At 44.6% G+C, this 135,494-nt stretch overlaps 2 protein-coding genes across 3 annotated transcripts; both read left to right on the top strand.

Annotated features, from left to right (window-relative positions):
* Positions 1-25,942: 25,942 nt before the first annotated feature.
* On the top strand, positions 25,943-69,720 carry LOC144104974 (venom metalloproteinase antarease TserMP_A-like). Its single transcript, XM_077638198.1, has 14 exons — positions 25,943-26,220; positions 31,992-32,164; positions 37,260-37,349; positions 38,627-38,750; positions 44,954-45,001; positions 45,074-45,192; positions 45,378-45,449; positions 45,542-45,675; positions 45,749-45,798; positions 47,526-47,634; positions 49,234-49,386; positions 57,229-57,379; positions 67,535-67,654; positions 69,619-69,720. Exons 1-14 carry the CDS (start codon positions 26,076-26,078, stop codon positions 69,682-69,684), a joined length of 1,554 nt encoding a protein of 517 aa, XP_077494324.1. The 5' UTR covers positions 25,943-26,075; the 3' UTR covers positions 69,685-69,720.
* Positions 69,721-98,769: 29,049 nt separating this feature from the next.
* On the top strand, positions 98,770-127,793 carry LOC144104975 (venom metalloproteinase antarease TserMP_A-like). 2 transcript variants are annotated; one of them, XM_077638199.1, is made up of 14 exons: positions 98,770-98,898; positions 104,047-104,219; positions 107,813-107,902; positions 109,028-109,151; positions 113,689-113,745; positions 113,818-113,936; positions 114,701-114,772; positions 114,874-115,010; positions 115,076-115,125; positions 121,853-121,961; positions 123,146-123,298; positions 123,782-123,932; positions 125,221-125,340; positions 127,664-127,793. In XM_077638199.1, exons 1-14 carry the CDS (start codon positions 98,805-98,807, stop codon positions 127,730-127,732), a joined length of 1,518 nt encoding a protein of 505 aa, XP_077494325.1. In that variant the 5' UTR covers positions 98,770-98,804; the 3' UTR covers positions 127,733-127,793. The 2 variants fall into 2 exon arrangements, with proteins under 2 accessions (XP_077494325.1, XP_077494326.1); XM_077638200.1 differs by having other exon boundaries at positions 127,668-127,793.
* Positions 127,794-135,494: the final 7,701 nt, after the last annotated feature.

Raw genomic sequence — 135,494 nt, forward strand, 5'->3', positions numbered from 1 at the left:
ATTCGTTAGGCTTGCGGTCACCACATATTGCTTAACTTACGCTGGAGATTTGTATTTGATGTTGCGGTCCGAAATATAGGTAACCACTGCGAGAATTCATTTGAAGTGTGTTTGAGTTTGCTTCAGTTTCATGATGTTGGTTCAAGGTTTGGTGGAATTTGGTTAGATTTAATGATTTAAGTTAAAGTACTACGTGAGCGGACAGAAACAGGCACAATAGGTTCCCAGCGCATTTGCTTGGAGCAGATTTTCTCACTTATGTAGTTTCAGCTCGACGGAGACCCCTATTCATGCAGTGATGCACACGTAGAACTTTCTTTCTTTCTTTCCTTCTTTCTTTCTTTCTTTCTTTCTTCCTTTCTTTCTTTCTGTCTTTCTTTCCTTCTTTCTTTCTTTCTTCCTTCCTTTCTTCCTTCCTTTCTTTCTTTCTTTCCTTCTTTCTTTCTTTCCTTCTTTCTTTCTTTCCTTCTTTCTTTCTTTCCTTCCTTCTTCCTTTCTTCCTTTCTTTCTTTCTTCCTTTCTTTCCTTCTTTCTTTCTTTCTTTCTTTCTTTCTTCCTTTCCTCCTTCCTTTCTTTCTTTCTTCCTTCCTTCTTTCCTTTCTTTCTTTCTACCTTCTTTTTTTCTTTCTTTTTCCTGCTATCTTTCCTTCTTTCTTTCTTTCTTGCTTCTGCCAGCTTAGTGGTTACCTCTTTCGAACTTGGATAGAAGGCGTAAAACAACCTATGTAAAATGACCTTGCCTGCAACAACCTTACTTGAAGTGTAGGTGGTTAAACTACTCCGCGACCAAAAACAAGAACCCACAACACAGGCAGCGTGGGAAGTGCGGCAGATAAAAAAACAGGTAATGTAGCAAGGCTCAGGAACAAAACAAACGCTTCTAGGGCACCCTGCCTGAAAAAGGCGTCCGGAGCCACACCGGCACAAATGACAGCGTTGCGTATCTCTGTTAGTATAGGCAGTAGTGATGGAGCCTCAAGTTTAAAAAACCTTCTGAATCACTATTTCCTAAGAGGGTCGAAGAGGGGAGCAGTGCAGGAAGGTTGCGGGAAAGCGTGAGCGCTTTTCGCGCCGCTCTGGTTGCCGTTGCTAGCGCTGCTTCGACCATATTCGCGGGAAACTCCACGAAGCAATTCCGCACGCTATGGAGGGCGACCCAAAGCGTGTGAGGTAAACGTGCGGGGGCTTCAATTAGAGGAGACCACAACAACAATGCTACGATCGGCGTCCACCGCCTTGCTTTTGATCAGGAGCTGTTTACGGATGGTTTTTTAGGGGCAGGGAGGTGACGCGAGTTCTCGGCTTGTATAAGCATATACAGGCTCGACGAAGAGGCTGGCTTTCACATGCACCCAATTCCATTGTGTATGGCAGGTCCGGTCAGGAACTGGAAGCGTCGCAGCTGTCTGAGCTTGTTGTGCTACTGCTGCGCACCATTGGATGAGATGTTCGAGTGTCTCTTCGGAATACAATCGTAGAGCAGGCTGTTAGCAAATAGATAATGTTTGAAACTGTGCGCCACGATTGGTTCGTTTCCCACAAGGGGTAGCTGAATACCAGCTCTTTCTGTGCGGGTAAGAAAGCTTCCGGGAAAAGTGGACTCTTGCGTACGTGTCTTGGGAGAATAAGTCTTGATTCTTGGCGTCGATGTGCCTCATGAGCGGTCCAAACACATCAAATGCGCAGGCGAACTCCTTAGCCGCCTCATTACGAGCGAGCCAGCTGTGTCCAGTCATTCACTAAAGGCCCGGTGGGCGCACCCCATGGTTATGTTGCCAATGGCTCTTAATAGACAACTTTAAGCCGGTCCGTGGTTCCAGGACTCAGTAGCGCTGCGCTCGAATCAGTGAGAACAGCGCACTGAGGTGGCGACAGCCTCAAACCACACAGCCGATGGACTCCTAAGTTGAGGGGATTGAGCTGAACGAGGTGAATTGCCAGCGCCCGTTGTGGTGCCTCACTTGGACATCACCCAACGGTCCATGAGTACCACGAGGTGTTCGGAGGTCTCTTTTTGCTGTGCAGGTCTTGTATATCACATGACTTCAGAGCGCAGCGTCAAGAGTTTCCTATAAGCGGCCAACATACTGTGCCGCACCTCGGCCAGCGGCACACTTGCCGTTCTGCCGGATTGATGTAACCCTGGGCGGTTCCTTCAGTCAATCGCTCGGTGAAGAACGGTGGAGGCGTACTTTTCATAGCCAGAGAAAGTTTTCAGTGTGAAAAAATCGACGAGTTTACGGCGGTTACAGCGGACTTTGAAATTTTGACTGTCATTCATAAAAAAAGCATATTTTCTGTTCTATATCGCCCTCCAGGCGGAACGTGGCATAGGTTTTTACATATATGGAAAACTTCTTATCCTGGATAAATGAAAACAGTTATGAACTCGTCCTGGGCGGCGATATAAATATTAACATGTTGAACGAAACACAGATACGTACTGATTTCACTCGACTATTAGAAGCTAATGCATCTTTTAACACAATTACTGCTCTAACTCGCATTAGCAACGACTGTGAAAGTTTGATTGTTGTTTTTATTACAAACATTGAATCTCGAACTATTAACTCCGGAGTAATCAGCGCTCATATTAGTGATCACTTGCCATTATTTCTTCTTTTGGAATTGTATGTCTCGGCTAATGAACCGAAGCATTGTCCCCCAGTGACTATTCAAGGTATTAATCCGGCTACACATGAGGAGTTCCGCACAAAAATATCAAAAATAAATTGGCTTGAAGTGCACAATCAGTCTGACGTAGATGCCGCGTACGAATCATTTCTGCGTCTTTTCAAAAAGGCTTACTCGGAATCTTTTCATCCTAAAACACTGAAGCCTAGAAAAGCTAGAAAACCTTGGATAACCAATGCACTTCTGAAAATAATCAAACGAAAAGATGCTCTATTCAAACCTTTTTTAGACACAAAAGACACGTGCCATCTATCCGAATTTAAGAAATTTCGAAATAAGTAAGCTGCTACTCTCAGACAAGCCAAGAAAAATTACCTTCATAGGGTGTTTAATCCTGAAGCTATAAAGCGAACGGATATCACGTGGAGAAACCTTTGCACAGTGCTTAACATTGGACGTCAGCATTCAGAGGGCATACGAGAATTGATAATTAACGGGGAACGTTCATCAGGCGTGCATTTAGCAAACGCTTTTATTAATTATCTTGTGTCCCTTGTAAATAGTTTTCACGATCCACGCTCCGCAGAGTACCTCAATTCCAGAAATTGTGATAGTGATTTTTTACTTCCAACCAGCACCGAAGAAATTTATCTCACGTTCTCCGCTCTGCGAATTAGTAAAAGCTGCGATATTGATGACCTGCAAATGCGCCCCGCAAGACACGTTTTAAATCTGATATGCCCAGTTCTTGAGCATGTGTATAATTTGTGCTTTGTAAATGGTATATTTCCCAAGCCCATGCAGCTCGCAAAGGTTACAGTGCTCTTCAAAGCCGGTGATAAAAACAACCTGTCTAACTACAGACCAATATCCATTTTGCCTGTATTTTCAAAATGCCTAGAAAAACTAATAACACTGAGAATGGCCGCTTTCTGCGAGAAACACAGTATTATTACTGACTGCCAGTTCGGTTTCCGAAAGGGTCGCTCGACAGAGTTAGCTCTACTAACACAAAAGGAACTAATACTACAAGCATTTGAGCAAAATATAGTGACACTAGGCGTTTTCATCGATTTTTCAAAGGCCTTTGACACAATTAACCACACCACTCTGCTAACAAAACTTGAAATTTACGGTTTAGGGGCCCATTCCTTGGCTTAATCAAAAGCTATCTGCAGTTCAGGTGCCAGAGGATTTCAATAAATAACTGTATTTCCGATAGCTTACCCATTCATTCTGGTGTACCTCAAGGAAGCTTTCTTGGACCTTTGTTATTTAATATTTACGTTAACGACATAATGAATATTGACACCACTGTCCGATCCATCATATACGCTGATGACACTAGTCTGTTCTTTACATCTGGTTGTGCAAGGAACCTGTTGGCTCTTGCGAACGCTGCGTTAAGTGAACTTAATCGATGGATTTCATTGAATCACTGTCTATAAATAAAAACAAGACAAAGGCTGTACTTTTTCAACCTAAAAACAAAAATGTCCACATTGACGGCCATTTGCAAATGGGTTCCCCGATTATCAACTTTGTGCCATCCATTAAATGCCTCGGGGTCGTATTTCAAGAAAACTTACTTTGGAACCTTTATACAGACTCAGTTGCGAACAAAATTGCTCGTGTTGTGGGAATACTAACGAAACTTCGATTTTTTCTTCCCTTGAGAGTCAAAAAACTGCTTTTTAACTCTCTATTCCTGTCCCATCTGAATTACTGTCATTTAGTCTGGGGAAACACCACGATGTATAACATCACAAAACTTCTATTGTAGAAGAAAGCAGTGCGCGCTATCGCCAATTCTTCATATGACGCTCATACGCAGCCTCTTTTCAGTGCCCTTAATTTACAATCGGTCACCTCTATATATCATAGTATTTTACTCAAGCGTTTTACTACTGCGAAAAAACAGAACGCGAAATTTTTCGAGCATTTATCTCTATTCACAATGAATTCTAACATTTACAACACACGTCACAGAGAAACATGGTACGTTTCTAAAGCGCGCACTAACTACGGTCAAATGTTACGCCACGCACTGCCATCTTTGTTAAACTCATCAGAAACTCAATAGACACCTATTTCTCCTTTTAATGGGCTCATTGGGGTTCCCTTTTTTTCCCTGGTGTACACTGACGCCATGAATGCTTGACCAATTTTCTCTGCTTGTAACTAACTTATTTATAGATGTGAATTTCAAGACTATTATTTGCACCATTTTATACTATTCGCTTTCTGTAATATAATTCCTTGCAGCATTCTATCGTTGATTTTTTTACCCGTATGGATTTCAGTTATACAACGTTCAGTAATGCTTTTTTTTTCTCGTTTATCCAGTATTGTATGTTTGTGTTCTCTTTATTGTGCACAGTGCCATTTCTGTAGGGGGTACAGACCCCGTCAAGCCGAATTCATTTGGATTTTTGTCTGTACTCCCGTCATCTGTACATGTATAGATGCAAATAAAACTTTAATTGAATCTTTTACGTAGCGAGCATGCGCCCCACTCTTTAGGGTTCGCGCTGACGCAGTCGTTGCAGGAAAGCCTCGCATTCCAGTGCATGGTGTAGCCGGTCAAAGTGGGGCAGTGCTACCTCCCGTGAGACCTGCTCAAGGCTCATGCACCCGCCTCTTCGAAAGCGCCAATACAGACCAACGTGCTTGTCACGCCGCGGGAGATTCGAAACGCTTTTCTCGGCAACGTTCCCTCTGGCAACTCGATCACGCACGCATCGGCTCGAGAGGCAGACTATCGACGAAGATGGAAAGTTGAGCTACTTGATGCGCATGCATTCTCAAGATAAGTTGACAGTATAGCACCATGTGTGTGTGAATTTTATCTTTTTCTGTCCACACCTTCTCGTGGTTTCAGATATATAGATCACACAGATGAGTTACTCCCTGTGCCAATGTCGCGCAGTGTCAGTGGATTGCTAATTGCCATGCCCGCGGGGCTGTAATCTTGCGGACAGACAAGACAGTGAACAGCGCGCAACAAATCTTCTTTATTGCCCAGAGGATAGTGAGGCAGTAGTCTATATAACCTTCAAGTGCGTTAATGTCCACAGCTAAGGCAAGGTGCTCTATCTGCGTGCAGGCGGCGTAGGTATTGTTGAGACGCAGGATAGCCGACCGTGGCAGCGGCGTTTTGCGTGCCAAGCTCCTTCCCCACCGGTCGTAACCGGGCCTGCACATTTTCAGGAACCGACTGTACCGAGTTATGCACTACCGCGGCCTGAAAGGACCGAGGCAGCACAGAGCGAAGTTGCCTGCATATTGTGCGATATTCGTCCAAAGTCTTATGTTTGATTGGTGGTGAAATCATGCGCCGACTGCCGCTGCTGCTAGGCGCCAAAACCTGATTAAAGAGCCTGAGAAGCTGCTCGCGCTGGGAACTGTTGAGGTATTTTAGCATTTGGTGTGTTATTAAGGTGGACCGTTGGGCGTGCCTGCGCGACATGACTAGGTGACTGAAGCATAAAAAAGGCAGCACGTGGGACGAAAGAATAAAGAAACACCACATAATGATAGGCGATCGTGCTTGTATTGTATACCCTTCACCGTAATTTTTTTCTTGCGCGAGTAAGCTACAGTGTTACGTTATAGGTTTCTTTCCCCGCCAAGTAATGCTGCCTGCACGCTGTTTAAGCGGCTTCGATGCTGCACGAGTGTGTAACCATTCAGCAGTATGTCTCGCCTGCTTTGGAAGTACCGTTGATGATAAATTGTCAAGATAAAGCATCGGCAAACTCTTTCAAAATGATGCGTCTTTGTCAAGGATTTCAAGCTGTCAAGGAAATTAAGAGCACTTCAACCGCCTTACTGTTCTTGCTTTACCTCTCTCTGTTTCTCCTGTTTGGAAGAGCGGTTGTCATTCGATTTGTGTTGTACTCAACAGTTTATCCCCTGAAATATGAAATAGTAGCCAAAGCACAACAATAGACAAACATGGGATGCCTTAAACTACAAAGTCAGGTTATTTGTTGAAGGAAAAGAATAAACTAGGGCAGTAAACGAACGAGGAAATATCAGCGAAAGCGAACGAGGTACACCCGGCCATTAGTTTAACAGTGCCGCGCCACCATCGACCTGCCGATTTCTGTGCGACTATGATAAATCACTATGCATCACGTAGTGCTAAAGAAATATGCTATCACCATTCTTGATCACGCCTCGTTGTCCAACTAAAACACTCTAACGCTGTGCATTACACGTCGTCGTTTTCATGCCAAGCTTGGCGAGATTATAGTTGTGGCTATTGCTGGCAACCCAGTGCTAGATAATGTTCCTTTAATGTTATGGGCGCATGGCAGCCACGCAGGCATCTCCTGTTCCATTAAAGTCCTTCTCCTCCTACTACCGAACTTACATCGTCGTTTGACGAGCCGACGTACCAGCAAAGCAAACCCATGAGCCAACCATGCTAATTACATGCTTTCCCATGTCTACTCGGTTTATGTACGTTGGAACCCTGCCACCTTTTGCTTTATCGCTCGGCGTAAGGAAAATGAGATTGCTCAACGTCTACGTTGCCGCCGTTCCTAAAAATTGGGAAACAAAAGAAACTTTTCGCGGTAAACTGGCGAAGAGAGTTCAGATTTTTACTGAGCCCATTGCAACACTTAATCAGTGGATGTGGCGTTTTCACTGAACTTCATGCGCACTGCATGGAAAAAAAGACACACCCGATTTAGGGTCACTCTTTGTGGCTTTTAAAACTGTTGTAGCACCGTCTTCGTCGCGGTTGGGAACTCGCCATTGGCCCCATAACCACCAGGCTTTCTTACAAAGCTAAGTAGCAAATCTGGCTTAATGAGTAACTAGTTTGCGGCGATCGCGTGGTCGCAGATGGCAAAATGCAGGGTTAATTTTAGATACTTGCAATGGGCGTGGTCAGGCTAATGATGATTACCGCGGCGTTTTTTGAAACACATGGTAAAGAGTCTGGAGTGTTTGCTGAGTAGAATTGTGTCTGAATGCTATGCTATACCCCACGGATTTAAATCATGGCCTTTTCGGTTGAATACTGATGCGGGCGAAATTTAAAAACGTCCGTGTGCTGTAGTATCGAGCTGCGGAAGTATCGAGCAGCAGGTTTCCTACAGCTCACATAGAACTTGTGAACGTTAAATGCTGTGAACAGCATGTTGTCAGAGGGAAATAATTGGGCAGTATAGGGGGCTGTTAGGAAGCATAGGCCTTGCACAGATTAGTGCGTGTTCTGAAGAAGAAACATTCATTCAAACCAAATATGCGCATACGAGGTCCATTATATAAGCGTACCCTGTTCGCCGGGAAACAACTATGGATAAGCATCAACGACAAACCATGCTTTCTTTTATTCCGTCATACTCAGTTCTTCGGGCTCTTTCCGCGTCTTTTTTGTGGCTCTAGCATAATAGGCTTTATGCCAAATCAGTTTTTTCTTATTTATAATTTATAGCTTTACAGAACTGGAACGGATGAAATCAAGAAAACCGGCGACGAATAACAGTTACAATTACAAGCGAAGCAATAAAGAATTTACAAAGCACTTCAAGGCACACGGGTACTGCAGGAGATGTGTCTGCAACTATGCTACGAATTCTGCAGCGATCACCATGAAAAATTAGCCAACTAGCTCAGTTAACAACCCCGTTAATGTGTCCCGGTAGCGTAGAAATTGAAGCTTATCCTATTCTTTTTTTGGCCTTGAAAATACGGCTCGAAACCTTCTTTCTACATGCTGCCTGTAGTTCATACGCCCATAGCATTAATAGCACATTATCGAGCACTGGGCTGCCAGCAATAGCAACGAATGTAATCTCGCGAAGCTTGGCGGTAAGCGAGGTATGAGTGTTGGCTATGCTTTGCGATTGGATCTTTCCTGGCTATTAAATGCCGAGATTCAACGTCGTTTCCTGCTTTGAAGAGGTGTTAACCTTGCTGTATGATTGTTTTTTTCCTGCTCTTCCGAAATTACCATTCCCAGTTCGGCGTAGAAGCCTTAGAAGAAGAGTTGCGCCAGGTGGAAAAATATTTGGCCTCAGTTATCGTTTCCGAAGAAGGCGGTTCGCTGAAAGTTGACAGTGATATCTTGGTTTTCATTGTTACGTAGTAAGAAATGCGCTTGTTTTTAGTCTCCACAGAATGACAAGTGCCCGTGAGACCGCACAAAGTTTTACCATGCATACTTTTTAGGTGCACCTGACTTCTTGTGAATAAATGCTTTACTCTGCGTTTTCTATAATGGCATATAATAAAATCTGATATATTTATCAATACGCGCATATACAAGTTAGCAGAAAATAACTAAGCTCGTGGTCAAAAAAAGCCAACAGGAATGTAATGTTCGGTTTTATTTTACTGGACAAATGAAACTTCTCCGCAAAAGAAAGACCCAAATGGTAACGAGTTTTGGACAGATGGGGTAAATGAAGGGGAAAAAATTATAGAGCACTGCAGTCTACTGCATTGGAGAAGTTCGAAAGCATTTGGGTTTTACGTCAGCTACTTTTTTGCAAGTCATCGTTGTCACCTGACATCTATCACGTGACCCTTATATGACGTCAGCAGCTTTTTTTGCAAGCCATCGTGGTCTGACATCAGTCTACATCTCTAACACACACCCAACACTTTCATTTCGTGTCCATTTTAATACGGTCGAACCGACGACCCTCCGTTGCCTACACGTTGCGTGGTCGCCTGGCACACAGAAGGCCTGAGGTAGAACCGCAGTGCCGGAGAACTTTTTTCCAGTGGTCATTTTCATGCGGACACGCTGTGTCGACACGCTCTGCTCACAGATCCTGTACCCGCCACTCATCAGACTGGAAATGCCTGCGCAATAATAGAAAAGGAGCCATAAATGCAGTATCTATGCTCAAGCGGCGTGCTTGTTCCCTTTCAGCGCAATATTCTTCTAAAGGGCCGGAAAAAGATAACGAGAGATCGGTTTGTTAGAAGTGAACAGCGCGAAATGAAGGCCTTGCCAGCGACTAAACGACACTCCGTTTATATCAGTTGCAGCAATGCCTCACTGAAACGGGAAGTCGCGGAAATTATTGAAGTGACTGGCACGAAATTTTGGCAGAGTATAACCGCGGCGGCTACACGACAAATCTACGAGTTATTTGTACATGGAAAAATAAATAGAAATGAAAGTAATTCCTAGTACTTCGAGCATTTCCTGTAACGATGGCTTCTTGTTTACGCCTGATATACACATATATGCTGGGCTTAGCGCGTAACCGCGAACGCGCTAAGAAATAGGTCTTCATACATACGTTCTTTTGGAGGGAAGAATATCGGAAGCCTACCTTTTTGTAGAATGGCTTGAAAATAAGGTACCGACGTAATAATTTGTTGCTGATCAAAGAGTCAAACAATGTACTGGACGGAGGAGATTATGCTGCGCTGAAAGTTGGGGCTGCATGCTGCTAAGAAGTCAGCGCGAAAACTTGACGATGCACAAAAGAATGACTGAGAAGACTCTATTGGGTGTACTTTGTGTCCTTTCTTCTGTCTCTCGCCTACATTTCGAGGTGATTGGATAAAAGGCACCACTAGTTTAAACAAAAAGGCTCTCACTGGCAACAGCACAAACTAAAAGGGTTCGTCGTTGCAGCTGAACAAATAAATATGTATAGGTTTGGTTTGGTTTAGGGGGGTTCAACGTCCCAAAGCAACTCGGGCTGTGAGGAACGCCGTCGTGAAGGGCTCCGGAAATTTCGACCACCTGGGGTTCTTTAACGCGCGCTGACATCGCACAGTACACGGGCCTCTAGAATTTCGCCTCCATCGAAATTCGACCGCCGCGGCCGGGATCGAACCGGCGTCTTCTGGGTCAGCAGCCGAACGCCATAACCACTGCGGTGGGGTGAAACGGGTTGATATGACGTGGTCGTTAAGTTGATATGGTCCTATGGCAGTGAAATTCTTTATTGCGTTCAGTATTCTTTCGAATACATTTGTGCCTTTCGCTTCGGTGCTTTTTTCTGGAAGTCCACTGCAGCAGCAGAATTTGTTCTTGTGTGTTTTGTATAGGCTGAACTGGAAGTTTGAGTAAGGAATTCACGAGCAGCTTCAATACACCTAAATAATTTAAACCCTGATGATTTACGTTAATCTATCAGTAATTTGTTTTCAAAATTTTTTTGCCACTTAATAAGGAAGGCGTTGTTGGGTCAAATCTGAAGATTAGGCCACTCGAGGAGATGGGACGTTCTGGTGAAGGTTAGTGTGCCCATCTTTTAGAAGCCAATCAGAAGGATTCCTCCGACGTACCTACAGTATGCGGTTAGCCTGTATATCACACATGCATGCACCAACTACGCCATATCAGGTTAAAAGAAAACACTTAGCTAAATGCTCGGTGCTACGTCTGCGTTTGCGTTCAGGTAAAAAAAATGAGTTCATAGACAACTCGTTTTGCAGTGAGCTGCTACTTCTCGTGAAATGAGAGCAGAGGGTTGTAAACATGGTATCTGATCAAATGTGTGCTACTGCTACGTCTTTATCCAAGAGCCCTAAAGAGTCTCAATGGCCCTTTTCGATGCTATCATCTTATGCCGAAATGTTTCTAGCCACAGCAATGTAGTCACAGTGATATAATAATTTAGAGTTGTGTCAGGCTCTTGCTTATTAAATCGAAGCAATAGCACACGAAGGCGGGGCCTAGGGTGCAGAAGAGGGGTTGATTCAAAGGTCAGAGTGGAAAATATGTAGTTAATGATAATTCAGCACAACGGCGAGAATAGTCTGTGCCCATCTACGGACTTCTGGGAGGGCGCAAGTTTTTGCTTAACTAGCGTTCAGCAGAAGAACGCCTATTGACTAGGTAAATGACCACTTAAGCAGAAGATCTCTTGCCCAAATGAAGGCAGCGGCGTATCTTTACCAAGGGAGCGTAACAGCTCAACTACACGCCTCTGAAGGGATTGATAACATGGCTAAGAAAAGTTTAAAGCGCTGACTTGAACAAATTAGAAAATTTACTTCAGTAACACAGCATAATGGAAGATCAGCACCTAAAAAATATGCGTCTTTAGATGAAAGAATGAATCATGTCAATAAATTACATATATTATGTAATGTGCAGTAAATGCTACATGCGAAATACGAATGTTAAAGCTGCGCTCGGCAGGTGCTTATTGAGGATTTTCTTGGGCCGTAACTTTCACTCATTTATGAGTGGTGTCAGGCAAATACTCCGCAACCGACAAACTGTTGCTTATTTGAGATTGTTGGATGCAGCAAAACAATATTTTATTGAAATGTTGCAGAATTACTGCCTCTCTCGGTATGAACTGATGCTACGTCTTGCTCCGTATAAAAATGAACTGGCCTGTCACCGCAAGAAAAATGTCATTCCATTGCAGGAAGCGTAGATTTGAATTCGAAGCTAAGTGGATAGCTTTCCACCAGAGTCAGAATGGCAGGGCTTCTCTGAAGTGAGGTGTTATACTGAGGGCGATAGTACAACATTTTGACAGCTATTGCCCAGCTGTGCCACGAATATTCTATGCTTGATGTGCCACGAATATTCTATTACGCCCACCTGTAACGTCGGCTGAATATGGTTATGCGTGTAGTGCGGGAAGCAACTTTTTGGAGCATGTCAGTCTCAGCGTACTGAGCTTTGCTGATCTTATGGTCGTTTTTCCTGTAAGGCAACTCTGCAGTGACTAGCAAGCATTCAGTGGTTCTATTTGTGCGAGAAGCTAGGCGCTGTTGAGGAGACTGATTGCACCCAGGAAAAAAATCTTCGGTTCCGGCATGCACAGTGTGCATTGTCAAAGCTTTGCCTAAAGCGTCTCAAGACACGGTACCCATGACACGTCCATGACACTACCGCTAAACCAGTTTTCAATTGATAACGGCGTGCAGACATTTTAGAATCACAGAGCTCAATTCTCATAATTTCCTGTCAGCCGTTTGTTCATATCTTGAACGTTGAGAGTTAGGACCTCCAAGATGCAATATAACCAAACGGATGGCTTGCAGCATTGCCTCCTACTTTGCATGTTTTCTGTAGTTATCGCAATTTCATTAAATTAGCAGTGAGAATATTCGCTTCGTTTTTTTATATTACATATAGCTAAAAAGTTTGGGCGACACTAAAGCGCCACCTTCGAGCAGGCAGTAGACATGGACACTGTTTCTTTGTTCACAATCCCAGCCATTACGTGAAAGATCAAAGGATATTAATATAAAGCCTCGCTTTAACTACGCCCGGTGTTGACAAATTATACCCACTATTGAGCAGTTTGACATTGACTCTGGCGCTCAAATGAATAGCTCTAAAAGTTCGGGCCTGTTCTTCGGTTCATGTTCATGGGTATCAATGTCTACTCATTATGACACCCCTCCCCCTCCCGTCCTTCATGCATAAAGTTGGAATTAGTGGAGGGAGTGGGTCCCAGCCCTTCAGAGCTATGCACAGACCTTTGTTCCGCAGCGCCGATCAATTTTTGGCTGAGCGCAGGCCTGCAACATTTTTCTTGCCATAAAAATTTACTACGTTTTGCAGGTACTCAATTGCACGAGAGACTGCATCAAAAGCTAGCACCGAACATTTGCGACGTTAATATGGTCCTCCAGTTTTGAGCCGATGCGGCGCGACAACCTATTCATATCTGCTTCTGCTGGTGAATAGGTTTCACACATCCCTATCTGAGACAGTTAGTTGCACGTTTTTTTGTTTTTCCCTGACATCTCTCATCCAATTATCACAGCATCCCTGGAAGCTAACTTTGTGAACCTCCTTCAGAACTTAGTGGCCTCTTCTAGATTTATTGAGCGGGTGTTATTATTTGGTTTTACGAAGGACATTTATAACTTAGTGCGTTTTCTGGCAGTTCGCTTTTCTCATGAGTACTCGTTCTGTGCTTCACGTTACGAAATTTATACAAAGGAATGATATCTATGCTCTTTCCGCTTCCATTTTACTGCTCTCTCTAATGTAATTGTATTGGTCATGATGTGCTGAGACGAGCACGTGAAATGCCTAATTCGCCGTGTACTAAACGTTTTTCTTTAAATTTCACGCCGAAGTTCTAACTTTTAAAATCTGGCTTCACAAAAAAAAAATTGTTTTCGTTTCTTCTGGTAATCGTCGCCTATGTGATGCATCTGAAACCATCGAACACTACTTTATTGACCTCAAAGACGCGGTATTATTTTGGAACATTCTGCAAAGGACACTGAAGAAAGAATTTGTTTTGAATTCTCACAGTGTGCGTTACCTAACGGCCACCCAACATGACCACGAATCCGTTGCCATTATTTTCCTGCTCGGACAGCACAGCCTGTGGAAATCGCGCATGTTGGACCAGAATGCTCAGATTGTCGCTTCCCCCAGCAAACATTTCGGCCAGATGAAAGATACTTACGAATACAGTGACTATCAACTGGACCGGCTCCCGTTATTGATGTCTTGTCTTTTCTTTCCACCGTTTCTCTTAAGTTGTGTTAAGACGCGTGCTTTAGTTGTGTTGTGCAGTGTTTCCATATAACTTGCTCGGATACTGGTTGATTACTTTGTAAATAATGTATATACTGGTCTTTCCTGCATATAAAGACGTGTAATAAATACCATGCTGATAAAAAAGTGTTTGTTTGGCCTAGGCTTAGCGTGTCTGAATTGCAACCCTAAGGTGAAGGCATCAAATATTCGCCACTAATTGCCCCAATTTTTATTCTGAGTGCAGTTTATTTACATTTTGCACTTCCTTGTCCTATTGACATTTGAGTTGCGTGGCGACCTTCTGCTGACGAGGTTTGTTATGTTTGTTATGTTATGTTTGTTTTAACCACTTCTGAAATCCACCACCCCCCGTGTGATGTAGCAGCCTTTCCGACGAATCGGGATGTTTCGCTCACAACGCCGACTAGACCAGCGCACGCGCTGGATTGTCTGGGGAACAGGACCCTTAGCCCTATCTCGTTAAAAAATGCATAGGCAATGCACAGCGCTGGCCTTGAGCATAGCCATGGAGTGACAGCTGTTCGCGGCATGCATTTGGGGCGGAACCTTACCGCGTATATTGCGCGTCTCACCCTGAAGGAATGTATCGCGCATTTTAGCACTACCATTGCAAATAATCCGAAACACGTCAGCTGTGTAAACAATATAGCATTAGGACAGCTCAAAAGAGCCAGATATTGGCTTAGACGGCAGTTCAATTGGATCCCGCGGTGTAATTGAAAACATTATATTCACGACGGCGGCAGGAGCGTTTCTGTTTAACTCTCAAGAATAACTTTTACTTCGGTTCGTAGATGTGTTTCGGAAAGAGAAAATGAAGAAAAGCCTCTACACTACAATCCCCACACATATATAGGATATGTTGCCGTATTTTTTAAACGCCCACGATTGATGGTTGTAGTAATCCATGCGCTACGGAAGCAGTGAAATAAAATAAATCCACTCTTACAGTTACATTTGTAGAAGCACCGCAGACGTACAGACCGATGTTCCAAACTGAGAGATGAAATGTGTGCAAGGCGCGAATGAAGATTAAACTTGTCCCAGAAAGCATATTACGATCTATAATAACACCTCGCTGAAGAGCCTAGGAGCATTTCCTGGTGTTTTTTTTAAACATATCTCGTAAGATTAAAAAAAGAAACACCGGCGAGCTTAACTGCTGCATTTGCTAGCGCACTGCACTAGCGTAGCGGGGAGCGGCTCAGATGAAGTTTGCGAGGATTAGGTGGCTGCAGCTGGCACAGGAGAAAGTTAATTGAAGTGGCACGGAAGAGCCATTTGTCCTGCCGTGAACGTAGTAAGGCTGACGATGATGATGATGATGATGAAGAACGAACATGAATGCTTAATCTCTACTTGCTGATGATTTATCGACATGTTTCGCATGGCTATTCGCAGACGAGCTCACACGTCATATTGAAACAATATTCTATAAAACGCATTGTATATTACTCACCTTAATATGGCCAAAAAATCGAATAGTTTGCAGTTTTACGAGTTAGCATATAAACCCCAATTTACATTTTTCATGTCCTTTCTTTAGGTATGCATTAATGCAGATAGCGTTAAGAGGAACAGGTATTTCGCCAAAACCGCTGGCAGGTAAAAAAACTTACAAAATGTTTGATACCTAAGATTCATGTCGTGCCTCGTGTTTTTAAATACCAACTCTAGGGGTACATATAGCGGAAAAATGTATCCGCACGCAGTTTTATCCCGAAATAGGCGATTGTGAGATTATGCGTAGCAACTTGGTATTAAGGCCATAAAGGTGCATCAAAGAATCAGACCTCTTTCATATTTTACCGAGACAACCTCAGAGCAGTGGAAGTATATCATGGTGCCATGCACTTTAACTTGGAAGTGCGAAGTCTGAATTCTTGCGCCAGAAAATGAAAGAAGTTGAGCCAACATTGCATGGAAAGTGCCTACACAAATATAATGCAAAAATTTGAGCAGAAAATTTCCTCGGTTAGCACAGCGAACAAAGGTAAGGTACTACTGTGTTATATTGATGACTGTATGATCATAATGGGGGCAAGAAAGAGGCGTTATTGTGCCTAAAAAAAGTGTTGATACAGGAAAGTATGCCGCGGTCGTTGAAGTTCTAGCGACTTTTGATTGGTTCAGATAGGGTATCGAGGGGAACGTCGTGGTTCGTAATATGAAATGAATGTGTGATATATTAGTAGCTTAGAGATTGGGTAATATATATTTTGCTGAGGTTTGGAATATTATCTGCGTACAGTTAATAATAACTTCATAAGTATGAGTAAAAAGTACATATTTTTACTTGTTTACACAGTTTTGCTTTGTAAGAAGAATGTCCACGAGGCTTTTCTACCAGCAGTGTGTAAGCGAGAACCGAATTGGTTGTGTTTAATTAAAGGAGTGCCCGTTTTTGTTGCTGCCTTATGACGTTTAATAAGGTTCAGGGAGTTGGTAATTCATTCTTCACACAAAGAGCACAGAAAACAAAGAAGACGGGAATGACACAGATAAGCGCTTGTAAATCTTTTCTCGTCTTCGTCTTCGTCATACTTCGTCATTTTTTGCGCGCTATGTGTCAAGAACTTATGAAGTTCACATCAGGTTTCATAGCGCAAAAAAGAAAGGAACAAGACGCAAGCGCTAAACTTCCACTATGCGCTCCATTTAGCGCTCACAGGGCTGATAAAGGTACACACCATGTGCGAGACGGAAAATACATGAAATGTTATCACGCTGAGAGTGTGAAATTTTAGATCAGAAAGTTCAAAATCAAAAACAACCAAACCAATGCAACAAAAAAACCCCTAAAAACTCGTATGCATGTTTCACAAGTTCGCACAGTGCCGTGGATCCAAAATTTTTATATGCGGATATGTGTTCTATATGATCAGTTAAATTTAAATGCGAGTTTTAATAGTACCAAAGTAATTGTATTTAAAAACTTCCAAAGCACTGCTCTCGTTCATGCGATAGGTAAAGAAAATCGGTTTTCTTAATAAAATGCTAACCGGCTATAAGGAGTTTCTTTGCATGCACTTAATTTATGCTACTGCAATTTCGCTGCTTTCAAGCTTTCACTCACAGCTTGTCGCTTCTGGCTTCATAAAATGTTCGTGAGCACATTGGAGTGCACAGAATACCCGTACTGCTTTTGAAATTTAGTTGGTCTCACCTGTGTGGTTACAAAAATCTTGGCGGGCATTTAGACTCATCTTATAGCATGACGCGATAGCGTTAAAGGGCTCCTACGGTCGCTTGGGGTGCCCCTGGCCCATGCTTTCGCAGACATCAACACGTTTGCATTCATGACATGCTGCTTTCCTACCCATCATCATCCATATTATTTGGTTACACTAATTACAGTAGTCAATACAAACTGTTCCTGTAATGTAAACCGCCTAGGTGTTCGTACAAGGGCTCCATTTACAACTCTGAAAGAACGTTCGCCAGTGCTGTAGAGGTAGCGTGTCTGGCTCCTGGCCCAAAAGGACAGTGATTTGGCTTCGGTTCACCACCTTTTTCTGCTAAACTAAACTGCTTTTCTACGTCACTACCCTCTTGACCATTCAAGGTTTCCAGTAAGAGAGACGCCAACGGCATATTTTCTCTCGAACGGGGCCTTTAATGCTATCGATTGAATATTGTGAGCTAGTATTCAATGCTCAATACACCTTGTCGCTTAGCGTGCGCCAAATACGATTCATGGCGAACAATGGTGATGATGAAGATTGTGTTACGGTAAAGGGGTAGAGTTTGGCTCCTTGCTTATCATGTGGGGTTCATCATCGTACTTCTGGAAGTTATTTTACGCAAATTTCGGCCGCCCCTGATTTTGGGTAGAGATAATGCCGGAGTACCATGTGTATTTCACTCTGGAATATTTTCGCGTGCCGTGATTATATTATTAAGCTTGTGAACGTCGTAGACACGACAGCGCAGCGTAAGTCAGGCTGCACAATTCTATGCAGAAACTCATAACAAGACAGATTTCGCGAGTCTTCTTGGAAGAGAAACCTACCCTGGTAAAACTACATCTAACGAGGAGCGACGAGGCTGAAACTGCGGCCTATAGTACAGAGGCTTTAGAAAACTGGCAATAAAGCGATGGTTTTCTCTGGATTTTGGACTACACTGTATACTTTAATAACCTGTAGCTCTGGTGGAATCAAGATGGAATTGTGTTAGCTCGAACTTTGCATTCAAAATATAGGCATTCCACAGGCGCTCTCCAACAAGTAGCTCTCACCTACCTGCAAAACGCGAACAGGAAGTGAACGTCCGTTAGAAACGAGCCCACGAATAAGTTGCTGTCGTCTTGCACAATACCCTTTTGCAGGCCTGTTAAGATAACTCTACAACTATATATCTTATTTTTGTGTTAACTGAAAGCTTGAGCTATTTCTAATTATAAACACACAGTATTAGGCGCTTTCGCGGAAGGGGCAGTTGGGATCATGTGCTGCAGATGTTCTTGCTGTCGCATGAACTCCTAACTCTCGGGATCACCGACATTAATTTGCCATCATAGAGATGACGCACAAATAGAGTTTGGGTAACCAGTTTGAACCAACCGAGTCAAAGATCCAAACGGTGGTTGAGGATTCGGATATTTCACGTCCTTCGCAGCCATGGGCATATGACACAGACGTATCATGAAGTAAGCGGTTGAACAGCCTGATGCCGCGGTTAGTGGGGTCTGTTGGTAACCAGTTTGCCCAGACGAGAGGCTCCTGTAACGAATAGCGTCAGGTGTATCAGATGATCCTGGTCAAAAATAATTGCTTCAAAAGCTCTCACGCAGTATTTGATTCCATTGAAGGGCGACATATGCGCTGATATTTTGCTAACGCACACAGCTTTCTTGAAGTTGGAAGCTATGACGTAGACACCTCTCTATTTGCACAAGAGAAGCAAATTAGGCCCACTGAGGAAAGTCGATAATTAAAACAGCGTGAAGGAAATGACACAAAGAAGCAGACCTTACAAGAGCAGGGCTTGTCGTGCCTGCATCTCTTTTCTATCATTCGAGTTGTTTTAAGTGTGAGTGTTTTGTTGCCTTATGTGCTAGGCTTTCTGATAATTTGATTGATAAATATTGATTCCTCTTCGTATATAACACATTTACATGATAGACTTCTGAGCACTGTAAGGAGGGAAAGACATTAAAATTAGGACAACTCAGTTTTGTCTTGTAAAGTACCGAGCAAGCTCCCACCTAAAATTTGAAGATATTTGCGAAATATGAGGAGATGGGCGCTTGTTAAAGGTCTAGGCGTGAAAATCCAGAACAGGGACATGGTAGAATGAGCCTTTGGCCTGAAGAACGATCATTAAATTGAAGATGCAAGCTAACGGGGCAGGGGGAGGGCTTGGCATTATTTGCAGTATTTTGAACAATTTATTTGATATGAAAAACCGGGTGATTAAAACACAGCTAATCTTCGTCACTGAATCCGCCGAACAACTGTTCCGACTCCAAACAAAACATCAGTTCCAAACACTCGTCTGTAAAGGCGCCGTGATCCTCGGGCACAGGTGGCCATCCCATTCTTGCTGGGCGTCGATGGAGTGCTCCGTCCTCGCTGCCGTCCAAGCAAGTGGTAATGCCGTAGCCCTAGAAGGATTCCCGTATCACACCTTCCGATACTGCTACCTACGCTTTATGGAAACGAAGTTCAGGAAATCTTGCTGCGACAGCTTCCGTCGGGTCCCCTTGCTGGCATTCGTGGGAAACTGCTTGACCTTGAGGATCGGTGTCTCGTCTCAATAATGGGCGCTTGATGTCATTGGTTGCCTCATAAAGCTGTGAGCGCTAAATAAAAAACGGCCGTGGCTTAGCTTGGTTAAGCCTGGTGATTGCGAAGCTTCTCGTTCTTCTTCCGTCTCCGTAGCTCGCTGATGCTTCCTCTTTGCATTCTGCCGAGCTGCCTTGTTCGTAGGCACCATCGTAACATCTGGCTGTATGACTGCCTTGGCGAGAGGAGCGGAGCTGTTTTATACAGCTGGTGTGACGTCACTCTGACCGTAGCGCCCCTGGTGAGAGGAGCGGGACTTAGGCCGCCGTTGGTGGCTACCGCCTCGCCTCGCGACGGCGTGAGATGGGGCCCCGTTTTTACACAGCTGGTGTGACGTCACACCGACCGTAGCGCCCCTGGTGAGAGGAGTGGGAGTTAGGCCGCCGTTGGTGGCTACCGTCTCGTCTCGCGACGGCGTGAGATGAGCCCCGTTTTTACACAGCTGGTGTGACGTCACTCTAGGTCACGTGGTGTGACGTCACGCAGCGAGGTCACGCTAAAGGTCAATGGTGCCTACCACCGCCTCGCCACGGAACGGGCTGAAGTGCGACCTAAAGTAGTATTGCTTCGCAATAAAAACCGCTTTCTGGACGTTTAGCGTCCGTGTTGTGCCCCTTCCTTGTTGTGCGCCATGAAACCTGATGCTTGATGGGCCCTTAGCGTGTTTATGAGCTTCAGCGAGATATGATAAATAACAGCAAGGACGCTTGCTCGGTTTTTTAGGAATAATTCAAATCCCCAAGGAAGACGCGGATGGGCACTTATTCCAACATGGGCGGATGCTCGGTATTTTACCGAGGTCGGAGGGTAGAGAGGCAGATGTGCAATATTCGACCAATCAGAATGTCTTTTCAATCGGGAAAATAACTTGAAACAGCATAAGCTGATATTTGGAGACACATTTCAATTCGAAAAGTCTCTGATTTTTTTCGAGACCTTCATTCAGGGGCAATCACCGAAATCACTTTGAATGCTAAGATAGCATTTCAATAGCAATAGTTTTCCTCTTATGACTTTATGCCTCTCCTCTTATTCTGAGCGATTAAAAAAAAGCGAACATACTAAATATAGCGCTGACCGATTTAAGTTAGGACCTTTTTTATGATTACATGTCAGGCAGTCGTGAGCAGAGGCTATATTCTCGTGACATATTGTGAGGTTCAGGAGAGCGACTGCATCCAAAAGGCTGAGCGAGAGCTTACATGTTGCTACTCGCACTTCCCTTTCCACTGCGGTGCTTCTAAGTTTTGATGTCCTACCTGAATGAGAGATTTGGCTCGCATTGATATAAAGGTTTATTGCGAAACCGGTTTCGTTTTGAATTTCCCGTCGTCGAATCACAGATGGAATCATGGATGGCACCGTGTGCTGTCTTCATGTCTGGCTATGTCCTGGACGCGAAGCCGATTTTGCTAATGTCGATTGACAGGCATATCAAAAATTCAATCATTTCGTTAAATAATCGTCATATTATACGATAACGACTGCTAGTATCAATTCTTGCACCTTCCTAATGGCTGTAAGGATGGAAACATCGTGGGCATTTAGCTGGACGGGTGGAGCGTATCGGTTTCATTATGATTATATTCAATTAGTCGTTTGCCCCCAACTTTTCTGCAGCATTTGAGGCCGTGGTACTGTTAAAGTTTACCTTAAATAATAACGGCAAGTCAACAAGGTGCGTGGCGTTAGCCAAGAGACAAGAACAAGTGTTCGCCAGATCCAGTATTTCTAAATGCTCCTTCGTAATAAGGGTTTAGAACGCCGGAAGTTTAACACCAAAGCATGATGCTAAAACCAACAGTGCAACACATGTGGCTGGAATAACAATCGTAATGCACTGGAATGTATATGAGTGGTGCGGCAGACTTGCTTAGAGAGCATGGCAGTGTGCTCGCCGGCACGACCTCGGCTATTTATTTCCAGGCATGGTTGCTGCATTCTGATAGAGTGAATCAAAAACAAGCACTATAGTGAAAGTATGGTGCTTGGAATGACGTGCTTGTCATTGCCTGTAACGCGAGTGAGGAACTACGGCGTGTTTAATTGCTTTAGATTCGTTCACGCTGGCGGCAAGTTTTCCATAAAACAATAATCTACACTATATTTTGCTCCCCTTTATTCTCATCATCATCAGCCTCACTACGCTCAGTGTAGGACAAAGGCCTCTCCCATATATCTTCAATTAACCTTGTCCTGTGCCAGCTGCGGCCACCCCATCTCCGGAAACTTCTTAATCTCACCCACCCATCTAACTTGCTGCCGCTCCCAGCAATGCTTTCCACCCCTTGGAAACTCAGCTGAATACATTTTCTGCATGATGATTTTCATGTTTGTTTAGCAACATGACGCTCGTACATCTTAATTTGTTCGTAGGGGGGTTTCCACCTCTTCGATTGAAGTAATGTAGTGTCATCGGTAATGACGACGCAATCGTTGAAGAAAAATGATAGACAAACGAAATATAATGCACCGATTGCAGAAGCTAAAACTCTTGAGAAAGAACACTTTTAGCGATAAGAATCGTAGGATGTTATCTTTGTAATTCCATACTTTTCACTCCTTCCTCTTTTCGTCCTTTTTCTCCTTCTTTATTAGGAGAAATGGAGCCGCCTTGCTCCACCAACCCTTCCCTGCTGAGCTAGAAAACAATTCGAGATGACACTTCAGCTCCGCCTTAAGGGTATGATGCCATATTGATGCAAAATTGTTCTTTTTCTACTTTAGATTCATAGATCCCTTGGAGTCCTCATACCCATACTGGCGCAGTGGTGCAACGGTTAAACGATGCGCCCCTGTCCTGCTATGGCGGGTGCTGCCACCGGTGGGCCTTGAACAACACATGCTGTTTTTCCTGAGCAACCAATCAATCATTTGCAAAGGAAAATGCATCACTAGGGCTGAACTGTGATTGTTTTTAGGTACCCCAGTCGCTGAACCTAAATGTTGGTTTTCTTGCAGCTTCAGCGAATTTACTTTTCCTTGAAACTGCTTGGATTCTAGATCCCAACCAATGTGCGCCACAGTATGTCCTTTGAATAAAATACCGACTTATGGAGCTATGTTAAGAGCCGTTGGTTTGGAGCAAAAATTTAATAATGCTAGGAAATTTTAAATTATTGCGATGGTTTTTCGAGACCTTTACAAATATTGATGTGCTGATCTTTGTTCACGGATGGGATTCAAGCGTGATGAACGAAGCGAATGACCATCTCCGGAGCTGCCCGGATGTTTTTGTGGATTTATTTGAGATTTTTAGTGTCCTTTTGAATATCGTGAACGTTCATGATCCTATGACATCAAGCCATTAAATGTGAACAAAAAATATCATCCTATAAATGTCAAAATGTGGTCAGTGACTCGACATTTTGTTGATCTATTGCACAGAGTCGATAGCAAAACACTTCTCGGAACATGTAGCTTGGCGACCCCGCAAGAAACAGGTTTTAAACCCGTCGACAAGGCCACTATACGTAAAAGCTTAGTGCTTCAGGTCGGAGGGTTAATACTGAACATCAGCCGCAACCCGTAATTCTGAAATCAAAGCAAAGTTTTCAGACTAAAAATGCAAGCGCATTCTTTTGAGTGCCCTTTCTCGTATTTTTGTTTAGTGATTTGCTGCTTATTTTTGATCTCGGACAGCGCCAAACATAAGTATTTGTATGAACAACTGACATCTGCTTAAAAGCAGATGTAAAAGAATTGGCAACACGTTATTTGTGAGTGGTAAAGATTTGAAACTTCTAGCCAACTGTTTTCTGAAAATGCGGCTTTGTAGGTTCACAATAAACTACAGATTAAGTGTCTTTCTTGCCAATGGAAATAAACAAGTTATTATTATTATTATTATTATTATTATTATTATTATTATTATTATTATTATTATTATTATTATTATTATTATTATTATTATTATTATTATTATTATTATTATTATTATTATTTCCTCTGTAGCCGTATGACAGCGCTTGGGTCTTTTTAGTGACTATCTACTCTCATCAGCAATATTTTCTATCGCAGTAGTCGTTAACAGCGGTTTAAACGTTATCCAGTTTGCATTAGGTGCATCTGTAAAACAAAAGCTATTTCCTCTGTAGATGTTGAGGTCCTATCATTAAAATTAGAATGCTGTGGTTTCCGTGGGCTCTTGTTAATTTCTTCAGGGAATAATTAATGTGTGCTCAATATGCATAAACCACAGGATAAGCGTGCATAAAAACAGTTAAAATTGTAGTGCTCCAGGGTGCGGTACCAGATTTTGAAATTTTTTACGATATTATAAACGGCTTCCCTCGTTCCCTATATGCGCACAAGCAGTCTTATATGCCGATGATCCAGCCCCGAATTTAATACATAATTCATTAAAATATGCCAAGGTATGCAAAATAGGACAATGCAATGGTTAAGAAGCAAGAAGCTTTGCAATTAAACTTTGCTTACAGTTTTCGCCTCTAAGAAAAACAGGGATCTAATACATGTACATTGCAGGTCTGAAAAATACCCTTCAGCAAGAAGAAATATTCAGTGATTTATGAGAAGCCTTAAATTATATCACTCTATTGAACTACCGACATAGAAACAGTGTGCAAGAAATTTACCATCGTCCACGCTACAGCATTAAACCCAACAAGCATATTAGCATTCATACTTGGACGTTCTATATTTCAAAGCATTTCATTGTCAACTAACATTTGCATAAAGTCATGCGCTTCAATTATTCAACCTTACCTCGAACCGCCCATTAATGTCTATGAAAGAGAATAAAGAAAATTAGCGTCGCTGTCTTGGCATTTATCACGGAAACCAGTCTACACAGACCTAACAAGATGTCTGTTCATTAATTTCGTGATTACATACAAGATATCAGTTTAATTACTAGCATCATAATCTCCAGTACAACGTATAATTTTATGTTGGTACTACTTTCAAGTCGCACTGGGCACGCTTATGACAGCAACGTCAGTCTACTTCAACACACAGTATACACGGACGTCGAAATATATCGTTTGTCAGCGCTAATATGCGGAAGATTATTACAACCAGCACAGAAAACCTCTCAAACATTGTACCCGCTCTAATACGACATTTATTATGAGAACAACGCACCTCACTCAACTTCATTCGTTCTATTGTGATAAACTTATTAGAAGTATTGCATTTTTATAGTTAATATTTAAATGTTCATAGGCAAAGGATCCAATTGTTTACAACAACATTGCCGTTGAGTATATTTTCTGTGCAATAATAAAGTAAAAATATGTTTCAGAGTGGATGGATTTGGTATCTGGCCCCGGCGTTGGGCTGGTGAACACAGAGACGCAGAGTGGATGCCGCAGTATAGGCCCTATATTTGTGGTGGATCACATTAAACCGCCCTAAGTGGTCATTATTATTCCGGAACCCTGCTGCCGTGAATAACATAGAGCAGTTTTGTTTTGGAGCGGGAGAGAATAGGGACAGAGCGTGCTGGGAAAACCCTCAAAAACCTAAAAAAGTTTTAACGTCTCGGACCATACAGACCTCAACATATCTGATCTCGTAACCTTCATCAGAGCCTTGCACGTTAGAGCAGGAGAGGATGTGGGACCAAACGAGAGATAATTTGCGGTAGAGGTACTATCTGAGGTCGGCAAAATGGTTATTTCCTTATAACAAGGCATACAATTGGCGAAAACTGAGGTCAAACAAAATGTTTAAATAACTTGTGCTTGAAATATCGTGTTCGGCGTTCCCTTATTCGGTGAATAGGGTGCAATGCTTTTTTGGTCCTGAAGTTTCAGAACAGACGGCAGTAGCTTAACATTTTCTTTTAATGTTTTTTCAAGCAGGGAATGCCAGACGCAAATGCAATCAGGTTTGTTTTATTCTTGACCGCTAGCCTAAAATGTGCAACTTTGGATGACCTTAATTTTTTATGTTGCTACGTAGTGTCATTACATTTGCACGGAATATGTCATGCCACCCTGGCCTCAACTATGTCAGTTGGATGCTACTTTTACCTTCATTAAACCGTAGCAAAAATGCGTGCCGGCATGCAGTGTGGAAGGTGGGCTTAAATGTCGCAGTCCTGCGACACGGAAACCACAAGTAGTGTGATACTAGAAATACATGTTATTTAAATTCTGTGTATAGAAGTAACAGTACTAGTGTCGACGGCAGCACCTACCTGCCGCCTAATGTTACCTCCCTCCTCACGGTTGACCATCCAACCATCACGTCGACCAAATATGCTAGTTAAATCTTCACGGTGCTTCATTCGGTATCGGTGTTTTCTGGTTATTGCCTTTCTGTCTCTATGTTGCTTGACCGAGGGGACTCCACGTAAGTCTGTTTTTGTACTAAGCAAATGCTGCGCGAAAAGAACAGCAAAAAAATTAGCAAGTTTGTCAACACTATAATGTGTAGCCTTGTGAGCATGACGAGCTCGTGGATGGTGGACAAGCTCGGTTATTAGACGTGGGAAGAGACGGCTTTTCACAGGCACTTAAAATTTTGCCAATGATGATTTGTGCTAAAAAAATTGGTGTTTGTGAAAATGGGCGCTAAAAGCTGCACTCATCCACCAAAATAAATGTCGCGGGTTTTGAGAAACCTTGAGAAGTTACAACTTTCAATGCACGTGCTTTGAGGTATTGAACATTATGAAGGTCTGTAATGGCTTGAACTTTCAAGAATTGAAATTATTGAACGATCTCGAAGTAAATTACGGCACACAGTTTCCTGAACGTATAGTAGAGAGCTGAAGCGACATAATATAATCAGTTTCTAAAAACGATGATTCTAAATCAATATTTGTGTGCAAATAGAACTCAACTTCACCTACCAAAACTAGAGAAAGAATGAACACTTATGACCAGAGCAAAAGTCAGGATCTACCTTATCTATCTTTTGAAAGATTACCAGTTGGTGTAGTGGAATGCTAATACACAGATTTGCTCTTAATGTCACCGGCAAGAACTATGCAAGAAAAACAGAAACTGACACTGCGAACTTCCAAAGAGATATTCGAGACTTCTTTTTCTTGAAGGAAATAGTTATTAATAAGATATGTTTACTTTGACACAGTGTAATATTTTTCCCGCAAATAATAGGCACTTAGGAAGAACTGCAAGGTATCATAAGCGACGGGAGCCAACAGCCCCCGAAGTTTGGGAGCTCAGGGAAACTTTCTGTTACAATTTGTGACGTTAAATAATTGGAGGTTATATGGAGAATAACAGTGTGAATATTCAATTCATTAAAGATAATTGATAATTAAGCCGAAGAAAAACAACCACATGCCGCAATTGGGATCCGAGCACACGATCTCCGAATTTCGCGGTAGTACCGTCCGTATTACGTCTGCCGCTATAAACGAGGGTGGCGCTGGTGAACACTGTTAAGGCTGGGTTACACTATTTATTTGTTTGTTTATTATGCATATTTTAAAGGCCCATAGGCACTACAGAAAGGAGTGGTGAGTTTATTACATCAGTTGCAGAACAAAACTAAACAAAAAAAGAAATACGATAAGGCACTTTCAACCGCGATCTCAAAGTGAATGGCATCACAAATGGAGACTGGCGGCGTGGACGCGGTTTCATTTGGCAGCTGTTCTCGGAAAAGAGGAAGAATGACACGAATTAGTTCGGCAAAGTTGGCACTTCAACTTCGTGTTGATGGTCTACGCGAGCTGAAAGGTAGCTGGGTGTGGTGAAACGATGTTCTTTCAGGAATGGATTAAAATAGTATATTTTATGAAAAAGGCATGGAAAAAGTATTCCCGGCGTAGTGAAAGGTCTGTCACAAAAAGAGTAATTTTCATGAACGTGACACTGGAAAGACGTGAATAATTAGAGAGGATAAAACGGTGGCGCGATTCTGGATGATTTCAAGGAAAGCGATGAGATTACAATGGAGAGGATCTCACGTGGCGCAGGCATATTCTAATTTCATTTTATTTGGACAACATAAATCCTCCCGAGATCAGAAGATTGGACAGTGGTCACCGTAGCTTTTCATTTCTATTTTTGTCGGTGCGAAGAAGCCAGTAATAAATAAATAAAGGCCGCAGTAGCTCAGCTGGTAGAGCAGTGGACGCACAGTTCGAAGGTCGTGGATTCGGATACAACCGGCGACATGTGGCTGCTTTTCTTCTGCTTTTTTATGAATTGTCTTTAAGTGATTGAATATTAACAATATCAATCTCCAGATAATCTCAAATTACTTAACGACACTAAGCCTATATGGGCATTATCCATTAACGCCATAACGTTAAGGCGCAGCTCAAGTGCCAGCGCCAATCTTTTTAACTCGATTGTCACAGAAGCAGAACTAAAGACCTTAATTTTTTCCTTACCGCACCTATTGAAATCATTCACATTGACGGGGGCTCAAAATGCCTCATTGTGCGAGCTCAGGGTCCCTTGCGAACAAGAAACGTCATTCTGTATGTTTAAAAGTACTGTACGGCTGCTCCGGATTCGTTTTTTTGTCAGCCGAATTACAGAACATTTGTGAACTTCAGACGAACCCTGTCAGTACGAAGCGATCGAGCAATTAAGCCCCCAAGGCGTCGTCGTCTTCTTGTACATACCATGCTCAGCAGTGACGGCGTTTTTGCGATGTCGAAGCACACACTCCTGACTCTGCAGGTGCGAGCGACAGCTTTGTGCGAAAAGATGACCTCAATGTGTCTTATTTTAGTTCGGACCGTTATGATTGCTACTCCCTGTCCGGACTACCTACAGATGCATGTCTCTGAATATAGTTTCCGCCGATGACGCAGAGATTCCTTCCTTAAGGACCTCTCTGAAGGTATAGGGCATGTTCTGGACGTTTCCGTACCACCAGGAGTATTGCGTGTGCATTTACATTCAAGACAGCCCGGGGTCCGCTTTGGCACTGCTCTGCGGAGTAGCAAAAAGCACTGCGAGCGTACAATTGATTTTTTTTGTCTCGCAGACGGGAAAGTTTAGTATGAAGAATTCTGCCCTCTTGAATGCTAATTCTTGGCATACTAACGCACATTACTTCTTTACAAGATTTTCATTCTCCTGTTTTCTTACTTTTCAAATCCAGCATTTTTAGAGAAAAATTTTAATACTGTAAACAACTGTTATGATAATATTGGAGGCAATCGTCCAATCTTCCTGTGCGTGGCAAAATCATTCTTTTAAAATTTCTCCTTCGCTTGCATGGATTAAGGCTATCATAGGAAACCAATGGAAACGTTTTTGATGATAGCACAAGCGTTAATAGCAAAAAAATGCGAGCCTGTCGAGGTGGAATCTGCGGATATATCGTTTTTGTAATAGTGAAATCTTACGATGTACAAAAAATGCGTTCACAACCTGTGTTGCTTTGCAAATATCTTTGTCCGGAATTGCAGGGTACGTGTGCGAGTGTTTCAACAATTGGCAATGAAAATTTTGTTTATTTTTTCTGTGTATCATTGAAAAGTCAGGTCTATTATCCAAACCGCGATGTGCGGAAATGACTAAAAATCTTTGATTTATTCTTGAAAATATATTTGCGCACACCACTCTGAACTTGCCTCTTTTACCATGGTAAGGAAAGAGACAGGGCATCATTACCTCACTATCACTGCGTAATAAAACGCATAATGACTTTATTCTGCTCCGTCATCTAGTCCACATTTCTGGAGGGTGCTATCGATGTTCACGAGAACGTGTTCCTTGTCCAAAGAGCACCAACCTGGTTTCATTGCATTTCATTTCATTTTAATACCTTAAAGACCCACTGGGGGTATTACATAAGGTACATACAGTCAAATGAACAAGTGTTATGTTGAAAAATGGTTGGTAACAGCTTCGGCGAATGTGGATGGGCATGAGATGGTAGCGATGTCATTGGAGAGGTCGTTCCAGTCTACAGAAACACGGTGAAAAAAAGAAGCGGCACAGGTAACAGTACGGGCACGGGGGCGAAACACTTGGAAAGGATGACGAATGTGGTGGGATATGCCGGCTGGCGGGGCAATGTAGGGAGCGCAGCGCAGCGAACTATGGAAAAATTTATGGTACAGGCAGAGGCTAGAAATACGACGACGAAGTGAAAGGGGCGCTAAACTGGATTCCGCTTTTAAAGATGTTACACTGATATCGTACGAATAGGAGGAATGAATGAATCTGGCTGCTCTGTTTTGAAGTGACTCGAGCGCATTGATAAGGTAAACTTGATGAGGGTTCCAAACTGGCGATGCGTAATCTAACTTTGACCTGACAAGAGTTTTATATGCTAGTAATTTTACCTGTTGTGGGGCGTGGCGAAGATGACGTCGTAAGAATCCGAGAGTTTTATTAGCCGAGGAAATGACGTTAGTAACGTGTGTAGCCCATGATAAGTTGTTACACAGTGTGTCGCCTAGGTATTTGTATGATGAAATGGACTGCAGGTGAACGTTAGCGACTACATATGGGAAATCAAGCGGGTTACGGCGGCGGTGAAAGGACAAACGTTTACATTTATGAGGGTTCAGTTCCATTAGCCAACGGTCGCACCATTCCTGTATGCGGTTTAGGTCATCTTGAAGGTATGTTGGGTCGGAGGCGTTGGTAACTGTGCGATAAACGACGCAGTCGTCCGCAAACATGCGAATATTAGAGCACACATTGGTCGGTAAGTCATTAGTATAAATTAGGAATAGAAGCGGGCCTAGTACAGAACCTTGAGGGACGCCTGATGTTACTGGTAGCGGATTGGAATTTTGATTGTTAACAACGACAAACTGTGAGCGATTAGTCAGGAATTCTTCTATCCATTTTACTATGTCGGGGGGCAAGTTCAAACGGGAAAGTTTTAGGATTAAGCGTTTATGAGGTACCTTGTCAAATGCTTTTGCAAAATCCAGGAAAATGGCGTCGGTCTGTAGGTTAGAATCGAGATTAGCATGTAAATCATGAATGAATAGGGCTAGCTGCGTTTCACAAGAAAAACCTTTCCGAAAACCGTGTTGAGACGAATGGAAAAAATTGTTCGAGTCGAGGAAGTTTATAATATGAGTATAGATGAAGTGTTCCATTAGTTTGCAGGGCACAGTAGTAAGGGAAATGGGTCGGTAATTTAACGGCGAATCTTTGTTACCTGATTTGTAGACTGGAACGACCTTTCCAGTTTTCCAATCGTCCGGTAGTTGTCCTGTTGAGAGTGACTGGGTAAAAAGTAAGCATAAGAACTCGGCACAAATATCATTAGTGTTCTTTAGAAGTTTCGAGTTAATATTGTCTACACCAGATGAAGATGAGATTTCCATGTTTCTAATTAAGGACGCAATACCCAGTGAGGAAAATGCGACTACCGGCATAGCATGCTCAAAGAGTAAATTAGATGTATGAAGACATAATATTGCAGAGGTATAATCTTGTATGCCCTGTTGCATATATCTTGTTATCGTCAGTACACAGCCAAAGCTCAGGTACAGAAATACAGAAACAGAGTTCAGTCGCCCTAAAGCGACCAAATGCAGCCGAAGAATAGGAGGAAGATTTAACGTAAAATGGGAATAAAAATAATAATATTGATCAACTAATTAGAGTGCAGAGATTTGACATCATAAAATTATTTCTCTTTTTGGAAAGCGGAGGAATAAATTGCCGACAGTCTAACAATAAAAATAAATCTTAGTGGCTGCACGTTAGGAGAGGGACAATAGGCCTTATAAACATTGAATGCTGTGCAATATTTGCGTTTGGATTTGTATTATAAATTCGTAACCCGTGTTCGCGATTGTAAAGCCTTAGATTTCCAGCAAAATGTGCTCTTCGTTTGAATGCCACCACTGTAGTCACAGTGCCGACGGGTCACCGCCACAAAGCGGAACCGACAACAGTTCGGAATTTAAGTGTGTGGTCATTATAGAGCAAAATGGCTATTTGTTACGTTGATTTCAAACGGCGCATCATTTCTGAAAATATAAACGGCCACACAGACTCTCAACTGGCGTGCACGGTGCTGGAGCAGTCCTATTGCAATTCTATTTCAGAGTCTATAGAGGGCACTACCGCACGACGATGACCAATGAAAAATCTCTTCTATGCCTATTTCGCTTCATTTGAAAAGCTTACTATTAATGATGCCCCTTTCCCTTCCAGTCTCAAATGGCGAAACGCTCGTCTTCCCAAAGCTTCTTCAGAGCCGCAGTGAAAATGGTGCGAAAGTGATAAAAATCACAGATGATCTTACCCTTAACTTGGAGAAGAGTTCGGTTGTAGAGAAGGAATTCTTGCTGAGGACGTATCAAGGACATGTAATGCAGCATACCTACGTAAGTATTACATGAATTAGTTTTTGTGTGTGCATTACAGGAGCCCGTTTCGTTAGTTGTAGTGCTATGGAATATCATATCAAGTTTTATCAAAGATTTCGAATGATTACTTTCAAGGAAAGACTTTAACAGAGATATTTAGTTATTCACACTTTCAGAAATAGAAGAAAGGTGTTCAGTTGTTATTTTCTTTCTAACCGTTTCGTTGAGCAAAAATTAATGCACAAAATACATTTTTATGAGCATAATTTTGTAGGCTTCCAAAACAGAGCGTATGTATCAGAAAGTTCATGTTAAAATTCTGAAAAAACTGAAATTCTGAAATTCTGAAAGGTGCTCTAACAGCACTCAAAAGCAATGTTCTAAGAAGGAGTAAAGAAATCAACGTAAAAAAAAAGTCCTATTACGCGGTCTCAGAAACACCGGCTGAAACACAGTACACATATTAAAGAGCAATCTTCGTTATTGATGCTATTGCTATGAAGTGGGAATAATAGATAGCGGAAACTTGCAAAAAAAGAATACAAATGATGCGATGACTGACAGTTCCAAAGTGATAATTCTAAAGGTCATTTTTGTTAGTCCATTATTAAAGCTGCAAGATAATTTTCTTGATGCCTCTCTAAGGGGACACGAGAGAACAGCACACGTCCAAACAGCATGCGTCAAAACAGCGCACAAAAACAGCACAGCACAAAACTGCACCGGAAAAAACAACACCGTCACAAAACGGCACCGGGAAAAACAGCATGGTGAGAAAACAGCGCAGGGAAAAAACAGCACGCCAGACAAAAGGGCAAAGCGAAAAAACAGCATAGCGACAAAAGAGTGCGGGGAAAAACAGCACGGCGACAAAGCTACACATAGGAGTACGGTGCAGCGCTGCTGGAGGGGTGACTATATCATAGACATAACCGCAAACGGTAAATCACAACACATGCGGCAGCTACATTTAGAGTTAGCGAGTGCTCGTTTCGCTGGTTCATTAAGAAACGGGACAGGCTCATTCATTGAGTAACAGCGTTGCTTGTTTATTTATTTTTGACGCTAAAGTTGCCACACGGGACAATTTTTGACACCGGTGGGTAACAGCGTTGCGTGAGCGGTGCATTTGGCAGAAGTAGTGGTCAAGTAGTCTTTGCGTGCTTGGCTTCAATGATCTAGTGTCTTTGTGTATTATATGTAAGAAGAATCTGGGAAACTGAGAGATAAAACGGCCCGGGCATCCGCTCTGCGGACAAATTCCCCGGGTAGTTTATCTTAGTGCACTTGCTGTTGCCGCGGGGTTTCATGACGCTAGCTGTATATTGCTTGCTCATAATCTGTTTAGAGAGGCTCGCGCATATTCGGTGAAGGAATAGTCAACGTCATAGCTATTTTTTAAACACACAACGGCAATGTAGCAAGAAGTTGTTGCCTTTCTATAGTAGTTTTTACGATGATGTCAGTAACGCGTCAGGTCAGTATTGTAGTTCTGGCGGCTTTTTTATTGGTAGTTTTTAAATACCCTGAAAGAAAGCACTGCGGTTGCCGGCCCTTTTTCCGAGTATCTACCAGAAATATGCTCAGCCTGTAACTCTTCGCTGAATAAATGTCTTATACTACTACAACTGCTATCAGAGCTGGAGCCATCCCATTGGTATAATTAGGACCAGCTCTCCTTGCTGTCTATAATGAAGCAAACCATAGCATATCACCAATTCGTTATTCTAGTTATTTTGTCGCGAGAGCTACACTGGGCTACCAGTCGAGAATTTCGTGGTACATGGTAGAGGAAAGTTGTGCGCATGCGCCGTTACCATGGCAACCGAAGAGGAGCAAAGTGCAGCGTGTGCTTCGCCGTCGCCGCGGCCGCGCGCCCGGTCCACAGTCAAAGCCAAGCGTGACGTCACGCGGATGAGCAGTTGTGCGCATGACCCGAGACCATGGTCACCAGAGAGGCCCCACAGCTGCGCCGCGTTCTTCGTCGCCGCCTCGCCGCACGCCGCTCTAGCACCCGAACCCAGCGTCGCATGCGCAGGATTGCGCATAAAAGGCGGAGATGTAGTGGTCGTCCGTATCACAACGTTTGACATGCATGCAGAGAAGGAGAGTCCAGCCTGTGCTAAATGGCGGTATAGACGAGATAGGATTAACTCTTCCGATCGTGAGGTGGTCGCCTGGCAATTGGCTTGGACCAAATAAGAATGCTGGAGCCTGTGTGTACGTGTAACAAGGTATCACCGCTGTCAGACATCTCCCTTCGATCGCGGTGAATAATGGTGAAGCCTGCTGTGTTCGGCTTCTGGAAAACGACATTACCATTTAAGAAGTCTACGTGGCACCGGGAACATCTGTCAAGCAGACGATTGATGTGGTTGCCACGTGTACGCCAGCCTACGGCCCGGTTTCACAGTTGTGCGTGACTTGGGTGATTTCAACAGGAAACATGACTCTCTTAGTCAGGGTATGAAATAAAAGTTTGACTTTAATTTAGCTTCGGACCCTCACGTCCAGACTGCACAATGGGGAACTACTATAGAGCTTGTATACTGAAGAGGCTCTACCAAATCGAATTACTCTGTCGACAAAATTGAGACCGCTGCATTCTACTTCACAGATCATCGGGCAGTCTTCGACTCTGTCAAGCAAAATGAATAAAAGATGTGTATACCCAATGTCTCACATTGCTAAACATACAGTGACCACAACAAGCTCAGCCAGGAAAACGTACCTCTCGCTACGTATATCCTGGCATAGCCGAGCTAAGCCACTGCCAATTTTTTTTCTGCTGGACGCTCCCAATCTTCAAGCCCGATTTGGCAATAAACATCCCGTGAGACGAAATTCCTTGTGTTCATTCTACAACTTTGCTTCAGTAGACCTCCACTTGTGTTTGTTAGGTTGGGTGTGTGTTATGTTTCTTGTGTCTCCTGAGCAAATAGCCAAATTTGGCGAAAATTGATGTCTTAATAAGATTGGCTTCCAAGCGAAAAGAAGTGGCTTTGTTCAAATATGGTGAAAATTGATGTTTCGAGATAATTCTCTTCAAAATGAAAAAAATGGCCTCAATATGAAATTACACTCAACAAATGCGCGCTGATGCATGAATTTTCTGGTCAGCAGTGTAGCCCATGTCACAAAGTAAAGTAACCGCTGGTCATCCTGACACAACCAGTGGGCAGCGTCCTGGCTAAACACCAAACAACCTGAAAATGTCGGCTCGGGCAATCCTGCTTTCTTTAAAAGCAAGCATCACGTGCTGGATATTTTGAGTGTATGAAGACGCTGTAGCTCCCTCCACACAAAATTGCTGAAAGATTCAATTGACGACAGTGAAAGTTTTGAAGAATGAAAACTTTTGGTACACCCAGGGGCGTATTTGCCAGAATTCAGCACCATGATGGTCAACCTGCAGAATCGATGCTTCCAGAACAACTTTTTCAGCGTTATTCATTCTATTACACGTCATGAAAAGCCAATATTTAAGATCACGATTATTACCCTGCCGTGTTCCTTATCCATTCTGCGAAACGAGCACTCGCTTACTTCAAAGGTCGCTGCCGCATGTGTTGTGATTTACCGTTTCTGGTTACGGCTATGATAGTTCAACTCTCTAGCAGCGCTGCACCGTGCTCCGACGCGCTGTTTTGTCGTCGTGCTGTTTTTTTCGCTGCGCTGTTCTGTCGCTGCGCCGTCTTGTCCGGTGCGCTATTTTGAGAAGCGCTGTTTTTTCCGCGCGCTGTGCTGTCGCAATGCTGTTGTTTCCCCTCTCTAAGACGACAAGAATATTACATTTGCTCTTTGCCATGCTCGCTAGTTGCAGCTCTAAACCAAAAAAAAAATGCGCGAGTGTTGCGGCTTAACTGTGTTCAACAATTCTTGAGTATCCGTCGGTGGACCTGCATTCATTCGGTGCTGTTAAGGAGTTGTATATCTCTAAAATGCAGTGCTACAAGCAGTATTCTGTGAAGGTCACTCCCGAGAGCTTATGATTTGCGCAAACATTTCCTTAGGGTTTATGATGTCGCCCCTTGAGAACCATTAGCTACTAAAAAGGAAAAAGTCCAGATGCTTGTTCTGCCGTCGTAGGTAATGGAGGAATGTTCGCGAAGTTTCAAAGTGTCCTCTTAGTATGGCCTGCTAGGAGTATCCGTATTTTAATGTGAATATAAAAACAGAGATACATTTCGCGTATTTGACGCTGACAGTGAGCCCTGCCGTGAGCGAAAGAGGGTACGGGGTGGAGCAGGCGAGCGTTAAAGCTATTCTAATAAGAGAGTAATTAAAATGGCGAGAATTGGGCCTGGTATGTTGTTCATGATCGTTCAACGCGCTTAAATTTTTACAGAACGAGAGGACAACTGCGTTGTTGTTGTGGTGTCTTTTTGTTTTGTAAAAATTTAGGCGCGCTTAACCATCATGAAAGTATTTATTCACTGGCATCGACTTTTCGCAAATATACGGCTGCAAAGCAAAGTTATGCAGCTTGTACTGCAACTTCGCAGTTTAAGAAAAATTTGTCCTGGTGCAGGGTTCGAATCCGGGACTAGCTAACTGAGCTAACAGGGACGGCTAGCATATGGTAGGGTGAGAGCGAATTGATCAATAACTCGAAGTGGGTATGCTGGTATTAAAATGAAATATCACACTAAGTGCAAATAACAAAAATTACTGAGAACAGGCGTAAGGCATGTAGAATGTCCCCACCAGTGTCGTCACAAAGAGTTATTTAGCAGCCAAACCTTTATTCAAACAGAAGGTGCGAAGTTATACTGTCAGCCAACGAATCAGTATCTAAGCTTTGCTCATCGGTGTTTTCATTTGCTTCGAGATACTTCCACCAATGAGGCACCGACATTTTTCGTAGCGCTTGAGCTCTTGAATAAGAGTGGAAGAGTAAACAGCATTATATTTTGGGTGCGCAACGCTTAATATCGCAGTAAGATGCAGCGTAATTTTTATGCCATGCAGTGGCGCCTTACTAAGAAATACGACTTTACACATGGCAGGACAGAGGGTTTATTGCACAGCGACAAGAGAGGCCTTTTCCTTGTAGTGGGCGTTGTCAAGCTGGTAATTATGATGATAATTTTACACCTACTTCTGCTTTCAGATGGACGGCGAAGTACTCGAGGAAGACTTGTATCATGATCCTCGATCCTTTGCTTCCGTAATGGTCTCTGAAGAAAATGGACTGCAAGTGGTACGACATTTCTATATAACATTATAGTGTAGGGGCCCAGAAGCACTTCTTTCTTATCTCATTGAGGTTTTGAATCACTTCAAAGCTACTGGTTTGCGTTTTGATCCAAGTCGCGTCAACGTCGAAACTGGCAATAGAATACTAGTACTAGGTGGTTTTCTTTTACAATGAGATAATAGAGTGTCTTTAGAAGCGCTTCCTTAAAAGAAAAACGGAAAGAAATTATTCGATTGCATGATATCGGCTCATACCCAAGACGAATCTTTGTGTGAAGAGAGAGCTGAAGACGACTGGTTGCGCTGTAAAGATGCCCTAACTTTAGTAGTCGCCGAAAGAAGTGTTGCCCGCATAACGATTACCAATACCTCCGCCGCCTCCAAGGCACTGCTCCGCTTCTTGCGAACTTCTGGCCTGCACGATAGGCTGTGACTTCAACGAGCGCTGACTTTTCAGAGTGCATTGGAGGCGGCGGAGGTTTGGCAATCGTTATGCGGGCGACACTTCTTTATGGGTCTACGAAAGTTAGGTCGCCTTTACAGCGCAACCAATCGTTGTCGCTCCGCTTCTTGCGAACTTCTAGGCTGCACGATAGGCAGTGACATCAACGAACGCTGTCTTTTCATAGGGACTTCAATTTTGTGCTGCCCTCTTTTCTCTTTCATATTTTTATACCCTCACCCTTTTCCTCCCGTGTAGGGAAGCAAACCGATTACTCTTCCGGTTAACCTCCCTGCTTTTCCTCTTCTTCTTCCTCCACCTCCTCCTCCTACGGCGCCGCATTTTCTTGCGCGGCATTTTGGCTTCGTCTTTTTTAGCGTGACGTCACACGTGGTAACAGATAGGCGGTGGGAAGCGAAGGAACAATCAAAGACACGACAGCTAGCGCAGCGGTGGTGCGAGCTGCCCTCCTAGCGTCGCGCATTGATCCGGCCTTTTCAAAGGAGACGTGTTTTATCAACTCATGGCTAATCCATCTGATATCTTCTGTATACAGGAGAGCTAAGAAAAACAGTCAGGCGTATCAAACGCATCGTAGTGTGGCGTGCGTTCAGACTCGGTGCGCCAGTATGGCGTACAACACATTCAATGCATGTAACTTGCATCATTGGCGTGTTCTTCTCACGACAGTTGCGTCTTTGTCACTCACAACCTACGTGACTCAGAGTTGAAGTCAATGGGAGACGAAAAAAAATTTATTGAATGCAGAATTAAATGTTTAAAACTCTATTCTCGAACGTTTAAATGCTTATGGGGAAATAATTGTTTCCATGCATTAGGAAGGTGTCTTGGGACCACAGCTGAGAATAAAGCCAATCAGCGGGCAAGAAAGGACAATGAGAGGGGATGTTCCGCACGTTCTCTACGAATACAAGGACGACAGTGCTCCACTTATAGGAAAAGGTAAGTATGAATTTAAGGATAAGAAAAAATGAATTGAGCTTATGATGTGCTGCATAGGTTGTGGAACTCAGCGAATGGTGGTCTAAACATTGCGGTACTAAAAAATGGCAGAAGTGTCCAGAAACGGACAGAAGCTTGCGGGTTGTTTTCAGATACCTTGTGTGCGGGCAACGCACCAAGAACCTGCTCTCTGCGCTCAGAATGCTTTACATTTGGAGGTTATGGCCTCCTGCCTATGTGCGTGCAGCGGTAGAGAGAGGTTTTGAACTATTTAGCGGTCTTCTAGGATCGCACGTTCTGCCAGAAGACATCAACGGCTCGGCGAGGCACGGGTCGCGTAGCGCGAACCACGATGACGTTAAAAGTCGCACGAGGCGCCAGGCACAGGCTGCTTGCACCGAGTGGTCACGTGATCGCAAACAGGAGCCACGTCGTAGTGGGGGACGTACAAGTAGCAGCTGGGGCTAGTAAAAACAAAAAAAAAACGAGCAGGCGACTTTCCGCCAGCTAGAAGGGCGTTCTCCAAAGTACAGAGATCCGGCAAAAAAAGGCCAGTACGGCAAAGCAGCACGCAAGGACCCGTGTACATATGACCTTCGGCAATGCAAAAAGGCCACTGCTAGCAAAAACGCTTTGAAGAGCACTCATAATACTGTGTTCTAGTTCAAAAAAAGTGAATTCTGAGTTTACTAAAGTGCAGCGCCCAGAAAAGACGATTTTGGACGCATATACAGTACAGACGCCTCAGAAAATCTTTGAAAGCAGTCGTGGCAATGAACGAAGTCTGTCGTGCCTGCATTTCGAGAAAATATAGCTCGGCACAGACAGCGCGTTCACAACTGATGTGTCGCTCGATATATTTATGGAAAAATAGTTTTCTTGAAGAGCGATCCTAATTGAGAGCTGAAGAAAAGAATGACTTTTGTACGACTGCTGAAGGTGTTGCGGTATCCGAAAGACCCTAAAATATCAAGTCACTCCATAGACAGATCTCATGACTGCTATTTTCAAACAATTTATTTTGACGGCAGCCATGAACTATTAGAAATATGGAATAAGCTTTGGCGGTTAGGCATTTTTTTTGCGCAACAAATGGTATACTATTGATCAGCACCATGGCGACAACTCTGCGACCTGTTGAGTTGAATACCAACACACGAATGGGCCGCTGATTAAAAGCAGTGCATGGTGTTGAACGGTGCTCTGAGTTTTGGCACTTGGGATTTACACAGTGTATTCTGTCTCGCAACATGTTCGCTGGCCAAATCAAAGCTGTAGCTGGCGCAATGGCACTGATGATGACGGCTACAAATTTTCTGGCGCAAGCATAGCTATCATATTAGTGGCGTGACGAACGCTTCCCAAAGCTTCGTGCAATAATAGATGGACTCTTAAAAAACAGCTCAAAGACGACGGGAAGCCTTGGAATTTCAGCCCGCGATTTTTTTGTACCAGCTGTAGATAGCTTTCTAATGCTAGCCGACTAGAAACCGAGTACACCAGCTCAGTGAGGCGGAGGTAATGAATTTGTAGGCGAGCCTACGTTTACCGTGGAGTAGTAGGAATAGACTATTGCCTCTCTGAATATGATCATTAGGGCAACTTTGAAAACGCTGTCAATTAAATAACACATTTAGACAAGATATTGTATAGAAATACATTCTCAAGCTGCCATAAAATTGAAGTTTATAAACAGACAACGATATGGCAGTTCTAGAAGATAATAAGCGACGAAGGAAGTGGTAGGGCCTCATTAAAGAGGTAGATACGGTGTGTGAGATCTGTAGCCCCAAAGATGCATATAGGCAATGAGGGACACCGTAGTGGAAGGCTACTGAATATGTTTCACAGTTTTGGGTCATTTAACTAGCTATGACAATGTACATCACACGGGCGCAGCCAGCTGTATATTAAGGATTGGTTAGTTGTTCTATGGGGTTTAAAGCCTTGTAAACTCAAAAGTGTGCGGTCTTGTAAGGTGTACCCTGGGCCGTCGTCAAGCTGCTTAGTGCAACATTTAGACCCGCGGATCATTTTGAGTTTCTGTTTTGTACCGCTGTAGAAAACAAACGAATTGAATTGAAAGAAAGCGGCTCAGGCTACGCCGTAGTTTTTTTTTATTAGTTACCTGCATCGCCCCGCAGGGCATTACAGCAGGGGGGTACAGACTTCATTTATAGGTATAAAGCAATTATTGCAGTGCATGGAAAAATGCTTCGTTAGATGTATACATACAATGCTCGATGGCAAACTGTTCCAGTCCCGAACAGTTCTAACAAAAAAAGAATAACGCAAGACGTCACCCTTGCAAGAAAATTCTCTGACCTTCAAGCAGTGGTCCAGTCGCTTTGATATATAATGAGGTGCCTGGATATAACGGCTCCGGAAATTTTGACCACCTGCGGTTGTTGAACGTGCATTGACATCGCACAGCACACTGCCCTCTAGCATTTCGCCTCCATCAAAATGCGACTGGCACAGCAGGGATTGATTTCGCGTCCTTCGGTTCACAAGCTGTTCACCATAACCAGTCAGCCACCGCGGCAGCGTTGTGAAAGAAAATGAAACTGCCCGGTTATAATTTTTATTGCTTCCATAAGCATTAATATGCCGAATTCGAAATAGTTTGGTGCAATATTGAGTCTGCATTTAATAAAGCCCGTTAGAAATCGAAGCCTCTCCGCGCTCATAAAACGACCATGTGGCGCCATCGGCCGGCATACAGATTACTTAACTACGTCATCTTAAGACTTTTAGAAACGTAAACATATTCCTAACTTTGGTTTGGGCTAAAATAATAGATTTTCGCTAAAGTTAGGAATTAAAAAGTTTTTCAATGATTTACCCACACAATTGCAGTCCCTTTATATACAGCACGTGGTCATAACCTGGGACTCGTTGCGGTTTCGGTTCTGCTTCTCCATCCTCTGTGGCTAAAGTATCCGCTGCTCTATCCTCGTTTACATGAACTTATATCTAGTTGGTGTTTCATGAACCCGACAGCGGGGTCTCAGCCAGGGAATCGAGCTGAGCAGGGTCAGCCCAACTCGACAACTCTGTTTACATGAACTGGATGTCAACGTGTCAGCTGTCATGGCGCGCTGCGAGGTGTGGCTACACAAGTAGTAAACCGGCTCCGCGCTTCTGTTCTCTGCAGAATATGCTTTACCGAAGTGTTAGAGATGATTAGGAATAATATGCGGAGGGGGCTGCGTGTCAGCCCACAACTTGAGACGGAGATGAGGAGTCGAGTACACAACCGGATTCGGAGGCAGAGGTTGTGCGTCGGGCTGTCGGCGCGAGGGGCCCACTACGCGCCGTTGCGAGCGGCATAACAACGACCGATAGCAGTCCAACGCCTGCGTTTAACCTGAATGTCAACGACGGGCCGCACGCAACGTATCGCACCGACACGGGGCAAAGTGCGAGCTCGCAGAGCGCCAGCGATGTAGGGGGCGCGTTTCTCGGGGCCGGCCAGCCAGGCTGGATGCCAGCCGCCGGCGTCAGAAAAATGCACCAGTATTGTTTGTTCACGTTCATAATAAGCGATGGGATAGATTAATGTAAACAATGAATCATTTTTTGATGATCGCTGGCCAATACCGAATATCTTAGTTGTGATAACTGCGATATAAGCAAATGTAATCCTATAGCCGCTTTGCTGTCTGGCCGCGGCTCGCTTGACATCTGCTAGCTTCGCTGCTGAAGGCGTCGGGGAAATTCAGGATATCTTTATTTTATTGTGGGAGAGGTTCACAGTCAAAGGGGTGGCGAGAGTAGTACCTTTTACAGCTCTGATCAGTTCCGAAGTTCCCTCAGCTGCAGTGTCAATGCGGAACCGCCAGGCTTAGCGAAAACCAAGGGAGCAAGGCAGCTTAGAAGTTCATCGCCCGGTGCGTCCTTAGGCGGCGTCGTTGCCGAAAGGTCGGCTGCTGTCGTTTCTCGAATACAGAGGCAACCTTTCTCATAGCATGGCTATTCAGTCTGTTCTGGCGCGAACGTGAAATATACCGAGCTTGCAGGCCGGCCGGCAAGCCTGAATCCCGTCCGCCGGGGTCATAAAAATGAGCTAAATATTGTTCTTGACGTAAATAATGAACTCTGTGATAGAGAAGTGTGAAGAATAGATGATTTCTGGGCATCGGTGAAGGCTGCCGAGTTGCTCGTAGAAGCAAAAATTGTGTTACGAGCAAATTCCTGGTCGCAACCGCCTCTCAGCAGCTGCGGTACCGCCATTGCGGTCTGGATCGCGCGTCTGCAGCGTCCGCTAGTTCAACTGCCGAGCGCGTCGCGGTAATTTACAGCATTTTTTGTTGTGATATGCTGTTTATACGGTTTAAGCGATGCTAAGATTAGGCTTTTTGTTATAACGCAGGCGACTTCCGACGTGCCATCCGCTGCGGCTTTGATGGGAAACAGGCTGTAGGCCTAGCGGCGACCAGGGCAGTCAACGGCGTCAGACTAGTTGCGCAGATCGTCGCCCGGCGCGCCCGCGTCGAGCGCCGTTACGAAAGCTCACTACTTGGACAGGCATTCTTTGATATCGCTCGAGTACAGCAGGCAGCCTTTCTGATAACATCGCTATTTTGTCTTTTCTGGTGCGAAGTTCAAGTAGCAAAGCAGAACTCAGGCACTGGGGTGCAGTAGTGAAGTGTTGCACCCGCTGTTTACCGAGCTTAAATCTAGTGGCGCATAGATGCTTGCCGCTCTGTGTGTCCCTGCTTGCAGTGCGCGGCAGTTCGCAAGCGGCGACCAGTGCGGCGCGCCGGTCAAATTTTCGCACACATGTCAGCCCAAGAGCAGACTACGTTCTAGCAGGCGACGATGCAGCTCAGGAAGATCGGGAATTTTTTATTTACTTGGCGTGACATCATTTTGACGCTACATTCGAGTCCATATGTTGCTGGAACTTCTGTCAACTGTGGCTGAACAGACCTCGCTGAACAGCCGCCATGCTTTGCTGACAACAGAAGCCTCTGATTGGCTGCTTAAGATGACATTTCCTGTAGAGTTGAGAGGGACGCGCGCTGGAAAACAAAAATTTAGTTTTTTCTCTATTTATTCAACCCGGTCGATGGAACAAACCAAGGTATACTGTAGAAGGAAAAGGCCAGAGTTCCAAATGCACACGCCATCCAGAATTTCCGGAAAACATTTCGCGACCCGTTTAAGAGATGCTGAAAATACACATAAAGCTACATGGCGCGGTACATGAATTTGATACACATTTTTGTTCACTTCACTAAACGTGTTTGGAAGACCAAATTTTTTAGTGCCCGGTTTTCAATTACGTTTATCCCGTCCCATAAATAAATTGCGAAAAGCACTCTCGCGCATTCATCAGTGGCTCTCGAGCATTGAAGTGAATCAATATTTGCTTTGGTTTTATCGTGCTCGTTATTTGAAGGCTTCACTGTGTCGAGTGAGTAGCCAACAGCCTTTCGAACTAATGGTGTCATTGAGCGCACAGCTTTGTAAAAAAGTAGCACAAGTCCATATTTTGTCATGTATCGTATCTCGCTGCATTCTTTCGTTTTTCGGCCATTTTGTACTACTACCTGGCCATACAGGGCTAAAACTGAGCAATTAATGCTCATAAGTTAGCAATAGATATGAAAGCAATAGATATGTCTTCAAATTTGCGGTGAAATCTGAACCTGGTTAATTTCAAGGAGGGAAATTGATAAGTCTTTGAAATTACTTCAAGAAACTAAGGCCCCAGACGTTGGCGTGAAGCCTATGGGCACTCACTACACTCACAGCGAGAAACCAGTAAACCATTGGTCTATTATAATGTTCCGTGTTCTACTGAAAACTTTTTTGTAGCCTCGTAGGGATTTATTTGTTCCCATTACTACTGGCTTTAGCTCACTGAATTTTGGTTTTCGGAGATACTCGGAGGTGCCTTCTTTAGGCTCTTCATAACTCAAACGGCTCCGCAACTGTCTTAAATAATCGTTGTAGAGAATTTAAGTATACAGTTTAAAAGCCGAGGCCACTGGACACTGGTGAACGTTGGTACTTAAACCTAACTAATTCACCGTATGCGACAGATGATCTTCCAGGACTTCATCGATGTTGTGCCTGTTTACTAAGCCAGCTACTATATTGTCTGGTTTTTAAAATTATTTGTTAATGTCCATGCGTTACGAAATCGCAAAATGAGTTTGGTTTCTTTAATCCGAAAAATATGCTTGTTTCAGGTGTTCCAGTGACAGAAAGGTCAGCGAACGTCACCGAACGCCAACAAGGTAGGGGTCTTTAGGCTCCGCGACTTATGTGCAATTCGAAAAAAATAATTCACGATTTTTGTTTCCTCTAAGGCAACTACATGCCTGCTGCAGTGTACCCTGAAATGATGATTGTGGTCGACAGCACATTTAGAGCCCAATTCACTTCTAATAAAACACTGCTGAAGTATCTAATAATTACCTTGAATTCGGTAAGCAACAAATTTATCTTTTACTTTTGTGAAATATAATATGGACAAACTTTACTTTTTTCTTGTTTTCGGTTCTATGAAAGAAGCATAGCGCTGTGGTCTTTATTGTCTACAGACTGACGTTGCATTCGGCTGCTTTTCAAAAATTTATACTGCGTATTTTCAAAACGTTCTCTTCCCATCAGGTTAACCTCAGGTACCGTACCGTATCAAGTCCAACTGTGCGACTAAAGTTCCGAGCTCTTGAGATTTTGACTGTAAGGAGCCAATTTTTTTACGTTTACTTTATACATGTATTCTCTTCTCTTAATTTTGATCTAAATGTTTACACAATGCTTATTTTTTCCAGTCCGCTGAAGAAACCTTCTTGGTGCGCGTTGGAAATATGGTAGTCGGCCTCCAATCGCTCAATCAGTGGAGAGATTACGTCAACCGCAATCCGGATAAATACCAAGTATACGACGCTGTATACTTAGTTACAGGGTACGATGGAAGGATAAACCTAAAGCTGACGTTTATGTTTAATGTTCGTCTTTTTGTCTGCTATTTCGTGCAGGCTGGACATGGCGCAGTGGGGGTACTATGGCTGGGATGTGGGCCTTATGGGTGAGCTGCTTTTATTATTTTTCCTACGAATGATATAACGTGCCAAAAGTTTTTGTACGCACACCACAGAAGCGGGGTAAATTAATTTTACTCGAGGCGTCGTAATGCTCTCCAGGAATTCGCCTAAGCATTAAATTTATGCTTCTTCAGTGTAATATGAAGCCTTGGCCATAATAAGATAGGCTACATTTCGAGTAGATGCCTTTTTTAGGACATCTTCACACATTTGCTACCATAGCTAGGCACTAGTTCGTGGGGAATAAAGAACATGGGGAGTGTCCTGTCCAAACCTGATACGAAGAGGGAGAAGAACACATGAGAATGGAAGCGAAATGAAATACCATTGTCGAGCTCACGCTGAGAGAGGCCTAATGGAGGACTCGAATGAAAATCGGTAAGGCGAGCGGCGTGGAGAGAGCGGTTCCTGGTTAGACCACCGTTCACTCGTGATGATGTTGGTTAATATGGTGGAGACTTACTGCGCCACTGTAGCGTGTCATTTCGTCTGAATCTGAATGATTTTTAACTGCTGAGAGCCGTTTTGGAATATATTCGCACAACAAACTAAGCGAGTAAGCTGTTGTAAAAAGCTGCGTCACTTAGTAATCGGCTTTTAGTAATTACGGAATTACATTGCTGGTCTTCATTTGAAATTTTCTGCGAATTTCTGTAGATTTCGAGCTCAGTTATTTCTTCTTTGTTGCTAGGGGCGCCTATATGCACGTGCTTTGCTGGTCAGCCAGGGTGCTAAATACGCCAATTTGCTTCAAGACAGAGTTTAATGGCAGTGCGACATGGCTGAAGGCGGCAGCAGTAGCGGATACGCGCCTTATGTCCTCGTGACATATTGTTACCACGTATGAAAGGGAGTAAGAAGTGCGTGTCCACATTACAGCTCAGTTGTGTAGATGAATTACGCTGGCCATGCAGAGCCGTCCCTGGCGGTTAGGCGACCATCCAGTGGCACGCAACACAGGCCTTGCGCCTCTTGAAAGCTGCGATGTGATAAGCTAGGACGAGCGGTCCTAAGACGCCGCAAAATACATAGATTTAGTTTTGAGGACAGGAAGGCGCAGTAAATGTCTCCCTTCTTGGTGGACACATCAAGCACGCCATGAAGGAATAATGCGTAGAACGGAGTGAAAGAAGTGAGAGCACAAGAGGCAATGCAGTGGAGGACTCCAGAATAATTTTGACCACTAGGGGTTTTCCAAAATGAAAATGGCATCGCAGAGCATCATGTTTTTCGTCACTTGCGCGTCCATCTAAAGGTGACCCTCAGCTGTAAAACGGAGCCGATATGCTTAAGACATCCGCGTGCGCGGCTTACACACGGTGCGCGCGTGTGTGGGTAAGAATGAGTTATAAGGAAAGGTGCGGTTGCAATAGTTCCCCGTCCCCTTGTCTTGAGTCTTCCCTGAGGCGCGCTGAATGCATTCTTAACACGCAGTCTTATTGTGGATGGACACCTTGACAGTAGTATTAAGACAAGAAATCACAGTATGGCTGAAATATTGCAGATAAAAAAAGAGCAACAAAGTTTGCGTTTTCCAATTGCAAAACATTGCGCAATCTTGCGTCGATAGTCGCCTAAATGTATTTCTGTATGAGATGGTTGTTGCTCAGCGAAGACGAGCTTTTTTCTGCTTTATTCTTTTTCTTGATGTCTTAGTTATAAAAAAAGGAATTTGTTGTTTTAAATGACATGCTTTATTTTCTGACAACAGGTTACGCGTTTATTGGAGGTGCTTGCGGCCTTAGTAAAGTTGGCTATGGTGAGGACACAGTTGGAACCTTCCGAGGAGTCCGAATTCTTGCCCACGAGGTTGGACACCTGTAAGAAACCTGTTTAGATCTTTCTTTGGTTCAACATGTATGATTCAATGTTTCCAGAAAAATGCGAAGTTGCCTTCTAACGGCAGGTTTAAAGTTACCCTTTTACCGCTCCATGGAACCTTTGTCGTACTAGAGCGCAGCTGAGTTCTTGATAGCAGTGATAAAATAGCACAAGGTGCCAGAATTCTCAGTAGGAGAGAAAGTGCATTGAGCCCAATGACATGAATAGAGCATTGCTACATTGCGAGGATAAGGTTAGGTGACAATTTATTGTTTAGGCATCTCTTGTTCGAGCCCTTTAGGAAAGAACAGCCACAAGTCGCTCAAGCTGCTAGAATAACAATCTATTTATATGAAAGCTCCACAACGACAAAATAAAAGAAGGGTTCTCAGGGCTATCCGAAATTGGGATGCTGCCACAGAATGCATGGTGTAGCACCAAGGACATTTAAGTCCTGTTTTTAATTCCTTGTACAATATTAGTGTTGTGTGCCTCTAAAAGATTCGTTAGACTGGCTTATAATATAAATAGGATAACTAGGGCTCTGCCAACAGTGGCTAAAAAAAATAAAATTGGACTTTCAAATTTGAAACACATTTTGGTTTCTCAATTTCTTCATCTTTACTTTTCCTTATATATCTCATGAAAGAGACGTGCGCTGAACGCACTTGGTTACAACATTGTAAAGACATGAAATTAATTTACAAATCGTAATACAAATAGTCTCAAATTAATACCGGTCATTCGAGCTGTTTATGTGTAAGATGTTAATAAATGCTTAAAATAATAAAATTAGTGATTGCGCTCCTTTTGTCTGACGAGCAGATTGAGTCTCTAACATTTTCATTATTTTATGTCATATTTTACACTGTGCAGCATCTAAGGTGCTCCTTTCAGCACTCCTTATTGATAAGTCGCTCGAGTTCAGCTCCTACAATACAACATGCGCTCGCGGCGTCACTAAAATGCCAGGGCATGTTAACCGTTAAACCTTCGTCGTTGAAGCAGCTGTTGTGGTGTAAGCGCTAATATATAATTAATGACATATTCACGATGTGCGACATGGTATTGCGCGACAACACACATTCGCAGTCCCCCTCTGGGCCACTCTAAGCTCCAAGTAGCACCAGCTTGCTTTTGGCACGAACCCTGCTGTAGCTACAAATTGCATTACCTGAATATTAAATAAAAGAATAATTGCTTTCTATTACCAAGCATCAGTGAGCTAGAACGAAATGCTGTCCAGAGTAGTAATAGAGCAAAATACCTCTACATAAACTGTAAAAAGTGCGCGAAGGCGCTACAGGAGAAGTTCAGCTGCACAAAACATGTCGCAAATTGTCAGCATTTTCAGTGGCACATTCACCATTTAAATGGTGGCATCACAAGATTCCGTACATATAGGTCAGATGAACATCATGTATCTCTATTTCCTCACTTTCAGTATTTATAATATACTGCTGGAAGCTGTTTACTATGAACAGTACAGGCAGACTGATATGCAAACTCAATGAAAATCAAGACCAAAGGGATACATTAGAGGACAAAGGCGGTTCCTATACCCTTTCTTTCAACGGAACCCTTTTGCCATTCCACAGTCTTGGTTGCCCTCACGATGGCTCGGCGAGCGGCTACTATTCATCTGTGAACTGCCCTTGGAACGACGGCTTCATCATGAGCTACAAAGAGGAGAGCAGCAGGAGTATGAAATTTTCGCACTGCTGTAACGAGATGATCACCAGGCTGGTGTGGTGAGTTTGCATGGATAGTTATTTCTTTTTGGATCGTGGTAGCAAGACCTCAATATGAAGAACAAATGAGACTTTCAAATTTGACATTAGTGATGCCTTATAGAAGAGGAAAATAAGAAATAGAACAGAGCAAAGAGGGGACACGAGTGGAAAGACCGATACAAAGAGCGCTTGAATTTCGGCTTCCTTACTGCTCGCAGAGAGAAGTATAAAATACCACCAGTTCGACAAGAACAGAGAAAAAGACAATGACAGATTGTAAAGATCAGTGCAGACGTGAATCAACAACGCATGGGTCATCAAGTGTTCTTTTCCGAAACCAGAAGCCGTATTTTGTAAAGGTTCATTCTGTTGTTTTCTTTCACTTGACCGTGACGTCAGTTATGACAAAGCGAAAGGACGGGGGGAAACGACCAATCACTGACACTGACTGTTTGGTTTCGGCACCGCAACTAGCCGCACTAAATTTGCTGGATCATGTTAATTCGTCCCGAGAAAAAAGACTTCGGCGTTACCGCGTTTCCACATCACAAGTAGATGACAGATTTGGATGGTGTGCATGGCGGCAAGGACGGACGCTTCTCGCTGCGGCGAGGGGGGGAGGGGGTTTCATAATGCTAATTTGCAAACCACTGTTGTGGCACACAGTTGTCATATTACGAAAACTAAAATTTACCTGAACCTTTTTTTTTCATTGCAACATGGTAAAAAAGCACTCTTCTGACATGAAATATATCGCTGTTACAAAATAAATGCACCCGCGTTTCTGCTCGGCGAGAAGCGGTAACAAGAAGAAAATTGCAGGTTTGCAGAGAATTCTGAAACTCTCTTAGACGACAAAAATACTAGTGTCAAGCTCATTTCTTCCTAGCTGAACAATGAAAAGACGCTTACAGCCCCAAAATAAGGGCATTATTGGCGAAAAAAGGCAGCGAAACTCTGCTCGGGTAGAAACAAAGAACTGGAGCAACTTCAATCGCATGGAAGTCACAGCTCATTCTGATGGCCACTCGAACAAACACATGTCAGAATTATGAAAACAAACAAACCAACCAACAAAAAACAAATACAAACAACCAAAGAACCGAACAAAAACAAATAAGCGCAAGAAAAACAGCGAAGAAACGACCACTACATACGGGTGCAGACATAGTTAAATATATCACGCTATTCTGTGCTAATTGCAATCACGCTTTCTCTATCGAACACGCAGAAACATTATTTGTTCATGATAAAGCGTACTACCATCCGCTACCATCCTGCACGCACCACAACTCTCAGTTTTAATTGGACAACGCGTGAAAAATGCTACAAGGCATAAGTGTGTTTCGTTTACTTTTTTTCTGTACCTGTGTACATCTACGTAAAAATCGCCCGTGCCACGTAGGAAGGAAGAAAAACAACATATTCTTCATCGGAAATAAAGACAGTGCTAAAGCAAATACCACTAAGCTTTTGTAGCGAGAGCTACACTATGCTACTGAGTCGAGAATTTCGCCGTGAGCCTGGGAGGCCGATAGTGCGCATGGGCGAAACCAGAGAGAAGCAGCAGGTGCGCGGCGCATGACGTCAGAGTTCGCCGACGCCGCCGCGCGAGAAGCCGCACCGACCCGAATACGCGATAAGGGTGAACAGCAGAGAAGCGTGCTGCGTTCGAGTACTGGAAAGTGGCGTCGTAATGCAGGGGGCTTATGTGGCACCACAAACCTCTATCAAGGAAACTGTCGATGTGGTTGCCACGTGTATACTTACATTTGGAACAATGTCTGAGTTGTGTGCGACTTTGAGTAATTTCAATAGGGAACAAGGCTCTCTGGTCGATACATGAAAGAGAACTTTGACCTTAATTTAACTAGTGATCCTTGCATTCAGACTACACAGTGGAGAACTACCACTGACCTTGTGTATCTGAGAGAAACCAACCAGTCTAAGTACTGTGTAGGCAGCATTGAGACAACTGCGTGTTACTTTAACGATCATCGGGCAGTGTTTAGCTCTGTCAAAACAAATCAATAAAAACAGTATTTCAACGAATACTTCTATAGTGCTTAGCATTATACTCACGACAACAAGCACGACAACATGCGTAACCAGCGGGGAACTACTGCTCTCACTACGTATATCCTGGCATAGCTGAGCTAAGCACTGCCATTTTTTTATTCTGATCCCTTTGATAATATATCGAGGAAAGTGGACCTTCGATAACCGTAGGCCGCTAAGTCATCATACAACCACTCAAAACAATCATCGCCAGGAGAGGGCTAGTAGCGAGAAAGCTCGTCAGACGAGTCAAACGCTTCACACTTGTCCGTCATTTGTTGTCTTCAGCGCCGGCGCGTCAGTGCGATAAGGGAACAGGGCGCGTTTATGCAAGTAACACTAAGTCACATCACTAATGTGTTTGTGCCATGTTGTGCAACATTTCATCACATTTTGATTCTTTTTTTATCACGCAGTCATCTGAGGCAAGAACAATGAAAATGATGAGCAAACGCACATTAATAGACAACCCGTTCGCGCTACTGCCTCCGAATCCATTCCGCCTTGTCAAAGGGAGCATGCTTCATCCCATTTTCGCTCATCCAGCGCTACCCAGCCGAGAAAATCCGTCGGTCGAGGAAGCTCCTCAGGCGTGTCAAGGACCAAAGTAAATTACGGCAAGATCACTGATTGCCAAATGTGATTCAGGTTTTCTTGATCCAAACTTTGACAGATGAATTGTGGCGGACGCATTTATCGACCATGTGACAAACGCATTTACGGCGTTTTCTCTCCTTGACTCACTCGTAATCTTGTTTCGTGTGCCTTTTTTGCATGTAGAGTTTATCAAAAATGAGTATACATTCGCAAGGCAGGTTCATAAGCATTGGTGCCCCGAAACAACCTTGTGTATTTGTAGTTTTGGCCATCATCATCAAAACCACAATCAACCTGACTACGCCCACTGCAGGACAAAGGCCTGTATCATGTCTCTAGAATTAACAGGCCTGTCCTTTGCAACCTGCGCCCACCGTGTGCCCGCAGAGTTCTCTATCTAATCCACCCTCCTAACCTTCTGCCGCCCCCGCAACGCTTGCCTTCACTTGGAATCCACTCCGTTACCCTTAAAGACCAGCGGTTATCTTTCCCTCGCATTACATGCCCTGCCCAAGCACATGTCTTTCTCTTGATTTCGACTAGTATGTCATTAACCCACGTTTGCTCCCTCACCCACTCACCCGCTTCCGGTGTCTTAGCATTACACCTATCATTTTTCTTTCCATTGCTGGCTGCGTTGTCCTTAACTTAAGCTGAACCCTTTTCGTTAGCCTCCATGTTTCTGCCCCGTATGTGAGCACCGGTAAGAGAGAAATGTTGCATACTTTCCCCTTGAGGGATATTGGGAAATTCCCATTCCTAATCTGAGAGAACCTGCCATATGCGCCCCGCCCTATTCTTAATCATCTAGTTACTTCCCTCTGATGATCCGGATCATTGGTCACTAGCTGCCTATTAAGTAGACGTATTCCCCTACAAATTCCAGCCCGTGGCTACTAATTGTGAACTGCTGTTCCCTTGCTAGACTGTTGAGCATTACTTTGGTTTTCTCCATATCAGCGCTCATTGAGGAAATATCGCGTGCGCTTTTCGTTCTGCTTTCAAGTTAGTAGCGCTTTTTCTACGTATGGTAGCAAGCGTAACTTGAATTTCTTGGTGCACGCACTTAGCCGATCGTCGTTGGCGGTCAAGCGTACTTCAGATATGTTAGCTTGTAGGAAGCAATAAAACTGAGGTCGTAACAGTAGCTCATGTTCTAATTAACTTCCTAAAAGGCTCATTTGTGCTTATATTACCTTCCGATGGGCCTTTTCGGGTTTTTGAGCATGGCCTCTGAAAGCGTAAGCTTCAGGTCCAGGTGACACCTCGCTAAAATAAAGCGGTCTTTTCGTAAAAGCCGAGAAGTAGCACGGGATCGCACAGACTTTTGAGCGCAGCCATCAAGCACAAGATGACAGCAACACTCCAGAAAGCATATCAAGAAGTAAAAGTCAACTGCAGGTCCAAAACTTAATTGTTTTTATTCTGGCAAGTCGGACATTGCAATCAGAGGACCTAAAAGAGTTTCAAAAGAGATAAATGACTAACGAAACGGTTACTCGAGTTCAGCACAAGGAGCACGATACTGTTAAAACAAAAAAAAGTCAATGTGGCATTAGTAATTTTATTTCTCGAAGCATTTGAGTTAATAAAAATGTCTTGACAGCCAGAGCAAAAGAGAAAACAGGTGATCCGGAGTTCCCGGGTTCGAACCCGACCGCGGCGGCTGCGTTTTTATGGAGGAAAAACGCTAAGGCGCCCGTGTGCTGTGCGATGTCAGTGCACGTTAAAGATCCCCAGGTGGTCGAAATTATTCCGGAGCCCTCCACTACGGCACCTATTCTTCCTTTCTTCTTTCACTCCCTCCTTTATCGCTTCCCTTACGGCGCAGTTCAGGTGTCCAAAGATATATGAAACAGATACTGCGCCATTTCCATTCCAAAAAAACCAATTATTATTATTATTATTATTGACCTGACTCAGCTTCGGGCTCTACTTAGGCATTAACTAGACGAACACATATGATGCAAATTACGGTTTGCAAGCAAAACAGAAAATGCGAGTATTTCATGCTCCTACCAATTTTATTCGTCTGGTGCGCCAAATATGACAATCTTGGGTTAGAAAGCAGTAACCGATGAACTTATTGAAACTTCAAGAAAAATTTGTAACGAATCATTTTGCAGAAAGTGACTGCAAGTTCGTGCTTTGTTATTCTGAGCATGTGTGTGCAGTAAAATGTCGCTTATTCTTAACCGTGACAACTGCGCATCTGTGAATACAACACGAAATGCATTACGCCAGTTACTGATCTGGTGAGGAGAAGCAAAGCTGTCTTATGTGTACTGAAAAAGTAGTCGAACTTTTGCCATGGTCATCCGTAAAAAAAAAAAACGTGAAGCTATCGCAGGTGCTGATTGTAAAACCATCAACTGTAATCAATTTTGTAACTTTTCTAGCGGGAATTATTACAATCTCTTCTACGAAGTCTATGTTGCACGTGAAGGACGAGTAACGAAGAGTAATTTTTGTGCATTTTTACAGCTCAGCAGACATTTTATTTGAATTACTGCTTTTAACTATTGATTAACGAAGACGTGCCACAGTTTGCCCCTTGCACAGGTTTTGCTCCAGTTTGTTACTTTCCGCATCGCCATTCACATTCTTCAGGAAAAATTGCAGTAATATGACACGTTTCACCGTGCTCCGATAAAGCTTTCAGTTTCTTTAAACATGCCTGTTGCAAGAACATGGGGGCTTTATTAGTCTATATAAACGGCTTTTTTTTTTTCGGCACCTGCAGAGAAACACCGCTAAGCGACTCTCCTCTTCTTTTTTTGGAGAAAAAGTTCTTCCTTTCGGAAAAGTACTGCTTTGCCACAAATTGTAGTCCTTCCCATGACTGCGAATCATCTCTTAGGGCACAACTGCTTGTCCGAAGTTAGCAACTAGTGGGTTCAATCATACATCCAAGCAGAGCAACGGCTTACGAAAGAAAGGAAAATTGCTTGTGTTTAGGAACGGCTTACACGAAGTACATTCTTCTGAGAATAGGCCGTGCGGACAGCCCACAATGTTCGTGTGGTCAAGAAAACGAGGATGTGGCTCACCTATTATTGGATTTTCGAGTGCACGACAACCTCAGGTCGCGATTGAAGAGAGACTTGAGCGCTTTTGATAAAACACCCTTTCAGCCTACAAAAGCTCTTAGGCCCGTGAGCGACATGTGAACTGCAAAAGCCAGCATTTGTGGCATTGATAGCACTCCTTGAGGACAGTGGTATTCTTGGGAAGTACTAGCTTTGTAGAACTGGAATCAATGCTTGAGCTCTTACCTCTCTTTGTGTGAGTGCTTGAAGATCTTTGTAATTTGCTTTTGCTGTGTTTGCTGCAAAAAACATTTTTTTTTCGGTTTTTGGTAAGCGAGTGTGTTAATAGGGATATTATCAATTTTTGGCTTGTGTACTTCAAAGCAGCTTATTTCTTGTTCATATGTCTTATATATTGTATTGTGCATTGTTCTCGTAACATTCAAGATGTTTTTGTTCTCTCATTATTGTTACTTTTCCTGACGTATGTACTTTGTTTTGTATGTTCTTTACTGCTTGTGCTAATTTTATGTTATGTTGAATTGTACATCGTCGGACCAAGCGGTTGCTACGAATTGGTGAAAAGGAGTAGCCGGAGCGTCTATGCAGCACCAACCTCTCCTTTACTGTTCATGTAAATAAAAAAAAGGAAGACCGGCGCCCGCAGTTTCAATAGGACTGCTGTTTCGTCGCCTGGGAGCCGGCCGCGTTGTTCGCACCCACAGCTTATTTTGAGTACTAAATACGTGAGTTATATATGAAGCAAAAAAGAAGTAACCGCAACCTGCATCGCAATTTATCCAACGTGTCACTGATATTTGTTCACATATGTGGCTCTTTTATTGTCTTGCGCTTCAGTAGCTGTCTTTGATAAGCTTCAAAACATCGACTACGCGTTTACAACGGCTTTTTTGCGCAATATATGCAATTGAGACATGTATTTTGACGCACAGGAATTTGCAGTAAGCGTTATTTGAATGTGGCGACAATCACTCGACGCCACCCGGTGCCGTATCTGCGTGGAGTTCATTCCTAGCTGCCGCCGCGGGTGTAGGGTCTCTTCTTTGCCTCCAAGCACAGCAATACTACGCCGGGTGACGTCGAATCTACTGCGCGGTACCCCAACGGTGACCGGCCTTCTGCCACTTATAAGCATCTCTTCCCTGGAAAACAGTATCAAAATCATATACTTGAAGAAACACAATTGCATTGCATGTAATCTTTAAGCAAACCACTGAACTCCGTACGAGCTCCGAAAACTCATGCTTCGCCACATTCTCACTTTATGTTTGTTTAGGTGACACTAAGATTTCTTGAAGCATCAGTCTAGATCACCCTACGGCTAGAGACGGTGCTATCGTGATAAACAACCTTATCACGATACTTTATTTTAATAGTTGCGCAATCTGTCTGACACGCTTGAAAAAGCCCCCAATTTCCTAAGCAGCAAAGATACCTTCGAAATTGGAGACTAACAGTGGAGCAAAGCCAGATAACGAGGACTAAAAATGATATTTCTTTGCAACTATCTCTTTGCAACGGTCTCTTTGCCACTGTGGAATAACCATTTAATCCTTGAAATCGGCGCATCCTTGAAATGGTTCGATCCTACATTAAGTCTTTATGCAGAGCCCATTTGAACTCCGGAGACTAGTGTCGTCGTTAGTCTCGAAAACTGGAAAAACTGCTTAAGTTACTTTGATAATTATGTTGATAGACATTGTGCCGTCGCGCTCCAAAACAATTCTGCTATTCTTTAAAAATCTTACTTGACAACATTAAATAAATAAAATAATCTAGGGCTCTTTGAGAACAACGTAGGTGGTTGTAAACAAGCGTTCTATACATCCAGCTATTATTTGGTGCTACGTTGCTTGCGCTGTTGTGTTTAATGGTAAGAAAAAAAGTTATTACGGCTAGGTTAACAACAAGTGCAGAAGACCAACAAAATACTTTGTATGGATCACATAACACTACAGAGAAAACAAGAGAGAATTAAGTTTTTGCTTTGCGAACAAAGCGTAAGCATTTTTCCTGAGGTACACAATGCTGCCTTCGTTTGCGGTAGTTTTGCTGTGCTGAATGCAAGCAACTTGGCCGTTGTCCTTAGAAGCTTAATTTTTCTTACAGACAGTTTTCTGCCTGTATGAAGTGAATAATCTCTTAACTGCTTCAGGTCCCAGCAAGGGCAGTGCCTACGCGTAAAGATAGCGAAGAGGAAAATACGAGGCAAATATTTTATTAGGTACCTACCCGGTGATATACTCAACAGAGACAAAGTGTGCCAGTTGGCTTTCCCCAGAGTCTTAGGCACACGCTTTATTGCGGTGAGTACACTCTTGGTCAGTGATTTAGGTTTATCTTTGTCTCCTACTTATTTCATTTATTTCACGCAGTATTTAATGACTTTTTTTACCTCATTTTAAGTTAAATTTTCATGACCACTTTTTATGATTTAAAATTTGTTGCGGATTATTGGAGGCCACACGGCTAAGAACTGCCATGTCGAGGAGTTAACCAGAAATGATGTAAAGGGCGCACATCAATCATCAATGCTTAGTATTTGAATTTGTCGGGAAAGTGTACTTCACTGCGGCAAAAGGGGAAAACATCGTGTGTCTGTGTTAATGGTAAAAAAAAAGATATGGCATTTATGAGCTGAAAACAAGAAGCATGACACTCATGAGTCAGAAATGCAAATTACGCAAGTGGAGTAAAATAAACCGCTTACACAATAAAAAGAAAACATCATTTTGCAGAGTAAACCAATCTAGTTAAAAGCAGCTCCCGCATCCTAATGTAAAATATTGGTCAAATGACTCTCCCTTACTAATGCATGCTCAGTTTCCTCTGTGTTCGTAGAATGCTGAAATCGGATTAGCTGCCAGACGCACATTTGTTTCTCCCATAAAGTGTGTTAGCGACCATATTTCGCAAACATAGGCGAAAATTCCCCCGAAAAGCAACACGAATCCAAATGGAGGATCTGAAGCTAGAAATTTAACGATCCTGAAATCATATCAATAGAAGTTGGGTTCAAAACACTTCAAACTTTTTTGGTCCAGTAAATTCCTCCTTCAGGTGCCCCGAGCGGCATTCGCACCACAGATGAAACAAAAAGAGGGGATTTCTTTTCTGACGTCTCGAAGTATTGTACTTTCAACTCAGTGTCTCGTGCTGTGTGTTATATCTGGCACAAGGTTCTTAGCGGCGACTAAATTGTCGCCATAATGTTTCATTGGTATGCTCCGTGCTGATAAACGTTCGGTGGAAGCTGTATTGAAGCATGAGCTTCCTTTGGCATAGGTAATAAGATTATCAAAAAGCATTTATTACTACAGTTTGCTGAACGAAACAGTTTCCGTAGCCTGAGTACCTTCTTCTGCAAACGGGAAAACATGAAGTGGAAGAGGAGATGCGCGAGTGGCGAGACTAGAACGGAAATTTAGTTTATATTCTGCGCGCGTACTGACATTGCGCAGGATGTCGAGGTGCTCAGAAGTTTGAGGTGTAATCACCACAGGATGGCAAGGTCTCGAATTATGAACGTTTCGAGTGAAAATAGATGAACAACAAGAGAGTAAAATATATAGCCAGAGGAAATTAGAAAGCATCTAAGTTAGAGGCACATAAAAAAAAATTAGCAATCAAAAAAACAAAGAAGTTCATAATCTTGACACCGAGCCGATATTGTGCTTTAACCAAGGACGGCGGCCCTAGCTTTCAAGCAATCAATGATTGTCAGATAAATAGCATTACAGAGTATTTAATAGAAGCGGAGAATCGGCTGCTAGACAGAAGGTTCAATGAAGATGTGAAAGTGGCAATAGGTAAAGAAAAAAGATGCCGCCACCGTCTGGAAGACGTTGAAGTAACGAGCGTTAGCTGTTTGGTGTACTAGAAATTGATATGAATGAGATTAAAGTGAGGTACTCCCATAGAAATACAAATGTGACATATTGGATTCATAAGTGACGTCACCAATCAATCACTTTCTTCTTCTTCTGAGGTTGTAGAGAAGGATGAAAGTGGGAAGACACGGGCTTGTCTACTGGAGGGCTAGCCTCCACGCCCACTGCCGGCGTGTCATAGGAGGAGGATGGGAGAGGGAAAAAAGATTGAAAGAGGAGAGGGTAGGCGCGTAGCCGCAGTGATCATGTCAAATGACATGTGCTGCCCCCTGAGGCCTATAGGCGGCCGGAGAGGCCGGTGGCCTCCAGGAAGGAGAGGAGGTGCCGGAAGGCCTTGGCAGGATGGTGACCGCCGGGGAAGAGAAGGTGGTCCGGTGAGGTGCAGGGGAGGCCCATGGAGCGGCATATCAGTGACAACACCAAATCACCAAATTGGTGAATCACCAAATGGGTATATCAGTGACGACACCAATCAATCAACAATTCGATATACTAATGATGCCACCAGTCAATCACCAATTGGGTCACTATATCGATATACAATGGGGGCAGCCTTCTGGAATTTTTCGCATATGGAAAATTTCAAGCCGAAGGGAGGTTGTAGCAGACCCCAAGAAATCGAGTAACGCCTTGAGTCAGAGCTAACGCTCTTAAAAAAACACGTTGTGTACTGATGGCGAACTTCAATTCAAAGGTAGGCAAGAAACAGTATAGAGCTATGGCAAAGGTGCTTTGGAGTGAGGAGTTATTAGTTGAATTTGCAGGACAAAATAATTTACAGGCCGCGGATAGCTTCCTCGTAAAGGGGCGCGCAGGAAGTGGACGTGGAAGAGGTCCTCAGGAAAGTTTAAGAATAAATAGACTTCATGCTCTATACTTGCCCTGGTCTAGGGCAGGATGTCGAGGTCGTCGGAAAGGCAACATGTAGCGACCACGGTGTTCTAACATCTAGAATAAGCTCACACTTTAAGTTGGAACGGGAGAAACTAGTGAGGCGGAAGCCCCTCAAAGAGTTAGCACTGAGAGAGAAAGTACAGGATTTCAGGAGCTCTCATTGGCTACGACCGATGAAGAGGACCTTAGTGTTCAAGCAATGAGCGATAACCTGTGAGAGACCAACACGGGGTGCACAACAGAAGCAGGTAGTAAGATAGCTCGTGTACCGGTAGGCTGTCTCTGGAGGCGAAAAATTTGATTTAAGGAACGTCCAGGCATGAAACCCTCTGACTCAACTGAGAGAGAAAAATTCGCAGAGCTACCAAAGTTATTCCACATGCGTAAGGCACGTGACCTAAGCAAGAATAATACGCCGAGAATCGAGCATGCTCTAAAAAAACGGATGTAGCCTAAAAGCGGCGAAGACGAAAGTAGGCATAGCAAAAAACAGATAAATGCGTTAAGAGGCAAAGAAGGCAGTGCCATCTGTAATATGCATAAGAGAGTCACCGAGGAGTTCTGCACAAATCTTTAGAGTAGTCTAAATAAACCGGAATATTGGACAAGGGCACAGGTAGGAAGGCAGCATTTTGGCGGTAACAAAAAATGTAAATTAAGTATCAGAAACAATGTATTGAGGGGAAAGCAGCTGCCGAGAATTATGTAAGCACAAGTGTGTTGAAGGATGATGCGGAAACTGTGTACGAAACGCTTCACGATCTCACAAGTATCGGCATTCTGAAAGAAAAGCAACATGGCATTAATCCATAAGAAACAAGGTGTCGGTTACTTTAAAATCGCAAACCGATTAGCTTGTTGTCCGTTGCCTGCAAGAAATTTACTTAGGTAATCGGTAATTCAACGAGCGGAACCTAAGAATTCAATCATCCTAATGACCAGGCTGTGTTCATAAAGGCTACTGGAAAATACACCTATCAATCGGGTAATGGAAATATGCTCCTTACATAGCCAACCTTAAGATAGCACGCATATAATACGAGGATACGTTAGACTCGTTCGGATCCCACGCATTCATGTTGGCTCAGTGCCAAACCCTGGTGTAGGAGAGGGATTTATTTATTTATTTATTCAAAATACCCCCAAAGGCCCTCATTTGAGGGTATTACATGGGGGGGAGGGGGGAGTACAAGTATCGCAAGATATCTGTTGCTACTTTACAGCCAGCGTGCATGGTATTTATAGAAAAAGTAATAAAATCTCAACAAGAAAGGCTTTTTGAGGCAGGGAGACAGGATCTTTCACTGCATGTCACCGCATGTTTACATTAGATATTCAGAGATCTGAAGTGTGAAGAGATGGGGACAACAGTAAATGAATACTACCTTGCCAATTTAATTCACTGATGCCTATGCCTTGCGAAGTCACTCAAGGGACGAATTACAAGGCATGAAATGCATCTAGGCCGGCAAAACAGAACAGTGGGTTTAAGATTAACATAGAGATCACTAAAGTAATGTTCAAGAGTCTCGAAACAGAATAACAGATTACGGTGGGTAGCCATGCGCATGAAGTTGTAAATGAAAGTTAGAAGGACGCTTAAGCTTCATCTTAGGCCTAAGAATAGCGAGCAAGCCCTAGGGTGTGCAAGCTGTAACAGCAGCGCCACCTCTGCTCAGTTCTAAAAAGACGGAACGCGGCGGCATGTAAAGTATAAAAGCAACGCGGGGCGTCGAGCGGGCTGTCCAGCTTGAAGGGTAGGCGCTAATGCCCTCACCTGTTAAATTCGCGAAAGAAGCCACACAATACAGTCGCGCTGCGGAACTTTAAGTACAGAATGTAGTGAAGGCGGTGGCGTATCCAGCAGCCAACTAATGTGGTCTATACCCGACTGCGGTTACCGCCATCTATGAGCAGAGCTAGCATGGGGTGTTCCTTTCCTGTCAAGCGTTCCGAGGTTGTAGCTGCTCTGTAAAATGAAATAGACTGCATATTTTATTCGCCCGGAAAATTTGAACCAGACTGCAGTGTAATCACGCGAATAAAAATTTAACACATTAATTTATAGAAAGCAATGGCCCCTTCAGCAAGCAGCCGGATACGCAGTGATGTATGTTAAACTACCAAAAGCCAATGTTAGTGCACATCTGTCAACCCTTCTAACGTACACAGGTTTCAGTTGCGCCTGCTGCCGCTTCGACGGTGAGCGAGTGTATTCGGGGGCAGCACTCTGGCGCTTGGATTCACGTTCCCTACGAGGGGCCTAGGCCAAACCCTCGGGCACCAACATGTTAAGATGGAAGTAGTGCAGAGAAGAATACAAACTAATTTGGTATGAGTGCGCCGCAACTGTTAACGAAAAAAAACATTCTATGAAATATTAGAAATCACAGAAATTAGAGAACTTTAACTCTCTGGCGTTTAACAACCCAAAGGGACATATGGGTGTGGAACGTGCCATAAAGAAGGGGTCCAAATCATGTTGAGCACTTGCGATTGCTGAACACGCAGTGACATCGCACAGCATGCTTGGTTTTTTTTTTTGCATTTCTCCAATGTGTAAATACGACCGCGCGGTCACGGTCGCAATCGCGAAACTGGAATCAGCAGCCGCATGCCGAAGGTATTGAGCAGTTTCGCCGTGTAGAAGTAGAATGATCGATACAGTAAAAAAAAGTGACTATTAGATCATGCAAGATGGAGACATTATGTCTATAGCTCAAAATATGCAAGTGAAACTTATACCTTTCGTTTGCTCCAGGATCAGATTACTTACAAGTGTAGCATGAATTACAGTGTGAAAAATTAGATAGCGTAGTTTAACACGAGGGTAACAAAATTATACAGATAAACAAGTCTTAATAACCATATTAAGAGGAATGTACTTATTTCCCTTTGAGCATATGCTCTATTTAATAATTACGATATTACGTGGTGAAATACATCATGTCCTTTGAACGTGGTTTGTAGTTAGTGCATTAGTTGCAGGCATGCCTTTCTCGTCTGTCACCTTTGTTGTATCTGCTCGAATTGATTCGCAAATCAACTAACCGTTCGATTATTATGTGTTTGTGTTTTTCGCTTTCATGGGCAATTTAGTAAAATATTCTGATAGAAGGGGAGGGAAAATTTAATCGCAGGGGTGTTGAAGACATGTTACCATTGTGTGTCAAGAGAAGAATTGATATTAACATGCGCCGCCTTCTTGCGCAATACAAAAGGTTTCGTAATGTGAGACATTGGGGCGACCATTATTTAATGAGAAAAAAAAGGCTTGTTCCAGAATCGCTCCCGTACGCTGAGCCAAAGAAAAATTTGGAGTTTAGGTATTCTTCCCACAATAAAACCGAAGGAGTAATGCAAGAAATTTATTGGACGATGGAAAGTTTAGAACTGAAGAATGATTTTGCATACGACTATCATTGTTGTATTTTGTGTGGCTGAGTTAAACAAAACAAAACAACCTTCGGTCCTTTTCATTCACGCTTTTTGATTTATAGAGCGCTACAGTTAATCGCATAATGAAGCATTTGCTACAATTACAATTTTATTTACACAGCAGATGCAAATGCGAAACATGTGCCAAAAGCGCATACTATGAAAGGGGTCATATTATGGGTGTTGAATATGTCATTATTCTAAAAAAAAGATACATTTTTAATGTATTGCTTTTTATTGAGAGCCTCTTTTATTACAGCTGGCAAATTTTGATTAGGTTAAGAAATGGCCTGTAGAAGGCGTAAATATGGAGTTATGTGACCAAGGTAGTGTGAATATTTCCATTGGATTGATAAAAAAATTGATAAAAACGCAGAGCGTCATTACCTGTTCTGACTTCCTAGTAATATTAATTTCTACTGTGTTAGTTGAGCTAATGTTGTCAATTGATTCTTTCGAATCCAAACTGTCATTAATAGTGCCTTTGTGACAGGAATAAAGTATTTTGACTGCGACTAACATCTCGGGGCACTTCGAAAAAAGCAGGCAATATTGATATCGGTGCGTAGTTAGACTGGTGAAAGAGACACTGTATTGCGACGAACTAAAGGAAAACATGGCCACGTCACACATCATGAACTGTACATTTCATTCGGTTTCCCTTTCACTTCCTTTATCGTAGCCGCTGAGGAAGCTCAGTGGTTATTGCGCTCGGCTGCTGACTCGAAAGACGCGGGTTCGATCGCGGCCGCGTTTCGATGGATGTGAGATGCTAGAGGCCTGTGTACTGTTCGTTTTCAGTGCAAGGTAAAGGACCCCAAGTGGTTGAAATAATTCGGAGCCCTTCACTAAGGCGTCCTTCATAGACTGAGTCGCTTTTGGAACGCCAAACCATCATAAAACCTAAACCCTTTACCGCGCTGGCCACGTGTAGAGTAGCCAGAAATGAATCATCTTGTTATCTTCCCTCTCATGTTTTCTTTCTCCGTCCCCTACCTGATCTTCAAGATTACACTAAACTGGCATACAACAACAGGAATAGCAAAAAGCTTCAAAGTCGAAGGGAGAAAACAGTCGCCATCTCTGCCTATGTTCCAAGGGCACAATACGCAGTATTCGTAGCCGTAGTGGCTTATGCACCATAAAACAGAACAAAAACTTTTGGGCTTCCTTCCATTCATGTCGGCGTCGTCTTTACATTTACTTTGTCTTATTATCTCCGTGCAAAAATACTGTTGCCACTTTGCTCCGTACTGAAAAAAAGTTTATTTCGTGTGCTTTAGTTGTCTTCAGAGTATTTGGTGTTTTACAGTGAGAGTATTATAATTTTTTACGACAATTTTATTAACTTTGATTTGCGGCTAGGCGCTGACATTAGAACGCGAACAAACAATTGTGGCTCGAATCCACTCTGTAGAGGTGGTCGGACAGTGAAGCTGTAAAACGACACCAAATCACCCACTGCGACGTCACTTGAAAATTCGCACACGTGGCTCTACATTGAGTGAAAGTAGAGGCAAGTGAAATGTATTTGAGCTCTGTGCTGTATGCCGAATTTCAAAGGATATACGCTATTTGCATTCATTTTTAAGCCCGCCGTCTTCTGCTTACGACGACACGAAAATGCAACCGCAATCTTCACCGGAAACACACGCTGGGAGAAGGAACGCGCTTCGCATTGTTTGCAGGCGCCGTTATCAAACATTATGCGGTTTGCACTTCACACGCGCGCTTCGAAAGACGGCAACCCATTTCGAAGCTGCTGCAAACCTGGAGTCCTTGGCAACGCTGCAACACGCTGTCATATCCCGCTTTTAAAGACGAAGCTTAAGCGTCGTCCAATTGTTTAAATCCTTTGTAGCGAGAGCTACATTACGGTAGCATTTCGAGCCTCCAGCGTGGCAGCGCCACCACCCCATGGCAGCGGCGCCGTGGCTGATCACGTGGTTCGTCACGTGGTTCGTCACGGGACCAAGTTCCACTCGGTCAGCTGTAGCTATCGCGTCACTCCAGGTTTGACCAGAGCTAAACAGCCGCCAATTTTTTTTCACCTTTTTATTATTGTTAGAAAGTTATACCACCGCCGTTTTCTTACATTATGCGGTTTGCACTTCACACGAGGGCCTCGAATCACGTCAACTCCTTTAGAAGCAGCTGCTAACCTAAAGTTTACAGGAACGCGTCGGACGGTGCGCCTTTGTTCACACGCGCCCTATCATCTGTCATGTGGTTTTGATGCTTGTTTAGGGGTTTTTCTTTAGCCTCACGTTTTTTGCTGACGACGACACGACGAAAAATACCTTGGACGGTAGAGGGATACAGCTTCGCTGTAAAATGCCAATATCATTTTAACACTGTTGTGAAAAATTGTCTTCTTTTTGTGTACAGCAGCAGATTTTGAATTTCTTTCGAACGACTTCAAAATGCTTTATCTACCACACCTGGGCGTTGTTAAACAGAACCACTTTTTACACATCAGTACTGCAACGGCAACATTGTTGACGAATACATTAGAGTAAGCGCTTTCTAATGACATCTCTGCATCAACACTGCACTTGTGTTTTTATGGGCTAGCACTAGATGCCTCGCTAGCGAAACGGCCGTCCCGTCTCCTGGCGAACACCCGGAGCAACTTGGGTAAGCTGGGAGGAGCGTCCCAGCAGCTGCTGCCAATTGGAGGAGGGCGAAAGATGCGAAGAAGGTGGACGTGAACAATGAAATTTCCGGTGGAATATGCAGTGCCGTAAGCGTTAAATCTTAGAAGAAGCTGGTCCTGCGACATGTTCTGAAACCCCGCGATGTGCAAGGCGAGCTGAGCACCAAAGGTAAAGAAAAGAGAACCAGTACTGCGTGAAAGAACAACTGAGTACTGCAGTCACTGCAGGAACGTGCAGTCGAGAAGCGTGTACAAGTGACTTCAGAGACAGCCGAACAGATGGAAAGGGAATTCGAACCGCAAGGAGCAGCTCAGGCGGTTGATCGCAAGAGGAAGTCCAAGGAACGAATGGAACAATATTTGAATGCAACCAGAAATATCAAGCCTTTCAAAATCTAAGCAAAGCTAAACAAGGGCAGACTTGCTAGCGCACCTATGCTGCATTTAGCGGTGGTCGCAGCTGATTACGAACAGGGTTAATTGAAGAGACAGGTCTTTGCCCTACAGTGCGTGTAGTGAGAATGATAACTATGATGTAAATCGCGGGTCAGTTTTTCTTGTTTTGTCTGTGGCTTTTTCCGTGATGAAGACAGGGCTATTTTTAATTACTTTTAAACCCACGAGTCTCTTCAGGGGAGGTTGCAAGCGCTTTTTATAAGGTAGAGTCAAATTTTTGTCGCAAAAAGAAGGTAGAGTTTTTATTTTATGATACACGCTGTATATTTGTAACCGTCAGCGTTTTCGCTTTTTTACTGAGAGAATGTCTTCACCTGAACTCAGGTAGAAGAGCTTTGACTGCCTTCTTTCTACAATTGAAGGACGAAAAAGTTCAAGCTGCGCTTGATTTCCCGTTGGTTTGGTGATACGTTATCAGGTGCTTGTTTAAATACAGAGGCATGTTGGTTGGCCACGCACCTCTTTTGCTCATGATGCGAGCATGAACGAGTAAACACCGGCACCACGTAGCCTCAGTGATGGTGTGTTGAAACGCGTGTAATCATAACTCCTTAGATAATGACGAAAGAGCGCTTAATGGGCTAATGAAACTACGGCCGGCTATTTTGCGCTCTGGATTTTATTCCAGACGGTAAAATACATTAAGATGGCTTAATTGTGAATAGACATCTTCCTGCCACAAGCTCGCGTGTATGGCACACCAAATACAGTGCCGTGTGAATTTTGCGCTGAAGGCGTCCTTACTTTGCAAGGACTTTGCAAGGAAGAGAATGCGTGTTCCTTAAGGCATTGTGATAAACTCTCAGTATGAGAAGCATACAGTATATCGTACATGATCAGTGAGATATATAATAATATATAAAACTTAATATAACAATATATAATTACATCTTAATAATTATGCATAATAAACTGAATACACACTCAAGATACACTCATTATCGCTGCACGAACAGTAATGTTTTGGTGAAGACTCTCCATATATTTCCTTCCTGCAAGTCGTCCACAAGACGCGACCTAACCTTGTCCACTAGTTTAGGTAATGTATTCCATCATCGTCTTGTTGTGTGTGATCTCAATTACGGGTTACTGGGATTTTCCAATGGCCTGGTGCGTTTTACATTCAGGACTACAATGGTGAAGAAAAATGCCACGCTCGGTGCTTCATGCCTGCAACAGTTTACGGCTATAACACTTCGCTGCCCGCATTTTTGCCAGACAATGCTCGTTGCACCGCAGGTGGCGGCGTAAGTATACCAAAAACGTTTCTTCTCTTGTGTCTCTTTGCACCGCTGTGTACGTGCCTAGAAATTCAGCTGTCACCTTTAAAGGTCTATGCCATGGTAAAGAACACCCAGAAATTGTGCACATACGCATTTTTTCAACAGGATTTTGTTTACGAACGCTATTTTTTTGCGAATTATAACAGTGAATCGTAACAACCAATAAATATGCAGATCCGTCCTCAGGAAGCTGGAAATGTTTTGTTATTTTGGTTCAAAAACAAACCTTTATTTGTTTGCAATGTCAGTCTGAACTTGTTGCGTGCGCTGTGCAAAATTTAGAAGCGAGATTTCGCTACTCGTGGCAAGGATAAACTATTCCCATTTATATCTTCATAACAGTACCTTACAATGTTTGCAAGTTGGCTCGCAAATAAAAATGACATCCAACAAAGGTCACCTTGAGACCGCCAGAATGACTTCAAGGAGTGAATGGCTATCGCACGGACATATACATAGTCCGACTATGAGAGGGTGACACTTGACTTCAGTGCATTACCTGCAGTGTGGGGCCGCAAACGTTAGAGACAGTCGCTGCAGAATGCACTCGCCTCGTAGAGATTACGACAAAATAAATTCGATAATCTAGAGCGTACTTAGCGCTGCCAAATTAAGCAGCCTGAGTAATGGAGCTTAGGTAAGTGCAACTGACGTATATAAAAATATAAAATACGACTGTTTGTTTGCTAAAAGATATATATATATATATATATATATATATATATATATATATATATATATATATATATATATATATATATATATATATATATATATATATATATTTGCCGCTAAAATCTTCATTAAGCCTAAATATGCGCTAATCAGTATAAAATAATTCGCCAGCTCGTAACATCACATTTTTTCAGAACGTGTAATATTTCATTGCTTGAGTAATGATGAGGAAAATGCGGGAAAAAAGCAGCAAGAAATGAAAACGTGATTGATGCACGCAATCAAATAGAGAAAAAAGCCCTCGCTTGCGCATGTTAGCCAAATCTTCGCTATTTGAAAGCACTAACCGCAAAATCCATCTGTTTTGTCCAAATAGGTAAAAGTCACGCATATTTTTTGGCGTGCAGAATGAAGGAAACGAAATTGCAAGTTTTTATTTTCAACTCTGAGTGAAAAAAAAAAAACTGCAGCAGGAAATTTTTTGTCTGAGCGTTTGGCTCGCGGAGGACGTGAAATTTAGCAGAATCTTCCTGCTCCCGTATTTAATGACATGAGTGCAATTTTTGAGGAAACTACCGACGACCATTTTTACGTAATGCTCCAAAAAGAGGCTATAACATAGTTGCGTTTTGAACGCCATCAATCCAATGCTGGACACGCTAAGCAATGCCGTTAAAGAGGTTGTGTACTGAGAACGTAGCGCGTTAGAAATTGGAGAATGTGGGAAACTGAGCAATGTGTACCTTCGCATATCCTCCGGCTGTCTGTTTCACCCGGTGCAGTTGGTGTGCACCGCGTGTTGGCCGGTAGGTTAGTAAATGCCGACACGATGCCTGACCGGTTGAATAGGCTTTGAGCACGCAATAGCTGCGGCCTCGCTTGAGATCCACTGCGCACTGACAGACTATGGGCAAATCATATACCATCCCGGCAGCCTTCAGTCTAGTGAATAAAATTGCATATTTTATGATCAACGCTTCTCCAGATTATTTGTTTGTCATTAAAGCATTTTGATAGGCTACCTTACCGATGGTATGTTAAAGGGTACATTGTTTATTTTTATCTTTTTATCTTCTTTGTTTCTGCGCTGGGTGTTAAAATCAATCGTTCCAGGTCTGCGTTTGCTTATGAATTACAGCCCTCAGGCTTGAAAAAAATTGCTGCATGTCAAGCCCACTCTCTCAGAGAAACATCTAAGTATTTTCTTGTCGTTTTATTGCCTGTTCTAAGCCTTATTTGTAATACGTTTTCAGACAAGATGCTTAAACGGCGATTGCGTGGCTAACAGGACAAGGCGCTCCTGGTACAATCCAAAATAGCATGCAGAGAAATAAACTCGACCACCTAACACTTACTATAGGTGTTTAAGCTTGCGTGTCGTGTCATTTTTCACATGTTGTCAATGTTAGAATACTTGTTTGAGGGAGGCTTTTTGTTGTCAGCGCGCTGACCCGTGACGTGTCATTCATATAGCAGCACGAACTATATACTAAGCCGGTGGTCTAACATCTACCGAGGTTTGAAATAGAAACTGCAAGTCTGCATTGGATTGAACATTCGCATATGCAGTAAAAGGGAAATGAAAATTGTCTAAACTAGTCAATTTATTTTATTTACGATAGCCTATATTGAAGATAACAATAATAGCCTTAATGTTTTCAATGTTTATATACGCGGCTGTTAACTATTAGAAGCTTGAGAAATTAGGTAACGCAATTCTGAGCCGTCAGTGTGTGAAATTCCCTAAATTATGTGAGTGTTAGATATTTTCTACTTGTTCTTTCGACTTCTCTGACATCCACAACCTCAAGCACCTGGCAGCGGCGCCTTATTGGCTATGGCTTTTGGGTGCGCAATAAAATCCTGGCCGCGGCGGCCCCATTTTAGTGCGAACGAAACAGCAGAAAATATACCCATCGGCTGTCTGATGATAGTGCTGATTAGAAACCACGTAACCTACTTGCGTACAAGCTCGTTAACCTCCAGGATTGAACAGTTTTAATTAAACCGCTCACATAACTGACAATTATTACCTGTAGATATGTGCTGGCGGTGAGTTACCGAGCAATTTGACTGGAGCACTTAGCCGTACTTTGAAAATATTTTAGATCACGTCATCTCGAAAACCTTTAACCTGCAGCGGCGATATCTATGCCCAAAAATTCTGGAGAAAAGCATTTTTGAGCAGGAAATCATTTTTGAACATAATGTTTTCATATAACACAGCTCTTCACTTTAACATTCAATATATCTGCAGATCATTCGACGGCACCGTTGCGTTTTGTTTCAATTAACGTTTTTCGTATTGTCAAAAGCGTTCCCCATTCGTTTTATATGGCAGTCCTAAATGTCCGATACGTTCGACGGAGACACTTTAAAAGAAAGATATTGCTGCATATCAAAAGAATATATCATTGCCTTCAATGTTTTTATAATATTATCTCGCAATTTTCTAATATTCAAACAATTTGTCCTAGAATGTTGGCCATGCGAATAAAACTTCTAAGCGTTTACACTCTGCTGCATCAAGCAGTAACCTCAGCGATGGCTGTCGCATTGCTGCTGGCTCTATTTTTCTTGCGCATAAGACGTACAGCAACGCCAATGATATACATACGCAGTGGCACCCTCGGCTAGCCACAATGATCGCAAATCAGGAAATATTGAAAGGCCGGCGCTGGCCGCAGGGCAACTTTTTGCACATCACCGACAAGTGACCATGAATCCATGACCCTCACAGGTGTGTGACAAGTTACATTGCGTGTTAATGCGATGTTAACACGAGTTAACATCAGTTAATCAGTTAACATGTGAACAGTGGACACTGTGAATAAAACAGGAAGGGCCCTATATAACAAATCTAGTTTTAATAAACCATGCACACATCAACGCAAAGCCGTGTGGATTGTACTGGCAACCATAAACTATGAACGTTTTCTACAATATCATGCATCTTACTATTGTCTTTGCGCTGGCTTCTGATTGTAACTAGCAGAACGTGCCTCCAGTCGTTGACAAGGCGAATATAACAACTCTAGTTTTAATAAACCATGTACGAATCACCGCAAAACCATGTGCATTGTACTGCTAACAATGAATTTTTTCTGCGAAAAACATACATCTTAATATTGTCACTGAGAAACGGTTGGCGTAAGCAGGGCTGGGTTTACTTGATTTAATTAGACGCGCAAGACGTTGCAACGCGCGAGGCAATAGGCAGCACGAGAGATGAAGACGAAGCGTCTAGCCCCGAGATGGCTCAAGGCTTGCCAACTGCCAGGAAATGCAGTTTAGCCGCTGTATGGCGCCATTAGAGTAGTTAGTAGCGTAGCATTGCTCCCCCTCTCTTGAAGACATCGACTCGGTGTGGTAGCAATTGCAGGCAGGACCACAAGGGTAGTCGCACGTGTCCGGCGTGTGGTGTAGACACGCGCGAGGGGCTAGCGGGTTTGGTACGGCTTCATCCGGGCGACGTGGACAACTTCGGAGGTAGGCCGTCCAGAAGAGCGAACTGTTCCTTGAGGGAGATCTTCGTAGGTAACTTGACTGAGCTGGCGGAGCACCTCGTAGGGGCCAAAGTATCTGCGTAGAAGCTTTTCAGAGCGTCCCCTCATGCGGATTGGGCTCCACACCCAGACTTGTTCGCCGGGCAGGTAACGCACATTTCGGTGGCGGAGGTTGTATCGCTGAGCGTCGTGAACTTGCTGGTGCTGGATGCGCTGTCGAGCGAGTTGGAGGGCGGCCACAGCGTAACGAACAAATTGGGCAGCACCCATAACAGAGGGGGTAGCGCTAGCTGGAAGCAGCACTGCATCCAGCATGGTTGTGGCTTCGCGACCATGTACTAAACGAAATGGAGTGAAGCGTGTCGTTTCCTGGACCGCAGTATAATACGCAAAGGTGACGTAAGGGAGTATGGCGTCCCAGTTCCAGTGGTACGCGTCGACATACATAGAAATCATGTTGGCGATCGCCTTGCTGAGCCGTTCGGTGAGGCCGTTCGTTTGAGGGTGGTAAGCGGTTGTTTTGCGGTGACTGGTGCCGCTTAGGCGCATAACCTCCTGCGTAAGGGACGAGGTGAACGCCGTTCCCCTGTCAGTTAAAGCGATGGTGGGTGCACCGTGACGAAGCACAATGTTTTGAATAAAAAGTTCGCAATTTCGTCAGCAGTACCACGGGGAAGAGCTTTAGTCTCACAGTATCGGCTGTGGTAGTCGGTGGCGACCACAATGTAGCGGTTGCCCAACGAGGACTCCGGAAATGGGCCTAGTATGTCCATGCCAACTTGGTGGAAGGGAACCTGAGGCGGATCAATAGGCTCGAGTAGGCCGGCTGGCTTAGTTGGCGACGACTTGCGACGCTGGCACTCGCGGCAAGTTCTTACGTAACGTTTCACAACTGCAGCAACCCTTGGCCAGTAGTATTTTTGCAGTATTCGTGCCAAAGTTCGACAAAAACCAAGGTGACCAGAAGATGGGTCATCATGGCTCGCCTGCAGGACTTCGTCGCGAAGGACCGTAGGCACGACGAGTAGATGATAGACAGCTTCTGTTGGACTGTAGTTTTCTTATATAGGACGCCGTCACGTAAACAGAACGACGACAGCCCGCGCAAAAAGATTCGCGGGGGAGACTGAGCGCTTCCTTCTAGATACTCAATGAGGGGCCGTAGTTCGCTGTCGTCACTTTGGTGTTGAATGAGGATGGACGTGGAGATGGCACCAAGAAAAACAGAATTGTCGTCGGGGTCAGCTCGGTTGTTCTCGATAGGAGCACGAGACAAACCGTCGGCATCACTGTGCTTCCTACCAGACTTATAGACGATGGAGACATCGAATTCCTGAAGTCGAAGGCTCCAGTGTGCAAGCCGTCCCGAGGGATCTTTGAGGTTCGCCAGCCAACACAGCGAGTGGTGGTCGCTGACGACCCTGAAAGGGCGGCCATATAGGTACGGTCGAAATTTTGTTACTGCCCACACAATGGCCAGGCATTCTTTTTCGGTGGTGGAATAGTTCGCCTCAGATCGTGACAAGGTGCGGCTCGCGTATGCGATTACGCGTTCGAGACCATCCTGCCTCTGCACAAGGACCGCACCGAGGCCGATGTTGCTGGCGTCTGTGTATAGTTCAGTGTTGGCTGACTCGTCGAAGTGTCCAATGATGGGCGTACTTTGGAGACGAGTGCGGAGGTCTTCAAAGGCTTGCTGTTGCTCCAGGCCCCAGAAGAATGGTTCGGAATCTTTCGTGAGTCGCGTGAGGGGCTCAGCGATCTGGGAGAAGTTCTGCACAAAACGCCTATAATAGGCGCAGAGACCCAGAAAGCGGCGCACACTGCGCTTATCAGTGGGCACAGGAAAAGCAGCCACAGCAGCAGTCTTATCGGGGTCTGTGCTAACCCCTTTAGCGCTCACGATGTGGCCCAGAAACTTCGTCTTCGAAGGCGAAGTGACACTTTTCGGGCTTCAGGGAGAGACCGGCCGACAGAATCGCTTCGAACACAGCGCGCAGGCGTCTCAGGTGCTCTTCGAACGTGTCAGAAAAGATGACAACGTCATCCAAGTACACGAGACAGGACTGCCATTTGAGATCGGCAAGAACGGTGTCCATCATCCTCTGGAAGGTTGCAGGAGCCGAGCACAGGCCGAAAGGGAGCACCCGGAATTCATACAGACCGTCCGGTGTAATAAAGGCGGTCTTTTCCCGGTCGCGTTCGTCCACTTCGATTTGCCAATAGCCGCTTCGTAAATCTAGCGATGAGAAGTACTTGGCGTGGCGCAGCCGGTCCAGGGAGTCATCAATACGCGGGAGAGGATAAACATCCTTTTTAGTGACTTTGTTTAAACGTCTGTAATCAACGCAGAACCGTAGGGTTCCATCTTTATTTGCCACTAGAACAACAGGCGACGCCCACGGGCTCGTCGACGGCTGTATCACGTCGTCCTTGGGCATTTATGAACTTGGCGGCGAATGGCATCGCGCTCCTTCGAAGAGATGCGGTAGGGCGGCTGACATAACGGCCGTTGGTTGGCGTCAACTATAATTCGGTGCTTTGTGAGCGGTGTCTGCCTAACCTTGGAGGTCGAGGCAAAGCAATCGCAGAAAGACTGAATAACGCTTTCCAAGCCACGTTTCTGGTTAGTTGGGAGGTTTGGGTTCACGTCGGTGTTTGTGTTAGTGGTCGGTTCCTCCACTGATGCCGGGGCTCCGGACAAAGCGTGCTGTCCCGCGAATTCGCCGAGTTCCTCGAAATACGCAATAGCTGTTCTGCCAGGCAAACACTGAGGTTCACAACAAAAATTGGTCACTAAGAGTTCGGTTCGGTCCTTGTCCAGTTCAACAATTCCTCGAGCAACCCACACTTGCCGACCAAGGAGCAGCGACATGTTAGTTTCAGCAATGCCACGAATTTGGGTTCTGTTATCGCACTCTACAGTAACAAACATGCTGGAGTTTGATGGGATCAAAACGTGGTCGTCACAGACGCATAACTTAGCTCTGTGTGGCTCGGTATCGTCGTCGACAGGACCTTGTGTGGAAAACGACACGATTAGCTCCTGGAGGTTGATAACGGCACCGTACTCTTGAAGGAAATTCAAACCGAGTATGAGGCCTTTGGAGCACTCGTTTAACACAGCAAAGCAGACAGGGAAAGTAACACCGAGGATCTGGATTCGCGAAGTGCAGACACCAATCGGAGTTACCACGTGGCCACCAGCTGTCCGGATCTGCGGCCCAGACCAAGGGGTCAGAAACTTCCTCAAGACCGTGGCTAACCCTCTGCTCATTACCGAAAAATCGGCGCCGGTATCCACGAGTGCGGTGACGTCGTGGTTGTCGGCGGATACCGGAATTTCGGCGGAGGCCAGTCGGTCGCAGCGCGTCGTCGAGGTCGTCGGGTCAGGTCGTCGTCGGTAGGAGCGTCGCGGCGAATCGTCGGGTAGAGGCTCTTGCCTCGGTCCAGTAGCGGCAGCCCTACCCCCGGAGGACGCCGTCTTCAGTTTTCCGGACGGGGGGACGTACCTCTGAACTGGCCAGAGGGCGACGGGCGGCCGAGCGAAGAGAACCGCCTAGGGGATGGCGATCGGGACTGGCGTCGCTGCGAGGTCGAAGATTGCACGTTTTCAGCCAAGTACTGTTCGATATCCCGTGGTCTTTCACCGCAGCGTGGTCGAGGTGCGTCAGGTGAAAACCCCCTTAAACCCATCCTGCGGTAGGAGCAGTGGCGGAGGATGCGGCCAGGCTCTCCGCAGTCGTAACAGAGCGGCCGATTGTTTGGCGTACGCCAAACGTGCGCTTTGCTCACAGGGGCCTGAACTCCTGCGGCACGGAGGGTGCTGTTGCGATTGGCTCCTGCAGGTATGGCACAGGAGCGATGGGGGAAAAGGCTCGCATTGCTGGCCCGGGACTTCGTAGCGCCTCGCTGTACGTCATAACAGAGGGCGCCGGGTGTGGAGCTGGGGGTGATTGCACAACTCGTCGGATTTCTTCGCGGACCACGTCCGTAACGGCAGCGACGCTGGCCTGTGGAGCTTCAAAGCAAAGTTTCGCCAGTTCCTCGGGCACCAGGCTTCTTACAAGCTCCCGAAGGTCCTCGGCGGGCAGCGACGTAGGTGTGTACTGGGACTGGGAAGCGGCTGCTACAGTAGCCTGACGTCCGGAGTGGGCGCCCCGTTCCTGTAAAGAGCGCTCGATACCCATTGCCTCCTTGGTGAAGTCGGACACTGTTCGTGGCGGGTCACGGACCAGTCCGGCAAACAGCTGCTCCTTTACGCCACGCATTAAGTGGCGTACCTTCTGGGCTTTGGGCATAGCACGGTCGGCCCGATTGCACAGTCGGGTCATGTCCTCGATGAACATCGCGACGCCCTCGTTCGGCTGCTGTGATCTCGAGCGCAGGGCGATTTCAGCTTTTTCTTTTCTTTCGCTGCTGGTAAATGTCGCTAGCAGCTCTCGACGAAAAGCATCCCAGGTGGTAAAGGAAGCTTCGTGGTTCTCAAACCACGTTTTGGCCGAGTCCTGCAGCGCAAAGTAGACGTTGCGCAGCTTGCGCTCACCGTCCCACTCATTGAAACCCGCCACTCGGTCAAAGCTGGCCAACCAGTCTTCGACGTCCTCGAACCTGTCCCCGTGGAACGGTGGCGGCGATCGAGGTGCGTGAAGGACAAATGGCGGGGCATTCCCGGAGTGCTGACTTGTCTGGCTAGCCGCGGTGGATGTCATGGCCCTTACCGGCGCTGTCAGTTGGCCGAACGCGGGTTGTAGGCCTCGCAGGCGGTGGCTCGCCTTGTGGACTGGTGTTGTAGCCACGCGTTGAGAGCTGACGTCAAAGGTGTCCTCGAGGTCAGCGTACATGGGCTGTTACCCCGCACCTCCGCCAAATATGTCACTGAAAAAGGGTTGGCGTAAGCAGGGCTGGGTTTACTTGCTTTAATTAGACGCGCAAGACGTTGGAACGCGCAAGGCAGCAGGTAGCACGAGAGATGAAGACGGAGCGTCTAGCCCCGAGATGACTCAAGGCTTGCCAACTGCCAGGAAATGCAGTTTAGCCACTGTATGGCGCCACTACAGTAGTTAGTAGCGTAGCAATATTGTCTTTGTTTTATTTTCTGAGTGTAACTCGCAGAACGCGCATCTAATTCAGAATGGGGGTAAGGAATTGACAGGCATTGACTTAGCTAATGCATTTAACAGCCACTTTACAGATATAACTAGTAATTTCGTCGATTCAAATACTCTTAATACTCGAAACGAGAAATCTATGTTCTTAACGCCAATATCAGAGTCAGAGGTGATATCGGTTTTCATGGGCTTAAATAACAGCAAAAGTGCTGACGCAGGCGACATTGTAATAAAACCAGTAAAGTATGTGATAGAAGACATAGCAGGGTGCTTAACTCAAATATATAACCTTTGTTTATCTCAAGGACTATTTCCGAAGCAAATGCAGCTTGCCAAAGTGAGTGTACTGCACAAGAAAGGAAGTAAGAATGAATTTACAAACTTTAGACCCGTGTCAATACTTCCAGTTTTTTCTAAAGGATTCGAAAAAATGATTCTCTCTAGAATAACAAATTTTAGTGAACAATGCAATATTCTTCACGACGCGCAATACGGCTTCAGAAAACACAGATCAACAGAAATGGCACTGCTGGAGCTAAAGGAATTTGTTCTAGAATCTCTCGAAAACAAAGAAGTAGCCCTTGGGGTATACGTCGATTTCACAAAAGCTTTTGATTACTTAAATCACTCTATCCTACTGAAAAAACTTGAAATATACGGCTTCCGTGGAACTGTGCCATCGCTTTTGACATCCTACCTAAATGATCGAAACCAGTACGTATATTTAAATGGCTACTTGTCCCATGTATTGCCCATTTCTGCAGGTGTGCCTCAGGGGAGTATTCTTGGCCCGTTTCTTTTTAATTTGTACCTAAATGACATCATAAGCATCGATCCCACGGTGAAATTTGTCATTTACGCGGATGATGTGACACTGTTGTTCACTGCAGCTAGCGCAGATGAGGTCATCACTAGAGCGAACAAAACTCTTGAGAAATTAGACATATGGGCCCAACTGAACAAATTAAAAATAAACGTTAGTAAAACGAAGGCTGTCCTATACCGTGCGAAAAACAAAATTATTAGCATAGACAGAGACATTAAGTTGAACAACTCAAAGATAGAGATAGTAAACACATTCAAAATACTTGGAGTATATTTCACCGAAAATATGACGAGGGACAATCACGGGAGCCACGTTATCTCAAAACTGTCTTGCATCGTGGGAGTAACGTACGCAAACAGATATACTCTACCTCCAAAGGTTAAACTTTTATTGTACAATGCACTATTCCACTCACACACAAACTATTGCCAACTAGTCTGGGGGAATACAACCAAAGGAAATTTGCAAAAAATTCTGACATTGCAGAAAAAAATGTTAAGAAACATTGAAAACGTCCCCAGAAGTCACCCTTCCCACCTTTTGTTCTCGAAATATTGCATAATGAAAATAGACAGCCTATACTCGCACGGCTTGTGTTCGCGTTATAGGACTGAAATAAAAAACAACACTCATTTTTCATTACTGTTGGCATCTCTTTGTAAAAGGACACTAGCTTATGAATATAGAAGCACACAGCCTTGGTTAGTAAAAACGTGCAGGACAGATTATGGACGACAAATGATAAACAGATTGCTACCACACTTGTTAAATATCTGTTACAGAAACGGTATCACTCCCGAGTTAACTTCAAAAAGAGAACTGAAATTACTGTTCATAGAAAACAATTCCTTCATATGATGGGGTATTTCTAGCATTTTGCATATGTACGCTGTACCTTTCCTTGAGCAACGCTTTTCTGTTCATGCGCATTGTTTTCTCCGTCTCTTTCCTTTACTTATGTAACGTTCTTGTTTTTTCGGGCTTTTTCCGGCATGTACTTTCGCTTATCACCGGTGTATCATACAGTTCAATTAGAATTGTTTTGTTTATTTTCCTTGTACAAGCCGATATGACTTTGTAAACAAAGCATTTCTGTATTTTGATTTGTGTTGTTATTATGCCGCTCTGCCATTATTTTATTTTATTTTATTTTCTCCTTGTCCTCTCTTTTGTTTCTTGAATTTTTTGTAATCTGGGGAGCTGGGAACTAGTCAAGCTGAATTTTCAGCTTTTTTTCCCGCACTCCCTCACTTCATGAGTGAAATAAAGAATTTATTTTTTTTTAATTGTTGACGGGGCTTGATGAACGCGAACATAGTAGCAAAGAGTCTCAAACGGCGCCTGACTGCGATAAATGGTTTAAATTGAAACCAACTTATCTGCGTTACTGTGTACGTTAGCTACAGTGAAACTGTAATTACGTAACCAAGCGCAGGGACTGCAGTAAAGCGAAAGCTAGCGCAGTACTACTGATCATGGTGTGAAAGGTGGTAGATCCAGAACACAACTTTCCACAAATGTGTTATTTTACGCTCTCGTGGGCCAATCGTGCACTTGTAGACACCGTTGCCACGCGCTTCTAGCTGCCATCTCGCTGGTAATGTGGGCAGGTACAGTGAAGAAGCATAGCTTGTCACGCCTGTTGGCGCATGACTGCTGAAAAAAACAAGCACGCAGAAGCACGCGTTCGTAAGAAAGAGCAGACAGGATGGCGCTGAAACTGTTGCAGTGCCGTCCTGTCTCTCCCTTCTTCTTCTGAACGCCTCCTTTTGTGCTGTTTTATTTTCGTATTCAGCTAGAGTTGCTGACAGATCACAGGAGTAACCTGCCCTGAAAGGAGCTTATCAATAGACGTTTGTGCTTGAAAAAAACAATTGCTTGTATCGACCATGAATCTATTGGCGTAATAAGAACTAAAACATGTAACCTATTCGAGCATCAAATGGCGCACGCCATATTCCTAAGCAAGGCCTGCAGGCAGAAAAGCAATCTTGGTTTGGGAAACTTTCCAGTACCAACCTTTCCACTACCGCTCGTAAAAGCGTTAAGTACACTGGCGTCCTTTAAGTATTCAGTTTAAGCACAGGACAAGAACGTACACTCGAAAACTAAATATTGAAGCGCTCCTCTTTAATACATTCGCAAACATCTTGCCCGAGCAATCTTTTCTTTAGCGCCCACAACAACTTAGTCAACTCAAGAAGTGCTATTCTTAGCGTAGTCACAAACCCTCTTGGGAGCATGTGGACGGTAGACCAGTGTGCCTGGGAAAGGGAATAAATGCTTCAACTTATGGCAGCTTATTATTAAGCTCTTTTCCCCTGGTCGCTACCTATTAATAAAGTGACTGAGCAGGATTTGCATCGCTCTAACAAGAAATAGAGCGTTGTGTTCTCATAACATGCCGGACCCCTCGGAGTTGACAACGTAGCCAAAAGTTCTTAACAGGAAAGCTTGGTGGGCGAGACAAGTATTATGAGCATATGAAATAGCCACGCCTAACCAAGGACAAGTGTAATACAGAACGTTGGGAGATGTCTTCTTATGGCAGTGGATATTGCACGTCTGATTATGACCGTATAATCGCGATTAACAGAAGAAGAGAAGGAATTAACTTGTCCTTAGGGTTTGATGTGATGCGACATACTGCTGGTGTTACAAGAACTACACAAAAAAATTTAACGAGAGAGGGGGAGCCCCATGGGTACTTGGCAAAAGTTTCGACAAGAGGAGTTGAATTCATTTGGGCAAAGTGTTAATCGTTGACGAGGTATAAATATGGTTTAAATAGCGCACGTGAAAGATCCTCAGGATGTCGAAATTTTTCCGGAGCCCTCCACTATGGCACCTCTTTCTCCCTTCTCTCACTTTCTCCTTTATTCCTTCACTTACAGTGCGGTTCAGGTGTCCACCGAGAGGTGAGACGGGTACTGTAGCCACTTCCTTTCCTCCAAAACCGACTTTTTTCACTCCTAGGAGGAAGCCGGTGTTAGATGAGGAAGATGACATGTGTGATGTGGGAAGGGTGTTGGCATGCAGAACACGAACTTTAAAATCATGTACAAACAGGATTGCGCCCAAAGCTGATAAACCTGTTGACCTTCAAAACTATAATGGCTTTATCACAGCTAGTTTATTCGGTACATTGAAGATCGCCTTGTTGATCGAGAGCCACAACCACAGAAACAGGAGAAAAGAACAACGAATTGAAATCCACACGTCACCGCAGTCAACTAATTGTCTTGCGCACTTCGCCCCAACGAAGTCGACGTCTTGCATTTCCCTACGCTTAAATTGAGACAAAGAGTGGCGAAAGTGAAATACAATATAGCTAAAGAGAACTTCCTGGGTGTCCAATATAGGATTTCGCGCATTGATTGTGAACGCGTAAATATCAGAGGACTCAGCATTTTTTAAAGAAATTTAGGGAGCAGTGCCATGACGTGAGCAAGCAATGCGTGGCAACAAACGCATTTCCAACAAAAGTCTTTTCGGGACATCAGATCGACTGGGAGAACTCGAAGGCAAATGGCAAAGAAAAGAGTAAGACGAGAAGCCATTATATGGAAGCTGTTGACAATCAGATGATACTGCACTCGCTAATGAAAACGAAAGAAATCTGCCCAATCTGTTCTCGATCCTCACGTAGTACCAGGAGGCGTATATCACCATAACTGACATCGACTCTTTTATTCTGAGGAACGCTCCCGTAGCGGGCCAAACGCTAATTTTGTTCAACGTGTGTAGTCTAAGCTTGACATTTTAATGTCAAGATTATTCCAATCTTAAGGGGTCTCCATCTTCCCCCCAACGGTTAAGGAAAAAAAAAACCTTTGTACACTCAACACTTCGTGCACTTTCAGGTCAAACAAAAGGCGCGTAAAAAAACAATAGTAAAGACCATTTCAAGGACATTTTTTCTGTCCTACGTCAATTGTGCGCCGAGTATTTCTCGGGATGCAACTATATCGACAAGTTGAGCCATTTGTAATCCGACCTAAGTCGTTCTGACTAATGGTCCAGTTTGACTTTCGTTATCGACAAACCAGCAAGGGTTTTCATTGACCCCGAGAGCCAAAAAGGTAAAAGTGGTATTTATACGGCCGCTAACACAACCGCCGAAGGGGAGCGTTGGGTCCAATATAAGCGTCGACAATGCCTTCTTGAATTAAAAAAAAGCAAGATAAAGGATTTTCCAAAGTCGTAACGCTCAAGACAACGCCACCACCAATTTCAATAGATAGCAAGTGAACGTGTCAGCTTACTTTTATTGAGTACATATAAGTCGAGAGTAGCTTTGTTTGTATGGAAGATCTTGAACAAACAGCGCGAACAAAGACGAGCACAAAAGACAAGAAAGCGAACGACACGGCGCTGACTAACAACTGAGGGTTTATTGCTGATCACACAAGTATAAATACATGAATGTCGGCAATGAGGGAAAGGTTTACAAAGTGCAAAAAACCAAAAACAAAACGTAAATGTGACAACAGCAACATAAGCACGCTAGAAATCAGCAGAGATTATCAACCCCCAGGAGTGACAGCTCTTTTTGCAGAAGTGTTAGCGAAGGGGTACTTATACATGCATTTCCCTGCTTGAATATGTTGTATGCCTCGATAATTTCCCTCGCAGTTTTTTCCCGATTTTTGGCAATGACATTGGTTTCATGATATAGCGGTACGCACTGTTTTTTCTCTTTCTTTGCCCATTCACAATCCCGGCAATGAATGCCGAGATGACCTGAAACTACTTTTGACACTTTATAGCTGTGTTCGCTCAGCCTTTTATTTATGCAACGTCCCGTCTGTCCAACGTACTGCCCTCCACAAGGCAGAGGGATGTTATAAACAACCCCCTTATCACAAGGAACGAAGCGTGACTGGTGCTTAGTTGTGCACTTCGCCACTTTTCCTTTGAACTCATTAACAGATCGGCACAAACCGGCCAGACGATCAGGCGCGGAAAACACAACATCAACACCTGCTTTTTTCCCCACCCTTTTCAGGGAGTGTGAAATTCCATGTAGATATGGAATCACAGCGACACGTTTGCGGTTGTTGTCCGATCCCTGGCCGTCTCGTGTAGCTGGTTCTGACTTGCTCTTCTTTAGGGCCGACTCAGCTACTGACGTGATAAGTTCTAGTGGGTACCCTGCCGAAAGCAATCTTTTTACCTGGTGTGATACGCTGGAATGCATTCTGTGGTGGCAGGATTTTGTTAATGAGCTGTTCAAACAGGATCCTATGATACCCCTCTTAATGAGCTTGGAATGGCAAGAACCATAGGGAAGAAGGGGCTTGTTACCTCGGGGTTCGAAAGCCCCGCAAACGTGGCTAGGAGTGAAGTACAGGCCAAGGTCTAGAAACTTGATGTGGTTGTGAACAGGGGTTTCATAAGTGATCTCAAGGGGGGAGAGAGTGTCAGAAAAAATGGACAGACTACGAGACACCTCCGTTTTAAACTCCAGTCCAGAGCACTTGACAATAACAAGGTAGTCGTCGACAAATCTAAATGTTTTTACGACCTTGGTTTTCCCAAGGCGTCCGTTGAGAGCACGGTCGCATCTGGCGAGATAAATGTCACTGAGTATGGGAGCGATACAGGAGCCTATGCATATGCCGTTTTTTTGAATGAAGATGGAAGAGTTCCACTCAGTGAAAGTTGATTGCAGGTACAAGGAAAGCAGATGCAGAAATCTTGCTACGGAGATACCGGACGCGTTTTGAAAGGCAACCACGCCATGTCGGTCAATGCATTCACTGACACTAGTTAGCATTTCGTCATGGGGAATCGAATAGTACAAGTCTTTCACGTCAATAGAAAAAGCTAAAAGTTCATCAGCATTGTGCATCGTCAGGAAATCAGTTACTTGGTTCGAATTTTTTACCTGGAAAGGATCGTCAACAGAGATTACGGCGAGTTGCCGCTTAATGAATTCAGCGAGGCACTTCTGCCAAGTACCCCTCTCTGAGACTATCACACGAAGCGGGCATTCAGGCTTGTGCGTTTTGGCGGAAAAGAACATATTAAGACTTGGTTTATCGCTATTCGCAATGTCCTGAGCAAGCTTAGTGAGGTTGTAATCGTTGCAAAGTTTTTTTGTACGGCCCCTTGCCTTCTGTAAAGTTGCCGTACTGCATTCCCTGAACACGGCACACACAGCTTCGCCTGCTTTTGACAAGAAACGATCGTTGGGCAATACAACAAACCCCCCTTCCTTATCCGACTGTAACAGAGTTAGAGACTTGCCCCTCAGAAAATCAACAGTCTCTCTTACGGGCAAGCGCCTGGGATCCTTCCTTGGTCTTGACAGGACGTCCACGCCATCCAGAGTGCACCTGTCCCGATCAGCTGGGCTGGCTCTGGAGGAAACCGCTCGGACCATGGAAAGCAGCTCAGGGATGTTCTTCCGTGGTTCTACGGCAAAGAAAGAGAAAAAACAGTGCGTACCGCTATATCATGAAACCAAGGTCATTGCCAAAAATCGGGAAAAAACTGCGAGGGAAATTATCGAGGCATACAACATATTCAAGCAGGGAAATGCATGTATAAGTACCCCTTCGCTAACACTTCTGCAAAAAGAGCTGTCACTCCTGGGGGTTGATAATCTCTGCTGATTTCTAGCGTGCTTATGTTGCTGTTGTCACATTTACGTTTTGTTTTTGGTTTTTTGCACTTTGTAAACCTTTCCCTCATTGCCGACATTCATGTATTTATACTTGTGTGATCAGCAATAAACCCTCAGTTGTTAGTCAGCGCCGTGTCGTTCGCTTTCTTGTCTTTTGTGCTCGTCTTTGTTCGCGCTGTTTGTTCAAGACGCTTAACCAACTAGCCCGCCAAAACGTGTTAACGCAACTTATGTATGGAAGATATTTCTCAAGTCGTCGATTACGCTAGGCGATCTGGTGACGCCCTAAAGAAATTAGTCTCAAATGCCTCAGTGAATTAGGTCCTGCATCCGAGCTGTCGAAATACTGAGGAAGAAGGTTGTATAAATAACGCGAGTGAAGTTTTCCTGCCGAGGACGTGATGATCTTACTCTTGTAATATACAGACATCCCGGCACGATTTTGCCTGTCAGCAGCTCTCTGTCGAAGTATGCATCAATTTACTAAGCTAGACAAAATTTTCATAGCCGTTACAGAGCAACATCACAGAGATACTTTATCTATCTTTTCTAAATGCTAAATAATAATTTTGGAACGAGCGACGAGAAATATGAAGTGCCAGGGTGGTACAGCGATTGAAGAATTCTGCTGCTGACCAGAGTTGACTTGTTGAATTACATGGCTTGGAAGAGCCACTACTCTGACGGTGAAAGCCGAAAGTATAAGCGGAATGAGACTTAGTGGTGGGTTAAGAACCACGGAAACAAGGTTTTCTTGAGACCTCTACACACGTCATAGACAATACTGCACTGAGAAATGTCTGTACTGCAAAAACCTAGAACACTAATAGACATAGAACAGCAGCCTTAAAATGACAAATTAGTTGTTGTATTAGTAAAGGACGACCTTTACTGATAACTAGCGGTTTCCATATACGCAAATTTTTACCGCTGTATTTAAAGTTCAGCGCCCAAAAGGAAGAGAAGCTCTACCTGATTTGCTTTGCTTTCAGAAAGGCAATGCTACCATCTCCAGTCATGAACAGGTGGCATGCACTTCTCAATCTTTGTCTCGCAAATAATAAAATTTTTCACGTCACCAGCTGTTGCTTTTTTAAACTTAAGTGATCATTGACACACTTTCTATTGCTCTTTTATTGTGCCCAAGGCAACTGAAGGTCACAATAAGAATGAGGTCAGACAAAGATACCGAAGGTTGCATGACGTGGATGTTGTTAGCTTGGACGATGAAATCTCTACTCGAGTTTTCATTGCGTGTTTAAGCGTAAAACACCAGCATAACTTATGATATCTTATGAGCCCAGTTAGCGAACTGTTTTTCGCTTCATTTCGGACGTGGATCTTCACCCGAAAATACTGCCAATAAGGAGCACGATATGAAAAGAAAGGTACCCAAATAAGAAAAGATGTGAAGTTTTCGCGCTCTTCTCGAAAACAAAAGTAACAGGCGATATACCAGAATGCCATGAAAAGTAGGAAAAAAAACTGAGCCCCTACTACTGCTATAACTGAGCGTGAAGTCTGGGAAAGGTACAATTCTGTAATTACCAGCGAAGCTCTGCGGCCCTGCTGCACGTAGGGCTTAGGATTCTTAGCTTCACAGAACTGTTAATAATTACCAGAGTGCCACGAATGTTCATGCTCCTGAATATGCTAGTAAGCATTTGCCGAATATTTTGTTGAGGTTTTCTCTGCTATCCGCATTTTCAGTTTACGGGAACACGGACAGTAGGTTTTAAGCGCTATACGGACTCTCCTTAAAAACTGAGTATGTACCTTATAGGAGGAGCCATGAGCTTGAGGCAATAAACATAATGTCACCTGGCATTATGGCATAATGCCACCTGGCATTGCCACCTGGCAATAAACATAATGGCGCATGAAGTGACGACGTTGAAGTGTGTCGCGCTGGCTAGCTGCCGAATTTTATCTGTCAGTGAGCTATCGCCGTGTCTTACGTGACATATTTTGGTGGAGATCGGGTTTAAATAGCTGTATATGTCCCATCTCATACTCCTCCGGATACCCTGTGCTCCAGTCCTTTGCCAGGCGACACCGCTGTGCACCGTGCTAGCCGGAGACACCGAGGCCTACCTCTCGAGTACGGGCCTTTGGAGTTTACCACGGCACCCACCCATCGACCTGTCATGCAAGCTGCAGCCTACCACACCTTACAGAACCCGCGACTGGCCAAATCATTCTGCGTCAGTCAGCTCGAAGACATCGAAAGCTGGCTTGTGAAGTTTGAACGGGTCGCCTCGTTGAACCAGTGGGACGACGCCGCCAAGCTTCGAAACGTGTCCTTCTGCCTGGAGGATGGTACTTGTACCTGGTACGAGAACTGACAAGACGCCTTAACATCATGGCGCGAGTTCCGCCGACGCCTGCTGGAGACCTACACCAGACTTGGTAGGCGAGAACGGGATGAACGGGCTTTGCAGTCTCCCATTCATATGCCGAACTGGACGGTAACAAAAAAAGGTGCGCCACCTGATGCGCGGCGTTAAAGATCAACTGTTCGCTGGCCTCGTGCGCAGTCTACCAGAGACTGTTGCTGAGTTCTTTACGGAAGCAGTCGCGATGGACAAGATAGTCCTGCGGTGGTCTACCAACTTTGACGGACCGGTACTCGCCGCTTTGCTTCCAGAGCCTTTTCCCGCCATCGGGGCTAACCACGATATCCGCGAGCTGATCCGCTCATTTGTGCGCGAAAAGCACCTGGCGCTTTTCGGTGCTTCCCAGCCGATGGCCGGCTCTCTTGCTAGCCTCGCCCGCGATGACTTTCGAGCATTTAGGCCTCCGTTATCGTACGCTGACACGCCGCCTTTTCCCACTGAGTCCTGTCAGCCAACGTATGCCGAAGCCTCGCGACGTCCTGCGCCCTATTCGGAGTCAATCCCTTCGTCCAGTCAAGGTTAAAGCGCAACCCTGAGAAAACTGCTGCTGTCACCGATTTTCCCGTTCCTACAACCAAGGATATGTGCGCATACAACCGCTGCTTCATAGCCGAGATTTCCAAGATTGCCGCACCCCTGTTCTTCCTCAGGCGCGATGATGCACACTTCTTTTGGGCCGCCGAGCAACAGGCGGCTTTTGCCGAGCTGCGCAGTCGACTGCAAACAACCTCTTGTTGCACATTTTGATGAAGAGGCAGACACGAAAGTCCATACGTATCAGCAGTGCGAACACAAAACAGGAAGAAGCAGAAGATAGTACAGAGCGCTTTGTACTATCTTCTTCCTGGTTTTGTGTTCACACTGCTGATACGTATGGATCGCAAGCAACTAGCCCAGAGATGGTGTTTACCAAAGTCCACACCTACGACAGCAATTCGGCCTCGGCGCCGTTCTTGTCCAACAGTCCAACATCAAGGTGGCGAGGAAAGTGCCTTCGCGTATTGCTTTCGCACGCTCTCTCGCGCTGAGACAAACTACGCCACTACGAAAAGGAACGCTTCACGATTTCTGTGGGCAACCATGGAATTGCGTCGTTACCTATACGGCCACCCATTTCATTAACTAATTCCCCCAGGGCCGTTTGGCATTATAGAGGGGAGTGATTAAAATGATAACACATTAAAGAAAAGCAAGCAACGCTACAAAAATAAAAAATACAAGTTGATTAGGCGCTTAATTATACAATGTTAGCTAGTGCATTTTTAAAGTGATGATGGTCTTCAATGCCGGCAATAAGTCCGGGAAGGCGGTTCCAATCCTGTGATGTGCGGGGAATAAAACTGTGAAAACCGGCATTAGTACCGCAAGAAATAATACCAACTTTGTGAGAGTGGTCAACGCGGGCAGAATGATAGGACGGATTAGAGATTAGTTCATTGCGCAGGTGGGCGTTATGGAAGTATATTTTGTGAAAAAGACAAAGGCGAGAATTATAGCGGCGAGAGGCAAGTGACGGTAGACTTAAGGTTTGTTTCATAGTAGAGATACTGCCAGTCCGATTGTAGTGATGAAGAATGAATCGAGTAGAATTATTCTGAACAAGTTCGAGTTAGTTAGCTTAGCACAGCTCGGGTCCCATAGAGAGGAGGCATACTCAAGTTTAGGGCAAACTAATGTTTTGTAAAGGAGCAATTTTAGTGATACTGGGGCAGAATAAAAATTACATCGCAGATATCCGAGCATTCGATTGGCTTTAGATATTATATGGTTAATATGAGGGGGCCATGTTAGATCTGACGTAATATGTACGCCAAGGTAGCGGTAAGATGTTACTGACTCAAGGATAGTGTTATTAAAAAGGTAAGCAGCTGGACTTGAATCTCTACGGGATACGCGCAAGACTTTACATTTATTGATATTAAGTGACATGAGCCAGTGATTGCACCAATCCAAAATAGCGTTGAGATCAGTTTGTAACGTGTTGATATCCTGGTCGCTAGTAATTTCTCTGAGCACAACACAGTCATCGGCAAATAGACACATGTTAGAAGTAACGTGCTGGGGTAAGTCATTAATGTAGATTAAGAAAAGAGGGGAACCTAAAATCGAGCCTTGAGGCACTCCAGAGTTGACCGCGCTAGAAGATGGAGTATGGACGTTACAAGATACAAACTGAGAACGATGACAAAGGAAGTGTTCTAGCCACGTAATAATTTTGGAGTCAAGGTTAAGTTGCACTAATTTTAAGAGTAGTAGTTTGTGGAAAACTTTGTCGAATGCCTTGGCAAAATCTAAGAAAATGCAATCGGCAAGGGAGCGTCGGTCAAGGATTAGGTGGAGCTTATGAGTAAAGGTAGTTAGTTGCGTTTCACAAGAAAATGTTTTTCGGAAACCGTGTTGTGCGTGTGAAAAAACGAATTTTAATCCAGAAAGTGGAAGATTTCCGAGTAAAGAATGTGCTCGAAGATTTTGCGTGGGATACTGGTAAAGTGATATTTGGCGGTAGTTATATGGGGAAGCGGTACTACCGGATTTATGACGGGGAACCACCTTCCCAACTCACCAGTCGTCAGGACATTCACCTGTATCAATGCACTGTTGAAAAATTAGTAACAAACACAGTGAAGAGTAAACCTTTGTACACTTCAGAAACTTGGCATTAATAAGCTCGACACCTGGACTTGAAGACACCTTCAAAGACTCAATTATGATCTCGATACCACAACTATTAATAACAACTGAATTCATAGGCAAATAATTGTAGAAAGGCGGATTCGGTAAAAATGGCCTATCACAAGAGACAAAATTCTTCCAAAATGTATTATTCAAAATTGTTGGACATTCAGACTCAGCGATAGAAGCTCCGCTAGAATCAGTCAGTGTTATTGAGGTCTTTGAAGAAGGATTAACAACGCGCCAGAATTTTTTAGGGTTATCGCTGAGCATGCGAGGTAGTGTCGATTGCATGAAGTAAGTTTTTGCTTGTTTAAATGCCAGAACGTAAGTTTTGTTAGCTTCTTTATACACTGCCCAACGGTTATCGGAAGGAGCCAGTTAAGCCGCTCGATAAAAGCGCCTCTTTCGGGTAGATAATCGGCGCAAGTAGGAGTAATACCAGGGTGTGTTAGCATCCGAAGTGATTACACTTTTCGGTACGTGTTTCGAAATCAGTTGACTGTGGATTTAAAAATAGTCCAGTTAGTATTCACGCTTCGATCTGAAAAATGCGTTTTGAATAAATCTTGGAAAGTGGCCAAGTCATTGTTAATTTGTTCAAAGTTAGCTCTGCTGTAATCGCAAATGGGTTTAGTGGTATTACGTGATTTAACTTTCGCGACTTCAATTTCAAATGCTAATACTACATGGTCACTTAAACCAGGTAGGTAGGATATTGGAGACACAAGGTCTGGACATGTGGTTAGAATAAGGTCCAAAGTGTTCGCGCTATGGTTGAGTGACCTGATGGGTTTAGTAACGAGTTGACTTAAGGAAAAGGTGGAACAAAGATCTCAAAAATCATGACTCTGGGATGAAAAAGGGCTTAAGACAGGCACTTCAGACGACCACGAAATGCTGGGAAAGTTGAAGTCGCCTAAAAGAAATATTGGTGCAGTAGGATGGCGTGTTGATACTATGTTAAGGGTGTCATGAAGCTCGGAAACAAAAGTGGACGAGTACGAAGGAGGGCGGTAGCATACACCAAAAATAAATTTATTGTGGCCAAGTTCTGCGCATGTCCACGTAGATTCGAAGTCGGTTTGAATGTGAATAGGGTAGGAAGGAATGGATTTAGCTATCGCGAGCAACACGCCGCCACCAACACGGGCAGTGCGATCACAGCGATGAGCTGTGAAATGTGATGACCTGTAAAATACTTCACTGCTTTTAACATTGGGGTGCAACCAGGTTTAGGTTAGTGCAATGATGTCTGCGTCACAGGTGTCGATAACAGAGTTAAGGGAGTCACGTTTGTTCAGGATGCTTTGAACGTTAGCCAGAAGAACCGATAAGGTTGATTTGGAAGATTGCGCATCACGTCCCCTCGCGTGGCCCTAAGGGGACACAATTTGCGACTCGTTTGAAATATTGTCGACATGCCTTTGTTGAGGCAGCTTCTTAACGCTGTTTGTTGTACAGTCGTAGACGTAGCATTCTTTGTTCACAAGTAGCTTCTTGTACCTCAGCTGATAATTAGGGGACTGTGGCAAGGATTTGGCGAATTCGACAAGTTTTTTTCTCACCTGCCCGGTGGCAGGAGAAAAATCTTCGGTCACAGAAACTTTTTTTTTGGTTTTAGGTCTGCGCGCGATAACAGGACTGCATTTTTAGTTCTAAACGAAGAGAATTTGACGAATACGGGACAACACTTTGATGGCGAACAACTACCGATACGATGGGCACGTTCTACAAGGTCTGGCGTGAATTGACGACCAAGTGCGGACGATAGCACAGCGAGCGTTTTATCCTCTGTATATTTCCATGATTCAGTCTCGTCAGGAATGCCGTGAAAAATCAGGTTATTTCGTCGAGATCTGTCTTCAAATTCGCCCAGACGAGACTGAACGCTTTCTTGCTGGAGCGCTAAATGGCCTACTGTGCTCTGAACGGCTGCAAGGCTTTCTTCGAGGTTGTTTATGGAGTGGACTTTTTCTTCTAGGGTCTCAAGACGTGCGTGAATATTCTCAAGCTTAGCCTCAATATTTAGTTGGGCAGTTTTAATAACTTTACCGTCGGACTGGATTTTAACCTTACCATTTGCAAGAACAGATGTTTGACTACGTATATTTTTAAGCATCTCGGTAATAGCCGATAATTGGTTGGGTTGGTTCTCGGTTTGAGAGCGGAGATTTGAGGGGCCAGGATTGCATTCAATGTCAACAGAAAGAAGCAGCAATAACACTTCAGCACATGCGCGCATAAGTGCACAAAACGTTTGTGAGCATGGGAGCAGGACTAGACCACGATTGCTGCACCTTTTTGCATAAAGTGTAGAACAGTTACAAAACCGCGGCGCAAACAAAAGAAGATTGTGAGCCATGCTGCTGTGTGCGCTGCTCCCATGCTCACTGAAGGCGAAGGTGTTCCGGGGTCGCTTAAATCCATGACCAGTGACGCTGTCGCTGTCCGTGATGCTGCCTTGTCCGCAAGGAGCACGGTTGAGGAAGGCCGGTAGTAACAGGAAATGTCGATTGGATTGCCGGGACCAAGCATGCTGGCAGTATCGTGAACGGTTCTGGGCGTAAATTCAGCGCAAGATTAAATGTGGTAGCAGTACAGTGCCAACGTCAGCATAGACTGTTGGGCAAACAAAAGAAGATTGTGAGCCATGCTGCTGTGTGCGCTGCTCCCATGCTCACTAACAGTGGTTACCGACCATCATTCTTCGTGACGGCTTGCCAACCCTCGAAACCCATCGGGGCGCCTAGCTGGATGGCACCTCCGCCACCAAGAATTCGACTACATTATTGTGTATAAATCTGGCCAGACATACGAAGACGCTGACGCACTCTCGCGCGCACCCATGGGGTGTGCCTATGAGAGCATGGAGGATGAGACTAGTTTTCTCGGAGTTGTCAGCGACTTAGACTTAATGTCCCGCCAGCGAGCTGACCCAGACCGGCGACCTATTATTGGATATCTGGAGGACCGATCTGTTGACGTACCTCGACAGTTCTATAGAAACCTGCCTACCATCTGCCTCTGGAACGGCATTTTAAGAAAAACTCCAGCACAGTTGACCCGCCGCTGCGGTGGCTCCGTGGTTACGGCGCTCGGCTGCTAACCCGAAGGAAGCGGGTTCGATCACGGCCTCGGCGGTAGAAATTCGATAGAAGTGAGCTTCTAGAGGCCCGTGCAAGGTGAACCGTAAGTGCACGTTAAAGAAAGCCAGGTGGTTGAAATTTCCGGAGACCTTCACTACGGCGTCCTGATAGCCTGGGTCGGTTTGGGACCGTTAAACCCCCATAAACCAAACCAAGCACTGTTGACTAAGCGCATCTCCTCGTCGTGCCGGCTTGCCCCCGCGCCGACATCCTTTTTGCTTGCCACAATGAGCCAACCTCCGGCCACTTGGGCTTTGCACGCATAATTTCACGCGTGCGCCAGCCAGGCATATTATTGGCCCAAACTTCTTGATGCTGTCCAACGTAACGTCAGAGGCTGCCGTGAATGCCCACTTCGTAAGGCGCCACCTCTCAAGTCCGCGGGTTTGCTCCAACCTATTGAACCGCCTCGGACGCCGATTGACCAAGTTGGCATCGTTCTTCTGGGCTCATTTACTGTGTCATCGGCCAGTCGGAAATGGATTACAGTCCCGACCGACTATTTAATAAAGTATGCGTAAACTAAGGAAGTGCTGCCTGGCACGTAATCTGAGATCACCCAGTTATTTTATGCAGCAAATCATGCTGCGTCATGGCTCACCATCCAATGCATTCACTGATCGAGGCATGACGTTTACGGCAGAGCTCATACGCGACGTGTTCGAGCTCAGTCACACGGACCATCGCAAACCACTGCCGATCACTCACAGACGAACGGGCTCACAGAGAGACTAACAAAATAATCGCCGACTCTCCTGTACGCCACATACGCCTACAACACGGCCATCCAAGAGACGACCCGCTGTACGTCATTTCGTCTGCTCTACGGACGCGACGTTCGGACGATGTTGGATGTTATGCTTCCATGCTGCACTCATGACCATCCGCTCACGCAAGACGCCGAGCAGTTCGCTCAGCTCGTCGAGGAAGCACGTCAACTGGCTCTTATTCACATTTAGCGGCAGCACGGCACCGATGCGCGCCACTACAACCTCCGTCATCGGCACGTCACAAACTATTCCGGCGACCAACTGTGAATGTGGACCCCGGTACGCCGCCAAGGATTGTCTCAAAAGCGGACATGCCGTTACTTTGAAACGTACGAATTTTTTCGCCGTGTCACAGAAGTGACCTATGAAGTTCGTCCAGACGGGAATGTGCAGCCTCAGCGTCGTCCACCCCGCTATGAGGTCTTGCACGCAGTCCGCTTGAAACCCACACTTCACGCGGTAATGTGCAGTACGCTCTGCGTTCATTTAGCTGTCGCGTGGGACACCGACGCCCGCCTCCCTTGTATATTCTGTTTTTGTGGTAATCTTTCTGTTTCCATTCCATCGCTCATGCTCCAGCCCCTCTTTTACATTTTTCTTTTTTTCGCGAGGGAGAGTAATGCCACCTGGTGTTCTCAGATGGCGCATGAAGGTGAGGATGCATTAGTGTATCGCTCTGGCTAAGTGCCGAATTCTGTCTCTCAGTGAACTGCCACCCTCTCTTCCATGACAATATGCTTAACCACCATTATAAATTTCACCTGTTCGTGTACACCTTCCCAAAATTTGAGAATCTTCCAGATGAAGCCTCAAACAAATGGGCAGAAAGCGAGCATGAGGTTGTTGCTAGCAACAACACGCATCTGGCTGTTGCCCATACATGTAGACTGCTTGACGAGTGCTGGGACTTCTGCTCGTGTGTGCGCGATAAGTGTGTGTTGTTGCTTTTAGAGGTGATTACATTTACGTTCGATGTCCGAGCGCCACCAGAGTGCGTCTGAACAACACGCCAGCCTAAGCAACAAGAAAAGATATTCAGCAGAAACACACAAGAATGTTTACGTGTGGGAATTCAAAAGAATTACTGTCCCTGATTGCATGGTTTGCACGCAATGCTTGTACATGCATTAAACGTATTTTATACGAATTTATGTACGAATTTGATACGAACTTCTGGGAAGGCATATAACTGAAGGCGCATATGTCTTAGGTACGAATCCCTATCTCAAGGTAGCCTTCAACTTGATCAGCACAAGTAAGTTATATACAACAAGAAATCGTATGACACCACCTGGAACGCGGTACGACAAATGGTTGCGTCATAAATTTGATACAGAAGTCTGGGAAGGCATTCAATTGAAATTGCATATGTCATCGGTTCGAATCCTTGTCGCAGGCTAGCTTCCAACCTGAGTGGCTCATCTAATGTATGTGCAAAGAAAAATTGTATGATACGACTGGGATCCTGTACGACAAACGGTTTCGTCAATTTTTCTAGGAATGCAGCTACATGAAACATGAATAGCGCAATATGGTGTTCGGCCAGTGGAAAGTATACTTAAAAAAAACGACATGATTGTCTCAAATGGCGGTGCTCGGTATAATTTGTGCGCCATACGGTCGCTTGATGACGTCACCTTATTTTTGTTACATTGCTGGGATTTTCAGCACCATCTGCAATTGCACGAATACACTTAGACACGCCACCGGGTTTTCTTGTAATGATACTAGTAATGCTTCCGCATTAAAAAAATGCTGCAAAGAAAGCGCTTCGCACAGCTCGGGGCTTGTGCAAGAAGAGTGCTGGTGCAACGTGTCTCTGATGTAGTTTCAGCAAACTATGGCTTCAGGCAAAATTGGGTAAGACGCAGTCAATTGTAAGCATTTTGCTGTCTAGCCGCCGCGGTGGCTGAGTGGTTATGGCGCTCGGCTGCTGGCCCGAAAGACGCGGGTTCGATCCTAGCCACGGCGGTGGAATTTCGATGGAGGCGAAATTCTAGAGGCCTATGTGCTGTGCGATGTCAGTGCACGTTAAAGAACCCCAGGTGGGCGAAATTTCCGAAGCCCTTCACTACGGCGTCTCTCATAGCCTGAGTCGCTTTGGGACGTTAAACCCCCATAAACCATAAACCAGAGACCATTTTGCTGTCTGAGCCGTAGCGCATAATGTCTGCTGAGTTTGTTCACAGCGAGCGAACTGATTAAATTCCGGTACCCATGCTCCACCGCGGACTTGTAAGAACGTGAAGCGTGTAACTAGCACTATAACAGTTCCTCGCTAAGCGCAATGAGGCGGGCGTTACAGGCCGTGAAAAAGCGTTGGTGGAAAATAAAGCAAGGTCATCTTGTGCTCAAACTACATTTCTTTGGATACGGGGTTCCGAGCGGCGTTGCTAAAGAATTACTGTGTTTTCACCGAGTGAAAGAGAATATTCCTGCTGTACCTCCAGCGATGGAAAGTAGCCTCGCGTTCAGGCTGGCGACAAGAAGCGATACAGTTTGCCATGAATTCAACCTGCATTTTGTCACGTCTTTTTTTTTTTTTGGTGCAGAAGGTATGCATCAACCGTTACTGCGATACATTTAACAAGCACCGGCCACGCTGCCAGCTATTTTGCCCAACGTTTTCTCTATGATATTATTTCCATCAGTTTATAATACACATGACTCTCTGTTTCTCAAGGTTAGCATCGATATCACGCATGGGTGCTTTCTTTTTAATTAAAAACCACTTAATCAGCCTCCATGTTTCAGCTTCTTAAGGGAATGGTATCAAGGTGAAAAAAAGAAATAGGGAGACATCGGTGCGTTTCTGTTCATTACTTGGCAATTGCTGCGAAATGCATCCAGACCAACGGCTTTTTTTGTGTGGTAATGTGGTGGTTTCTACGCCATCCAAGATTTCGAAAATTTGCACCATGACTATGCGAGGAAAACGACCGGTTTGCATTAATAAACATCATCAGAAGTTCATCAACTGTGGTTCACGAGTTTTGTAGCGGATTTGTTTAATATGCGGTGTCATTTAAATAGGGCAAATCATTTGTTGTTTCAATAAGCGTGCCAGTGAACCCTCGCGGAATGTGCACAACAAACCTGGAAGCTTCCTTGGAAACCACTGCAAAACCTGCCATGAGTGTCGTGCGGAATTAGGCAAGACAATTTTTTGGAAAAGTGGTGAAGACAATATAGAACGAGAAATAATTGAGGCCGATTTTATAACTGGCCGTGCGTCTCGATTAGTGACGCGGAAGCGGCTTCTTATGAAGAACCCGTTTAGGTTTTAAACTTCTGAAATTTCTTTCGCTTATTTCCTTGTACTTGGCAGTGTGTTTTCGGTTTTTAACTTTTTTAGAAGCATACACTTGTTTGATATGTTTCACGCTGAGACGACCTTTCGAGGATTTTAATTTTTCATGCGCACCAATTTTCAAAGTTCTTGTTGGTCATTTCTTGTTTTTTTCGTCACTGTTAGCTAATGTATTAATGTTTAAAACGTTTTAGCGCCTTGTCTGCCTTGAAGAAGTGTGGTTCTGTGTTGTGCAGATGAATTCACATTACTAATTGTCACTGATTATTTGTGAGCTTGGATGATCTCGGGACTCAGTCCAGCAGGTTTACCTTTATCTGTTTGGAGTGGCATCATCTATCCTTCTGAATTGTTTTCCTGCCCGTGAGCACTAGCGCCAATAGTGTGTATTCTGACTGTCATTTTTTTGTGATAACATTCTGTGGTATGGCTCGGGTGCTTTATAAAATGCCAGGGTTTCTTGGAATAAACCTTAATTGAAAGTTGGCGCCTGTCCGTTTGTTCTATTGCACCTTTCTCCTCCCTGTCCCTTTTGCATCGTTTTCAAAATGAACCTTACTAAAGTTCATATGTCAGTATAGAAAACTAAAGTTCATATGACCGTATCATACACATTCTGTTTCTTAAAATAACTTCTAGTATTATGCATTTGTTAACAAAGGTATTCGCATTTTCTGTCAGTAAGGCACCCTTCAGAACTACGATCACTGAAGAACAGCTTTTAAAAGCAGCTTTAACTTAATGGTGGCTGTCTACAATGAAAGATGAGTGAGCGCGCCGCGCATTTTGGGTGTCCCAAAAAGCACTGGCAGTTGGTTCACCGGAAGACTTAGTTGTTCCATCGGCCCCTCAACATAGCAGCCAACCAGATGTTGGCCTCTTCCAAAGTTATCTCGTAGAAACTATTTGCCATGAACTGCAACTATTTGCCAAGCGGCCACGTCTGCTTGGATACAGATAGTGAATGTTCCGCTTGAGTACCTCGTAGATAATCATCAGCCTTTGTATTTTTTTAACAAACACGGCACTTTGACATATTAGCAAACAAGCTAATGACGTTATTTCACACAATCACGAGGTACACCAAGCACATCTAGAAAGGTTAGTACCTCAGTAGAATTTAAAGTTACGTGTGCTTTGCACTTTGTTACATTGAACCTCCATTCCTCCGCACACATTTTCTGTTATACTTCAGACTTATATCTATATATACGTGGCCAAATGCGCTGGTACAGGGCTGTAAATGTACACCAAGAAAATGGTCGCACTTAGAGTGCATGCTGCTGCGTGCAACCGTGAGTGCATATTTCGGAGTGCTGCATGTGGTGACATTTACCGAACGTCTCTTAAGCACTTTAGTGTCTGTGAGGTGACCTTGCTGTGAGGAGTTCTGAAGCTAATGCTATCACTAAAGGGCAGCCTGCAGATATTCTAGCAATATCGGTGGGTGTAAAGCAATGTGCAAAGAAGTCACTTTGTGTTCTGGCTCTTTCTCACTCAAGAAGGATATTACAATTTTTTCGTGCCGTCTTTGCCTTCCTCTTTTACCACCGACAAATGTGTCCGGGGAATTCCCGCGCAAAACGTAGGAAGTTCCAGTGGTCAGTATAGCAGGCGTACACTTTTCAGACTGTATGCAATTCATCAATACTAAAATAGTATTCTTCCTAACTTTCCGCACATCTCAATTAATCTTTCTTGCTGCGTGTGAGTTCCGCAGGCAGCTTTCGCATCACAAGGACTCACGTAACCAGATCAAATTATTTTCTGAACCGTCCTTTACAATATAATGACGGAACGTAAGGAGCAGTGCCGAGAAAAAAAAAAGACCTCGGTGATATATTTTTTTACTTACACAGGATATGTCGGTATCATCTAAAGGTGAATGAAGCTTAAATGTGGCGGTAATGGCATATGAGATTTATGATAATTCTAACAAGGTTCTGAAGGTCCTCCCATATAATTAGTTCTTTGCACTATTGGCCTGTTTTGCTCTTTGTAGGTCATATGTCTCCATAAAACTAATGCAGAACGTTCTGTGTATCTAGCGACTATCTCTGTGGAAGCATGTTGCTGCTCTGCGGGCAGCAGTATGTTAAGCGTTCCCACTTATTCAGAGTTTGCTTCTTCTTTATTTTACGCGGTATTGAATGCGCCAAACGTAAGCACTTTTTTTCATAGTATAAATCCTAATAGGCAATGTTACTGTCCGCACAGCATATAAACTGCTGTAGTGGATTAGTCATTCGTAAGCCACACCTGCTTAAAATGACACGGTGCATATTCTAACAGTGTGATTTCAAAATAACTGTTGGCTTCAAGGCCATCCGCACCTAGACAACCCTTTCATGACTTCTTGCATAAATATTCTTGTCCCTAATTACATTTAGAAAGAATATTTAGATAGTGTGAAAAATGTGAAGGTGACGATAATAGGTGTAAAGGTTTTCAAAGTGTTTGAGCCATAGCAAAACCTTGTTTAAAAATTTACCTCTTAGTTGACGCTTCCTTCTCTTTTCCCGCCACTCTGGCATTTTAATTCATACGAGTTAATTTAGAAGGGCGCAAGATCAGCCCCTTGTTTTTTTTCTTGCTTTCAGGAGGGTGCACTATCGTACACCTTGTTTTCTGCGGTCTTAGAACTTGCAACAACGTTTAAAATTGAGATATTCCCGCAGCCACTTTTAGGCTGCCTAATTTGTCACCTTTTGAACTCATTTTTACCTTTATACTTCTGTACAACGTTATAGTCTGCAGTTTTGGGAGAATTATCAGTACCACAGAAAAGGGGAACCATTAGTAGCTGGTTCTTTTGTCCTTGCAGTGTCCTTTTGTCTGGAAGATTTGTGAATTAATATGAGTACTAAGCACTAGCCTTGTTTCTATTCAGGGAGGTTTGGAACCACGTTAGGGTATAATACACAATGTAATTCCCCGGTATCGCAGTTCGAATCTGTTTCGAGTTTGTTTTCTTAAGGATTCAAACTCCGGTTTGTTTGAAGAGTTGTTTAGGAACGCTGGATTCAGGTAGGCACGAAACATCTAAAAGCGGACGCACAGCTATGCGTGGAAGCATGGCTGACATCGTTGTCTGAGAGGTTTGCAATAATAACCTTGTTTCTTTATTCTTTTTTAACATGGTTTGAATTTGCCTTTGGATTCGACTGCAAACTTTTTGTTGTTATTTCTCGTGCGCTATGCCACCTTAAACTCGCGAAGTGCATCAACTTCATTGATAATAGTCTCCATACGTCGCATACCAGAAGTAGAAGAACATGTAGATCAAAGAATGACATTTTATTGCGTAGGCTGATGAAGAAAGTCGTAAACTTCTCTTTTTTGGGAGCCCTATAATTTAATTTCTTACTTTTTACAGTATCCACGACGAAATCTTTGATTTATGAATTCATATGAATTTGTGCTTTAATGTTCATTCAGGAGTGCTCCTCCAGTAAAATTTGAAACTCATAAAAATTTGATGAAAGAGCACCTTTCTTCAGCTGGTACGTAATCTGATCATATGCAGGGCAAAAACAACTTCCTGGTCAAGTTCTTTGCTTAGAAGTTAAGAGAAACTATAGGGTTCGCATAATACATTGTGGTGACGCATATGTTCACTAGAATCTGAAGCAATGCTTTATTCCAGTATGAGGCGCTTTCAAGATCAGGTGTTCAACACTGCAACAACGAACACTACGTCGAATGCTCCTGCAATAATCTGTACCTCCGCACTTCGTAGTCATAGCAATCGCCAAATTCCAGGCACTACTCGAGATCGAACTGTCGTGACAAATAGTGAACATCTGCTCTTGTAGGCAGTCTTTACGAAACACGCGCAAGACCCAGATAACCTTGCACTTAGGAGAACTCCTCCGAACCACTCCTCTGCTTTTGCTGCGGTGAGATTTGACGCAGTCGGCGTCGCCGCCTATGTATACGCGACAGTCTCAGTAATTTCACCATCGACACACTCATGGCTAATTTCATCAGGCTACAAGTACCGCTCGAGTGGTACGTCTTGACCCCATGGTCATCGTTTCATCCCTCGCTTCACCAGGCGATACTTCCCCAACGGCTAAGCGTGAAAGGTGCTGCAGCGTCAGGGGGACATAGCGAGAAGTGGAAGTTTAGAAAGTTGGGATGCTATTCTATGAAACGACGACAACCGACGACGTGGCATGATCCCGTCGTCGATGATCATAGGTGATCGTCCACTACAGCGCCATACTACACAAACGAATGATCAATGATGACGCTACCGATCCTAGAAGTCACGACACAGGATGAGGCTAATCTTTTACGGCAAGTTCTCCCATTCTGAATTAGGCAAAGAAATGGTTACTTGGGTGTGGCTCACTGCTTGGCCTCTAAAGGTATTTTGAGGCATCCCACGCGTTTTTTTGCTGCAGTTTTTGTGATGCGAAAAAAAATCCCAAATCGATTCACTTTGCGGTATGGATAGACATGCTAATTTCTCTCAAGCAGTTTCACTGTGTCTGGGACAATTGAAAAAAACAAATCCGCGCAACCTTCTAGGACAATGTCCACATGACTACTGGCTCTCGGAAGATGCAGCTACGGTCCTCGAGCGGGTCAGGAATAGCGCTGCGTTTTTCTTGCCTCCGCGTCGTACATAACGTGTAACACTTGTGTAGAAGGCCCGAGCTGCGTGCTCCGGACTTTGAAAACGGCTTCCATAGCCATAGGATCCAGCCCGGCTAGGAGTGACGATGCACTCCCATGGATTTAACTACGCATGTTTATATCCAGAACTTTTTTAACGAGCTGTTATTGCTTGATATCGCCTGTTTAGTCTGAAACCCGTCCAGAGTGTGCAGCTCATGTGTGCACACAAGAATTTCGTGCTTTGCATGGATATTTGTTAAAGCAGCTAGAATTAAAGTTTTAAGTCACAGACCCATACCATTAATTAATGTCACACGGTTGCCTATTCAGGCATTTTTACGATTTCGTTTCAAACGAAGTGTAGAAGTAATAAGTTCGTTTTCCGTTACTTCAATCGGTTTAACGCAGAAAAGACGAGGACAGTGGTAGCGCCCTCTCTGTCCTCGCCTTTTCTACGTGTAATTTCACGGCTGTGTTCTTCGTGCAAATAAAATGTGTATCCGTCACTTAATTTTATTGTATATATGTTTTCCAAAGTGCTAAAGTATATAAAGCGCAGCGCAACACATAATGAATAATTTTACATGTGCCGTTAAGTAAAAAAGTATTACCCAGAGAGGGGGCTTGTAAAGTATCACTTTTCAGCGGCTAAGTGAAGTTAGTGTTGACAAATCTGTGCTCAGGCGATAGAAAAACATACAGAAGCGATGTATCACAGTTCACGATGGTCAACATCAGGTGGCCAAAATTAACGCCGAGCAGTCTTTAGAGCCTATAGTACTGGCCAAGCGAAAACTGGAGACATCAAGGTCCCCAACTTATGCCGATGTAATAACACACCACACCAGACAACAACCTTCTATACTGCAGCAAAGCTCTTTTTTTTCATTCTTTGTGTATCGGCTGTGGTACGGTGCTTTGTCGCTCTTCTTTCGCTAAGCGACATTCTGTCGGAGCGTTGAAGCTGTCATTGTGACAAGTATATATTTCATCTGGTATTCACGATTCACAATATATGTGGGTATATTAGGCGCCATGTCTTGAAGCCTTGCTACCGCGTTTCATTTGACGGCGGCTGCGCAGCAGCAGACGTTCGGATCGATAGTGACCGCATACTTCGCTTGCTCCTATTGCCGTCGCCGAATTGCTAAATTATTTGATGGCAGAAGCTCGTCTAATGAAGAGTTCGTTCAAGGGCGACGCCAGCCTATTTTTCGTCAACCACACTGCCCGTGACTACCGTAACAGCCACGTGACTGAACGTGTAATACAGAACATATCATATCAAATGGTTTGTGGTTTTGGGGGGTTTAACGTCCCACTGCGAATCAGGCTATGAGGGGCGACGTACTGTAGAGCATCGGATATTTAGAGCACTTGGATTTCTTATCATGCACTGACATCGCCCAGTAAACGGCCCTCTAGAATATCACCTCCATCGAAATTCGACCGCCGTGAATTGAACCCGTGTCTTTAGGGTCAGCGGTCGAGCACCATAACCACTGAGCCACCGCGCCGGCTAATCAAAGTCAAGTCACAACTCCGGTCCAAGACCTGGACCGGCAAGTGACTTGGCCATCGCTCCCGAAGCACTGCACATCCTCAGTGATGGACAGTCACTACGCACGCACTGTGCGCAGCCTACCGCTGGTCGAGCAGTAGGTCAGGAACCGGCCCAATTCGAATACGAGCAAATAATTTCCATGCTGAAGACAAGCCGTGAACACCATGCGCGTGCTGCTTCCCAGCTTGCACACGTCAGCGGCATAGAATCCACTGCAGGTGCTTGATTTTTTCAATCCGATTCTTGCAGCTCTGCAGTAGCTGGTAGAATGCCTCCTCCAGCCTCGTCGTTCGGCGATGAATTCGGGATGTCTTACTTTGTCGTCCACATTATCAGTCACAACGGCAAGCAGCATTTCTTCACATTGGAACATCTACGCTGCCTAAATGCCTTGTGTTAGTGATTGAGGACTGCCGATATGTTCTACTCAGGTCGCAGCGGTCGCCAGCCCTCAAGGTGTGCAGGCTACACCAGCGGCGGGATTTGATTTTCAGTGCGAGTGTCATTGCTTGTCGTGCTTGCTACGGACCCCATTTCTCTACATCCTTTTATCCTTTTACGCCGCCCTCATCCCTCTCTCCCAGTGCAGGGTAGCCAAACGGAACATCGTTCTGATTAACCTCCTGGACTTTCCTCTACCAGTTTTCTCTCTCTATACCACAACATACCGTTCTATAACCTAATCTTGTGCGAACATCAAAACCTTCCATCGGTTGGCATTGCCGCCATTAGCTCCATGCATTCACGCCTGACCTGAAGTTATGGGTACGTGAGTGCTAGGGATGTAACTAAGCGGCAAATTTACTCTTCTCTTTGAAGAAAGCCGCAGCTTTCCTCTACGTTCGTCGCAAGGCAGAGTCGGCAGTTTAGGAACGAATGAGGCTTCCAGCATGTTCGTCTCGGCATGTTTGCACTCGATGATTACTTGAGAAAACCGATGAAGAAACCTTTCGGTTCTTACTGTGTACTCCAATACAAATTTATTTTCACAATGAAAAATAAACGGCTTCTTGTTGCAGACTTGGTGTAATCATTAGTAGTGATGGCTACTTCAGGATTTTGCTCAAATGTGTATTGGCCGTCTCTGTGCACATAATCGGTTTTATTTAATTTTTTCAGTTCCCGAAGAACAAAGAGTCGTCTTTCCCAAACTTGTGGAGAGCCGCAGCAGCAATGGCGTGAGAGTCATCCAAGTAACAAAGGATCTTACGCTGAAGTTGGAAAAAAGCTCCGTCGTAGGAAAAGAGTTTCTGCTTCGCACATACCAAGAAGGGTTTATGCAGCACACCTATGTAAGAGGGCAAACTATCTTTGAGACTTTTAACGCTTTAAGAACTTACTGTGTTTCCCTTCACTGCGAACATCGCTTGGGTCGAATTAAAGGGAAAGAAAGATGAAAAGGTTTCATTATCACAAATTTATTGATATGAAACACGACCGTGCTTGCACGTCTCGCAATTACGGCTGTCATGATAGCTTTAGTGCACACATCAAGCAGGTAATCTCCTATCTTTGACTTTGACTAATTTAGATGGTTGTTTTTTGTTTGCACTCACCGATATGCCCGAAAAAAAAACTCGGAAATTCACAGAAAACAACAAAAACTGTGCCCTGTATCGTCGAACTTGGGAAATACAACTAGTTTGTTCGAACTAGGTTTACTCAACTGGCGGGAACTAATCAGTTTTTATTTATTTCTTTCTTACAATACTCTCAGGGCCCGCAAGGCGTTACAGAGGGGGTGGGTGAAAATAGAAAAAAAAATACATAGTAAAATGTACAGGCAAAAGGCAAAAATTATGATGCAGATGCTTGTTCGACGACATACATGGTGATAAGTGGCTTGAAAGATGACGCCTCTTCAATGCAAGCGATAAGGGGTGGAAGGTGCTTCAACTCAGTGCTAGTCTTCAGTAAGAAAGAATTGAAAAGCACATTCGTTTAAGAATTTGGGATAGTAAATTCATGTGGATGATCTACACGTGATGACACGTGTGATGGTATAGAAGAAAAAAAATTCATGTTTTAGTGCCTTTTTAAGAAAGCAAAAGCTGTCGAGAAGACTGAGGCGTGAAATATTTCTACGAACTGCGAGATTAGTCAGACCAAGTTTAGATTTGATTAAAGAGACACTAGCCGCGCGAGAATAATTGAAAGGGTGAAGCGAGCTGATTGATTCTGAAGAGATTCTATAGCATCTAATAAAGTGAGCTGTGCGGGGTACCATGTTGACGATGTGTATTCCAGCTTAAACCGTATCAGTCTTTGATAATAAACTAAGTTCAAATGGGATGAAACCTGAGAGAAGTTTCTCCGTATGTAGCCAAATGCACGGTTTGCATTGTTAATAACATATTCTATGTGCATGTGCCAGGATAAGTTGTTAGTGATGTGAACACCCAGATATAGATGAGATAAAACGTTCTCTAATGAAACTCCTATATTCTTGTAATCGAACGTTTTAGACGGGTTAGATTGGCGTGAGATAGACATAATTTTGCACTTTGATGGATTGAGAACCGTAGAGCATTGCTGACGCCGAATTGAGAGGTTATCAAGATCAGACTGAAGGAGCGTACTTTCGTCAACGTTATGTGTTGCACGAAAAAGAACACAGCCCTCAGCAAAAAGCTTAAGGGCAGAGTTAATGCCAATCGGAAGGTCATTAATATGAGTCAAAAAGAGTAAAGGACCCAGGACAGAGCCTTGGGGAACATCAGATGTAACGGCACATGGGGATGATAGAGAGTGGTTAGCTGATAGAAACTGGGTGCGGTTAGTCAAGAAACATTCAATCCATTTAAGGAGATTAGGGCCAATATTCAGAGAACTAATTTTAGGAAGGAGCAAGTGGACGCGATACCTTATCGGAAGCTTTAGGGAAGTCAAGAAAGATGCAGTCGGTTAGTGAACCACTATCTAAAGACGACGCTAAGATATTAGTCCCACAAGAAAAATTTTTCCGGTAACCGTGCTTACACGAGCTTAGGAAAGAGTTACTTTCCATAAAAGAAGCGAGGTCAGAATATATATTGTGCTATAGAAGTTTACAAGTAAAGCTTGTTATTGAAACTGGTCACACGTGAGGCTTTACATTAAGATGTATGTAGGTCCATTTTCCACAAATCACTCCAATTAGTAATAGCATCCATATCATTTTGCAAGGCATTAGCATCATTCGAAGAGTTAATTTCAAGAAAGACAACGCAATTATCACCGTGTAACTGGATGTTAGAAGATACACAATCAGGTAGGTCATTAATGTATATTAGTAACAACAAACGACCTAACACAGAGCCGTGCGGCGCCCTAGAGCCAACGGAACATCATGAGAAGTTGCGACTGTTAGACGATACAAACTGGGAACGGTTTAAAATAAATTGTTCAAGCCAAGGAAGGAGGTTAGTTTCAAGATTTAGTGTGACTAGTTTAAACAGGAGCAGACGATTACAATCTTTTCAAAAGCTTTCCTGAAATCTAATAATATTCAGTCAGCTATTGAGCCTTTATCAATGATAATATGAAGATTGTGAGTGAATGATGCTAGTTTTGTTTCACATGAAAGTGACTTTCGGAAAGCGTGCTGGCGTTGTGGAAGAACGAGCTTTCCAGAGAGTTAGTGATATGCGAGTGCATGATGCGTTCTAGTAATCTGCAGGGGACACTGGTTAATGAAATAGGCTGGTAGTAGTGATGTGAATTTTTGCTACCTGATTTGTCAACCGGGACCACCATCCCGACTTTACAGCCAGCAAGAAGTGTGCAGGAGTCGAAGGACTGCTGAAAAATCTTGCAAACCATAAGTGATGAGTATTTTCGGGTGCTTTTCAAAAACTTGCGGGTAATTAGGTCAGTGCCGGCAGTGGCCGGCACTGCAGTCAGTGCAGTCGGTGTAGTGAGTGCAATAGATAGTTATTAAGCCGCCGCGGTGGCTGAGTGGTTATGGCGCTCGGCTGCCGGCCCGAAAGACGCGGGTTCGATCCCGGCCGCGGCGGTCGAATGTCGATGTAGGCGAAATTCTAGAGGCCCGTGTGCTGTGCGATGTCAGTGCACGTAAAAGAACCCCAGGCGGTCGAAATTTCCGGAGCCCTTCACTACGGCGTCCCTCATAGCCTGAGTCGCTTTGGGACGTTAAATCCACATAAACAAGATAGTTATTAGGCGGGTTGATCAGGAAAAGTGTGATCTCACGTAGAGCGATTTGTGTACCGCGCACTGCCGGTGACTGGCCTTCGTGAAATACAGAATATACAAAGTTCAGAAGTGTTGCTTGTTTGGCTAGTTGGTGATCCATAATTATAGAGCAGCGCGTAACAAAACAGGATGAAAGGAGGAACACAGAACGACACGAGCGCTCGTGTCGTTCTGTGCTTCTCCTCTGGTCCTGTTAAGTTACGCGCTGCTCTATTATTACAGAGTTCAGCCACTGGAAAAATAAACGAGAGGTTATCTGAAACTGCTGCATTAAACAGGGCAACGGTGCTTCGCGGCCGCGAACGTCACGTGCGAGAAGTGGCTGGCATGTGGTATAGCACTCCGTAATGTCAGCTGGTAGCACACTCGGCACCATGCGTATCTAAGTTCTCGAGTAATGACCGATCTCTTGGTATATATACAGGAATTCTTCGAATGGCATACAGCCACACCAAACAGTTTCTGAAATAAAAGTTAGGCCAAGTTAAAAGTTTAAAATATCACAATGTGGTGCCACCATTTTAAACGGAAACGAAATGAAAGTATTTTTTTATCTGTCACTGGGGTATGAAATTAAAGAATAAAAAATTATTCTTCTTGAATCTTGAAAATAATTATTAAGAGATTATTTGGAATGCCTAGTCAGTTTTTGTTTTTTACTGATATGAATGTAAACATTTCTGTCCTTCAGCTAGACGGCGAAGCACTCGAGGAAGACCTCTATCACGACGCGGAATCACTGGCGTCTGTAATGGTGTCTGAAGAAAACGGACTTAGAGTGGTAGGTATATTCGGAAGAACTGCTTCCGGGAAATGGGTGTCTCTTAATTCAGTATAAGGTGTTTCATTTGTTCAGTCCTGTGGATAATTCCTTACTTCATTAATATATTGTCGTATTCGCTTCTATTGTTGAAGCTCTCCTTAGGCGCATGTACTATACCATGACAATGTGTTGCCTGCGGAAATTTGAAGCTCGTTCTGGGCTCTTTGTAAATGAAGCTTCTTAAGCTAGATATATATAGAGATTTATGGTGACAAAGCAACTAAGGCGCCAAACACAGGCTAAAAGTGCCTTGTGCTCAAGGCGATACTTATAGTTTGTTCAAACCTGTAGCTTCCATGAGAGACTTAAAGATACTTTAAAAATCAACAATTCCTTGGTCACCTCAAAGCAGCAAGGGCAATGCCTGTTAAGATGGGCAGGTAATCAAATGAAGTTCATTTTAGGAATAAGGGCTCCTGGTGCACGCTAAAATAAGAGAACATAGCGCAATGGAAAAAACGAAAACCCAAAAGGTGAAAATAAATGAAATGTGACACTGCATGTTTGCTTGGCCAAAATGCAGATAGCAGACAACTTCGACAACGCATACGCCTATCACTGTCTGTCACTGTGATGTTGCTTTTCTTTAGATAACGAAAAAAAATGCGGAGAGTGGCTCCAATTTTTATTCAATTCTATATGTGTGCGAGGCTAAAGTTTGAGAATTTTAATTTTTTCTTTCTATCCCCTTTTCTGAATTTCGGTGGTTCTAAGGTTTACATCTATAGAATTTGTATAAGCGCTGCCAGTTCAACACTGATTTGTGGCCTTTGTTTCGTGTTACGACATTGTTGTTAGAATGAAATAGTATTGATATTAGCATAATAGAGATCGCTATCTTTAAAAACCCAATAATACTAGAAAAGACTGGATAAAAGTTAGGATAGCACCAAAAAGGTATTAAAGCAAGCATGACTTAAGAGAACTTCTTGTTGAGCTAGTTGGTAATTGATCATTGTACTTCAAAGGCGCCAGAACCACACACGCACGCACGCACGTTCTCTTCTGTCGTGCGTGTGTGCGTGTGGTTTTGCAGCATTCAAAGTACAATGAGCAAGCATGACGTCGTTTCCAATTGCACAGGAGGGTATTCTAGGCTTAACGCTAAGAATAAAACCTCTGGATGGACAAGAACGGACGACAGAAGGTTACGTTCCACATGTGCTCTACGAATACACGGACGACGACACTATTGATGACGTCAAGGGTAAGTGAGCCTACTGTAGGAGAAATTAAATGGCAGAAAATGGTCATGCGATAAAATGTCATAACACCAAGTGCACAGCCGCGGAAGACAATGACCACGTTGGAAAATACCAAGTGATCTGAGAAGCGGAGTAAGGGCGAACTTCGCGCTGGCCAGTGATCTCGTCTGTTAATATCGAAATGTTGCAGGGCTGGCGCTAATGCCAACGTATGCTTCGCGAAAGTACACTGCCCACGCAGTTGACCTGTAAAGGCCACCATTAGGAAATGCAAGAGAAGGGCACTTGCCTTTCCTGGTTGGAGTCGAATATGTGGAAATAGGAGCAAAGTTTTTCTCGACCAGAAAAAGTGGGCTCATGAAGCAGAAAAAAAAAACAAGCGTTGCAGATTTCACCGAAGTGCTTCCCAGTGACTGAGCGGCCGAGCGTCGTACTACAGAGCGCGAAGTTTTCAGTTTGTTCCCCTGCTCATCGACCACAGTATATAATTGAAGCGATTTACAAAATGCTGTGTAGCTTGATACTGGCGCACGCCAGAGGCTGGCCTGTGGTCAAATGTTCCACAGAACTCGATGTTATGGCTTCATTCCTAAAATTTGTTACTGTGATCTCCAACCGCTTTAAATTGTTTACTAAGAAAACTGTACACTAAAAGTACTATTTTCTTCAGCTCAACAAAAATTGATTATTCTAACACCCAATTGGTAGAGAGTTGCTGGACCTGGGAAGAGAATACGTCGTTAGGGCACGTAGTGGCCGCTGATCCAGATCATGAGAGGGAAATAGTAGAATAATGAGAATGGGGTGGAGCGCACATAGCAGGTTGTCTTAGATGATTAATGGCAGTTTAGCAATATCACTCAAAAGAAAAGTAAACAACACCTGTATCTTACCGGTATTCACCTTTACGGCAGAAACGTAGAGGCCAACGAAAAAAGTTTTGCTTAAGTTAAGGGCAACACAGCGAGCTATGGAAAAAATGACAGGTGTACCGTACAGAGACCGGAAGCGGGTAGAGTACGTCAGAGAACAAACACGGGTTATTGACAACCTAGTCTAAATCAAGAGGAAGAAATGGCCTTGGGCAGGGCACGCATGTAATACGAAGGGAAGATAACCGCTGGTTCTTACGGGTAACGGTGTGTATCCCAAGACAAGGCAAGCAAAGCAGGGGGCGGCAGAAAGTTCGGTGGGCGGATGAGATTAAGACGCTTGCGGGGATAGGGTGGCCGCAGCTGGCAAAGAACATGGTTAATTAGTGAGACATGGGAGAGGCCTTTGCTTTGCAGTGGGCGTGGTCAGGCTGATGATGATGATGATGATTTTAACACCGAGCTAGTTTTTTTTTTAAAAAAACAGCCCTGGTGTTATCCATCTAGATACTCGTCGCTTAGTTGTAGTGTTCTACATAATTACCGCATATTCTTCCGTATTGCCTTCATTGGTGTGATATTTTCAATGCATTGAAGGCGCAGCGGTGGCAGTGGCTCTGGTGTTCGGCTGCTGACCCAAAAGACGCCGGTTCTATTCCGGCAGCGGCTGTCGCATTTCTAAGGAGGAAAAATTCTAGAGACCTGTGTAACATGCAATGTCAGTGCACATAACAAAAACCCAGGTGACGTAAATTATCCGGAGCTCTCAACCACTGCGCTCCTCATAGCCTGAGTTGCTTTGGGAAATTAAACTTCATACGTTCATGCATACCAATGCATTGCAGGATGCTCAGTAGCATGAATACCTTCATCGAAACAAAATTTGAGAAGTGCGGTATTTTTTATCAGCCATGCCTAGAATAAGGTAAAACTTGGCCTGCGGCATGTTGAACGGGACGGTAGGGGACACAAAAACTGATTCGCCTCATTTTTACATTGACTCAAATAGATAAGATGCAACATAAAAGGCTGGAATTCATACGTTCCTCCAAATACAATTGCGTTGTGCCTAAGACAAGTAGCAATGGATGGTCAAAATATGCAAAGGAATGATATCTCAATCAATTGAGCCAACTTTAACGGAGCGGCCAGAACTGGCATCACTGTAACGTAGCAAAAATTAAGAAAATTTAGTAGAAAATTTTTTTGTGCAGTCTGAGGCACGTTACAGCTATTTCTGTCTTAGTTTCGGTGACTGTTGGCTTCCTTGCACTTTATATCATAAGAACTCCTCAAAATCTTAGCAAACGTGCAGGTTCTGGAAGTCTTGGTGCCATCGGCTGCGTAACAAGGTTCTTGCAGAGCTACCTCCCTCTTCACTCAGTCAAGTTTCACGTGTTGCCAGCGTTAATTTACTGGGGTTACCACCTAAATTGAACCGAATATTAAAAGAATAGTGGCGGTGCAGAGCTCGATGACAACAAGGGCATATTGTTTCCTGTCGTGCGGCGCTCCTTACAGCACTATTGTATTTTGACAAATTATTTAATTAGGTAAGATTGAATACGTAAAATTTTCAATATTCACCTTTAGAGTCACCTGTGTTTCGTTAAGCTGTACAGTGGGTGAAGAAAAAAATCGATCCAGTTTTCGTAGCAATGCGTAACCTCCTACATGGTCCTATTTTCGATATCTAAACAAAACTCGGTAAATGAGGAAAAACCACAAGAGACTGCGCTCATGTGCTACCATATTCCAGCACTCCAAACCACGTTTAAAAAAAAAAAAACGAGCGCTCTGACCATGTGTGCGGCTGCCGCTAAGTTCGATGAACTGCAAAACAATGCAAATAAGAAAAAAAGGGAAGCCAACTTGAAATGCGCGACTTCACTGTTTTACTCTCCTTGTTAGCTTTGTATGTGGGATGGCTCAGTAACAAGCTCGTATGAAGTGGCTATCGGTAGCGTACACCTATCACTTAAAGCAGATCATGGCTTGCGCTTTACGTGTTCAGGAAGAATGTGTGACGCACTTTCAAGACTACGCTGAGAGCGGCGTCCGGCGCTCACTCCCAGACGGTGAGCGTGCACGCTTAGTTCAATCAGAACTCTACTGGCAGCGCTACAAAACGTTAGCACAAAAGCGCAATCACGGTGCTTTTTTCACATTTCGGTGGCTTTCTTTCAGTGCTGTCAAAAAAGGACTACGTAGAATATACGATGCTAAAAAAATGGCTGTGGCTTAACTGCTGCCAGGCATTGATATACAAGCGAAAGCTTCGCGCGCTTGGCATTCAAGGCCCTCTGCAGTGAAGCAGCTCGCTGGGCGACATACATGGTGTGGTCAGACGCCGCATCCTACGAGAGTTCAAAGCCTTCCGCTCCCGCGCACCGCTCAGAGAAGACTGCTTGGTCCCACTCTCTGCATGGACAAACTCGCACTGACTAGGCAAGCGCGGCTCTTCTCTTCTTAGCCAGGCGCTCGACGAGTCGCGTAGGCAGGCGGCGACCCAGCTGCGGAGAGCGCATTCGCCAAGCCCCGCCGCGAGAATAAGGAGCTGGAACTACTGCGGTAGGCAAGGACGACGGCTCTCTGGTAGTCTATGCTGATGAAATTCATGCCGGCAAACCGGACTTGAAGCAGCTCCCCATGCCGAGCACACTACACAGGGGCAATTAAATTATAAAAAGCTCTCAGTTATATAATCCCTAGAGATTAGCTTAAATCGTGTAGACTGTTCAAACAAAGCATTTTGAAGCCCGCAGCAGCACGAGCAACGAGTCGCGTACTTGCTGCTACCGCCTTCTGGAATTACATCATCTGGGTGGGCGCCAGGTTACTCGGGTTCTCCTGGGATGAGCGCGCAGACATGCTCACCAGCGAGCAAAGGAATGAGGTTGCCTTGCGGAAACCTATTGGTTCCGCCCAGAATGCGAGACAGGTTATGTGGTTGTATTTCTCCTATGCTCATTATTTACCCTGACGTCCGTGGGGACCGCTGCCAATGCTCCCCCCTCTTAACCTTAAACTCTCTCGAGAGTTACTCCATTGTGTGTATTTTGAAATGGGGCCCCAACACTTAACCGTATGATCTAGAAATGTGCTAGCTCCCACCCCAGCCACCCATCGCCTTGAGGGGCACTGGCTGTTTCTAGACCACGTGTTACTCAAACGAAGCCGCTAGCTCTATTATTATCCGGCGGCTGGAGATCACACTTGTGGATATCAAAGAACAAAATTTACCCTTTACCCTCCTACAGTGTGGTCTCCAGCCACCGACTGAAAGCAGAGATATCGGCTTCGTTTGAGTAACACACCGTCCAGAGACTTTTGACCCTGACTGTACTTTCCCTCGTTCTAATGCTAATGCTGCCCAACTGGGCGCGGGAATCTAGAGCCGATGCTGGGCTTTTGTTTCCTAATGAGAAGCCCAACCACAATGATACACATCCTTTTCTTTTTACTTTTTAATTGTAATAAAGCTTTCGCCAATCTTCTTTCCTTCGAAGCTCTGGACAATGATAACAAGATCAAAATCTTAAACGAAAGGGAGATCGGATGTGTGCGCGAGACTCGTTAGCGCAGGATTCAGGCGTGCTTCTGATAAATTTTCTGTTCTTCAATGCTGCCTGCTTCCGTGTTTCTCCGCGATGTAATTTTTTTCCAGGTGTTCATACAATGGATTCAAAAGCAAGTGTTTCTCAGCGGCAGTACGATCAACAAGGTGAGACAAGTACTGAATTACGGCAAGCGTCAGAAACTGAAACAACGCTTTTCTTTATTTTGGGTTCCAAAGGTGAACAGCTACCTGAAGTCGTATATCCCGAATTGCTATTACTGGTTGACAGCGCCTTGCGAGCCCAATTCAGCGCAGATGAAAAAGTTCTCAAATATTTTATTATGACCATGAATTCGGTAAGTGAAACAAAACTCCTCATATAAGAAACAAGTTCCAAGAACAGGCGCCTTCCGATTATCTTTTTCTGCTTTATCTCACTTTATAAGCTTTTAACAGACTGAACACTTCTCATAAATGTGAGGCTGGGTCCACATCAGTACAGTTTCGATTACTAATGGTGGGACGGCCGAATTTTAAGATCGAATATTACAGCGGTTGGGGTTGTGTTTATGATGCGAAATAGGTCCACGCGGATACAGTCGCAGTATTACTTGCACGTACGAAGCAGTGACGTCCGAGTTCAGCCCCGTGCTCTTGTCTTATTGATTGCCAGTGCATCGCCTTTTGGCCAACGTGCAAAGAGAGAAAATGACTCGAAGAAAAATGAAATATGTCTATAATAAACTGCTTGAAGGCACGTTTTTTTGCGCGAGCTGGTCCCGTTGCAAAATTATGTTCCTTTCAGTCACCAACTTGTCCAACAACGTTCCTTAATGCAGTTTATTTTTCTATATCTGGCCCCCTTCCACTTTAGGTATCTGCTTTTTGCAATCCGGCAGCGCTCCTGTTTGTTCTTTTTGTCCCGTACATTTAGAGCTCCATTCATTTATAATGCCCTTTTTAAATTCATCAGTGCATTTCCTCAGTTACGTTGAAGTTTACAAACTGGTGAAGCTAGAAGACAGTTATAATAACTCTGCTACAACCACTGCTTGTCGGTTGTCTTTCGGTTATAGTTTTTAAGCGAGTAAGTCTGAAAATACTTCTCTTTATATATCAGGTAAACCTGAGGTACATGACTGTGTCCAGGCCACGAGTACGACTAATATTTTCAGCGCTAGAAATTCTGACGGTAAGACTCTCAGTTTACTTCCTTTTTCATGTGCTCCCGATGTTATTATTTTATTTAAATGATTTTAGTCTAGGAGCTAACTCCGCCGTTTATTTTTACAGAGCAATCAAGAGGGATTTTTGAAGAAAGTTGGCAAAGACAAGCTGGAAGGATACGACACACTCATGGAACTGAGGATGCGCGTTTACCGCAACTATGCAGATTACGCGCGTTACGACGTCGTATACCTTGTGACTGGGTACGTATTAGGCGCATTGTTTTCGATTATTGTTCCAAATTTCCTTTTTTTCTCTACCTATACAGTCTGGACATGGGAACGCAGTTTTCTGAAGGCTGGTCAAGCGGGTTGAAGGGTGAGCTTTTTCGAGTACTTGCGTTACAAACTTTTCTTGCTCGGTACATTTCCTCAATAGCCAAATTGTAAGAAATATCCTCCTTCGGAAAGTTGTCACCACTCAACTTTGGCATTGGAATTGGCGCGATTTAGTGATACCACAAAAAAGAGAAATTCGAAGAGAATTGTATCCACAATCCTTAAGTGACATAGATGCGAGCAAAAAAAAAGTATTTTATGTGATCAATCGAGAGTATTTAGAGTTATGCTTTGGTCTGTCAGTTAATTACAACGCAGGTTTTATCATGAGCAAGCGGCTGGCAAACCCCAACGGGAACTTTTTATCACAAAGGCTAGGAAAGAATTAAATAAGGAGATCCTTCGTCCTCAGGGCCCACTGTCTAAGCATTCCATAACCTCTCCGAGGCAGCTCTACAAGTGCCATATCCGCCTTCTTTTCCTCGGGACATTTGTTGCCTTGCTTCTCATTTCACAAGCCGGGCACTTCACGCAACTATAGCCCTGATGGCTGTAAAGTGGCTCTCCTTCATTCCTCGTCATGTTCACTGTGACGTTGGGAGACATCACCACGCCGACCCAGAAAATGCTCACGCTGACTTGCTGAAAACCTCCTTTACCGTTACAGCCAGTGCCACTTCCAGCTTGGCTCTCTGATCTTGTGGGTCGACCTGTTTGCGCCAGTTATGCCCACGGCGACGAAAATCACGGAATCATGACTTGGTACGCAGAGACTGCAGCCCTGCCTTAAGTTAGGGCTCACGGTGCCGCATCCTGCATCCTTCATCACTATCATGTGTCATGCGGTTCCTCAGGAAATTCTCAGCGACAGCGGCCGTTCTCCCGGAATCGTGCCATCCGGAATCGTGCCACACAGTTCATGGAATGAATACTGCCTGTCATCGTCAAACCAACAGCCTTACCGAAAGAGAGAGAGAGAAAGGAATTTTAATGAGAAGAAAAGAGGAGAGGTCGACCGGTGGTAACATGACCCTGGCCTGCTACTCGACACTGGGGAAAGGGTAAGGGGAGGAAAGGGAAAGAGCGAATGAAGGTTTATGATTGCATAATACAATGAGTTTCATGGGGTGATGTTCACACCCACACACACACACACTGGCTGGCACTCGCATCGGGGTGAGCAGACGCACGTGAAATTCATGTCGAGCACGCACCGACGTATGTCATTAACACATACTGGAGTAGGGGCTTCATGAAAACACAAATATGCACTCTAACGCATGATGTCAGAGCTTTGACTTGTATGCACTAACGCGGTGCGTTTTGTAAACCGTGTAGGCAGTGCATAGGCGGTCACAGAGGGGTATCAAGGCCTGTTTCCAATAAGAACTTGAGGACAGCCTTCGTCACACACCATCCATTAGCACGTTTAGTACGGACGCCTAGAAGGGTTTCTTCAGAGAGATAGCGAGAGATTCAATTTGAAATATTCAATCAGGCTTTCAGGGACATGCTCGACATGTTCATTTCCTTCGACGCCTCTAATGGGCTCAGAACTTTGTTTGTTTCGGATAGGTACAACACTGCTCCTCTATCAATGACCGATTTTTGCTTGTTCTTTCTTTTATACGGCCATGGAACTTATTTTTCCGGATGACATCCTGCACCACCACATAGGCGGCTCGAAATACACCTCGGTTTCTGGCCCTGTCCATCATGCCTAGCAGCGCCTCCAGGCGACTGGCTCAATCACGTCAGCCAGTCAACGCCTCCGCTGTCTCATTTGTCTGGTGGTCTGCTCGGCCTGCACCCAAATTTCCTGCCTTGCGTTGAAGTGCACAAATGTCGACAAAATAAGTCGGAGCACTGGCAAAACATACTGCTTCCTCGTTCCGCCTGACGTTGAACCCACGGTGTCAAGACAGTGGTGTTCGTACGCGCGTCCCTCCTTACGCGCAGGCGCATTTTCTTCTTAATTTCCGGAGAACAAACTGTTGATACGCTGGCCTATAGGCACGAGAGGTCGCTGGCTTTTTGCGACCATATCGGAGGCGCATTTCGGCGACGCACGAATGGAGACGAAGCGGGAATTACCCACTTCGCGGTTATTAGGCAGATAAAATATCTACGTCTCTGCGAAAAACCCTCTCAGCATGCATTACTACTTCAACTCACCATGGTTTGCTTCAGTTTAAAAAACGAGTCCCATCTACAGCTGACAGCGAGTGCCTCAAAAAGAAAGTGATAGTGAGACGAAAAAAACAATTTGCTTTAAATAGCTATATGCACATTCTTGACGCTATTGCCGGGTTCACGATTACGGTAGAGGAATATGCCGAAGCGTGTTGCGGGAATGAAATTTATAGGCAAAGTCAAAGACGGTTATGATGGAGGCAGGAATGCCAGAAACTGGGATTCAATTTGCGGTGACGTTGGGGCTGAGGGAATGCTTTTGGTTGTGGCGTACTCAGCAGTGTGTGCTGAATGGCCTTTACTAATACTCTTGATGCCCAATGGAGATTTCTCGCGTCAGAGAGGTTGTTCCTGGGGGGACTTTGTTGTGATGTGGAGGACATGTGTCGCAAAACATGGGTAATGAAGGATAATAGGAAGAAGCCGAAAACGGGGAGGGTGAGGAGTAGAGGGTTGCGAATTCTGGAGACAATTTGGCGGCTACTGCGGCAGAGCTGCATGAGGGCTGAAGGGAATTCAATTTCCTTTTGGTTAGACTACGCCCTAATGCGACGGTAATACCTATTAATAGCTGATGTGGGAAAACACAGGCAGGTCTCTCGAATTGTTATCTGTCCCAATCACCACAAAGGGAATAGCCTACGCTTCATCGCCAGCTATGCGCCGCCGAAATGTGCATGCGACATCTCTGTCAAAAACCTGCTACCAAACGCACCTCGCGCTGCACAGCACTAGCTTGCTCTCCGGAAGCAAGAAAAAAAGTAGTAGGGGTTTGAAATAGTTAAACCGATTATACGTGAAAACTGATTGTGTTTAACCTAGTTGGCTCACTGTTTTGCTTTTCTGGATCGTCGGTACGTCTGGAGATGATATTAGTTCGATAGCAGTATTAGTTGATGAGGACGACGACATGCAGTGCACAGTGCGAGAGTGTGTTGTATTCTAACACGAGGCGGGATCGACTGCCGCGATACCATAGCGCTGTCGTGCGCAGGCGAGCGAAGATTATCCGTTCGCGCTGCCGTGGGTGCGAAATCCAGTCGCTGCAGGGTTTATTCTATTTATTAATTTAGGCCCACAAGGTAAATTCAAGGTCAGGCTTTAGCGGTGAAACGGCGTTTACAGCTTTGGTAGTGAAGTATAGCTTTCGCCCTGAAGGATACGGCTGTAAGCATGACAGGACGCGCAAGCGCACAGTTATATCTCAACACCAGAACTGCAACGACCGACGGCCTGACGATGCAGTTTTGCCTGTTTTTGTTGGAATAGGCGTGCCGCGACTTATTTTGTCGCCGGTTGTACGCCACCTTTAATCGACATCATTGAACCGGTGACGCCTTCTTCGGACCACTGTCCTCGAGGCCGCAAAGTCGTTCATGTTAGCTGCCTGCAACTGTACCCTCTTGCCATCTCCTTACCTTGAATTGTCAAAATGGCTCCCTCTTTTCGCAGTAGTACTGCAGAGAAAAAGATGACAATGCACCAACGCGTGCGATGACGAAATTCTTTGGCCTGCTGAAGCTCTCGGCTGCCGCGAGTGTCTTGAGCTAAATGCGCTTCTATTGAAAGAGAGATAGAGAGCAAACCTTTATTAAGGAAATAGAGGGGATGAGCCGGCGCAGTTGGTGAATGCCGATATCTTGGTGCGCGCCCCTATTCCGAGATGCAGCAAGATCCCGCCGCCTCGCGAGTCCAGCGTGTGAGGGCAGATTGTGCCGTCGCAGTCGAACACTCGAGGAGGAAGATCCCCCAAAGCTCTTTAGTGAGGGAGGAGTGAGGAGGGAAGTAGGGACTATGTTTACAGGCCCACAGAATGTAGGATAGAGAAGAGAGCTTGTCACAGTGTGGGCACAAAGGATTCACTTTCGGGTCATAGCTGTCGCACAATTCGTTCGTATGACTTCGACAGCCCCTTTACCGGTGGAGGGAACTGGCGATGCCTCTCTTTGTAATAGTCGACGGTTTCTCGAAACCGCAGAAGCGGTGGGCTAGACTCATCGGTTGGGGAGGGCGCGGAAGTAGGTGCCCGAAGGATTAGTGCTCGGGCAGCCGCATTCGCAGCCTCGTTACAACGGAGTCATTGGTGGGCCAGCGACCACACGGTGCGTCTAGGCGTGGGTTTGGAGTCTTTAATGGCGTTGTAGAGTACGTCATAGTCTAGAGGAGATACCTCGCCCTTTACATAGCTCTCGCAAGCGAAACACGAGTCTGAGATGACAACCTTGCAATGGGGGTCTGCGACCGCGAGGGCGATAGCGACATCTTCAGCCTGGCGTACATTCTCTGCGTGGAAGGAGAGCCCATTGGTTCCCCAGTTCTGGTGGGTTATGGCTACCGTGTAGTGGCCTGATGAACTCGGACCTGCGACGCCATTGTAGGACACGCCGGTTTTGGAACCATGTTGTGCATCCAGCGCCCGAATACGCGCTGTTCTATGGACTTCATGTGTGTGTGGAGTCATTTTGTGTGCCATGGGCTCGACCCATAGCCTGTGGCACCACAGCTCCAGGATACGGAATTGCGCCTCCGGGACACATGGTATGCTTATTTTTAGGCGACTGAGTGTACGACATCCTGGTCCAGACTGCTGCAGTCGCGTGTATTCAGTCATGAGATGAGCCTCTCGCGACCACGGCTAGGTTCTAGTGACTCCGCCTTGCGTTCCTCAAAACGGTCGACTTGCGCCAAGGTTCCCGTCGCAGACCCTTCTAGCATCCCAATCACCACTCTTCAATAAGGCGAACGAGGATGCTTTTGAGATTAGTGACGATCTATGTCTGGCCAACTTCAGACTCCGTAAAATATTCATCACGTCGACGCTGCTAGGACTTACATGGAAACAGATTAAGAGAGCTAGCATAGCTGCTCCGATGCAATGCAGCTTACACTAGCAGTAGGTTCGCTAGTGCTACTCTACTGCCACATTCTGTCGCCAGGTGTTTCTCGAGGCGCGGACGTGAAGATACATGGGAAAGAAAGTGTCGCGTCTGACCACACATGCGCGATCCCTCCCCCCCCCCCCCCTTCAAAATGAGACGAGTTCTTTCTAAATATCGCTTTGTCGAGTGGGCTGACGATGCACAACAATGAGTCGGGTGGACTTGACGCGGGCTAGGATTGTTTCGCAACTTTCCATTATGTGGTGCCTTAATATTCTTTGCGAATTTCGCGAATTCTGTTGTCTGTAGCTTGAAATTATATGGTACGCTGTATACTCTTAGTGACCACGTTCAGTGTAGTTCATATACTACCATTTGACCACCAATCCTCCTTGACTTCTGGTACTGCAAGACAATCCGAAGGCGGAATTACTGAAAACACCGCTGAAATATCAGGCTGCTGGTGACTATCTTTTTGTCTTCGCTTAGTGGCTTTCGACAGTGGTGGGGGCCAGGGCGGCTCCAAAGCAAAAATATGGGGTCAGGAGCATTTACTAAATCTCACTTCTTGCGTTACGAGGATGCGTTATTGCTTTTGTTGCTACCGTTTGTTGTTAATTTTTTGCGTGCTCGGGAAATACTCCAACAGCTTACTGCAACTCGGCGTTAACCTTCGCAAAACTTTGTGGGATTGGAGCATAAGGAGCGCCAATTCTTGATGCTACAATTTCATAATTGCTTTACTAAAGCACTTTGCTTCACGATGCCTAAAACCTGCGTGGAGTCTACGTGCGCGGCTACGAAACCACTGTTATAGTACATAGTAATAGTTGATGATGATGATTATGAATTTTTATGACGCAAGGGCATCTGTGGCCAAAGAGCGCCATGACACAAGGTATTTTCTTTTTCTCAAGGTGGGGTCAAAGACCCATTTCCCGAGCATTGCACCCTAAATAAGCTGTGCACCAGACGAGGAAAAAGCTTGTACCCATTGTATCACTGGTGGGTATCCGGCGGCACCGGGGATCGAACCTCGCACCTCCCGCATGCGAGGCGGAACGTAGTCATATTTATAGTACATAGTATTGTACATTTTTTACTGGGAATAACGCGCTGCGCTAGTAGGAAAAAACAAACTAGGTGCACAGGACTCGTAATATGTAGCTCGTAATAAAAAGAGCGTCACATATTTATCAAAGAAATGGGAGGCATGGAGGTTCATATGAACTTAGATGTTTGGTATAAGACGATGAAGCGTATGTAATTATAAGAGATTCGATAATACTTTTTGACAACACATACAAAATATGTTTTAGATTATATGATGGCTCCATTGCTTTATTCTTGAATGGCATGCGAGCGGAAAATGAGTGTGCGGGTTGGAGCTTCAACATTTATCCTTAATCAAACACTGCCAGCGGAATCATCTTTTTAGAGGCTTAGGGGAAATACAGTTTCTGAAAAATAAACACAGAAAAACCACAGCGATATATACGAAAAACTTATGTTGTGTTTATACTTCATGTCAGTATCATTCCAATTGGCACAAATATATTCTGCCAACCACAGTGTGAATTTTACATGCATTCTGTTTATGAGAACTGAAATCAAAGCCACGTTCCTGAGAACGGTCCCAAGTTACCAAAATACTTTGCTAAGAAGAGCCCCTTTTGTCTTATTCGTTTTGATCAGGCATTGCCTTCATTGGAGGAGCCTGTAGCGTTGAAAAAGTGGGCTACGGTGAAGACCGCGTGGGAACCTTCATGGGCGTCCGAATTCTAGCACACGAAGTTGGACACTCGTAAGAGCGGCCTTTTTTCTGCTTGGTTTTTAAAGTTGTTTAAGAAAGTAAGAGCAGGATGACAGAAAATAATTGGCTAGGCACTTTCACTTTAGACCTAATGAATGAGAAAAGTTCACAGGAACTCATAATTAGATTATGTTTCGGTGGTGTGATAGCATTATCAACTATGCATACCTATATCAGACTTCCTCGCTTATTTCCGTCAAATACAAATGCTCCCGTCTGGTGGCATTAGTTTCCTTCATCGAATCAGCGAACTTACCTTCCTATGACACGTTTTCTTTGTGGTCATGCTTCTAATTATATAGAATAAAAAATACAAGAATAATTTTACTGACGCCGATACGAATGTAGAGGAACATTGGAGGTTAGCTTAGCCCAAAAATGCACAGGTATTGTAAGTTTAAACGGCAATGAAGAAAATGTCGCACAGGTAAGTGGACTGATGTTTTTCTTCGTACGCTTTTGATCTCAGCACAGCGCAGGAAGAAGTAGTTTGTTTTTAAACTAATCTCGAAGACACTAATCTCAAAGCGGCTAAGTACTTTAAGTACATTTTGTGAGGCATGATGTATGAATGAAAAGCACGAATAAATCTAAAAATGCCAAGGAACAATCTGCACTGCTTCAAAAAGTATGAACGGGAACACTTAAATTCCGCTCGGCTTCCTTCAATAAACTTTTAACCCTGTAACATTTTTCATTTGAATTCCTGCTTTAAATGGGGAGTGAAAAAATGCTCTACGACGAATTCTGCTCGCATGCAACGAAAATGCAAAATTTCAAGTAGAAAAGCAGAAGTTTCTGCCGTATTTGAAGCCTTTTTTTTTTGTGGAGGTAAAACACTACGGCGCCCGTGTGCTGTGCGATGTCAGTACACGTTAAAGATCCCCAGGTGGTCGAAATTATTCCGCAGCCCTCCACTACGGCACCTCTTTCTTCCTTTCTTCTTTCACTCCCTCCTTTATCCCTTCCCTTACGGCGCGGTTCAGGTGTCCAACGATATATGAGACAGATACTGTGCCATTTCCTTTCCCCCAAACCAATTATTATTATTATTATTATTATTATTAATATTATTATTATTACTATTATTATTATTATTAAGTCGCTGGGACCAGCGTATGCCAAAGCTGTAGTGTGAGTTTATTCTCACCAGTATATCCTTTAACACAACGCAGCCTCGGCTGTCCCCACGACGGTCAGGGGACCGGCTACTTTGACTCAAGGAAGTGCCCCTGGAACGACGGGTACATCATGAGCTATCTGGAGAATGACAGCAGGAGCATGAAATTCTCGAACTGCTGCAATGACATGATCACCCGGAAAGTCAGGTAGGTGTCATATTTCGGACATTACAAAAATTGTCAAGTTTCATTGAAGAATGCCATTTTACGCTAAATGTGCTGCAAATACGTTCTGAAAAGTTGCCGTAGTTTCTAAATGATTGCCATTTTCCCGGTTTAAAACGTGAGAGAAAACGGAGTGGGAAGATGAGCTAACAATACTTTTTGCGACTTATTTTAGTGAGAACTTGTGCAACAGAGAGCGGCGATTGCAGGTACTATCTGGCTGAACTATATTTACTGGAAAACTGCCAGAACGCGCCCGTATTCCAAACACAAACTTCATTAAATCAAACCGCAGCACTTACTTTCCTCCCACACCAGTTTGACAGGTTTTGTGCCGAATTGCTATCGACAACAAAAGCAAAAGCCAGGTCGCTTTTTCTACCCAAAGCATTTACAAAGCTTGAGGCACATTTGTGACCTAGCCTTGATTGAATTTTTAGGTTGAAACAATAACTTTTTGCGCAGCATCCCAAGTGGGCGGTGCTTACTGGTTCAAAACACTACAAGTACAATAATAGAAGGAAACTATACAAAGTTTCTGCCTGGAGATATCTACAACAGGGACAGAATATGCAAAATGGCTTTTCCTAACGTTACGGACACGAAATTTGTGAAAGTGAGTACTACATTTTTAGACTTGTTGATTTTGTTGGCTTCGCTTCGGTAAGTTTGATATACCTTGCACTGCGACGCTACGGCATACGCTGATTATAAAGTGTGAAATTAAGAAATAGCAGGACAACCACAGGGCTATTTGGAGGGGGAGGGTAGTGTTGGAATTAGCAGTAAAAAAGCGTGCATTTTGCATGCGACGATGATACGCTTGAGGATACGAAGAAGCGCTTTGAGGAATCCAGAATTTCTAGGAGGACTTTCACGTTTGAAGTCTGTTTCGCTGTTGCCTTGCGATCATCTAATGTGTGGTCTGGTGGCGAAGGCGGGCGCCGTAAAGACTACTGCTAGCGCCACCCATTCTGTAGACCAACTAATGTCATCTTCTTCACTCCAGCTCACCTCAAAATATAAAGATGTCAGGACGTCGTTCGAAAATCAGGCTAGAGCTGAATGGGAAAGAGGGAAGTGGTGCGCCATCGACAAAGAACACTATCTTACTGAACCATGATAGCCACTTTGAGCTCGGCAACTGCCTAAGTAGCTTCTACTTTCAAAGCCTCCCTTGTCGATGGTATCGGCAGATAGCTATAGCTGATTTATTTGTAAAAATTTCATCTCGTGGTCGACTTCAGCAGGAGAGACGGGCTTAGGTTCGTTGAGGTGCATTCTTTCGTTGCCATATGATCTTATGATTTGACACCGCAAGACGGCAGCAAAGCTGGCATGCGGACCAAGCATTGATTTAAGAGAACGCCGATGAAGCAAACTGTAAAAGTTGCCCACAATTGAAGGTCGATGTTAGTCCTTGAAAAAAGCAGAGTCCAAATAAGTCACTGTATGCGAAGAAACAAACTGTACTTTTTGTTTTTGTACTTCTGTGATGATCTCGGCGAAACCGCGGAAGAAAGATTTGAACGCCTTCATAAAACGTCTTTGAGAGCATATTGCTAACACGTTATGCTACGCATAGCTAAAGGATAACATTACGTAGCATGCATTCTGTTTTCGCATCTGTGAGCAGTTGCGCATTCAGTGGAGGTTTCCAAATATTCAGTCCCAAGGATAATTTACACCGTAAGGTCATGAAAAGGCATACATATTTCGTTCGTTTTCCCATGTATAATATGTTACCGTAGTCTTACATGACCTTGACACTTTTTCTTGGCTTTGTGAAGTTGTTGCTGCTCCACCAGCCTGCGCATTTTGATGTTAACATTAGTGTTTTATGGCACCTGCGACATGCCAACCGAGTTTTCGTGGTCCACTGGATGCCTTCTTTCTTTTTGTAGGAAGATAATGGCACAGCAAGATGTCACGCCCGGTGTTCTGTGCCACGTCCTCCTGCGGGCGAAAAGACCAAGCTTCGAGTATTGCTCCCAGACAACTCTTGGTGCAAGGAAGGAGGCGGTGTATGCGAAATTCACATATTTTCTTCCTTGTGTCTTCCTGTATGCGACACCATTCATAAAAATTTCTGTGCATGTTTCGAGCAATCATTAACTTCAAGTAAACAGATCGGTAGTTAATGGATGAAGATGGTAATCAAAAAAGAGAGCGTTATCATTGACGGTGCGTAGTAATTTTTTGTTTAATGTTTCAGAGCGTGTTCATTATGGGCTGCTCCCTGAGACATTGGTTCGTTGTTGTGAAATAAAATTTTTAATGGGCATAGGGGTTATGAACTCTCATATTCCATGACAAAAAGCACTGATTTCCTGCAATTTCGATTTTCATATATGACAAATACTAGCGGTGGGCTCACTTTCAGTAACATTTTGATCTAGTTGGTCATGAACGCCATAATGCTAAGCCTTATTCAATGCCAAGATTTTTAGTAGATCTTTTATCACTTTTAGCAGAGCTCTGCTTTTAAATCATTGCATTTAATGATGCCATAAAAAATGCTGAAATCGATGATGATAGTGTTTTTATTCTCGATAGGAAACATTGTCGCCAAGACAGGGCTTCTATTATCAGATATGTGAACGCTCCAAATCAAGCTGTTCCTCGACACAACGCTTTTCGTCTGGAATGCCTTTGTGTTAAAGGCTGTAGAGAGAGTAGAATAATGTTATCTGTGCGCGGCATACAGTTCTGAGATCGGTTTATTTATAGATAAGTGACCTAAAAGTGCCTACATTCCTTTTCAATACAGAAAACCCTTATAACGTGCGTTGCTAGAAATTGTAAGTATGAATTTCGTGAAATCGCAGCAAAAGTGCGATCCGTCTGTCGTTGAAACAGTCTGCTGGATATCATGTTCCGACATAAATTTTCGGTGTTTTAGCAACACTATAGACATATAAAGTCGAGCCTGGATGTGTCAGGCTCAGTTATTAAGAATTATCGGCAATATTGAACTCAGAGGTTATCCTTTTAAAAATCGTGTGTCAACGCGTACTCGGAAGTGGCACTTTATAGTGAACTGAAATATTGCCGTTCTTTGGATATATAGAACTGCGCGCCGCACCGGGGGGGGGGGGGGGGGGGGGGGGCTAGGGGGGGGGGGTTCTTCTGACGTCGCTTTACCATCACTTTCCGCGTGAGGAGGCTACTCGGCTACCTGGCCTTCGGCCCTGCCTGGAGTGGGCTGTGAAGAACCATGGCGGAGCTTGGGTCTCTTCTGCTAATTTTTCATAACAGAAACGCTGTCATTAGGTGAAGCCAACTTAACTAACGAAGGCGTTGCGGAAACCACCTCGTCTTTCATTATCGTGAGTGATTATTCCATTTTTACCGCACTGGTAACACGAATATACACCTTAAGATAGTGCCAACTCCCAAAGCACCGTCCGATGCGGCTTCAGTGAGAAGGAGATGAAACCTTGAAACGCCTAACGAGCGGTGCGTTGCTAGAACGCAAGTGGGCGGTGTGCCGCTGGAAGAAGGGTTTCTGTACAGCGGTTGCTATCTATTGTAGATTCAAGGTTCCATATAAGCTTACTTGGCGGCAATTTTTGACATCGAATTCTTGATGTATCAAAATATTTCGCAATCCCCTTGGCATTCGATATATCTGGGTTAAACTGTACAGCTCTTCATGGTTAGTACTTGAATACTGTTTAAGTAGACTGCGACGTATACAAGAACATGGAATAAGTAATACCTTAGCACTGTTTATCCTAGAGGCACTCCTTTTGGTTCTTTCCAAAAACAACTTTTCAAAAATTCGCCTAGGGAGTTTCTTGGGCTGCTGTACATCTCATCATGCTTCAGCGGCAGAATTTAAGAAACCTTTTGCAGTGAAACTGTAGGAAAATTATGCTTCATGTATGACTTAGCAATGTGTGCGGTTACTTTTGTAATGCCTCCAAAATAATTAGGTCTGACTGATGTGTGCAAACAAGCAGTTCCATAGGCGCATAAGCATGTTTGTTAAGAGGTCAATATAAATGTAGTGCAAACACTGATGCGGTGTGCAACAAATACTTAACACGGAAGAAGAGAAAAATGTAAAATACCTGATTCCGAAGAAGCAAATAAGAAAATTGATTCTCTGTTACCAGAGATCAAACTACTCTTTTAGAAGCTGAATATTGTTTCACAAAAGTTGACATTTTCATCAGCTTTGAATCATATTGCGCAGTAATCCAGGAGAGAGTATCGAAAAAGAATATAATAGCCAGCATTCTATTAAGTTTTAGGGTGTAAGTTGCCATCATATCTTTGTACATAACTTGTAAAATACAGAATAGAAATGATCGTTCGTTACCTGATTCTAATTCCTTTCAGAAAGTTTGCATAAACGGCGATTGCGTGAAGCGGAAGCGGAAGTCTAGAGAATACAGACCATACATCTGAGAGCTGCAAAGACGAACATTTCACTAAGTTTTTTCGTATCTAATAAACAGTCATACTGTTCTTTCAAGCGTTTCAGAATGGCTTTAACCTTCTGCCCAAGTGAAGCAGGTCTTCAAGGCAACAAGGCATTTGTCAAACGAGCCTCACAAAAAGGAAGGCACAAATTCTTGACAATGAAGAGGCTTCTACGCGACTATGTTCTTGTATAACACACAGTATCAGCATGGACAGTAGTGACGGCGACTTTTCAGATGGCCCTCGGGCGGAGGGCAAAGATACTACTCAGAACCACGTCGCTCTCTTGTGTGTACACGGTGGATACCGCTCATCGACCTCTGAAGAACACATCCTTCACACAGCCTGTGCTTCCAATTGATAAGATGAGGTGGCTTTAGACACAATCGGCCTCTATGCAGCTCGAGAGACGCCAACAACAGGTACCGATTCTAAGTAGACATGTTGTGCACGCTACGTCATTGCTGCTGCTAAATGATTCTTCTTGATGGCGCATCCAAAGGAGTGTGCAAAGTGTCTTTAGTCACTATCTTCTGTGTGTTGTTCCTTGTGTCGAGACTAAAATGTTGAAAAGAATGCATGCATTCCTATAGGGGGCGCGGTGGGGGGGCGTAGCAAGGATTGCAAGGATCAAGGCGTAGCAAGGATTGCACTGCATATTCGGTTACGCGGTGTCGTTTTTAGCGCGTACGCCTACTGACACAGTGTTTACAAGTCTGAAGCATTGGCAGGAATTCAAAACCAGCTGTTCTAATCCTTCTGCCTTGCACCTTGCGGCACACGGAGCATTCATATATTTGCTCGATTCTAACGCGCATTTTTTTGTTGCAAATACTCGTCTGAAAGAAAAATATGTGTTAAAATCTAGTACGAAATCGAAACTACGCCAACAACTCGCTGCCATCGGTACCACAAAGTGGTGACTTGGTAGTTCTTGTGCCACGATTTGCTGAAATCTCGATAAATTGACCTCCGTTAACTCAAAAATGCGAACAATTGGAGCAGCCAGTGCAATCCTGGCCTGTGAACATGTAAATCTATGGCACTGGACGCTCGCTAACCTAGACGCGAGATGCCCGGCAACGGTTAAATCGAGAAGCTTCGTGAAGGGAGACCATGTCCAAGTACGACTGGCACGGCAGTCGATCGTCAAAATACCCGTACTCAAACCTGAATTACATGCTGTAGAACTGCTTGCGCACCTCCGACGTGCGTGCACCAAAAGCCATGACGGGAAACGTATAATTTTTGTATAATTTTTGATCGCCGTGTTTATACCTGTGAAAAGGGGCGGTTGTTTGACAATGCCACTGGAACGGTGTTTCAGTCCTGCTGCTTCACACGCGAAGCAGTTGGTCCGGCAGCCCGTGGCAGAGAATTGCTGGTAAAATATAGAAAGAATTCAGGAAGGCACTTTGTTCACTTAAAGCGCGGTGAGGGGGAAAGTCTTTACCGCGGTGTTGCTGCCTGTGTCGCTGATGAGCGATGAAGATATTGATCAAAGACTACAAAGAGCGTTTAGGCGGCATCCTTCCAGATCGGCGTTCAGGATGCGTCTTGCAAGACTGCCTGGGGAGCGCACCTCTCGAACAATGCTGGCGGCACTCAATGACGTCATACGCTGATCAGCCACACGCCTTTATCATTTTCTTTGCGTTGCCGCCCGACTTATTTCGATTGATCGCGGCTGCACGCAACTGCTCCCACTGGAGGACGCTTAAGCTTTGTCTTTAAGATTGGGACGCCACAGAGGCTTGCAACGCGGCCAAGGAGTCCACGGAACGCCATCGCCTATTCGGCGCGATTCCTTGCCCGTTGCACAATTTGAGGAAAAAAAAATGACGCCTGTCTCACATATCTCGGTGTACACCTGAACCACGCTGTAAGGAAAGGAAAAATGAAGTGAAATTGGTTTTAAGGAAAGGAAATGGTCCCCTGTCGCACATACTCCGGTGGACACCCGAACAATCTTTGATGGACAGCCATAGTGTGACAGATTTCGCGGATGGAGGGGCGGACAACGATGAGTCATAAAAGGCGTTCGCCTTAAAAATGCACGTCTCAGCCGCCTGATCAGAGTGTGCGCAGAGGCAGCGAACCGTGCCAGCTTGTCGACTCAACGTGTGGGGTGCTTCTCGCACAACCTGTGCATATTTCTTATTGTGTAAATAGTTTATGTATATTACCTCTCCTTCTATCCTCTCTTTCTGTCCCCTCACCTCTTTGATTTCATTTCTCCATTCTGCCTGCTATCCTTTGTTTTCGCTGCCCCAGCTCAGGTGCTTTATTATCGATGGTAGTTGCCGGGGCTAGCAAAAATTTTCTTTTCATTTTTATTATTATTTTAAAAAAATCACTTACTACTACTACTTCTCACAAAGCTGTATTTCAGGAGGAGTACTTCTTTTTTGGTTTTGAGGGAAAGTAAATGGCGCAGTATCTGTCTCACCTCTCGGCTGACACCTGAACCGCGCAGTGAGGGAAGGGTTAAAGGAAGGATTGATAAAAGAAAGGAAGGAGGAGGTGCCGGAGTGGTCTCAGGAGTAATTTCTATCACCCAGGAATCTATAACGTGCGTTGACATCGCACAGCACACGGGCGCCTTAGCGTTTCGCCTCCATCGAAACGCTGCTGCCGCAGTTGGGTTCGAGCCCAGGCACTCCGGATCAGTAGCCGAGCGCCCTAACCAATGAGCCACGGCGGCGGGTCAGGAGTACCCTTGGCGCGTAAAATCAACGCGCCATTTTTGGGCCCCAAGATGACGCTTGTGATGCACCGATGCATATGAGTCACTGGCGGCGCGTTCTGGGCGCTGCGTCGCCATAGTATACTCGGCAGTTCGGCCGCCGATACTAGTTTATCAGGGAAGGCACTGTCGGGGAAAGAAGTGGACAGGACGCGCTTCCGCAGGACCAAGTGCATCGCTACGTCACGATATTCATCTAGCAGCCAGAAAATCGCTCGTCCGTTTTATGCGCCAAAGGGTTCTCGTCTGGTAACGACTGTTCTGTCAGGCTTGGGCTTGGGGTGAGAAGAAGCCAACGCATTTAACCGGCAATTTGGCCCGCTTCAACATGAGATGATAATTATGGATTTTTATGGTGGAAGGGCATCTACGGCCAAAAAACGCCATCGCACAAGGTATTTTCCATTTCTCAAGGAGGGTGAAAGACCCATTTCCCAGGAATTTAACCCCTAAATAACCCGGACGCCAGACCAGAGGAAAGCTTGTACCCATTGTATCAACGGTGGGTACCCGGCGGCACTGGGGATCAAACCCCGCGCCTCCCACATGCGAGGCGAATGCTGAACCACTTGGCCACCGCTGCGGTACACTTCAATATATGTGTGGCGTCATTCTGATCAGGCGTCGGAAACCTCTATTTCTTCAGGGATTTTATCAGCAGGTTTCTGCAGTGGACTGTCGGAGCTCCTCATCGCGTATAAAGCCGAAGGATGGAAACGCCGTTCCGGCGACAATTACCCCTCCTAGCAGGATTGAAAAAGGTAATAAAATGTTGGGAAGGCATTTCATCATCATAATCAGCCTGACTACACCAACTGCTGGGCAAGGGCCTCTCCCATGTCTCTCCAATTAACCCGGTCCTTTGCCAGCTGCGCCAACCTCAAACCCGCAAATGTATTAGTCTCATCCGCACACCTAACCTTCTGCCACCCCCTTTTATGCTTGCCTTCTCTTGGAATCAACTCTGTTACACTTAGGAACCAGCGGTTATCTGCATTCGCATTGCATGCCCGGCCTAAGCCCATTTCGTACTCTTGATTCCGACTATAATGTCATTAACGCGCGTTTGTTCCCTCACCCACTGTGCCTTCTTCGGGTCTCTTAACGTTACACTTATCGTTTTTCTTTCCATATTTCGCTGCGTGGTCCTTAACTTAAGCTGAACCCTTTTCGTTACCCTCCAAGTTTCTGCTCCGTAAGTGAGGACAGTAAGATACAGCTGTTGTATAATTTTCTTATCAAGGGTATTGATAAACCGCCATTCATGATCTTGGAGAACCTGCCATAGCGCTCCACCCCATTCTTATCCTTCTTAGTTCCCTTCTCATGATCCGGTTCAGCTGTCAATACCTTCCCTATAAGTAGACGTATTCCTTTACCATTCCAGCCTCTTGCTACCAATTGTGAACTGCTGATCCTTTGCTAGTCTGTTGGATACTTTAGTTTGATGCATTTTAATTTTGAGACCCACCGTACCGCTCGAACTCATTGATCATGATTTGCAGTTCATCTCCTGAGTGACTCAGCAAGGCAATGTCATGAGCTAATTGCACTATATTTAGTTATTCTTCATTACATCTTATCGACAACTGTCCCTAATTAAGGGCTAGGAATTCCGGGCGGTGAATAACTGCCGAGATAGTGTCTCCATGCCTGACGCACATCTTTTTTGGAATTTATTGCTGAATTTATGGAGGATTAGAGTAGCTGTGCAGTTGCTGTAGATGTCTTCCAGTATTTTCACGTAAGGCTCTTCTGCACCGTGATTGCGCAATGTCTTCAGGACTGCTGAGGTTGCCACTGAGTTAACTCCTTTCTTGTAATCAGTGAACGCCAGATATTGGAGTTAGTTCTCGCAATCAATGAAGGTTAGATATTTGAGTTATTTATAGCCTGCGAATTTATTTATAACCTGACTGATAGTGTGCATATGACATATTTTGGAATATCATTTACGAAAGCCTGCCTGATGAACTGGTAAATTAAAGTCGAAGGTTGCCCTGACTCCATTAGCGATCACCTTAGTAAATACCTTGTGGGCAACGGACACTAAGCTAATCGGTCTGTTATTCTTCAGGTCCTTAGCGTCTCCTTTCTTATGAGTTAGAATAATATTAACGTTCTTCCAAGATTCTTGTACTCTCAAGGTCAGAAGACGTTCCGCATACAGGGTGGCTTGTTTTGCTAGCACAATCTCTCCTCCGTCCTTCAGCAGATCACCTGTTACCTGATCCTCACCAGCTGCTTTTCCTCTTTGCATTGCTCCTAAGCCTTTACTTCCTCTTTCGTTACTGACGGGATTACGCATCGGTGTGCGCTACTGTCTTTCTGGGTCTCTCTGTCTCTCTGGGTGTCCATTTCGGCTGCGGGAGGTGGTTGGTTCGCAACCCGCCGCCGGACACCCACCGGTAAAAATGTTTACAAGCCACCCCGGCCCTGCGCACGGCTTCTTCAGGGGTGTGTGCTTGGAGGAGGCTCTGCAAACCCCGCTGCGCCCTTTCGGGGGCAAACCCAGTTTCGAACACTCAGCCTGCAAAGGTGGTTCGTGTTTCACTCCCAAATGAAGAGTTCGACTCAAAGCTCGTACGCTTAAACCAGCGCCTGAAGTTCAACTCTAAGCGATCCTTCGTCAGAAGAGATTCAGAGTATCACTGCCGTCCAGGTCAAGTCCGTTATTACCGGCTGTCCGACTGTGTGAGAAAAAAAGGGCCACAAATTGGCTTCTACCGCACGAGGCGGATTTAGGGTTGCTTGACGGCGGATTTTATCTCTTATCCGTCAAGGTAACTGTTGTCAAGACCCTTTTCTCACGCATCTCACCATAGAAGAGCCAAGTACCAGGCTGGGGGAAATCTTGTACCCATTAAAAAAATCGGTAGGTACCCGGCGGCACTGGGAATCGAACCCAACATCTCCCGAATGCGAAGGGGGCGCTCTACCACAAGGCCACGCTTCGGTACGAAGTTCTGCCAAAGAGTTTCTCCCAGCTGTACACGGAGTAGGCCGGGGCAAGACCACTTCCCAAGAGCGAATCCCATAGGTTGGAGCGAGCTCAACAACTGGTGGACCCCCACATCAGAGATTGCTCTTCAACCAACTTAGGTTTCGTCATCCTCGTGCTCAGAAGCCCTCCCAGCGAGCGTGGCGGGATGGTCCGCTACTGCCATCCCATTGGTCATGTGTGGGTTCAATCCACGAGCTTCGGATAGGCGGGATCGCTACACCCCGTGGTGCACTCCCATGCTGCGCACCCCTGCCAGATGCCGAAGCGCCCTTGACTTCTGGTATACTCTTCGTGCCGTGCTCCAAGCGAGAGCCCGATTCTACGAAGTTTTGTTGAGAGTCTTGGCTTTGACGCCGGCAGCTATGGCGTACTAAGTCAGGACCTACCACCTACGTACCGGGAAGTGCTAGAATGGGCTTCATCCCACACCCCTCTGGTCTCACAGCGGTACTACTCACATACTCTCAAAGGACGCAAGCGCCAGTTCTGCTTTTGCTCCGCCCTCGTTCTCTTAGCCTACTGAGACGCCCGTAGGCCTCAACGTTTCCCAGAGATGGCCCTGATTTCCCGGAGGGGGAACGAGGACAGACCTAAGCAGCGCTCCCGAGTGATGGTAGGGCTCGGGCTACAGTGGGACGCCCATACCCCTAAGGACTTTAGTCAGCGGGGATCTCCCTGCTACGATCGAGTGTGCTTGAGACTTAGCCGCAGCAGCCTATCCCTATGCTGCAATGGCGTATGAACTCCATCGCTTCGGGTCATAGGGAGAGGGTCACCACAGCCCTTCCCAGGTTCCTTAATAGCAGTCACCTCCAATTCACTGGGTTACAGGAGCACGCAACTTCTCCCGGCGTTACAAGTAGGGCCTTCATCGCCGGGGCCTGCCTCCCGCTAAGTTACATGAAGACGCTACCCCTCCCAGCGTTACCTGGCCTGGGAGCAAACCAAGTACTCCGCAGCCCCGGTCACAGACTTAGACTGTGTCCACGTAGCTAAACCCTCCGGTTCGGCAGCCGAGCATAGGACACCAGTCAATCCAGCCCACCATCGGTGGAACTGCCAATGTTCTGGTTGAGGCCGCAGTTCACCACCTCCAAACAACCGTCAGCCCCGAGGCGCTTTACCCCCTTTAGGGAGCACAAATTAGCCCTATTTTCAGTAGGTTTGCCTCTGGTGAGAGTACACCCATGTTACTGAGAACCCAATCTCAGCCAGCCTTTGGCTTGCTTTAAAGGCTAACGCCAACCGAGCCCGGCTGAAGAGACAAAGATCTTATGCAACACAATCTCCATCTCCAAGAAGTTTTCGGTCTGCCGAAGACTCCCCCCCCAGCCGGGCACAGAGTATGTCGAGGCAAGACCACTTCCCAAGAACGAGTCCCGTAAGTGGGAGCAAGCTCAGCAACTGGTGAACCCCCACACCAGAGATTGCTCTTGTACCAATTTAGGTTTGGTCATCCTCGGGCTCGAAAGCCCTCCCAGAGAGCGTGGCGGGCTGGTCCACTACTGTCACCCCATACTGCCATCCATCCATCCATCCATCCATCCATCCATCCATCCATCCATCCATCCATCCATCCATCCATCCATCCATCCATCCATCCATCCATCCATCCATCCATCCATCCATCCATCCATCCCCCCATACTGCCATCCATCCATCCATCCATCCATCCATCCATCCATCCATCCATCCATCCATCCATCCATCCATCCATCCATCCGTCGTCCGTCCGTCCGTCCGTCCGTCCGTCCGTCCGTCCGTCCGTCCGTCCGTCCGTCCGTCCGTCCGTCCGTCCATCCATCCATCCGTCCGTCCGTCCATCCATCCATCCATCCATCCATCCATCCATCCATCCATCCATCCATCCATCCATCCATCCATCCATCCGTCTGTCCGTCCGTCCGTCCATTCATTCATCCATCCACCCACCCATCCACCCACTTGCTCCGCTAAGTGCTGTGGGGAGAATATCACTTTTGCTCTCGAGAGTACAT

Source organism: Amblyomma americanum, chromosome 9, assembly GCF_052857255.1.
Source record: "Amblyomma americanum isolate KBUSLIRL-KWMA chromosome 9, ASM5285725v1, whole genome shotgun sequence".
Lineage (NCBI taxonomy): Eukaryota > Metazoa > Arthropoda > Arachnida > Ixodida > Ixodidae > Amblyomma > Amblyomma americanum.

Excerpts from the sequence above, each read along its gene's own strand:
- LOC144104974 (XM_077638198.1), top strand. The coding sequence starts at position 26,076 with ATGTTACCTCCCTCCTCACGGTTGACCATCCAACCATCACGTCGACCA. Across the intron at positions 26,221-31,991 it reads CTTGACCGAGGGGACTCCAC|TCTCAAATGGCGAAACGCTC; the intron begins GTAAGTCTGTTT and ends TTTCCCTTCCAG. Across the intron at positions 49,387-57,228 it reads ATGATCACCAGGCTGGTGTG|GTCCCAGCAAGGGCAGTGCC; the intron begins GTGAGTTTGCAT and ends TAACTGCTTCAG.
- LOC144104975 (XM_077638199.1), top strand. The coding sequence starts at position 98,805 with ATGTTGCTGCTCTGCGGGCAGCAGTATGTTAAGCGTTCCCACTTATTC. Across the intron at positions 104,220-107,812 it reads GGTTTATGCAGCACACCTAT|CTAGACGGCGAAGCACTCGA; the intron begins GTAAGAGGGCAA and ends TCTGTCCTTCAG. Across the intron at positions 123,299-123,781 it reads ATGATCACCCGGAAAGTCAG|CATCCCAAGTGGGCGGTGCT; the intron begins GTAGGTGTCATA and ends CTTTTTGCGCAG.